This window comes from Alligator mississippiensis, chromosome 5 (genome assembly GCF_030867095.1).
Source record: "Alligator mississippiensis isolate rAllMis1 chromosome 5, rAllMis1, whole genome shotgun sequence".
Taxonomy (NCBI): Eukaryota; Metazoa; Chordata; order Crocodylia; family Alligatoridae; genus Alligator; species Alligator mississippiensis.
In genome coordinates this window covers 45237573-45358933 of record NC_081828.1, presented here as the reverse complement: position 1 = coordinate 45358933, position 121361 = coordinate 45237573, and the positions used below count along the sequence as shown (strand labels likewise).

Here is a 121361-nt window from a genome sequence, read left to right as displayed (position 1 = left end):
GAGCCAGGACTCCTGAGCTCTATTTCCAGCTCTGCCACCAATCTGTAATGTCATGAGCTTAGCTGAATCCCTTAAACTCAATGAGACCACTTACTGATGAACAAGAGTTTATATAATGTACAAACATTTTCTTCTCTTGAAAGAAATGTCAAGATTTAATGACCCTTTTGGGTCAATATTTACCTTAAGGGACAATAGATCTTGAAAAGACCCAAAAAGCCACTATTAATATTTTTATATGCTTTGACAGCTGAAATTCCAGCCTGCCTTGTTTTAAAACAAATTTCATAAGCTTTCTATAGAAAGCATCACAAGTACTTATGATGATGCAGAAATGAAAACTATTAGCAGTCTATTTCACTTATCCTTTATAAAAATATTCTAACAGAAAGGGCTTTTCTTTGCTTCCTGAGAACTGAATGATGGAATGAACTGAATTGCATTCATCTCTGAGGAGGTCAACTATAGAAATGCACTGACTTGTCACACAATTAATTTCAGACAACCCTAGCTAGAATTAGCTTCTTGCATTTAACAGTATCTCGGTGTCAAAGAGTAATGTTTGTGAAAGAATCTAATGACCCCAGGATGTTTTTTTCCCTTCTTTCGTAAGAGTAGCATAAGTGATTTTATCAATACCATAATACCCAAAAGAAAGCCAGGGTGTTGCAATGGAAAATACCGTCCCTTTACCATACGTATCATGGCAAAGTGACACTACTTTTTAAAGATCTATAGTAAACAGTGGGAAGTGTTTAATTTTTCTAAAACCCATTCTGAACTTTGGGGCTTTTCTTACTAGTAATTTTATTTTACTACATTTAATTTCCAGGGCTGAGTGTACTGCCATCAGAGAACACCATGATGACTGACACTCTCAAGAGGAGAGAGAAAAGAATTCAGTGGTATGAGAGCTCCTGTTATTGATATTGCTATTCTCCAGTCCAACCTAGAGGCAATTTGTACACATAGAAGAACATGCATCTTTTTTCTTTTATGCTCCCCCTCAGAGCAAACAGTCCAAAGTCTCTGATGGTTTTGACTGGTATACATGGGCTTAAAATATACTCCAGCTTCTACTAGGTCACAAGTAGGCACACATTCCCAGTGCCTTGTGCATTTGGGATACCTCCATATCTCTTATGCTTGCCAGACCTTCAGAATGTGTTGCCTCAAGCTGAATATTAGGGCTGTGTGAAGCTTTGGGTGCTGATTCGCTTTGGAGATTCGGCCTGATTCGGTGGCCAAATCTCCCAATCCAAATCAAATTGGGGACCAATTAAAAGGTCTAAATTGATTCAAAGCTCTCCAAATCGATTTGGGAAAGATTTGGAGAGCTTTGGCAATTCAGACAGTCCCCACCTGCTGCAGTAGGGAGCTGGACCCAGACTCCAAGCTGGTAAGTAGGGGATGAGGGGGGGGAGGCTGGAGGAGTGGGGAGGGGAACATGGGGGAGACCCCTGCCTGCTCCCCCCCCCCCATGGCTGCCCCACCCAGCCCAGCTCCCAGTGCTTTAAAAAAAAAAGTCCCTATTACTTACCGGGTGTTGGCAGGCCACTGCCCCACGCTGTATGGGGGGCTCTGCCATGAGCCCCCCCAACCCCCTCCCACTCTCCCTGCCTGCCCCAGCCCCTTAAGGAAAAAAAGAACAAACAAAAACCTGGACTCACTGGCTCCTGCAGCAGCCTCAGGGTTTTGGGGAGTTCATGCAGATCCCCCTACGCAGTGGGGGGCAGTGGGAATTGCTCCCTGCCAGGCAGAGACTGATGAGTCCAGGGGGTTTTGCTTTGTTTTTTCTCAAAGGGCCAGGAGCTGGGGCAGACAGGGCAGCTGTGCGGGGGCTAGGACAGTGGGGGGCGGGGAATCTGTGGCAAAGCCTCCCATACAGCATGGGACAGTGGGGGACAGCAGGGATCGTGCCCCCCCCCCCCCCCCCCCCCCCCCCCCCCGCCCAGCAGCACCCGGTTAGTCACGGGTTTTTTTTCTTCGAAGTGCCGGGAGCTGGGGCAGCCACAGCAGCCATTGCTGGGGCTCGGAGAGCAGGCAGGTGATGGACGTGTACGATTCAGCCAAATTGATTCGGGACAGTGATTCAAATCACCAAATCAAATCACTGTCCCCTGAATCAGCCAAATCCGAATCCGAAGCAAAGACTAGCTGCTTTGCACTGGCCTACTGAATATTTTAACCATGTTTGCAGAGTTTCCTGTTTCCAGGAAAAAGCATATGCCAATATTACCTCTCTAGTCCTTAAATCTCTTTAACACTGAATTGATCTTAGCGCCTGGAAAAAAATCCGCACAGCTGTCTTTTGACTTACTCCATAACATTCAAGCTTAAGATATTCTAACAGCCTAAATACCAAATTTTCTAAATATAAGCCATGTGAATTAGTTAACATATATGTTCATTTACTAGAGATGGTGACATGAGCATCTTTCCAAAATACTCATGTTTTGTAATAACAAAATATCACCTCACTCTGGCATCCTAAGGAAAACCTAAAACCTTTCCAAATGGATTCCAGAAGAACTATCTTTCCTTTAACTCCTCCACCAGTTCCAAAGGCCTCCAGTCCCATGATGCTTCTGTCCTCTCCTTTAACCCAATCTCTAATTTCTGTCCTTTTTCCTCTTATGTAAAAGTGGTAGAGGATTTCCCTACCTATTCTGTTTGATACGTGTTGAGTACTGTATCAATCAGCCTTGTATCACATGCCTTTTTGGTCAATTGTACATCTTCAACCAAGAGTGTACATGAATACCTGTAATGTTATTTAAGAATTTCACAGTTTTTTCTCATCAGAGAGTCATTTTTAGAAGGAAGGAGAGAGAGATGATGAAGCATCCTTAGCTGCATTAAAAATAGTTCCTTATTCCCCTAAAAATGAGATTTCAACTATACAGTGATTGTGAAGAAATTTAACAGTATATACAATTGTCAAATACTCAACAGATTGAAGAGATTGTTACTGGATGAGGACGGTGGTTGTTTTTAAATAGTCTTCATTGCTGTGGTATCCAAGTGCCAAATTAAGAATAATATTAACCTTCTGGAAATTCCAGTTCACAAAGTATGTTAAGAGATGTTTGTCTTTGGAAAAGATTTCCAATTATTTACCTTAATTGAAGTGTAGTATAACCTTTAAATCTCTGCAAAGTGTGTGCTGTAAGAAGATGGAATTTATGTAATAGCTTTTTTTTTCCCTCCATCTCTGGTGATTAGGAGGCTGTGATTCTTAGAGTTGTTACTATTTGGCCAGATTTTCAGAATAGCATACATGGAATTGTTTGCAAAAGACTTGTACATTAGGGCTGTGTGAAGCTTTGGTCACTGATTTGATTTGGTGGAGATTCAACCCCACTCGGTGGCCAAATCCCCAAATCCGAACAGAATCAGGAGACCCTTTAATCTCTCCAAATCAAATCAGAACCCTCCGAATCCATTTGGAGAGACTCGTAAAGATTCAATGATTCAGACATAGACACAGCTTTAAATGTTTTTTCTACATACCTCAAGGTACCAGGCAGCTTGTGAATGCTGAGATGGTGAGGTGGATGAAGCGTCCCACAGGAGCGTCCCCAGCGTGCTCAGCAGCAGACCCAGAAGTGGACCAGAAGCACTGGGTCTGCCGGGGACCATACAGTCCCCCTGCCCCCCGGCTCAGTGACTGGTGCCTCCTGGATCTGAGGAGGCACTCAGGGTCCCTCCACAGCTGATTGCCAAGCCAGTGAAGGCATGGGGGGGGCCCTCAGCATGCTCGGCATTGGACCCAGAAGTGGACTGGAAGTACTTCCGGTCCACTTATGGGTTCGTCACTGAGCACATGGCACACCCCTTCCCCTCCTCCCCCCCCCCCCATGCTCCTGTGGGACACTTCATCCACCCCACCATTACAGCATTCACGAGCCACGCTGGTACCTCAAGGTATGTAGAAAAAACATTTAAAGTTGTGTCTGTGGTCAAATCTCTGTTTCTCCGAATCAGCATCAAATCTTCAGATTTGGATTCGGCCAAATCGAATCAGGGACAGTGATCTGAATCAACGAATTGAATCACTGTCCCCGATTCAGGCTGAATCCAAATCTGAATCAAATATGACCCATTTCGCACACCCCTATTGTACATGCTACTGTGTATGGAATTACAGCTAGAACATATGCAAGTAGCCTGTTAGGGTAGATGTGATTTGCATACATAGGCCACTGACAGATGTGGGGGACAGGCGAGGGGAAACAACAGCGCTTTACCGAAAGAGGAGCCACATCAGTTTGACTCAGCTTGCCCCATGTCTATAGACGGCGCACTTCAGCGGGGCTTCTTGGCACTTTTACTTAATAGTTGATTTGGGCCCATAGATTTTTGTTTCGTGTTGCTTGCTTGCTTGCTTGCTTGTTTTGAGCTGGGGGGTGGTTTTTGGTTTTTTGAGTCAAGTAAGGGGTTGGAGTTTATTTGGGGGGGAAAGGTTTATATGTATTTTTCTTTACATGGTTCCAGTTATTTTATCTTTTTTTAAAGAAACATAAAGAATTCTCAGATGATCTTTATTCAACAATTTACAATTCTTATGTGGTTATGGCAGAATCAAATCATACTAGCAATTACCTTTAATAAATAAATAAATAAATAAAAGAAACACAGCTAATTGACCTGTTTAGTCTGTAGTTAGAAAGGATTCCCAATTACCAGGATGCATTTCAAATCCCTGATATCAGATAAGATCCATTTTTATAGTATTTTATTCTTCTTACTTAAGCCTGTTATCTTAAATATGCCAATATACATCAGCACTTTAGCAACAGTATACATTTAATTTTAACAATGATAACAACATTTAATGTTAATATACCTTTTGATTACATCCTTAAACCAAAAATTTTGATTACACCCATAAACCAAAACATGTTAAATACAAGGCTCTGCTTCAGGTCAGTGTTCCTTAGTGATTCCCCATATCAGAACTGTACTCTCATGAGGGAGGAATTCTCTTACCCTTTGGGTATGCCTATATGCTCATTAATGTGCTTTAGGTAATGTGCATTAAATCTAGTACCTCCATTGTGAGGTACCAGAAAAATGTGCATTATCCTATTTTAATGTGCATTAGCTAAAGAGCACTTTTTGTGACGCTTTAATCTGCATTAAAATAAGCTAATGTGCATTAAAGTGCACTCTGTGTGTGCCTAAATTGAATTTTTGGTGCTCATGCACCAGGACTGTTTTTTTTCTGGGACTTGTGCCATGCATATGGAGTCATATACCAGCACAACCAGTGCTTAATGTATTGCACAAGCATTTGTTCACACTGCATGAGTAACAGAATCACAAATTGTGTACAAGTGCCAAAAAGGTGATTTACAAGGCTGCAAAACTGCCATTTAGTTGCAAAAAAGCATAATAGAATCTCACTCCTCTATTTACAGTTTGAGGTCTAGCCTGACTTAATTTGATCTTGAAACCTTAGCTTCACTAAAATCTATATTTTATAAGCAATTAATGCTTTCGTAAGACCTTCTTGGGCAAACCATGAAGACAACTATAATTCAGTCACAATGCTGCAGGCACCCACAAGTGTACCTAAAATGCTTTTAATAGCTTGACTCCAATCTCTTAATCTCTTCTGGAGTTGTGGACATAATACATTTTGTTCTATCTGTTCTTAAGCAATAGGTTGATATGGCTGTAGTATATCATCTCTTCAACATACAGAGACAGATACTATTCTCTGGAACAGAGTTGTCCATGTGATTTGGCCTTCTTTTCTTGTATATATAGTATTGTTGATGCTGACAACATTCTCGAGTTCCATTGTAGTTCTCTACATACTAACTCTTTGATTGTGTGTGAAAAGGGCTTATTGGGGTCAAGTTACATTAATCATTTAATTATCATGATCTGTGAAGCATTTTTCTTTTCTCTCTAAGGTTTGGTACCAGCCGGAGCCAGACTCTGCAAACGGATCATATCGAGTATCTGGATGAGCTTGCAGAAGGCTCTGGTGCAAAACCGAAAATCTTTTCACTACTTCTGACAGACCCCAGGCTGGCCTTGTTAATTTTCTTTGGCCCCTGCAGTCCATTCCAGTTCCGCTTGACTGGCCCAGGGAGGTGGGATGGAGCCAGAAATGCAATCCTGACTCGCAAGGAGAGGATTATCAAACCCACAAAAACTCGAGTTGTGCGCAGTTCCTCAAATCATTCCTCAGTCTCCTATTTGCTCATGATGCTTGGTCTTCTTGCTATCTTGAGTGCTGTTTTCTTTGGCTTCCAGCAATCCTAATATCTTTATACATGTAGGTTCTCACAGATATAACATACTGCTCTTTCCTATACAGAATTCTTGCCTTTCAAAAATAACAGCTTCTTTGCCATGTAGCACCCTATGGGGCTTATTCTGAGAGGTGCTGAACATTTCCAGCTTCTGGATGGCTCCAGTGAATATTGTGGGGGACTCATCATTGCCATTTTAGTTCAGATTAGGTGACTGAACCTCTTCAGTGAAGCTATGAATTGAGATTTTTTTTCAAAACAGACTGAGGAAGTTAGCTAAGCCACTCCCATTTAAATTGGGAAAATCCTTTTGTCAGCCTAACCTTATTCTGTAGGTTTGAGTTTTATTCCAAAGCGTATAACTACTCAGTGCACAAGCAGTACCACTTTAATGATGCTAATATAGTTATATCAGTAGATGATGTATTTTTACTAGCACAAAGGTGACTTGTACCAGGACAGTTTATGTCCTTAAGAGAAGGAACACTATATCAGTATAAGCACTTAAGTACTGATATAGCAGCATATACACCAGCTCTTGTGCTGGTATGCAATAACTCTTTCCATTTAAAAAAAAAAAAAAAAAAAAAAAGGCGCTCCTCTGACCAACATAGTTAAACTAGTGCAAAATGATGCGTCTGTGGACTAGCCTGTAGTGTAATACTATTTTCATTTCCCAAAATATCTATTTCTTATTTAAGGTAAAATTTGGAATGAAAATAGGAGCATAAGGCCAAACAGTTTCTCATAAGCAAACAATTATAATACAAAGCCCTCACTCTCTGAAGTGTGGTATGCTCTTCACCACAACCAGAAAAAAATTTGTATCTCTACATTTATCTTATAATCTAGAGTTAAACCAGAAATGGAACCTTACTGAGCTCCAGTAAAAAAGAAAAAAAGGCATAACAGGGCATCTGGATGGACTGGGCAGTGGTGACCCTGGCTATTATTTTTGCCCTCTTCCCTTCCTCTTCCTTGCCTAGAGGAGGTGATAAACAACCCTGCAGAGTCCTGCAGTTGTGAGTCTGGATGGAAAACCCCAGAGACCTTGGGGGCAGCAGGAAGAGGAAGCGAGTACACAGCCCATGCTGGCTATGTGCCAGAGAGCTGTGCTGTAGTGCCCCACTGGCTTCTAGCCTGAGTCACTGCAGACATGTGGCTGCATTTCTGGAAGCAAAAGTGAATTTCTGTCTAGTTGTTTCTCAGTTTAATCTGTGCAGCTTAAACTAATATGCAAAGACTGAATTGATTCAGCATTGGGCTTTTTGACTATCTGTACTTAGCCCTGCAGTGAAAGGTGCCTAGTGAAAAGACAGGGTGGGACTTTTTAAAGCATTCCACTTTGTTTCCTTCTTTGCCCTGTAGCTATTAGTAAAACTTTCTTTCCTTTTTCAAAATGGCTTCTCAGAACTTTGAAATCATGGGATGGAGATCTAGGTAAGACTGAAGCCCAAAACACAGTCAACTCTTATTAGCTTGATTTGTCCTAAAATACTTCCTTGAGCAACATGCTATGCAGCTCTTCAACACTTGGACAAGACCTTCGGGGGGGGGGTAGTATGTCAGCCAAAGTAGTATGTCAGCCAAATGCATGGCAAGGATGTCTGTATCAGACTACAAGACTAAAATTCCTGTGAACTGTCCTAGCCTCTTTAAAGTTGACAGCTACCTGGGCTGCTGATGAACTTGTCTTTTATTTACTAATTAAAGGATACAATAAAAAATCAGCAAGATAAAAACGAGCATCTTAGCTAGCGTAAATCACCATAGCAAAATTGCATTGAAGTTCAGGCTGATTTACTTCAATAAGGACTCTGGTTCAAAGACTACAGTAAAAGCTATATTTTTATGAGTGTTGTAGTAGTGATGTTCTAGTCAAGGTTGAGATGGGAGGTTTATTTCAGTACAAATTTATGTCTACAGTTGCTCATAAAGTGACAAAATTCCTTTCACCTTGAAATGTTGTAGTGTTAATTCAGTTTGAAAACCTTTTTGCAAAGGTGAGATTGTGGCAGTCTGGGTATGTTTTGAAAGACAGGAATGTAAAACATGGGCCCAAATGAGTCCAAGATACTCAAGAAGTTGAAATGCTTTGTTTTTGAAGTGAAAAGGAAGAGTGGTTAAACATTACTGAAGAGTGCACTTGCTTTAAACAAGCTCATTTTAAAATTGATATCTGCACCTGATGATGTAAGTATATTTTATCACTTTTTTGCTGCTGAAAGCTCTGACTTATTTTCAACACCATGAATATTACCAAAGAACACTGATTTCAAAGCATTTGCTATTTATGATTATTTGCTTACAGCTACTATCTTCAATAAAATGCTCACTGGCTTTGATAACTGCTGCCATTTATGCCACTTTTATCGTATCTGAAAGGAGGGACACAGAGAGAATACTAGGTTATGTTCAGAAGATGGAGGAGAGAAAAGTGTTAAAAACCTTCCTAAGTGCTACATATACATATGCATATGGAGCTAGCAAAATTATACATAGATTCTCTTTCAAATCTTTTACAAGAAACAAACCAAAGCACAAACAAACCTTCCCCCCACCTTTTGCAAATCACTGTCTTGGCCAAGGAATGGGTAATGCATTTGTTAGTTTCATCCTTTTTTGCCTTCATAATTTAAAGAGCTTCAACGTGATTTTTTTTTTTTCTACATTCTTTTGAGATTTTAAAACTTTCAACGCTAGGAAAGTAAGAACAGTGTCTACAGCAACACTGCCCTTGTCCATGCAGCAGTTTATACCAAATGAAGGTGCGAATTTAAACCAAGTTAGTGAAAATGATGCAAGTTTCTGTTTGGAAGTTTTTACTTGTTTTAAGACTAGCTTATTCTTTATTTAGTTTAAATGGTTTAGGAAGATGTTTAAGTGAACCTAAGTCAGACAGCTAACTGAAACAAGGTGTTTGCACTGGCTTAGCTAAACCAGTTTTGATTAAACCAATGCAAATTTGTACTTTAACTCTGCTTTAACTCTGATACTTGTACATTTGCAGTAAAATAAGGGGGTTAACTATAAGTTCCCCTGATACCAAGCAATTATCTTTAGAAATAAGCACAGCTCTTCTGAGGGTGTGGAAGTGAAAACCCTATTCTCTCTTCAAGGTAACTAAATGTTGGAAAACCATCTCTTCTGTAATGAATATTAGCTAATACCAGTGCTGTGATTTTTGCCTGATGCATTGTGAGTAATTAGGTTCTGGAGGATGTGTTGATTAAATAAAGCAATAAAATGCATTCCTGAGACTACTTAGCATGTATCTTCCTTCTTTATTACAAAGTTTGCAGGAAATATTTGGCATGACGTTTGGGACATGTTCAAAAATGCATGAAACATCTCTAACAAAACGTAAATTATTTCTGCCTTCCTTCCAGAAGGTGTCTATCCAATATTTGAATACTTTATACATAAAATTAATAGGAGTAGTGATTTTTTTTTTTTAAGGCTACCTCTTTCAGATAGCTAAGTTTTGCTGAATAGGAGGAGGTGAGAGAGTGTCCTTGAGTGCAATTGTTGATGTGATGCATGTCACAACCAAAAGATCTTTTCCTACCACTTCCTTCACATTTTTTCTCTCCTTTTCTCAGTTTTACTATCTGTTCTGAGCAAGTAACTTCCTTAGACAGTAATCTCCCTTTTCTTCCTTTTCCTTGTCTTCCTATGAAGTACATTCTTTCTTACCTCACTTATTAGCTCGAGGATTTTCTCTCTCTTTCTCTTTTTTTCCCCCTGCAATACAGTGAAACCTACATTCAAAAGCCATAAGTCAGACTCCAAAACATCATGAGACAGGTTTTTAAAAAATGAGATTTGGTAATGCAATAAATTGGAGGAATGTACCTGCTTTCTGCTTTTGACACTGGAGACAAGTAGCTTCCTTCCAAAGTGGGTGAGGACTTAAGGGTAAAGTATCATCTGCCTCAAATACCCCTGCCAGTGCATATGTAGTACCCACTGGCTGCTCAGAGGAGGAATGCCCTTTCCCCCTTCATTCCCTCCAAAGATGGGGAACTGGCCATTCTATTCCTGCCTGAAACACCTCAGTTTCTCCTGCTCTTCACATGACCTTATTCTCTTTAGAGTGCTTACAGACATTTAGTGGAGGCACTCTAACTTATGGTGCTTTACACAAAACGCCATGAGTTAGGACCAACCCTCCCCCCCCCCCCCAACACAACAGATAGCTGTTCACCTGTTGGGTCAGGGGAGCTCATGTCTGCCTGAACCAGCCCTGGCCAGCAGGTGGGGGCACTCCAGCAGCCTGCCAGGAGGTTGCCGAACCACCTTCTCCCCAGTCCTGTCCCCACCCCTCCCCAGCTCTGGCCATAGCAAGCCAGCAGCTACATGCTGTCCCTGTCAAGAGGCTTGGACAAGGATGGGGGAGAGAAGCACCCCCTGCCTCACAGCGCCCCCCCCCCCCCCGCCCAGGTACCCCAGCTGGGAAATTTGAGAGAGCTAGGCAGGGTCCATGAGGCCTTGAGCCTCTTGGCAGCAGCAGCACATAGCTGCCAGCTCGGCTTTACCATGGTGGGAGCTTGGGGGTGGGGGGGTAGTGGAAGGCAGCCCCCTTGCCTCACAGACCTGACCTGGCTGCCCCCAATACCCCAGCTGGAGTAGCTGTATGTGTCTTTGCCATTTTATTGAACACACTCCTTTATTTTCCTCCCTTTTTTTCATTTTGATTTTCCATCATTTAATTACTTCCTGCTGCTACCTCCCTCTCTTCCTTTCTTCCCTCCCCCCCAACTTGGCATAAACGGTACAGACAGAAGTGCAGCTCCCGGCTGTAACTAGCAGTACTTTGCAAGTAGCATTCTGAGTTAAAACCGGCCCCCAAACCAAACAGAAGTTCACTGTTGGTTCCAGGGGGGAGGGGAATCTAGCTGCTGGCTGGGAGTCTGCAGCTGGTTTCCCCTAACAATGGCCCCTCCTCTCTCCTAGCCTGTCCCTGTTTCAGAATGGGAGTGGGGGGAAAGGAAAGGGAGCTCATTCTAGGGCTTCCCCAGCCAGCACTAGAGGGTGTAGTGGATGAATCAGAAACCCCTCCCCACCTTGGGGAGGTACTCCAACACATGCCTCACCATCCAGCTGGGTCAGGAAAAAACCCAGACTGAACTCCATCTGCTCTTTTCCTTGTCCCTCCCCCCACTCCATTCTGAAAACAGTGACAGTCTGAGAGGCAGCATGGACAGAAGTTACAGAAGATGCTCTGTTTTGAATTGTCTTCATCTGACCCCTCATGCAATGAAGATTCAGATTTTCACCCAACTGGCCAGTTTTGAAGCTGTCTGCAGCCATGCAGTTGAGGTTGGTCACATCTGTAGATTGCTTTCTATGGCCAGATCAGGTGAAAATTGTCATTTCTGTCTGTGCCCAAGGGAAAACATGAAGAGCTCTGCCCAAACATGAAATGGAACATCCCTTCCTTTTGCCTCATATGATAAGGGCAAAGAAGTGCAACTACTCTCCACTCCCTGCTTGAAGTTATGAGCAACAAGAGGGAAAGTGGGTGTGTTTTTCCCCCGCCTTACACTGGCAAGGAAAACAGAGGAACAAAGGAGGCAAGGCATTTCCTATCTAAGAATGAGTTTTTTACAACCATTGCTTGTACACCCATGATCATTTGTTATTTGGATTTATATGTTGTTTGTACTCAAAGGCTCAGAGCACCTTAAAATAAATGACAAAAAACCCATAGATAAGAAACACCAGTAGATTCCCCAAATTATATCCCAAAACTTGAAAACTCCACACTGCCCTACCTACTCACACTTCCCTGCCAATCACCCTCAAGAGCACACTCCCCAGCCATCCCAACCCTCACTCATATTTAGGGATAAGAAACCTGTCATTCCCCCCTCCCCTCCTCTCCCAACCCACCCACTCTCTGTCCCCTACACATACAAGAGAGCCAAATGGGTTACCAACAATTTTCACAGCTTTGGAGGTATCTTTTTTTCCCACTCCGCAGCTGATTTTAAAAATGTTGTATGTTTAAACTGTGTGCATCTGCCTGTTTGACCAATAAGCCTCATATTTATCTATCTCATGTATACCCTCCCCACCCCCAAGCAAATTAAAATTATTTGCAGCAGTGTCACAAGAGTACACTTCAAGCTTTAATCAAAGATTGCATGACATATACTAGAACAGTTCCCTGGGTGGTATGAAAGAGAGCAGTAAATCACACAATGCAAGCCAGTTTTAGCAAGTTTTTAACCATCCTCTGAAGGGAAAGATTCTCTGAAGTGCAGTCAGTCCTCAGTTAAAATTATGGGCTCAAAGCACTCTTTCTACATGCCTGGTTCCCACCCCCAAAATAAGTATTGTTCCCTGTGGTGCAGAAAAAGTGCCTTCATCTAGGAAAGAAGAAGAAAAGTTTTTCTGATGGCCTATGTATAGCCTGTAAAAAGCACAAGGAATTCTGTTAGTCTCAGCCAAACTCATAGCAGGGTAATAGGAAAATAAATTATTTTGTTTTTTCCTCAATTCCTATATTGAAGAGAGCACACAGCCAACAACAAATCTAACCAATTATTTTAAATTAAAGTTCAGATAGCAGACCTGCCCTTCAGGTGCTCTCACTTGCGCTCTCTCTCTCTATTTGGGGTTTTTGACTTCCCTGGGTTTTCTGTTTTTCTCTCCTGTGTAACTGTGTGAAAGATTATCATATAAAAAAGGAGCGGTAAAGTCAGTTATCGATCATCCATGGAAGCAGTGCAGTTAGTTTAACTTTGTTGAGAAGTTTTGTATAAGTTTTTTGAAAATTATGCAGGACCTAGTTTACCTGCTTGCTTTTGTGTGAGCTACTTGGGGCTATGAACAAATTACCATGAAATGAAAGGGGCAGGGTTTTACAATGCATCAGCTGCTCCATGGTAAGTTCCAATATTCATGACCTTATCCCACAGAAACTAGAAGTTAAACCACAGCAACTTGGCCTCTAATGAAAAACAAGACTAGTAATTTGCCATCATTTAGCTGCCACTAACCACAGGGTAAAAATATATGCATAGATAGTTACTACAGCCATGCAGTGAAGTCCTGCCCCTTTTTACATGATTGTTCTCATTTACATACCTGAGGACTGAGGGAAATAATAGGTGGGTATAAATCACAGATGAGTTGGTGGGAATGCACTGTCAAGGATGGTCAATGCCTGAAGAGTTATCTCAAGATACAAAACCAAAAGCCATGCGCTAATTTTTAATGACTGACAGCCAAGGGAGGCAAAAGGTGAAAACAACATGACTAGTCTGATTTTTTTTTTTTTTTAAACACAAAACCCTGCTGTATCAAGACAAAGTATGATGTTGAATGTGGAGGAAAAAATGAAATCCTGGATGTTTTGGACCACAGACAGAAATACCTTTAGTCTGGAAATGTGTGTAAGCTTTGTGTTTTTCTCTTCTGATCTAGGGACCCTAAACTACCACATGCCAGTTGACTAATTAAAATGATCTTGTTTTGAAAAGCCTCTCCTGGTTCTCTGCAAAATAGCAACTGTGTGTACAGCATCCTTGCAAGGGTACATCTCAAACTGGGGGTCCAGTGGAGTGAGCCATGTTTAGAAACAGGTATGCTGAGATTGCTGACCCAGTCTGGGAGTAGTGGAGCCACAAGACTCACTTTTGTATATAAAGAGAGAGAGAGAGAGCTGTGGCCTAGCCCTAAAGAAGTGTAATCTCTGAAAGACTGTTTCGAGGGTGAAAGCATAGCATGCTTTGTAGATTCATAGCCAAGAATAAATTTAAGCTGTAAATTAGAAGAGCTCTAACCATCAGAGAAGTCAGGCTCTAGATCAGCCTCCTAGTAGGAGTATTGGGGGCAAGAAATCCTGACAGGCTTTAAGTTTCATATTGGTCAGTATATGAAAGAGTAGATGTGGTTGCTTAAACTACCAAGTCACTGGACTGAATGACCAGGAGGTTCCTTCCAGTGTTGTGTTTTTGTGGGACAACTTCATTGCTAGAAACAGCAATAGGTATCCTCTGTTTTAGTTGTTCTGCCTTATTGGAGGCAGCAACATTCAGCTGTTGGTCCAGGAAGCTAGGATACTATTCCTGGTTCTGTCACTGAGCCTGTTGTCTGATCTTGGGCAAATCACCTCACTTCTTATGCCTCAGTTTCCATATGCATAACATGGAAATGAGGTGGGGTAGCACTAAACAGCTATGGTGTCTTGCTCCAGACTTGTGAGTTTGTGCCTGGCTCTAGACTGGCACTGAAGACTATTCTCAGTTTACTCAAAGGTAACTAAGCACTGGCTGGGAAGCCAAAGATGACCTGATGTGATGCTGGCCACAACCTTCCCACACATACCCTTGGCTACCAAAACTGGTAGGCCTTAACCCTGCTACCTGATGGGTGGGTGGAGGCATCTGGCTGCTTCAGGTGGTAGAGATTTGCTGCCCACAGTGAAGGCTGGATTGCAAGTTCCAGTCAGAGTTGGCAAAAGGTTGCCAACCCCTGCATAAAGCATTGCTTTATTGGGGACTGTTGAATATCCATAGGGTCTGGAATGTAGGACAGGAGAGGAATGGAGGCAAGTCATGTGGACTCACCAGCTATTGATCCCTGGGGTAGGGACAATGCACAAGATCTTGTAGTATCAGGGTTACCTTAGTAGCCAGTAGACAGATTCCTTGTTGTTCAATCTGGGAAACAGGATTCAATTACTTCTTGCCCAAATGAGATCCTCTTCTCACCATTTAGGACAGCAGATTGTAGAAGTATATCACAGTAATAGGTTCTATTGATGGAAGACAAGCAGAGGTCCAAAGAATTAAATGAAACCTTTCTCCTTGCTCTGTCAAAAACACTTTAGTAAACCAACCATGCAGGCCCCACTCCATAGATAACACACTAGCCATCCAATGGGAAGACAGCTAGCATGTAACACCCAGTCAAGGAAATGAGTTGCAATGCTGAAAAGCTAAGAATAGAAAGCTCGTCACCCAGAACAATGCTGTCCTTATTCAAAATTCTAAGCTAATCCCATTTCAGTAGTGGAAATCTGAATCCCAGCCAAGAGTTAAATGTTTGCACTTACAAAGCACTGGAGTGCATAATTTACTCAGTTTGGAATAGTTTTGCACTAATATAACTCCAGTGGACTGGAATCCTTAGCTGCTACAAAGCAACACAGTTGTGTTAACTTCAGTGGAGTTAATGAATACCAGCTGCGGGGTTGGCCTACAGGCTTCTGTAAAATTTACTGTTGATTTTGTTCTAGTGTGGAGAGAATTAGGCCCTTGATATGTATGAAACCTCAAAGTGTTCCTCTGGGATGGCTTGGATTCTGTTCCTTGATGACTGTGTACACTAAAAAAAATTCCCCCAATAGAGGTGACTATAGCAGAGTTGTTGTCTGAGGACTGACCTCTAGTAAAAGCTGTCTGGAGCAGGGAGTTAAGCTCACCTGCCACTGTTCTGTGTCCTCTCTAATGGCTTGGAGATTTTCCCTTAGAACCAAAGGCAATTTTGTAGACAAATGACGTCTCTGTTGATAGTCTCTGGAGTCCTGGGGTTACTCCAGGTTTGTGGGTGGGTTCAACCAAAATGGTGAGGGGGGAGCTCTGAAAAGGAGGGGGATGATCCACCCATTAATCAAATGCTTTGATCCATCTGATGGATTTGCTGTGAATGTGTTTTACCAGGACCACCTAGAGGATGGCAGAGCCAGTCTCTACCAACCTGTAATCACTAACACTTCCAAGGAGATGTTGTGTTTCAGTTACTTTTTTCCCACTGCCAGCCAACTACCTATACAACTCCAAAGTCCTGGATCATTTGAGACTAAGGTAAGCAGTTTGATCTTCCAAAATACATCCTTCTCAGAATAAGATACTGCAAAGACAAGGCATAATTATGTATCTGTAACACACACATTTAAGTGCTGTATGAGAAAGTAAAACATTTCTTAAGACTTTAATTAACATTTTTTAAAACAAACCATCACTGGTGAAAATACTGTATTTTGGCAAAAAAAAAAAAGATAACTTTTGATGGCAAATCTTTCCCTTGGAAATTTTATAATTTCTGAAAAAAATCAGCCAGTTAAATTTTTTACCAGTTAAGTAAAGTACAAATAGCACTAAGTAATTCATAATAACAGGGTGAAGATATCTGTTTAATAAATTGTTCCTTCTACTAATTGAAGATTTTAGTGATTTAACTCAAGTAGTAGAGGTTCATGCATTTAGCAGTACAGGTCACTGTGAATGCTAAAAGTATTCACTAGCAGCCTATGGGTCATCTGTTCACGCTAATAATGCCTAATCCAACAATAAAATAAAAGGATTCTAATCTCAATCTCTAAAAACAATATTGCCCGTGTTTCTTTCTTTACTATTGGTGTGCAATGATGACTCAGAATGGTTCTTATTTACTCAGCTTAATGTTCATGTTAAATACCCTGAGATATAAACACAGAAATGAGAAAGGCCTGCAAGCCCCAATAAAAAAGTTCTCTTGTCCAAGGCCCAATAAAAAATTCTCTAGTATATTGAAATTCTGGTGACAGATTGGCCAACTTGATAACAGATGCATAAATCATAATTACTGCTTCCCTGAAATGAGCAAACAGTTTAAGGAACCATATCGGTTTAGCTCTTTGACCTAATTCTATTGTGATACCTACTCCTGAGGTCTCCGGTCCAATCACAAGGAGTTTCTTCCCCTGACATTCTTCTGTGTTCTTGTATTCCCTGCTGTGAACGTATTTGCCTTTATACTTGTTCATACCTGCAAGGAAAGTGGAAATCTTATTTGACAAGCCAAATGAATGAGATATATTGCCTTCAGAGCCTGACATTCCCTCTTCATGAGAGATGATTTCCCTTAGAGTAAGAAAATCAGCCAGAATGGCAACTGGCAGATGTGTATGTGAATAGATGGAACTGCCCACGCTTGTCACTTTAGGTATTGGTCTGTGTGTGATGATTTGGTCCCATGTCAAGCATTTGTGTCAAGTCTGGTGAATTCTGTAGCCACCATCGTTGAAGAACCACTGTGGTACAATACTGATATCTCCTAAATATGCACTGGCTGTATGTTCCTAGGCTGTGAACTGGCAGTGAACTACTGACTTGCAAAACTAAACTTGTTGTTTGCGACATACTGTTTGCTTGTGAAAAAACTGTTTCAAGGGTGAAGGCATAGCATGCTTTGTGGATTCATAGCCAAGGGTGAAGGCATAGCATGCTTTGTGGATTCATAGCCAAGGGTGAAGGCATAGCATGCTTTGCCTTCCCTACTTACTCAGGGAATAAGACTAAACTCTAGTAGACCCTAACCTGAGAAGTTGGGGGCCTAAGTTTTAGGCCCCTGTCACCCAGAGGGGTTTTAAACCTCCATATATCTGGCTTCTCAGTACAGTACTCCAGCCACCATGCCAAAGGTCAGGCATTTTGCAGACTCTTCCCTGGTACTCTTCTTGAAACTGAGCCATTGGCCCTTGCATGTAGTGGTCACTGGAAAGTCTGGATGGAGAGCAGTGCTGTGGGGAAATTTCTGGCCCATTGGGAACAAGGCTTCAGGGTACAATCCAGATTTCCCCTCGGCCCTACCTCCCATCCAGGCCAGCAGCTACCTCACTGAGCCACATACCTTCTGGCTGGCTCTTTCTCCTGGACCCACATGTCTCCTTCTCTTCTCTGCCCAAGGGGTTCAGCTTCAAAAAGGTCACCAGAGAGGAGCCTGAGTACTGTCTGACTGTGGAGAGATCACTGTGCTGAGAAGTCAGAGATGCAGGCTCAAACCCCCTCTAGGGGCATAAAACCCAGGTCTCTGGTGAATGTCCTAACCATTCAGCTCTTGGGGCTAAAACCTCTACTGCCTAACACCTGCAATGGTTTGGGGGCACCTACATTTTTGGGCATGAATGACTGGCACCTCCTGAGACTGGGGGGGCACCATTTGTAGGAGGCAGCATCGGTGGTGAGTGGGGACTGCCCATGGATGTCAGCGATGGCATTAGCAGTAGAGGGGTGGCAAGTGGCGAGCAGGGACCACCTAAAGACAACGGCAGTGAGCAGTGACTGCCCACAGACAATGGAGGTGGCAGCAAGGGGGAGGGGGGCGGCAAGCAACAAGCAGGGACTGCCCACAGATGCCAGCGGTGAGGGGGAGGGGGGGGGCAGGTGGCAAGCAGGGACCACCCGCAGAAGCCAGCAATGATGGCAGTGGTGTTCGATCTCAGGGGGTGCACATGCCCCCCTGGGCCCCTCCTACAAGTTGCCTATGTTTTTGGGCCTTAGATGCCATGAATGCCCAGAGAGGGTGTGCATATGTGGTGTGTATACATGTGGCCAGTGTGTACTACATATGCTCAGTCTGCACATGTGATGCTCTAGCCCATGTATGCATCAACACTGCCAGGAAATAGAATTGCTACCAGTACATAAGTGCCAAAAATACTACTTGCCACCCATAGTCTGCAGATGTTGGGAACATCTTTCAAGATAAATTTCTCGTAATTGTTTATTGCAATAGTCTTGTCCTGGAACAAAACTGTTTTACCAAAGAGCTGACCACATTTCAGCCACATGGCTGAGTGCTCATTTAATTGGTGTTGATGGTGATGAGGCAAAATATTCCTGTCTCCAAAAAAAAATAAGAAAAAAATCATTGGGGAGTGTGATGAGGATACCAAGATGCTAATTAACATCCCAAACATGGACTGATTCTTAGGTAACAAGTTATCTGGTTAAGAGAGAGGGTTGCCACTCTCTCAAGGTAGCCCCAGAAACCCTACTACATTTATCTCGTGACCTGGACGATACTGTAGTTGCTGCATTTTGGTGTTCTCTAAGCTTCAATTTCACAGCTGAATGCTGTTTTCTGTACTTTGAAATCTCAAGAGGCAAAATTCCTTGATGTAGCATCTGGATTGTACTGTAGCACTTCATAAGAATAGCAACCCATTATGGACCCAGTCCAAAGCTTGTGAAATTAATGGAAAAATTGCCTTTGACTTTGTACAAAAACAAACAGGATGTTACTCAAAATCAAACATATCTTTGGGCTTGTTTTAAAAAAATGTAAGTGAGACAGCTTTGGAGAATTCTCCAAGAAAATGTGTTCATAGTTGAACAATGTAATTTATAATGGCATTTCAGATTCTGGCTCAAAATGGGGAGAAAAATTATCTGCATTTTTAATGCAGGTGTGACCATATAATATATTGATATATATGGCCATCAAAGCAAACTATTTTTCTTGTTATGTTGTCCCCACCACCTATTCATATTTATCTATTGCATCTTGTCATTGTCCTGGTTGGTGAGCATTCTAGATTAGGGAATATGTTGGTTTTATACAGCTCCTACCATTCTGGGGCTTCATTCCCAAAGTGGTGCTCTCTGAATTGCCATGATGCAACTAATAATTGTGACTGTAGAACACACAGTCCCATGGAAGGAATCTCAAAATAATGCAATAGAAAATGAAAATGTTTTATGAAGGAAAGTGAGTCAGTGGGCTAAATTTTCCAGCCAGCCCACAGGGATCTTCTGTTTTCCACGTGCAAATTATGGATGGATGTGCTGTTTGTGCACTGTCTCATCTGTATTAATGACAGAAGCAACAGGAACAAGACTCCACTTACTTGCAGAAATTCAGCACCAGTAGGGTTTCTTTGATATGTGGAACTGCTGTTATTCATGCACACAAGTAGTACTGCATGTATCCAAATCTAAGATGACTTTGGATTTAAGATAACTTCCCAATAATTAGATTCTATATGTGGGAAAAAAATTATAATTTTATTACTTTTCAATGTATAGAATTTCATTATTGGAGCATTGTCTTAAATTCATCCCCCTACCACTACAGTGGGTCAAGCGGTGGTAGGGGCAGTGGAGAAGTCAAGTTCCTGACACTGGCCTGTGCCCCCTGTCACCTGTACTCCCTACAACTTACCTCACCTGCTGCCTGCTCCCACCATGCCTGTGTATCCTGGAACCTGCCCACTGACACTTTTTCCTCCCATGCCTGCACCCCTTGTAGTTTCATAGATTGTTAGGGGCTGGAAGGGACCTCACAAGATCATGGGGTCCAGCCTTCCTGCACTAGGCAGGAAAGATAACTGGGGTCAGGTAACCCCAGTGAGGTGACTATCCAGTCTCCTCTTGAAGATTTCCAGGGTAGGTGATTGCACCACCATTGGAGGGAGTTTATTCCACAGTACAGACACCCTGACTGTGAAGTTTTTCCAAGTGTTAAGCCTGAAATGGTCTTCTAGGAGTTTGTGGCCATTACTCCTGGTTTTCCCCAAGGGTGCCGGGATAAACAGTTGATCACTGAGCGCTTGATATATTCCCCTGATGTAGTGGTAAGCTGCTAGGAAGTCCCCTCTCGGCCTTCTCTTTTTTAGGCTGAAGAGACCCAAGTCCCTCAGTTTTTCCTCATATGGCTTGCCTTGCAAGTCTCTGATTATACGGGTGGCTCTTCTCTGGACTCTCTCAAGCTTTTCCACGTCCTTGTTGAAGTGCAGCGCCCAGAACTGGACACGGTGCTCCAGCTGCAGTCTCACCAATGCTGAGTAAAGCAGAAATATCACTTCCTTGGTTTTGCTTCATAGATTTATAGATTGATAGATTGTTAGGGGCTGGACAGGACCTTGCAAATCATTGGGTCCAGCCCCCCCACTCTAGACAGGAAGACAACTGGGGTTAGCTGACCCCAGTGAGGTGACTGTCTAGCAGGGCTGTGCAAAATTTCACCAGATGTTTTGTTTCAACGCTGTTTTGACTTGTTTTGAGCTCGAAACAGCCAAATCGAAATGAAACAAAGGGCTTCGAAACAGCCATATCAAAACAAAATGAAGGCAGTCAAAATGTTTTGAAATGTTTCCAGTTTCAGAACTCAAGCAGGGAAACAGAAAGTTAGGAGAGGGAAAGGGAAGAGGGGGGGAAGGACTGCTCTCATATTGACTATGTAGCTTGCCAGTGACTGTGGTCCTTCCCTGAGGTCCCTTCAAATCCCAGTGCTCTGGGGGAGGGATGGAAAACAGCATAAAAGACAGCATTGTTTGAACTGCCCTGCTTTGTCACCCGTGTCACGAGTTTTGCTTGTCAGCAGCCTGAAATGCAGTTTCCCAGAAATCCCTGCATCTATGTCCTTGAAACTTGGCAGGCTTCATGGCCTCGGAAGGAGCTACCATTCCTGCAAGTTCCATCCAAATCAGGCAAAAACTGACAAAATTACAGGCAGTTTCATGGTTCCCCATTATAGCCTATGGGCAAAACATCGAAACAGCAAAACAGGTTTGACGAAACGAAACAGAACAGTGGTTTTGAAACGAAACTTGAAACAAAACACTGTCCTGTCAAAACGTTGAAATGGAATTTGAAACAAAATGGTGCTGTTTTGCACAGTCCTACTGTCTAGTCTCCTCTTGAAAAGCACCAGGGTAGGTGATAGCACCACCTCTGGAGGGAGTTTATTCCACAGTCCAGACACCCCAACTGTAAAGTTTTTCCTGGTATTAAGCCTGAAGCGGCCTTCCAGGAGTTTATATCCATTGGTCCTGGTCTTCCCTGAGGGTGCCCTAGTGAACAGTTGTTCACCAAACTCCTGATGCACTCCTCTGACATAGCGGTACGCCGCTATCAAGTCCCCTCTCAACCTTCTCTTCTTTAGGCTAAAGAGGCCCAGGTCCCTCAGCCTATCCTCATATGGCTTGCCTTGCAAGTCCCTGATCAAATGGGTGGCTCTTTTCTGGACCCTCTCAAGTTTTTCCACATCCTTGTTGAAAGAGTTTTACATGAGATGCATCAGTTGATGCATGCCAGTGTATTGTTTGCTCTGCTGACCACCACCTTGCACTGGTAGCTCATGTTCATGCAGTGGTCAATCATTACCCTTAGATCTTTTCCAGCCATGGTGCAACTCAAGCTGTCACCACTGAGCCTGCATGTATGTTGAGGGTTGTTTGCCCCCAGATAGAGCACCTTACACTTGGAAGTGTAAAACTTCATCTGGTTCTGGTCTGCCCAACTCTCAGGACTGTCTAGGTCCACCTATATCTGCAACCTATCATCTGGCATGGCTACACTGCCCCATAAATTAGCATGGTCTGCAAACTTGGCCAGCAAGCTTTTCACTCTCCCATCCAAATCATTGATAAAGATGTTGCAAAGCATTAGTTCAAGCACAGACTCCTGAGGGACACCACTGGCCACTTCGCATTTGGACGATACAGATCCGTTCATGAGAATTCTCTGGGTCCTACCATATAGCCAGTTTCCCACCCACTGAACTGTTGAGCAGTTCAGCCCACAATCTTCCAGTTTTCCCACAAGGATATCATGGGATACTAGATCAAAAGCCTCTTGGAAGTCTAGGTATATAATGTCTAGCATGTCTCCTGTGTCCAGGTGGTGAGACACATGATTGTAGAAGGAGATGAGATTGGTAAAATGAGACCTATCCACAACAAAGCCATGTTGGCTGTCATTCTGAATCTTACCTTCTGCGAGCATATCACACATAGATTCTTTAATGAGCTTTTCCAGGATTTTCCCTGGGATGGAGGTGAGGCTGATTGACCTATAGTTGCCTAGGTCCTCCCTCTTCCCCTTCTTGAAGATGGGCACAATATTGGCCCTCTTCCAGTCATCAGGGATTTCCCTGGTGCACCATGAATTCTGAAAGAGCTTTGCCAGGGGTTCCTCAGTGACCTCTGCCAGCTGCATCAGCACTCTTGGATGGAGTCCATCTGGTCCTGCTGACTTATAAACATCTAGCTTTTCTAGTTGGTATTGTATCCACTCAGCATCCACAGTGGGGAGACTGTCAGTCCCAGCATGTCCCCTATGAGCCTTATGTCACTTGAAATTCCCCGTGGTCCAGTGAAACACCAAAGCAAAGTGGGCATTCAGAAGTTCAGTTTTTTCTTGAATGTCAGTTACCAGCTGTCCCGAGGTGTTAAGCAGGGGTCTCACACTTCCATTTGTTTTCCTTCTACTGCCTACATACCTAAAGAAGGACTTCTGATTAGCCTTAACTCCCATAAATAACCTAAACTCCATCGCTGCCTTGACTTTCCTGATCATTTTTCTACAAGTGCTGGCCACTGTTGTATAGTCCTCCTTGAGGACCATCCCCATGTCCAGCTGCTGCTCACAAGGAGCTAGGCCAGACAGTGCAAGCAGCAACACCTTGCTGCTCCACCTTCCCAACGGACTGCTCAAATCCAAGACATGGGGCTTTTTTTCCCCCACATTAAATGGGGGAAAACTTCATCTTGGATTTGAATAAATACAGTATTGTATAACATGCTCCCAAGCAATCACACTGGAAGCTTGGCTATGAGTGCAGAACACATGACATATTCACAAGTGGAAGCTGAACTCTGATTTCTGTTGCAATAGAGAAGGGACGAAAGTATTTGATCAAAGTAAATTGGAGATGTTTTCAGGCTTCAAGTAGTTATTGTGTAACCTTCAAGAGTGTTTGCTTCTTTAATTAAGGTTGTATGATTGTCAAAAAATTAGGAAGGGCCTAAGAATTTTTTTTTTTAATGGAACTTAAGTTTTGAAGTCACTAAGATGCTTTTGAAAACTTTACCCACTTCAGCATCATTGAATTCATTTAGAATTATTTTAGTCCCTCTTGGGGGCATCTACACATGCGCTTTACTGCAGAGTTGACTAATTAGCTCTGCGGTAAAGCATCACCATCTACTTGTGTTAGGGTGCAGTAAAGTAATTAAGTCCACCATAGGATAGTACTGTCCCGGACAAGTATTATTCTATGACAGAAGAACTTATGCTGCCACAGTGCATATATAGACAGTGACCAGAGCTGCCTGGGTCTTGAGGGTGCCACAGAGCGGGGGCTGCCTGCTGGCTAGTCCCACACTATAACACCTCATGCTCCAGCCAGCACCTCCACAGCACAGTGAGCCTGGGTAGAGCAGTCCTGAGCAGGCTGACCCCCCCCAGGCCTCCTGTCAGCCAGGGCTGCTCCACCACACCTCAGCATGCTGCAGTCCTGGGCACACATGAAGACACTGCGCTTAGGAGCAACAAACTTCCAGCACAGTTCATGCTGGATTTTTTCAAGTACACTAATTTCATGTGTAGATGTGCCACTTCTAACTTGGAATCTCTACATGTTACCTCCCACTAAAACTAAAAATGTAGGGCTGCTGGGGGTTTTCTCTATTTTCCTATGAAGGGGTTTCATAAATATATTATAATTGCCAACTGATGCAGGTAACTGTGTAACATGAGTTTGTCTGAGATGGGTGGCAGCAGCTAATTTTAAGTGAAGAAAAACAGTCTCATAATTATATATGTGTTTTTTATTTGTAGATTACCATATACGTATAGCTATTTCACATCTTCTCTCTTTTTATCTTAAAAACATTAAACTCTGATTGGCAGGGATTTTTATTTTCTTCCTTTTACTAGGATTTGGAGCAAGCCCAAGTCAGGCTCTACAGATGCATTATATTGGCTGCTGAACAAAACTGCATCGTGTTGATGTAAAGCCCACTGTGCTGTTGCTATTCCTGATGGATCCAAAGCTGGCCCTGGAGGTTTTCTTTGGCCTATGCACCTCTTGCCAGTACTACCTATTGGGATCAGGAATATGAGGCTGAGCCAGAAATGCCATATGGCCTCTGTGTAACAGGTGCTGATACTCATGAGGCTTTATGTCATCAGTGATTCTGTCAACTGATTCTCAGCTTTGCACAGGTTTACAATCCTTGGCCTGCCTGCACCTCTTGGGGCCACCTTCCATCTTTCTAAGTATTCCCCTCGGTTGTTGTTTTACTAGGTTTACCATAAGTCCGGGTTTTTCTGGATATGTAGGGGTTTTTTGGTCCTCTGTCCAGGTGGGTTTTTGAAATGCAAGTAAATGTCTGGGATTTTGCTCTGCCTCTGCTTTTTCCTGGCACTTCTGGCTTGCCCAAGGAAGGAGCTGCTTGGGTCTAGGGACAGCAGGGGAAGGTGACTGGAGGCCGGGGCTTCACATGCTCTGCGTGTGAGCCCCAGCAGCTGCAGGCAGGTGAGAGAGAGAGAAAGAGTGTGTGGGCAGGGGGCTGCAGGTTGAGAGTGAGGGGGCACCAGCATGGTCTGGGGGGCAGGGTACAGTGGGTCAGGAGTGAGGGGCAGCAGCAGGGCTGGGGAGGCTGTGGTTTGGGAATGAGGGGTAGGGGTAAGGCACAGACATATCACTGCCCCCCCTCCCCCAATCATATACCCTTTTCCCCTCTCCTCCCCTTCCCTGCCCTTCATCCCCACAGGTGTTCTCTTTTTTAAATCTGAAAATATGGTAATCCTAGTTTTACCAGGGTAGCGCTAGGTGATATTCCCAGATCTGCATTTGCTTAAAATCCTGGTGGGGTTGGGGTTTTTTTTCTTTTGTCATTTGTCCTACGTTTTCAATATTCATAACCTGCCTTTCAAAACCACATCAGTGCTTAACCTGATAGTAGCAATCCCTTACTATTGTGCCATGCCTTTGAGGAAAGTACGCTAAATAACAGCTTATATTAAGCTCCCTGCAGAAACTTTAAAATCCATAACCTGGAAGTTACTGACTTATAAAGCAATACCAGTGAGGTATTGAGCTGCTTTTCAAGTGGAGGACATGCAGTCTGCCATAGAATCAGACTATTATTTATCTGAATTCAAGAGGGGAGCCATGGAATGCTAAAATAATGAATCCCATATTGTATGAGCTTCTACATAAACCAGTGTGAAACATACCCCTGGCAAGGGCCTGTACAAAGCTCCTTGTAAAACTTAGTCCAGACTGATCTCTATTTTAAATCATGCATAATAAGGAAATTCATCCCACACAGGCCAAGGGAAAGGAACCTGATCTTCTGAGCAGGCTCATTGATTTTTAAGGGAAACTAGTCTTCAAATAGATGTGTTAAACTGGCACAGCTGGGATCAAACACATATTTAATGCATGCACTCAAATGAGGTTTATTAAAACAACCACAATAATTGGGGCCCTTAATTAATTTCTTGTACTGAAGTAGGATAGATAGGCAGATACTGACTGCTATCCCTAAGGGTGTTGTTACACATTACCCTTAGGCCTTACTAAATCTGTGGAATGTTATCAGGTATTTAAGTTAGAACATGTTATAAGCAGTTGCTTGTTAAGGGTTTATACAGTCTCTAACCCCTACAGCTCAGCGTGGCTGCTAGAGGGCTGGTAAGCAGAGACATGGCTAGGAGTCAGGACACCTGGGCTCTTTCTCTGCTCTGCAGGCAGGGGGGTGGGAGGTTGTGGCCATGGGATTGTGGAGCCAGGAGGTAAAGAAGCATCCAGGGCGCTGTGGAGCTGTGGCTTCCTGCCACAGGCTCCTTGTATTCCTCTTCTGGGATGGCAGGTGGGGGAGAGGGCTGTGCTGCAGAGAGACAGAGCTAGATGAAAGCCACAGAAAAGTTCAGTTAACTGCAGTTAGTATGGTTAATTGAAATTTCAAGCTACCTACCCCCGTTGTCCCCAAGCATCCTGAGAGCCATGGTGAGAGTCTGGAGCTTCAAGGAGCAGGGAAACCCCAGTGACTCTCCATTCTAGCTTCAGTATCTCCATGGCACAGCCCTCTTCCACCCCTCAACTCCAGGACAGGAGCAGGGGAAGTATGAAAGGAAGCCATAGCTGCCTCTGTCAAGCTGCCTGACCATGGGAGATATGGCAGCCCTTGGGGGAAACAGGACCAGGCAGCATGGGAAACTTTCAATTAATCTCACTGGCAGAGTCCTGCTTACCCACAAACAGTAGCATCCCTGGGCAGTAGAGCTTCAGAGGGTAGGTGGATCATCCATAGAACTGTAGTGGTGGGGCCTGAGAGCAGTGCATCCTGGGATACTGAAGGACCCAAATTGCTTGCCTTATCTCCATTGGAGCTTAAAAAGGGAAGCATCTTGTTCCCTTTACTACAACATGACTTGGGTAGCACCACACAGAGATAATCCTCCCCCAGGAGTATCATAACTTTGAGACACTCAGGTCACATCCACATAAGCAGGCATGTGCACTTGCAGCAGTTCAAATAGAAGCAATACAAGTTTGTGCTGGGGATTTTTGCCTCAGCACATGTGCCTGAAGATGCACTTTGGTATGCAGCAAGTTGTGCCACTTGGGGCTCCTCCTGGATCTACAGCCAGGGAGTGCTGAAGGCTGGGGCCAGCACCTGTGCAGGCCCCAACAGTATAAAAAGCTGCCCTGGCAACCAGCTCAGGAGCTCTCAGGAGCTTCTTGCTTGCTCACAGGAGATTCTGAGACCCAGCCAGTTGACATATGGGGACACTGCTGCAGCAGCCCTGACCTAGAGTGGACCCTGTACCCTCTACCCAATGTAGCTGTCTGGCAGTGGGGGTTGCTGCCTGGTAGGGGTGTGTGAAACGGGGCCCTATTTGATTTGGATTCAGATTCGGTCTGAATCGGGGACAGTGATTTGACACAGCTTTAAATGTTCTATCTACATACCTCGAGGCTCTTTTTACATACCTCTTGAATGCTGCGATGCTGGGGTGGATGGAGCATCCCACAGGAGTGTGCCCCCTCCCTCCCCCCCACATACTTGATGGTGAACCCAGAAGTAGACCAGAAGTGCTTCTGGTCCACTTCCAGGTCTGCCACAGAGTGTGCGAGGGCACCCCCCTCCCAGTCTCCCCCCCCACCCGGTTCAGTGATCAGTCATGGGGGGACACCAGGTGCCCCTCTGGCCCCAGGAGGCACCAGTCACTGAGCCGGGGGGTGGGGAGGTGCGGGAGGTCAAATGGCCAGGAGGTCAGCTACCTCATTTGCCCTCCAGCTGGGTACTCAGTGCCAGCCCTGGGGGGGTTCCTCTGCCTGGGTCCTGCCACTTGCCCCACTAGCAGGGACCCTTGCATTCCCTGTTTAAAAATGGCAGATTCTCTGATTAAAAAATCCTAAATTCACTCTTAAAATACCCAAAAAGCTGTGTTCTTCCACAATTAAAACAAAACACGACTATATTTAGAGAGAATGAGAGAGAGAGATCAATCAGTTGGGCAATGTTTTATTGATATAGTTACAATTTGAAGGCAGTTTGGAAACCTACCAGTGCCTCTATCATCATAAAAAAAATAAATTCTAAATATCTGTATGCTTTGGTGTTTGCTTTTTGTTTTTTATCAAAGAAAAATCAGAGTTCCCCCTGATCCCTTCACTGACCAGGATGTGAGAACAGCTGCCCATGCAGCCACAATTTCCAGCAAGTCTCATCCTGTCTGGCAGATGGACACACAGGGTATAACATGTGGGGGGGATGTGGGGTTTGCGGAAGAGGGGTGGAAGGGTAGGTGCGGAGTTCTTGGGTGTGTGTGTGTGGGATGTGTAGAGGGGTTTGTGGGTGGGTGTGGGTATACAGGTGATGTGAGGTTTGCAGGAGTATGGGTGGGTATGTTGGGGGATGTTGGGGGGTGGGGTTTGTGGGTGGGCTTGAAGAGGTGCTGCCATACATCTGCCCCCCTCATCTGCCTCCTGCCACGCTGGCAGCAGCAGCCAGCCAGGCCATTGGGGCCATGACTCAGCTGTAGGAACAGCCCCACAGTGGCATGGTGCTGCTTCACCCTGGACCTGACTTGGCCTGGCCCGCCCCACTAGCGTGTGGATTTGGACAGGATTGGGCTAACATGCAGACACCTGTGTTTTAAGTGCATTTAGAATGGTCTAAGTGTAATGTGCATCCTAAATTAGGATGTAAATTCTCTGTGTTCTGGGCACATTTAACCTTCCATTGTAATTTAATAAAGCACTTTATAAAATAGAGGCTGTGGTCTTTTTTCAATACCAGATCACTTTTACAATACTATCCACTGGGAGTGAACAGTTTGTTTTTTCAGCTTAGATGAATTTCATTGAATTTGGTGTGGTGCTAGTTGGCACTTAAAGGTATAACTCAACAAACTAGATTTGCTAGTTTCATAAATGATAATGCCAACATTGGATAATTAAGATACTCCTGTGTTTTGAGTCCAGGTGGTGCTAGCTTATGAATGTTAATGCTAGATTCCTTCCAGATCTACTTTTAATATTGGACAGCATCTTAATATTATAAAAGACTTTATCTGTCTGCCTGTCTGTCATAATACTTTATTTGCACTCTGATTGGCTGTCTCAGCAGCCAATCAGAATGCTCTACACAGTCAGAGACAGATGGCAGAGGCAGAGGGAGACAGCAGGGACTGGAGTGCCACCATAACGGAGGGGACGGAGCAGGGGAACAAGGCCAGCAGTGCTGGCCTCGCCCCCCCAGTCTGCTTCTTGGAGCCAGGGGCTGGCAACCTCTCCCCCCCCCCAACAACAGGCAGCAAGGAAGGGGAGCAGGGGTTACCAGTGGCTGTGCCCTGTCACAGCTGTTACTGCTGCTGCCACTGCAGTTGCGGGCCCCAGCCCAAAGAGGCAGGGGGGAGACAGGGAGTGGCCCTGGCCCAAGGTGGGAGGGGTGGATGCGAGCCTCTGCACCCCACCCCCTGCCCTGTCATTTTTGCTGGGCAATTTGCTAGTTTTTTTAATAAAGATGCTTAGGAATTGTCTGTTTTGCAAGTGGAATAAGCACCAGAGCATACCATTTGCTAAGGCCATCCACACAGGGTGAAAGATACCAAGTAGCTAGTGCCTGTAAATATGTACCCTCCTGCTTTCTCCACACTAACTTCCCAGTCTAGATGAGCCCTTAGTTAGTATTGAGCAATAAACAAGCTCAGTAATTCACCCAGAACCACATAGCTATATAAATTAAGAGTGTTATAGGTCAAGTTTAGATATCAGAGGCCCAAGGTATGTTCTGAACCCAAGTAATTCTCCAAAGAGTTAGGGCTTATCTTAATCCTTAGGAATGTGGTTCTCGGTGTTTCTAATGTTTAGTTTGGAAGAAACTATCTTAAGATAATGCAAACAAAAGTTGTTTTGTAAAATCTCCCTTAAGCCAATTCTTTTGGCTCAACAAAGGAGAAAACCAAACACAATTAATATCCAAAATATGGATGCTTAAGATCTTAACAAGGGAATTTTTAGTTACTATTTTTAAAGAAGAGAAAGAAATGTGGCTCTTGAACTGAGTTTGACCCCTTCTTAGTCCATGTTTTTGTAGGAGGAGAGAGAAGATGGTTAGTGTCTACTAGCACTTACAATTTCTATTGGGTTTTTTTCGTTTTTTCCGGGGTTGGGAGGTTCAGCAGATTCTTTGTCTTCTAAATTCTGGTCCTTTACAGCAGGGGAAAGGCTATTTACATGGGGTTAGTAAACTCTGAAGTCTACCCTGATGACCTCCTTTTATCAAGCCAGTTAGTGATTCACTGGAATTCAGTCCTTTTAATTTTTGGATCTTTGTCAATGGGCTCTCAGATTTTATATCTCTGTTTCCCTGCTGTTCCCTGGATAGCCAGATGGTATTACTTTGATCTTTTTCTTGTTGGGGGATTGTATTTTTTCTTAATTCTCTTACTAACCAAACCCCCATTTCCCTCTTTTAAGCATTTTCTTTCAATATTTCAAAGTGATACACTGTTTAGATGCTTATATCTTTCAATATATTTTTCCCCTTTTTGCCCTATACCATTTATGTGGTAAAACTTTTTAGGTCCTTTAGGGTTTATGGGATATTATTTTGAAGAAAGAAGGTGCATTGTTTGTATATGGAGAGACAGTGCCCTGGAGTGTTGAAACAGGCCAATATGCAGCTTGGTGCAAAACACATACGTTTGGGTTGTCCCAGGATGTGTTCACCTCTGGAATCTTTCAGCTTTCTTGTCCTCAAAGCAAGCTATCCCATAAAAAAAACACTTGTTTTGCTTTACAACCCCTGTCCTTATCTCTGACTATAAGAACACTGTGGGTGCTAACAGCAGTGATGTTTTGCTGTGCAGTCAGCCCCCTGAAAGTGCTCTACAGCACTTTCCCTGACAGAAGTGCATGGCTGCGGAGTGCTTTTAAAGTGCCCAATTGTACAACAAATTAACTCTCATTATATGGCAGAGTGCCTTCATTAACTTCTGTCAGTCCCTATGCATGGGCAAGGAGGGGCTGATGCAGCCCAGCTCTGTCCCCGGTGCTAAGTGGGTTGCTCCAATCCACCCGACCCCCACCTCCCCCAACTCCCCAGTGCAGGCTGGGCAAACCCCAGTCCCCAGCTCCCTCCCATCCTGAAGACAACATTACAGCTGGAGAGAGTGGGGCAAGGCTAGGGGAGAGAAGTTGTAGATGGGCAACTCCTCCTGGATCAGCTCCAAAGTGGAGCTCAATTTCCCCCCCCCCGACCTAACAGCAAATGTCTGTTGGGTCAGAGGGGTTGCTGTAACTCATGGCTCTTTCTGTGAATCACCGTGAGTTAGAGCAGGAAGCTGCACGTCTGTCAGCACCCAATCAGAAAGCAAGGTGTTCCTGGCAGTCTCTGAAGGCAGTCTGCAAAATGGAAAACTCTCTCCACATGCACCTCATGAGATGTTTTCATCTGAATGACAATTGCTTGAAATGTTTATTTGCACATCCCATTTTCTTATTGCTAAGTTTAGAAGGTTTTGAGATTGTATATCTTCTCCCTTGAGAAGCAGTAGCTGAATTTCCCCTTGTCTTTAATTCATGAACTCATGAATCTGAGTTGACTGGAATCTGGGTCTTGCAGAAGGAAATTAAATTGGCAGAGTAGAGAGAAGACAATATCACCAAAATATTCCAGATACACACAAGATTGAGACATCTTGCATATATACATGTGAAAATTAATTGTGGTGTAAAATACAATTGATTGATGGGTAACAGGATGGCAATGTGGTATAGACCATAGTTTCTCAACCCATGGGTAGCAATGCAAAAGTGGGTCACAAGAATATATAAAAGGGTCATGAACAAACTTTAAAAATGGATCAACAAACTTTAAAAATGGATTCTCCTTTAAAGGAGAAAAATGTGGGAAACCATGGCTTTTCCCTTGCAGGCTGTCAGAGTTCCAGGCACTTGAAGCCTCCAATGACCCACACTGCAGGCCTGGGGCCTGGGGGAGGAGGGCAATGGATTGGGAATGAGGAGCACTGGATCGGGACTGGTCATCAGTGTTTACAAATGGGTCCTGGTACAAAAAAGGTTAAGAACCACTGGTATGGAGAACAGAATAATGGAGAACTGTTCTAGTCCTGGTACTGCTTCTGGCCTGCTGGGTAAAGCTGAGAGCAGCACTCTCTGCTCGTTTTCCTCGTTGCAAAATGTGGCTGGTGATACTGATCTACTTGGAAGTGCTTTGAGATTAGTGGGTGGTAAGCCCAATATAAGAATCAAGTATTTATCATCATCATTTCCAATATAAATAGTTTTTATTCCTGTTGTGCTTTCGATTAAAGGATTGTCAATATTTGATTACTTGACGTTACCTCCTAGCAGCAACGTGAAGTAGAGCTATATTAATTATCCTTGTTTCGCAGATACGAAACAATGAAGTGCAGTGACACCGAAAGCAGAAGACCAAATGTTTGGTGTTGTGGTGGCTCATTTGAAGGGACCTGGCTTCAGAGTGGGATCCAGACCCCTGTGGTTAAGTGCTTAGTCTCTCTACATGGTGCATGGGTAGAATTGGCTCCTGAGAATGAGATAGCTAGCAGCCAACACACTGAGCAGTGAATCACTGACAGTCTGCATGCCAGCCATGTAACAGCCATAGTTAGCTCACAAGGAAACGCCAAGTTTAGGTCTGTGTCTGAGCTCCTGCTGCTCAGATACCTCAGTGCATCACTGGGAATCCAGAGCTGGGAGCCCTCTATTGAAGGTAGGCTCTGGCACCCACCCTTTTGGCTACTGAGCTAGGAGGTGAAGAGCATCATTCCTTAAGTATGTAGCCAGAGAACAAAGAGATGCAACTGCTTCCCCCTACACACCTTTTTTGCCACAACCTGAAGGTCAGAGCATTCATCCAGGATGTGGGAGGTCCAGGTTTAATGCCCTCTTCTGCCTGGGGGGATTCAAATTAACATCCTGGAAGCAGGGATTTTTGTCCTTTACCCAATGACTGCATAAAAAGTCCCTGGTGCAATAACAGTGTCCACCTTTGAGGTAAGAGCCCTACCACCCCTAGCCTATAGAGCAGGAGTGGCCAAAATGGCTGATCCAGCTGGTGGCTAGACTCCATTTCCTGGCAGGTCCTATGCACATCACTGCAGCCAGTTTCCATGGAGACCCCAGCAGTGGCAGCTCAGTGACAGTGGACAGCCAGGATTTCCATGGAGATCAGCCCCAGCAGCGCTGGTGGCTAGGTGGGAAGCTGCTCCAGAGCTGGGATCTTGCAGTGGTGACAGCGTTGTTTGGAGCTGGGGCAAAGCTGCAATCCATTGCCTACATACCCCTGCCTGGGGCATGTGGGCAACGGATCACAGCTCTGCCTTGGCTTTGGACCACTCTGTCACCACTGCAAGATCCCAGCTCCAGAGCAGCTCCCTGCCCAGCCACCAGCACTGCTGGGGCTGATCTCCATGGAAATCCTGGCTGCCCACTGTCTTGGAGCTGCTGCTGTTGGTCTCCAGGGAAACCAGCTGCAGCGATGTGGTCAGAGGCTGCTGGGAAATGGATTCCATTGCAGGCTCGATCAGGCCCATGGGCCAAACTTTGCCTACCCCTGCTATAGAGCTATGCTCCCTCCCTCTTGCTCCATATGTCTTTGGCCCAGCTCAGTCTGTTGTCGCCTCTCATCCAGAGGGACTCCATTCCTGTCACTAAGCATAGGCCCAGCATAAAACAATTGTGGAACATTAGCAAAATGATTATGAGAAGAAACACTGCAAGCTTGACGACTCGTTTGCACAAAAAGGAAGTTGTGAGGTCTTAGAACACCTTTCAACTAAGTCCTGGTATTGCAGTGAGGCTCAGATGCATATTGCTTTCAATTTGAGTAATATGTTTGTATAATTTTCTAGAGGCTTATGGTTTCCAGGGATGTCTTTGAAAGATGAAAAAGGAATCTAGATATTTAGGGCTAGATTTTCCATCCTGTTATAGCCCCTTTTGATCCATTCTATGTAAAGGGAGCTCTATTTGTTGCAGTGTCCAATTAATGGATAAGTGGCATCTTTCCTACAGCACACAAGTCAGCAGTAGGGCTGTGTGAAGCTTCAGTCCCTGATTCGATTTAGCGGAGATTCAGCCCGATTCAGTGACTGAATCTCCAAATCTGAATTGAATCAGAGGACACTTTAATCTCTCCAAATCAAATTGGAAACCTCCGAATCGATTCAGAAAGACTTGGAGATTCAGACATAGACACAGCTTTAAATGTTTTTTCTACATACCTCTAGGTAGCAGGGGCTCGTGAGTGCTGCAATGCTGGGGCACATGAAGCATTCCAGGGGGGCTCCCCAGCATGCTCGGCAGCAGACCTGGAAGTGGACCAGAAGCACTTCTGGTCCACTTCCAGGTCTGCCAGGGAGCAAGCTGGGGGGGCCCACACCCCCCTGGCTTGGTGACTGGTGCCTCCTGGGTCTGGGGGGGGCACCCAGGGTCCCCCTGCAGCTGATTGCTGAGTCGGGGAGGCGCAGGAAGGGGCCCCCTAGAGTGCTCCCCAGCAGACCCAGAATTGGAACGGAAGTACTTCCAGTCCACTTCTGGGTTCACTGCCAAGCACGTGGAGGGCCCCCCCACATTCCTGTGGGATGCTTCATCCACCCCAGCATTGCAGCAATCACGAGCCGCACCTGCTACCTCAAGGTACATAGAAAAAACTTTTAAAGCTGTGTCTATGTCCGAATTGCTGATTCTTCAAATCAGCATTGAATCTTCAGATTCAGATTCGACCAAATCGAATCGGGGACAGTGATCTGAATCAACAAATCAAATCACTGTCCCTGATTTGGGCCAAATCCAAATCTGAATCAAATAGGCCCCGCTTCGCACACCCCTAGTCAGCAAGACTTTGGCCATGTTCTTTGAACTTGTACCAGTTCCCAAAACAGCTTTCAGGGTCATAGGAGGGAGATAATGTTTGCATGTCGTGGGACAACCACAGACCCTCTGTAAAGAGGGGGTACAATCTTGAGAGGAACATTGGAGGAGGGATCTCTGGGTGTGAGGAGGAATGGGGGAGGAGGAAGTTTCTTATAAAAAAAAAAAAATGTGCATGTGGGATTGTGAGTTGCCAAAGGATTTGCTCTTAAGGGTGAGAGGCAGGGAAGCAGGAGTGGGTGATGTGAGCTGGAGTTTTTTTCGGGTATCTTTTGGGGAATCTGCTGTTTTAGTTTGTCATTTATTATAAGCTGTTCTGAGTCTTTCTGGATAGAGTGAAATATGAATCTACATAACAACAGCAACAATAATAAGCCACCACAGCTAAGGAGGAGCAGTCCTGATATTTCTCTAATTTACTATAGGGGACAGGCAGGGGAATAGGCAGAGATGAAAGAGTCACTTTTGCCTCCATCTACTCCTTTCATGCATTTAGTATGCTGAGCAGACTGAGAGAATGGAAAACCACCATTTCCCTTGTTTTCTTTTTCACAGAACCTATAATTCTTCTTTGAGTTCCAAATACTGACTCAGCAAACAATGAACTTGCCCAACACCCATAAAGCTCCTCAGATAGGCCTGGAGCGCACATGTGCAAGTCACCATCCCTTAGTGTCAACACCCAGCATTGTGCAGCCCTCAGCGCTTGCTGTCTATCTTTTCTATTATTTTCATTCTATTCTTTCTTTTGCTCCCATGGCTTAAATATCACCAATCTGAGATGCATTGTAAGCTTTTTTGCTTGCCAATGAGATGTCTTTAATCAAAAACAGTTTTCCTTGTCAACTAAGCTCACTTATATAAGTGCCTAAGAAAAGCAAAAATTAAGAGTCTGTTTTCTCTTTAAGAGACCTATCCCCTCCCACACCCCTTATACTGGTCCAATCTTCCTGTAGCTGCCCAAAAACACTTGTAGAAGACTGGATTCTATACATGGGACTTAGAGGTAAGGTCAAGGAAGGAATTAAATAAACCTGTCTATTCAGTATCATGTACAAGGTAATTAAGCTAGTACCTCTTAATGATGTATTTAATTGGAAGTGTAGTGGGTGGTTGTTTGCAGATAATACACTTAATTAACTCCAGATGTGCCTGCCTTTGCAACTATGTGTTGATTTAATAAATCAATTGGAAACCTTTTTTTTTTGTCGTGTGTAACACGTTCTTAGATGCACGGGAAACCTAAGTGCACCTGAGACAATAGATGTTAGGACTTCTTTTAGGCTACCTTTGTTTCAATATACCTGTAATGTTATATTGCAGACACTTTTAGGGATTCTTTCATAGAAGCAAATGTGCAAATAGTGTTAGAAAAGTGCTGTACCAGTGAAAAAGAGCAGGTGAAACAGAATTTTTCTGAGTAACAGCAGGTTCTCTACTGGGAAGTAAGAAACTGAATGGTGAATGAGTTGACTTTACCTCACCCCAGCTCTTCCCAAAACATTAGAAATGGTAGAAATTTTCAAATGAGAAATGTAAGGCTTAGGTGGAAGAAACTGAAAACAGGAGGTGCAAAGGCAAAAATCAGCATTTTGACTATTAATAATAAGAAGCTCAGTATTTTGGAAGGAAAATGTTTTTCATTTTTTTAATGAAAAATCTTTCTGGCAAAAATATTTCCACTCTTTCTAACATAAACAATGGTGAGTTTGGTGCGTGTCTGCTTTTTGAAGGACTTCTAGGCTGTGAGATGTGATTGCTCTGTATGAGTGGTTGAGGTTGTACTGCCAGCTCATAATGAGGGTGTGGTGCTAAGCCTGCTGGGTTAGGTTTATTACTTAAGAAGTTGCAGACTGCTTCATGTGCTGTCATTCTGGAGTGAAGGCACAGGTGATAACTGCAATATCAGACTGGATTCTGAAGCAGCAGACAGGACTCCACAGGTGATAACAGCTTCTAGGGACACTGAGACAACTGAAAATTTCAGGGAACCTGGAAAGGAGCTGCAAGAGAAGAAATCCAGGTGGTCTCAGAGATCCATCCTTCCCTACAAGCAAGTGAAGACAGACAGACAATATAGACATCAGACACAAAACTGCTAGCAAGGCAAGTTGTACAAAGTGAGGGGATGAGACTTCATGGGACACTGACTGTTTTCTATGCTGAAAGGATTTTGTGTGGTTTGGACAGTCTCTAAAGTACATGCTCTGCTACTATTCTGGGTGTCAGACTGGCTAATTCAGTTGGGAGGGAGTTGAATAAGATACAAAAACTCAAGTTGTTCAGCAAGTAAATACAAAAATAGCATGCAACTGTGTAACTTGCACTCAAGATGTTCTGAGTGTCATGAATCAAGGTATGGAATCAGACATTTTTCAGTTGTTTATATACCATTGCTAGGAGGTGGGAAGCAAGGAATGAGAAATTCTCCTATATGAGGAAATAATCTGACATATCACTGAAACCTGGAGGGAGGATTCACATGATAGAACACACACAATCATGTGCTACAACCTAGTAAGGAAAGTCAACATCAGTTGAAAGGGATGGGTGTGGCATTGCCTGGTACCGCTACCAGTAGCATTACCTGTTTACAAGTCATTGACCAGAGATTGGAAGTACAGACTCGGGCATGTTTATGGATCAGTGCTATCACTGAGAACGTGCCAGATGGGACTCTGGTGAGCATCTGTTGTGGGCCACCAAATCAAACAGGACAAGCATCACTTTCATTGCCTATATGTATTGAGTAATATCCTGGGAGATTGCACTTTGGAAGGCAGGGGCAGATCCAGAGGAGTGCGCTGGTGCAGTTGCAGCCCCTTTGCTACCAAAAGCTTCAGTCTCAATCTCCTGGGGCGTTTGTACATGCCATGGGGGTTTACCTCGGTTTAATTCTCCCTAAATTAAAGCGGTAGGTCTTTAAAAACACCACTTCAATTTAGGGTGAAATAAACCCCCGTGATGTATACACAAGGGTCAGTCCCAATGGTGGCAGGGAGGGGAAGGCAAGCCACTGGCAGGCCAAGCAGTCCCTGAGCTGCGGGGGAGGGAGAGGGACTGGTGCTTCCCTCCGTGGCAGTGGTGGCACGCCCCAGGCAGCACCCACCCACAGGCACCTGGCCCAGGCAGTCCCAGAGCGTACCACAGCCACAGAGGGAAGCACCAAGCCCCTGCACAGCTCAAGCAGGCAGGCAGGCTCCAGGGGAGGGGAAAAAAAAAAAGATCAGTGAAGCTACACCAAAGTGGGAATAAAGTTCACATTTTTAACAGCGAGGGTGAAAAAACCCAACTTCCCCACCTTTTTGAGGTGGCTTCTCCATTGAAGTCTTTTAGAAAGGTTGTAGTTCATCCACAAGATATGGGACATAAAGGCTTTTGTGGGTGAAATGCAGTTTTTCTAATGACTCTACTACATGTAAAATACAGAAACAGTTCCTGGAGCCAGGACCAGAGCTCCTCCTTCAAAGCTGAGTGCCCTAACCACTAGACAACAGTCAAGCTTAATCTTGTTCCCTCTCCTTGTGACCCAGTAAATCCTGTGCTCTTTGCTGTACACCGGTGCACTGCTTCAAAGGGGGGATGAATGGAACCTACCTACAGCCTGTTAGAACATGGGGAGAGGAGCACCTGGCTTCTAGATCCCCATCAGGCTTTGCCAGAAAATAGGTGCTCTGCTGTTCAGACTGGGAGAATACCAGGCACATGTACAAGCAGAACATTAGGCACCTCTGGAAATTTGAAGTCAAATAGGAAAGGCAACATCTGAGTTTGGGACAAGGGTTTGGGATTGCAGTACTGGACAGAGGCATTTCTGCTTGCTTCAGTCAGCCATTTGCAAACTAGGGGCTCTTGCCCCATGTGGAACTACAGCAGTTATGAGTGGGGATTTGAACCACAAATAACCCATGTTTTCTCTATGCTCCATGGGAGACAATTCCAATAAGAAAGGAACTTGGTGTTAGAAAGGTGGCCTTGCTATCATGTTGCTCAGCTTACCACTACTGTTACCACTCTGCGTGCAGACATGCACGTTATAGGTGAGAGGGGAACTAATAATGCCTTTGACTATAGCATTTTCCACACTGTTTATAATATTAATTTCTGTGGAAGTGGGGCAGAGACTGATCTGTGATGGCTGTGTGCACTGAAACAATTCAAACCAATCCTCCCCTGATGCAGGAGACCATGGTAAAGAGAGTGGCAATTGTTGGAGCTGGCGTCACTGGACTGACCTCCATTAAGTGCTGTCTGGAGGAGGGGCTTGAGCCCACCTGCTTTGAGAAAAGTGATGACTTTGGGGGACTCTGGAGATTCACAGTAAGTGCGGTTCAATTGCTTGGGGCTGTAAATGGTTATAATGGCTTCTATCATGGGCTCTTGTCCAGCGTTAAGAAGGGCTTATTCCTCAGTAGAGACCCAGGACATGGAGTCCATCCAGTTCAGCTGCTTTTAGAAGTGTAATAAGAGAAGACATGGGCAGATCCAGGAATTTGAAAGTGGGGGGATAGATAGGTGATGCCTCCAGTGCCCCCTTCCCCACCCTGGCAGCAGGTGGGCAATGGCAGCAGCTACTGGAGACTTTTCTGGAGTCTCCAAAACAGATAGACTCCTACCCCTACTGCTCATCACCTCCTCCCCTCCAGTGCAGGTACCCCCTCCTCTTCCAGTCTCCATCAGGGATTTCCTCTGGGTGCAAGAAGAGGGAGCCAGCCTGCTGCCCCTGGCTACCCCAAGAGCAGGAGAGTCCCAGAGCTGCTTCTGCACCCCTCAGGCTGGGGCCATCAGTAAACAGCAGCCTGGGGTCCTGGACTTGGCTGGGGACAGCAGCAGTGGAGGGCAGGTCCACCCTTCCAGCACCTGCTCCCAGGCCACAGAACACACCCAGGAGCAGGCAGGGAACAGCAGCATCTGAAAGCCCATTGCTTCTCCTATCTCCAGCTGCCCTGGTGGACAGGGAAGCCCCAGGATCAATCACTTGAGCTCTGCTCTGACCAGAGGCTGCATAGAGACACTCCGTGGGCAGTGCCAGATTTAGGCACAAGCTAAGTAAGCTACAGCTTAGAGCCTCACATAATGAAGGGCCTCTAAATATGGAGAAAAAAAACCCAAACAGTAAAACTTCACAAATCCGGCATGCTTAGTGCCAAGCACATGCCGGAAATTTGAAAATTGCCAGTTTTTTTTAAACCAGCACTGCAGCCAGTCATGGAGCTGGGGATGGTAGGGGGATGTGGTGGGGGGTAGCGGCGGCTGGTCCCAGAGCATCAGCCACACACAGAGCAGCAGCACAGAGTGTTTAATGGAGACGGCAGCAGCCACGTGCAAGCTTCCCCCAACCCCAGCCCCCTCCCACCCTCCACCCCCACCTGGAAGTCTCTGTCTGCCGCAGCTTTCGGGCTGCTCCAGCACCACGTGGCTCCATCACCAGACAGTGGGAGCCCAGGGCTGTGCCGGGAGCCCAGGCCCAGGAACAGGTGTGTGGGTGTGTAAGAGAGAGAGACTATGGGTGTGGGTGTGAATGTGGGTGTATGAGAGAGAGACTGTGTGTGCTGATCTGTGTAATTTCTCTTGTGTTGCTGTAGATTAAAAGTTTTCATATATGCTGCTAATTAAGAAATCATAAAGTATTTTGACTTGAAAATATTTCATAATGCAAATAGGCTTATTGCAAGATATATTTTTTAGTTAGATTATTAATTTTTCATTGCACTTTCACCTATGTATATATGCAAATATAAAGCTTTAATATTTCTATTTTCACTGTCCTTTCTGTTAGAATAATACACTTTTTTTGCTAATGCTATGGGGCCCCTTAAACTTGACATAGCTTAGGGCCTCAGCATGTCATAATCCAGCCCTGTCCATAGGTCCCGGGGCCCTGCTCCCTCCCCCTTCACCAGGTTTCCTCCACTGGCCCAAGGGATCCAGCCACAGGGATCAGCTGCGCCGAGGGCTGGATAGGGCTGAGGATGCTGGTATCAGTGGGTGATCCACTCGTCTTCCAGGTGCTTCTACTCCCTGCCTGCCCCCTGAGCGTCCCTTGCAATCCAGGAGCAGATGCTGGAAAGACAGAATTGCACACTGATGTTACCACCCCCCTCCCTGTCAGGCCCTCCATGAAGCTGCTTCCTTCAGCTGGAGAGCTCAGGCCAGCAGTAGAAAGGTGACGGAGTAGGAGGAACAAGGACCCTACTCTGTGCAGACCCTGCCCACAGTCTGCAGCTGGAGAGGGACAGGAGCAGTCTTGGAGCTTTCCCCACCCCCAGTCAGCTAGGGACAGCAGCAGGTGGGTCCCATCCCACTTCCTCACCTACTCCTCATTTGGTCTTCCTGGATGTCTCACTCTAGCCCAGGGCTCCAGCCATGCCCCAGATACAAAAGCAGACCCAGGCATTTGGACCATAGGGAAATGAAGATGCAGGCAGGTGACCTTCCCTGTGGACGGGAGGGTGCAGTTGCCCCACTACACCCCCCTGGATATGCCCCTAACAGCAGAGGTAGACCTAACCAAGCACCTCTATTTCTTCCAGCACAGGAACCAATAGCAGTGAAACTGCAGCTTCATGGCCTTCAACATGGGCTGAACAAGTCCACCCAGGACATTTGCTTCTTGTGCAGGTGGCCAGCTTGCCCTGAAGTGTATGCCACTGTTGTTGCCCTGCTCTTGGTACACAGGCCCTAGCTAAATTGTGGATGATCAAACATACTGTAGTCACATCTGTGACTGTGGTTAGATGTATTGTTAGTTTATTGCATGTTTCCTTTAGGGGCATTTCCTTTAGGGACTTCCAGAAATGGTCTATCTTAGGCCATAAAATAAAAATTCTAATATGTTTATAATGTATTTATTCCCTTTAAATGTTATGTGAATCTTTTCCCAAAACTGTTGCAAGTAATTTAAATATGTCGTAAGTCCCTGAAATTCTGTCCTTTACTGTGGAATGACACTTGGGCTACAAACAGATGTTGCATGTGTCCCAGTAGAAATCTTTTTCTAGTGGAACAAAGTAGAATCCTTCAGATGCCTATCTTTAAGAAAGGGAAAAAGGAGGATCTGGGGAATTACAAACTGGTCAGCCTTACCTCAGTCCCTGGAAAAATCATGGATCAGGTCCTCAAGAAATCCATTTCTAAGCACTTGGAGGAGAAGGTGATCTGTAACCAGGAGCAAAAATCCCAGTGGGATGCATTTACACAATGCAGAGCCCAAACTCTCTTCTTTTCTTGATCTATAAGAGAATCTGGCCCAGAGCTCCATACACAGGTCCATCTCACCCATGGAAGCCCCCATCCTATTCATTAAAAAGGACAGGAGTCTCTGTCTATGCATTGATTATTGGGCACTGAACCAGATGCCCATTTGAAATCAGAACCCTCTTCCCCTCATCCTGAGCTGATCAAGCAGCTACAAAACAGCACTCCTCTTCAACCCTGCTGGGGATGAGTGGAAACCTCTTTTAGAACCCAGTATGAGCACTTCAAGTACCTAGTCATGCCCATTGGGCTCACAAATGCCCCAGCCACTTTCTAATACTTCATTAATGATGTGCTGCAAGACCTACTGGATCAGTCTGTAATTTCTTACTTTGATGATATACCAGTCTTCTCAGAGGACCCTAACCAACATTAAACATATGTCTGAATAGTGCTAGAAAGACTGCCTCAATGTGGCCTTTTTGTAAAATTAGAGAAATACACATCTGACCAAATGATGATTGAATTACTTGGCTTCATTTTATCCCCTGAAGACCTCAAAATGGACCCCCGGAAGATTCAGGATGTCTGTGAGCACCGCCTCCCCGCCCCCCCCCCCCATGTCAAAGAACTTCAAAGATTCCTAAAATTCACAAACTTCTACTGCAGATTCATCACCAACTTTCCCCAGGTAGTAAATCCTCTCAATATGCTGTTGTGGAAGAATATTCAGTTTTACTGGTCAAAGTAAGCCCAGCAAGCATTCAAACCCCCCTGAAACAGGCCTTCACCTCTGCTTATGTGCTTGCTCATTCAGATCCAGCCCTGCCATTTGTGGTAGAAATGGACACATCTAGCACCACCATAGATGCCATACTCTCCCAATGGCAGGGTCCCAAAGAGAACTTACATGCCTGTGCTTTCTTTTCCCCAAAACTTACCCCAGTGGAACAGAATTATGAGATGCTGGATTGCAAACTCCTGTTCATTCCACTGGCCTTTGGGGAGTGGCAGCATTATCTAGAAAGAGCACAGCACAAAATACAGGTCCTCCCCAACCACAAGGACTTAGAGTATTACTGTAAGGCAGAAGCTTTCGGTCAGCAGCAGCTGCACTGGACACTCTGTTTCTCCCATTTTGACTTCCAAATAATGTACCAACCTGAGTCCAGGAATGGAAAAGTAAATGCCCTATTCTAAAAGACGGAATATGATGCCAATCCTGTGTGGGCACCAGCAGAATCCAGCCCTGTTCTGAAGCTGCATAATGTCACTGGTGCCACATGACCAATAGATCTGCTAAGATTGCTTCAAGCTGCCACCCAAAAGGAAATTCCCCCCAAGGAGTAGACCACCCTCTCTTGACAGCCCCACCAGGTGCAGGAGAGGGTTAAATTCACATGGGGTAGGAACTATATGCACCCAGATCTGGCCAGACTGACAGTGCTTTGTGCAACTACAACTCGCTGTAAGGAGGCCACCCCAGAACAAACAAGACCTACCGATTAGTTTCCTGATACCTTTGGTGGTTACACCTGCATGAAACAGTCCAAGTCTTCGTCCACATCTGCAATGTTTGCACCCACGCTAAAAAACCCACACAGAAACCATGTGGGCTCTTCCTGTTCCCCCTCCACCCTGGTCCACTATTTCGCTAGACTTTATCATTGAAATGCTCAAATCCAGTGGATACTCCACAGTCCTGACGGTGACAGATCAGCTTACCAAAATGGCCCACTTTATCCCATGCAAACATCTGTCCTCAGCTAAAGATACTGCCCAGTTAAGGTTGGACCATGTGGTTCACCTTCATGGCCTCCCAGACCACATAACCTCTGATTGTTTTTTCTCCTCATTTTGCTGCAAAGCCCTGCATCTACTGGGGGTCCACATTCAGCTCTCGTCTGCATACCACCCACAAACAAATGGTCAAACTGAGAGAACAAATTGGATCCTAGAACAATAGCTCTGGTGTGACCTCAGTTTCCAGTAGAACAACTGGGCCCCCCTACTAGCACTTACAGAGTTACCCTATAACAACTTCACACATGCCTTGACTGGACAGACCCCATTCTTTGCCAATTATGGGTTCCATGCCTGGCTACATCCCACCCTACTTGCCACCTCTGATAACACTGTAGGTACAGACTGTATGCAACATGTGTAGGAGGTCCAAAAAGAACAAAAAAAACCTGGAAAAGGTGAAAGAAGCCTACAAACAACATGAAGACCAAAATCATGAACAAGGGCCTGCTTATTCAGTGGAACAAAAAGTATGGCTGTCAAGAGAACACCTCTGTACTCACTTACCCTTGCAGAACCTGGATCATTGGTCCCTTCCAATGATCAATGGTCCCTTTCATGTTGTCCGGCAAATTAATCCAGCCACCTTTGAATTGCAGCTCCCAATAACACTGAAAATCCATCTGGTATTTTGCGTGTCCCTGTTTAAGCCCTACAAGGAAAACTCGCTCCCCCACTGATCCCAACCTCCTCCATCCATGATAGCTCAGAGTCAAGAAGAATACTTAGGTCATTATATTCTAGACTCAGGAAGGTGAGGAAAACTATATTACCTTGTGGACTGGGAGAGTTATGGGTTAAAGGAATGCATGTGGGAACCCATGGAAAATATCCACACCCCCAATTAGTAAAAAATAAATCCACAAGAACCACCCAGGAAGGCACAGACCAGTGCCCCCTGGACGGGGCTGTTTAGGAGAGTGTTAGGGCTCCCTCCCTTCCCAAGGGGAAGGTTAGTAACCCACAGGTCACACACCAAGGTAAAACAGCAAGTGTAACTTTCTTTATTGCAAGAAAAACAACGTACACCAAGTCAATACTGTAAGCTTACAAACTGCTAGCGTGTCGGGCTGAAGGAAAGGCACTCCCCACCCTGTTCCAAGTTATTATCTGATAGGTCTCGGGAACCCCACCCTGCATCCAGGGTGGTGAGACTACCTCCTTTATCGGGTCCTCAGCCTTGTCCTCCCCGAAGCAGTTCCGCCTGGGGCCCAGTTCTTCTGACTGTTATACCCTCCTTCTCGTTAACTATCTCTTCCAGAATGGGGTTCACTTTTATAGCCTCACTGCCTTTCTGGGATTAGAGTCAAGCTATTATCTCATTTTGCAAAGCTGTTATTTTTTAAGCAAAAGCTGTTATTTTTAAGTTCCTTTTGGGTCAGGACTTTCCAGGGCTGTTGGTCAGGCAAGGACAATTCCCATTTTTTTGTCTTATTTTCGTTTTTGCATATCAGCAAACAGCAGCAGATGCATTAGGTCATTATCCCATAGCTTCTAGGTTCACCCCACTTCAGGGTGTCAGCTTGGCCTTCTCCCAGAAGCCTCTTTGGGACGGGCCTCACAAGGAGAAGAAATATCAGGCTGTGACTTTGAACTTGGTGTCCCAGTCTGCCGCCCCCTCTGCAGAGAACTGGGGTGGACACAGGTGGCCAGAACCCTCCAGCTGTGCCTACCCACAGCCCCACTCCCAGCCACCAGAGTAGCCAGCCAGGGTCAGTTGGCCCTTCACCCTTCCAATATAAAACCCTGACCTGGAAGAGGAAGTGTCTGGCAACAAGGTTCAATACAGTATTCAGGCTGTTGTACCCGTAGCTTGTGTTGCTACTGGCTTCTCACAGACCCCATGTTTGGATACCTGATCCAGTTCTGGTTTGATTTCGTGGATACCTGACCCAGCTTGCCTCCTGACCCCATGCTCTGACTCACCCTCTGGACCTCTGACTTGGTTCCCCAAATCAATCTTCTATCTTCCCGGTGTCCTGGCTTCCCTCCACTCTGACTTGGCATGCTTCCCTTGGACTTTGGCTGCTTCTCCTGACCCTGAGGTAACCCCCAGACTTGGCCACCTATGACCCAGCATGACATAAACACAGACATAACTTGTCCCAGGACAAATGCAACATCTGTGCCTAGCCTTAGCAGTCAGACTTCCTTACTGGCAACCAGTTAATGCCCGAAGGCCTCTTTTGTCAGGCAATTATTACTAGACTTATTTAACAGGCAAAAAAGCAATGTTCATCTGGTCAAAACTATGGGATCATATCAAAGGCAAATATGAAAAAAACAAAAAACGAGTGAGTCTGTTTTCCTTCATTCTGTTAATGGGTGTCTGGATGGAAAAACAAGTGCTTTGACAGACAGGGAGTTCAGAAAACTACAGAAACTGGCACAGAGATTTTGGATGAATCCACTCTCTTTAAGGTCTGTGGAAAAAATACATGGAAGGGGTGAAGGACAGGAGTCTGAGCCATACTCCCTGCTGTGCCTTCTAGTCTTAGGGATTTATTTAGGTTAGAATACATTCAGCCAATTTTGCAAAAGGTAAGAAATCTGGTTTACAGGACATTTCAGAACAGTGGGGAAAGAGGTTAAAATTTGGTTTCTGTAGGACTGTAACTGCAACAAAAACATTCTAACAAGAAATGCTGAGAATTTCATTTGGAAAATACTAATGTGTGCATTTCTGAAACAAAACATGCTCCCCCGGTGGTCCAGCAGCTCAGTATTCATTTTTGCTGCAATCCTGGGGTCTATGGTGCCAGTTATGTGCAAGGCTTATAGCCTAAGTTTTCTTCAGGCTCCATCCACCCCCGAGCAGAAAGCTAAGAAACCCTGTACTAGGTTGCTACTATACAGCCACAGACTTAGGAAATACTTGTTCCTTGTCCTTTGGGCAGTCTGCCTGCAATCCAGGCACAAGCCCCTGGAGGTCTGTGCCAGTTGATCAAACTAAAGACACTTTTGACAAACTCTTCTGATTCTTGAGGAATTGGCATTTTCTGGCAAAATTGGTTTAATCCAAAAATATCCAACCAGCTCTAATTCTCAGATCTTCCCAAGGGATTTGGAATCAATGCTCAGGTTTATACTACTTTGTCTTGGTGCCTGCTGGGGATCCAGTGGTAGGGTTTCTCATAAGATGATAGGGAAAAGCATTCCTCCAGCCACAGAGGGACAAGCATTTGCCTCTGGAGTTATAAAGTGCCACCAGGGCCCGAAGCGGAGCACGGCCAGGAGTGGCAACTGTACTGAAAGGTACCAAGTGATCTCCCATCAGCCTTAGAGCCCTAGTGGGTATGGAAAGAGAAATGGGGTCCAGCACTTCTCACTGGAGAAGTGCAGGACCTCATTTAGGGAATGTGCACTTAGGGAATATTGGCACTGCTGTTCTGTCTGCCTCCTGTGCAGGTGTGCAGTGGGGTAAAAATAAACCCCCTACTCTCTTGCTCACTGTAACAAAGAGCCCTCCCTGTTACTTTAAGATAAAGGCAGCCCAGCCAGGCTAGGGCGGAGTATAGCTGCCAGGACAACAGGCTACTGGGCTATTAGCAGGCACCTGCAGGCAGTCAGCTGACTGGATATAGGTAGGGCCCTGGGAGCTTATAAGGCCAAGGCTGCCACAGGGGAAGGAGCCCTGCCCAGGGGTGCTGGGCTGATCATTTGCTGCCTACAGGACCAGGGAGGCTCAGGGAACTTGACAGGTGCCCTGGCTAGGAGGCAGGCTGTGCTAGGGGTAAAGGTTTGCCCTCTTAAAGGGACAGAGGGCTGCTACTTTGTTACTATTTTGTTATAGCCCAGGGGCTTATGTTATATTGTTGTTTGAACTGGAGGTTTGGGATAAGGCTGTAAGGGGAGTTTTGGAGGCCTCATTAGTGACAGCAAGGGGCCTAAGCACAGGCAGATACTGACGGGGTCCAGTGGGACCAAGGCCTAGTGAATCCTGTGGGCAGCCTTCCTATATATTACAAATAACACCAAGGCATGGCAGTAGAGACAGGAAAGCACCCTAGGGGTAGAGCAGGGCACAGTCATGGAGCCACGGGGGGGACGTCATGGCCACCCCTGGAACCCCAACGTGTTACACTTGCCCATGTTATTTTGGTAGAGATCATCCATGATGTTGCACAAAAAAGAACTTCCACACAACACTGGAGCATGTAAAGAGAGGTATGAGGAAATCATTCCATATTACACTGCGCTGAGAAGGGCTCAGATCAAGTATTGTGTCCAGTTGGGGCAGCACACTTCAACAAAGATGTGAACCAACTGAAGATGGTCCAGAGCAAACATCAGAAATAATTATGGGTCTAATTGAGACCTTTTTTAGAGCATAGCTGTCCAGCTGGAAGCTTGTGGGCCCCATGCAGCCTGCAAGGGGTTATTTTGCAGCCCCGGGTTCTTACATGGTCATTACTTGCTTCCACTATTGCTCTGGCTAATGCAAATGCAGCAGCAGTTGGAAACTCTGGGCTGCATCTCCCTTTGACTTCTCCTTCCTGGCCCTCCCAAGAGGGCAGGGCAGAACAGCATGCAGTCCCTAGTTCTTGGGAAGCCCATGGCATGGGGTGCCAATGCAGCATGATACAATAGAGGGACCTGAGACCAGGGACCTGAAGGTGGGCCTGGGGCAACTGTTCCTGTGCACCTCCATGCACAGTGCATCAGTGGGGAGAAAGCACCTGTGTGTCCAGTGCCCTGAACCCAGTGCAGTGAAGGTGGAAGGAAGTGGCCATGTGCCCAGTGTAGCAGCTGAAGGGGACAGATTGCCTGTTGTCTGGTGTGGCCTGGAACCTATGGCCCCCACAGCATGCAGCCCCTTCTGGGGCAACCTCCAAGGTGTGTCGCTCCAGCCACTAAGAAGTTGGACAGCCCTGGTCAAGAAAGAAGGAAACCAAGTGGAGGTACAGTAACAGTCTCCAAATATGTAAACAGCTAGAGTGGAGGCAAAGATTACAGTCTGTTCTCCATGTTGTCTGGGAATAAGACAAGAAGTAATGGGCTTCGATTGCAACAATGCAAATGTGTCTTAAACAGTAGGAAAAAGTTTCTAACTACAAAGAGAATTCAGGACTGGAAGAAGTTTATACCCAGGAGTATTGGGGAAGGTCCATCATTTGGGGGTTTTAATAGCACGCTAGAAAAAAAGTAGTTGCTCCTGCCTCAGTGCAAGGGTAGGGCTAGATGACTTCTTGAGGTCCCTTCCATTCCCATTCTCTATGATTCTGTTTATTCTGTCATATGACTGGATGAAGAGATCCATCCAGTCCTGTTTGGATTGAAGCTCTTTAGGTAAAATGCTAATCCTGAATCACATCCTGTGTCTCCTGATGAACAGAAACTAAATGCTGTGTTTTACTGCATGTGTTGTGAGTGGGATTCACTTTCCCTGTGCTCTTGTGTTGATAGGAACACATTGAAGATGGAAAGCCAAGCGTGTACAAATCTATGGTCAGCAACACCTGCAAAGAGATGTCAGCTTTCTCAGATTTCCCGTATCCTGAAGATTTTCCAAACTATATGGCCAATGCCAAGTTCTTTGAATATCTAAAGCTGTATGCAAAGCATTTTGACCTTGTGAAGCACATCCAGTTCAAGGTAAGCTACAGAATGTATTTGTTCCATTAAAACAAGAGGATAAGAGCCTGCTAATGCTTCCAGTTGAAAGAATTATACCTTTAGACAGGCAATCAAGGCTCATGCTCATAGTAGCCAAGAGCTTGGGTCTATTAACCCTTGGTGGCCCAACTGGAATCAGTTATGTATATAGTAGCAGGTAGATGGTTAATGGGCCTGAGCCTGAGGTCTTTTGTAATGCAGAGTAAAAAATCAAAGTTTGTCATTTGGTTCCCAAGAATATTCTCTCCTGGGAAGTCTAAGGGAGACTGGTTCTAGATGCAGAGCCACTAACCTCCATTACACTTGTATTCTATAGTCTGGGATGCTTCTCCATTACAGTAAACCCCAGTTTACTTGAGTTGGAGAGTCCAAGAACAAGACCAGCACTGGCATCCTGCTAGTCCTCAGACCACCCATCACCACTAGGTTCTTAGCACAGCCTATGGAGATGCTATGTAGCTTGGTAATAAAATCCCTGATATTCATTATCAAAAGTAACTTGAGGATGCCTAGACCCTCTTGTTTTCTCCATGAACTGTCAGTCTATCGTCTCAACTGCATGCTCAAACACATACAGGACTGGGTTGTGGATTGAGAAAAGGTGCATATGAAACCCCTTCCACAAGTAACAACACTTGCATTTTGGTTATGCAATGGTACCATTTGTGGGCCAGGGGGCAGATCTTCAAAAGGGTTTTGGCACCTACAAATGCAGGAAGGTTCCTAGTATGATTTCTTTAAGCACCTGGACACCTAACTCCAACTGAAACCTACTTCTGAAAAAAAAACACCATTAAAATTCTGACCCCCAGGGTTTTAGGTACTGAACAAGCAGAACACATAGAAGTTTCATGCCCCTTAGGCTTGTTCTCAACATGCTGGGAAGGAGGTATGTCCTCTTGTCTTGACCTGGTTAGTTTACTTCTATCTATCTGTTTAATTTTTCAGACCACAGTCATCAGCATAAAGAAACGCTCAGATTTCTCTACCACTGGCCAATGGGATGTTGTCACGGAGTCCAACGGGAAGCAGGGGTCATCTGTGTTTGATGCTGTTATGGTTTGCATTGGATACCTTTCAGAGTCTTTCCTCCCACTGGAATCTTTCCCTGGTACCACATGTTTTGTATTTACTATTAAGTTCTTCCATGTGTTTGGTATGAAGGTTAATACATTTCCTGTACACTAAATATGTGGGTTTGCCCATTGCCATCAACTGACCTACATTATTAAGGGAAAGCCTTATTCTTCTAGGTACCTCTTAAATACATTGTTAATTCACTGAGTAGTGTGCAAGGTGCAATATGATTGCACTGGGCAAACTACTCAGAGAATTGGTCTTGGATAACGCGTTACCCGTTATAATATGGCATGGCCTCGGGCTCCAGAGTAAGAAATGGGCTGGATTTCCCTGCTGTAAAATTAATTTAATTTGACAGGATTGTATCTGCTTACAGCAGTGGTAAATTTGGCCCTTACTTGTACGTAAGGAAATTTGTCCTCTTAAGTTATCACTGCCTTTAATTCTATCAGTTGCATTTGACAGAAATGCATGTCTTGGGGAAGAGAGGTTCACAAATTTTCTTAGTCCTCCCTGACATCTTCTCATGGAGTTGGAAACCTTCTAATCTTTTGGCAGTGCCTGGAGGAGCTGGCTGTGAATTTGGGCTACCACCAGAAACTTGAAAAAAAACTTTTTGGTTGCATTATTTCAGTTTTGTAAATCATAGCCCTTGGTTCACATGTGGAGATAGGGAACATTTCAAATAATGTTCCACAGGAACTGGGACAAAGCCCCTTCACCAAAACATTATGACCCAGGCATTAGAATATCTTCTTCTCCAATTCTGTATAGTTACCATACTAGTTGCCCACTAGGCCTGTGCGAAGCAGCTAGTATTTGCTTCAGATTCGGATTTGGCCGATTTGGGGGACAGTGATTTGATTCAGTGATTCAAATCACTGTCCCAAATCGATTCGGCCAAATCTGATTCAGAGATTCGGCTGCTGTTGAATCTCCAAATCACCCAGGCCAGGCCCATCTCCCACCTGCTCTCCCAGTTCGGCAATGGCTGCCCCACCTGCCCCAGCTCCTGACACTTGGGGAAAAAAAGCCTCAACTCACCGGGTGCTGCCAGGTGGGGGGCGATCCCCACTGCCCCATGCTGTGTGGGGGGCTGTACATGAGCCCCCAACCCCTGCCTGTTACCCCATGGCTCTGCTGCCCGCCACAGCTCTGGCCCTTTAAGAAAAGAAAAACAAGGAAACCCCCAAACTCACTGTTCCTGCCAGCGGGGGGGCAATCCCTGCTGCCACCCATTGCCACAACACCACATGGGGGGCTCTTCCATGAGCTCCCCAAAGCCCCAAGGCCACTGCAGGAGCCGGTGAATCCTGGGGGATTTTTCTTTTTTTTTTTTTCTTAAAAGGCCAGAGCTGGGGCAGGCAGGGCAGCCATGGGGGGCTGGGGGAGTGGGAGGGGGGGTTGGGGAGCTCGTGACAGAGCCCCCCACACAGTGTGGGGCAGTGGGGGACAGCAGGGATCACCCCCCAACCCAGCAGCACCCGGTGAGTGGGGGCTTTTTTTTTAAAGCACAGGGAGCTGGGGCAGGCAGGGCAGCCATGGGGGAGCTGGGACAGCGGGTGGGGGGTGGGGGGGCTAGGGGAGCAGGCAGGGGATGGGGCCTGGCAGGGAGCCCCCATGGTCCAGCGCCCCTCCTCCCCCGCTCCCTACTTAGCAGCTCTGAGTCTGGCTGCAGCTCCCTGCTGCAGCAGATAGGGACTGCCCAAATCATCGAAGCTCTCTGAATCATTCCCAAGGATTCAGAGAGCTTCAAATTGATTTGGACCTTTTAATTGGTCCCCTGATTCAATTCAGATTCAGAGATTCAGCCACTGAATCGGGCCGCATCTCCTCCAAATCAAATCAGCACCTGAAGCTTCGCCCAGCCCTATTGCCCTTATGAAAATACTTATGCAGTAGTCCAGAGTGACTACCCAGAAAATTACAGTGCTTCAGGGTCTCTAATACAGATGACTTACCCACATACATGCATATACAAACACATACATACACAGTCTTATGAACCACTTGCATACATTCAGAGCCAGTTCCTGCTTCCTCTCCTCACCACCTATGCTGGAGTTGGGGAGCGAGCAAGAAGTGATTGATACCTCTCTCCCTGCTCCATGGTCCTACAGCTTCCATGTTTTCTGTGATGGGAAAAGTGGAAAGTGGTTATTCTGGTTCTTTTCTTCTCCCTAGCTTTGTTGCTGCTGATCTCAGTAGGATAGCAACAGAGAAACCTACACCTACATTTCTTCAGAGGGGCAGAGGTTGTTACCATGATCATTTATTATCTCATAACTAGACAGATATATAATAGGCATAAGGCAAATGTCTAGTGCTGCACTTCTGTTGTTTTTATTATTTTTTACCTCTTGGTCAGGAAAACAATGTCATTAACATCAGTGGACTCTAAGATATGTCCCATTGGACTCTGATTTCTTGCTATTCAATACCTTTTAAAAATGCTTTAGATCCATTCAACAAGTGATCTTCTCCCTTTCTTCTCCAGGAATTAAGAAGTTTAAAGGCTCATATTTTCACAGCCGATTTTACAAGCATCCAGATGTATTTCAGGGGAAGAGAGTGCTAGTGGTTGGCATGGGGAATTCTGGAGTCGATATTGCAGTTGAGGCCAGCCATGTGGCTGAAAAGGTAGTCTGTTCAACTGCTTTTCAATTGGAGGGGAGGGGCAATGAAGTATTGTTGGATGTATCTACAGCCAGCAATGGCACCAGGACCCAGCTTCCAGGGGTTTGGGTGCACCCTGCCCATATATTCTCTACCAACCTAAAGACATGCTTCCAGTGGAGACATACACCAGTGAGGCTCCTTCAGGTACAATGGCAATAAAGGCCACAAGAGCAGGCAGAGAGGGACAAGCTGAGAGCCACAAGCCTTATGGCAGGAGTGAACAGAGGGTGGCAGGGTGTACTCAAGCCCCTCAGTACTAGGACTCCCTGCCACCTCCGTGTAATTAAGCCCTGAGAGGCCACAGTGGCACACAGGAAATTATCAAGAGAATCTAGTTTGATACATTTCAAAGTCTTAGGAAAATATCTAAGTACTCACAATGCTTTGCTAGAAACCCATGAGGTGATGGCAAATGCTATCAGCCCCTAGGGCTGCTACTACTTTACAAGGACCCAAGTATGCCATTCCACTGCTGTGGCAATGCGTATGGGGTGCACGTGCACCCCCTGAGAGCTCCAGTGCACCCCCTGATTGGCTGTGCTAACCACTTAGGTGATGGGCGGGGGGGGCAGGTGGGAGCACCGGTGCCCCCCCCTGCAAGCGCCAGCCAATCACTGCAGCTGCTCCCAGAAGCGGCTGCAGCCCCTCCCAGAAGCGGCTGCATCGATCGGCCGCCACAAGACTCCTTCCAGGCAGTGAGATCTGCCACAGGGGGGCCCCACCACTCCCAGGCAGTGAGACTGGTCACGGGGGGGGGCACGTGCCCCTCCTGACTAAGGTGGCACCAGTCACCCCAGTCCAGTTTGTGGTCTGAGGTAATGACTGGTGGGACAAGCAGGTGAAGATGGCTTTTTCTCTGTCCCTCTGCACTTTTCCCTCACACTTCTTAGAGATGCTAAAAACATTTGTTAATGTTACAAAGTCAGGGAGACAACCTTTTTCTGGAATCAGTTTTATGAAGGAAATTTAGCTGCTAGAGCAGTGGTTCTCAAATTTTTAGATTCAAGACACCCCTCATTAGATTCCAGACACCACCTCTGTAACTCTTGTGACTTGAACAGCACACATTATCAAAAACTAATTTATTTCTTACAATGCTTATCTCCTTCCAGAGGGACCAGGGAATGGGGGTGCAGAAGCGGGCAGGCAGGGAGAGCCTAAGCCTCTCCTTATCTGCATATCTCCTCATACTTGGAGCCTAAGCCTGCCCTTATTTGCTTATCTCCTCTTGTCTTTTGCAAAGTCTCTCACTGTCCCAAAATGTTGGTGCTCCCTTCTCTTCTAGGTGATGATCAGCACTGACCGAGGCGCATGGGCCCTGAGTCGAGTTTTTGACAATGGTTATCCCTGGGACATGGTGTTCATAACACGTTTCATGAACCTGGTCAGAAATTCTTTGCCAGGGCCCATCCTGGGGTGGATGATTGCAAACAAGATGAGTCAGTGGTTTGACCATGAAAACTACAGCCTGATTCCGCAGGACAGGTACTTCAGGAATTTCTATTCAGTGTAATGTTAAATTGGTTTCTGCATTGGAGAATGGAAAGGAAGTGCACTCTGGACTGAGGTAAATAAGATCTTGCCCCCTAACCAGTGCAAATCCACTCACTGGATGTTATTCAAAAGGTCCTTATAGCCCAGCTGAAGAAGCTAATCTCCTCACCTGCATCATGAAGATGAGAAGCATTTCTAAATAGCGTGTTGCAAAGAGCTAGGTATGCCTGCTATGTTTTCACTCCTGCAGCAACTTAAGGTGCAGCTGGGAGATTAAAGTGGGATGTTTTTATGAAAAGTGAATGTAAAATTAATTTGGTGGCTCAGAGAGCACACAAGACAGGTGACTGTGATGTCTGTGTGAACCAAACAGGCTACAGGAGTGGGTTCCTTTAAGTCAAGGGTATTGGACTCACGCAGCACAACAGGCTGGAGGAGGAGCATGGAGCTAGTCTGCAGGCCAGATCAGGTCCACAGACTGGCTCCATGTGCAGGATCCTGGACACTCTGTATGTTTTTTTGCAGTATGTGCAGCTGGTTTCAGCCCTGCTCGCTGCATGTAGTATACAGGGCCATCTGGGGTATGAGCTACATGTAGCACCTGCACTAGCCTGGCTGTGTACATTGGAACCAGCATAGGGACCCGGTCTTCAGGCATGATCTGAACCAGTCCTGGATCCATCACAGAGGGCCAATCTGGTGCAGGTGCTACATGCAGTGTGCACCAGCTCCAGCCCAGTGTAGCACAAGGTGCCACAGGACTGACCCAGGGTGTATGCCGCATACAATGCCCAAGCCAGACCAGCCCTGAGCACTGGATCCAAGCTGGGCAGCCTCTTTATGGGCCCAATCCAGACCAGCCTCAGAGTCAGCATGTCAGTGCAAGGGCTATATGCAGGACATGCCCCAGACTGAACCCACTCTGTGTCCACCTCACAAATGTGCTATACATGCCACATGCTGTGTGCAGGGCCAGAACCAGCACATGCTGCATGCAGCAGAGAGCACAGCAGGTCAGATGATACAACTCCATGAGATGTACTTTTGACACTTCTGCTTGAATTAGATTGGAATCCTCTGGAGTCTCGTTTGAAATGGGATGAGACATGGGGCACTGCTTTCACCATCCCAAGTCACATGACATTGGTCATCACTGTAACCTGCAGATGAGCAGTCATGCTCTAACTCTCTGTTGAAGCATGTAGTGGTAGCAGATGTTCCCTTGGGTTCTCTGGGGCACCTTGACTCTCCTATTTGTCTCCCTACAGAAGAGTGATGCGGGAGCCTGTGTTGAATGATGACTTGCCAAGCCGTATCATCACAGGGAAAATCACAATAAGACCAAAAGTAAAGGAGTTCAAGGAAAACTCAGTTGTGTTTCAGAACAGCTCTGAAGAGGAGCCCATTGACATCATTGTCTTTGCCACAGGATACACATTCTCTTTCCCTTTCCTGGAGGAATCTGTCCTGAAAGTGGAAAACAAACAAGCATCTCTGTACAAATATATATTTAACCCTCATCTTGAGAAGCCCACACTTGCTATTGTTGGCCTGATCAAGCCTTTTGGTGCAGTGATGCCTGTTGTGGAGATGCAAGCACGTTGGATTACACGGGTCTTTAAGGGTAGGTATAGCAGGAAGGTTGGTTAGATGCGTGCTTTTTATGTACTGGAAAAAGGAAAAGAAACAAAGTGTGTTTCAGACACGTGGTAGAGAGAGATGACCTCACAGTCATACAGATTCCACAGGGCTCTCTTTGTGGAGAAGAATTATGCCTATTGATTGACTTTCTAAATCAGGTTGTGCCACACTTGATTTCTCCACTGTACTCTTTAGAAATCAATGGAATCCTTTGCATAAAACAAGCAAAATACCCCAGAGTGAGATGCAATAATTTTCTTGAAGATGCTCAAATATATTGTCTCAAGAGAATTCAGGACCATTGTTTTTTCCACTTGGAAAGTCCTACTGTAGTTCATCAGTGGAGTAAGAATAGGGTTCAAAGGCTTTTAAAAAAAGGTAGGAAGCCACGGTAAGAGTGCTGGCCCTACTTCATTCTGAAAGTAAGAGTGACAGCATTTATGATGTACATCAGAGGGTCTTGTTACGCAATAATTTTAGATGACTCCTGGAGCTCTTAACCCCTGGAATGTCCACACATTAATTAGGACTGCTCTAATTAAAGTGCTGCTGCACTACCTTCGGAGCACATGTAAAAACGCCCAGGAAGACTGAAGGCAAAGTCTGCTCTCAAGGCCGGCTTAAATACAGTTGCCTGGCTATTGACACACATTACCTATTTGACTCTAAAGGGGGCTCACTGACTCAGTAACTTCCTGCCTCCCAAAAGTGCCTGTTTGCTAGAGCAAACATTTTTCTTGACCTAATTAAGACCAGGAGCATAAGTGCATCCTTTCAGACATGGAGATTTGCTAATCCAGTATGCAGTCTCTCTGTTTCAAGATGTTACATCATGTTAGAGTTTTTGCTTTTAAAACATAAATTCACCATTGTCTGGTCGTAGCCTCGTTTCTATGCCTCAGAGCATGTAGGCAGGTGGCAAGGCTGATGAGTCAAAAAAGCCCTGTCAAATGCTAATTCTAAGAGATTACCTCTACTAAATGTGAATAACTGAGAATCATTTAAGTTAATCACTGTCCCACTAAAACAACATTAGCTATAGTATAAATATATATCAAAATTACATTTATATCAAATACTAAGATACATACAAGCATAAGTACAATAAGGTTACATACAGTTTGATATTGCCTTTATATAGGACTACACATGCCACATCAGTTAAATAAACTCAAGAAATCATGCAGGACACCCCACAAACCCCCCGCACACATGAAGGTCTTAGTGAAGGCAAACCCTTAAAGGGGAAACCCTTTTCTATTTCCTAGGCCTCTGTCAGTTGCCTCCAGTGACCACCATGGTGAAAGAGGTCACCAAGAAGAAGCAGAAAAAAATTCACTGGTAAGCCAACTTTGCATAATGCAAAGGGCCTTGACTCCCATCTGGGCTAGGGACAGAAATTATACATAAACTGATATAGGTGATCAGAGACGAGTTCAAATTTGTAACACAACAGAAGTTCAATACACATAAACTGCTTTCAAAAATGGTCAAAAACAGTTTAAGATAAACCTGGATGGAGGTAGTATCAGACTTAACTGAGTTAGATTAAATCGGTTTATTGAACTTCTGTCCCAGATCCCCTCCCAATTCAAATTAACTCACAGTCCCTCAGCATCCCAGGATACTTTGCACCTAGCCTTGGCTCAAGCTGCCTGCTTCAGTCAAGTAGACAGCCATGCTCTAGCACCCCTGAGCTCCTGGCCTGGGCCACTTCAGGCATGTGGCTGCATTTCTGAACTAAAAAGTGAATGTCTATTCATTTGCTTATCAGTTCAATCTATGCAGGTTAGACTAACCCAAGGAGATTGAATCAATTCAGCCTCAGGCTTTTTGACTAGAAGTATGGGAAGCAGCAGAAATCAGATACCAGTGCTGCAGCTATTCCCTATATCTATAATGGAGACAGCTTTGGGCTGCCCTAAAGCCCAATGTGGATTTAATTAGCTGGCAGTAACATCCCTCTTCTTTCTTTTCTGACTCATTAAGGTTTGGTTTCTCCTTCGACGAGGTTTTGAAAACAGATTGCCTTGTCTATGTTGATGAACTTGCCTCCTTCATTGGCTCAAAACCCAATTTACTGGCCCTGTTCTTTAAGGAACCAAAACTGGCCCTGGAAATCTTCTTTGGTCCATGCACCAACTATCAGTATCGCCTGACTGGACCAGGGAAATGGGCTGAAGCCAGGAATGCCATCCTGACCCAGTGGGACCGAACACTGAAGCCAATAAGAACACGAGTTGTAGAAGATTCTTCAAATTTTTTCCCATATTTGCTTAAAATATTTGGGCTTTTTGCACTCTTTGCTGCACTGTTTCTTGGCTTCCAGTAGTCCAGAGGTAATGTACAATCCTGTAGCCATTCCTTGCCATATTATTCTTTTTTGACTATGCAGCATCTCCATTTAGGGTGGCAGGGAACACACACTTCTCAAAAATGTCCCTCTCAGGAAAGTCCTTTAGAGTAGAAAGGCTTCTAAAGGTAAGGATTATACATCCAAGTTTAATCAGTGCCATTGAAACATTTCTTTTACAGCTGAGCTACATATTAAGACCCTTTTTCCATGTGAAAGATGTGCAGATTTCACTAGTGGTGTGATATTAAACCATTTTAGTTAAACTGGTATGAATGATAGGCATACAACTACCATTTTTTAGGAACGGTGTCTTTCAAATCTCCTGTGCTTTCATAGTCTCCTGTGTAGGAGGGGCAAGGAGGAGCAATGCATTGCTGGAGGGGGTATTGCAGGTAGAGGATGCATTGCAATTCTAACGGTTGCCCAGAGTGCACTCAGTTTTCTGTGGAGTGAGTGAGCATCAGAGGTAAACAGCAGATGCCCAGGGAAGGGTCCTTACTTAACTTTTCTTGTTGCCTGGCTAGTTTACCAGGAGACCCATACATATGGAAATAGCTTCTGCTCTTGCCTGTAGTGATCTTACTCTTTCTAGAGGTCATGATTCCTAAAGATGCAATTATCTCATTTCTATTACTTCATTAAGTGTCATTTGAAAGTAATAAATGTGTCAGCTTTTCCTTTAGGTTTGTTTTGACTTGACAGCCTTTTCCTTTATGATATTGTCTCTTTTTGGAAAATCAATAGTCCAAGAATTGGAATGCTGCCCTTGAATTTGGGAAACCCGGGCTCCATTCTCTGTTCTTATGAAAATTGCCTTTCTGACAGGGGTGGGCAAAATCCAGCCTGTGGGCCTTATCCAACCCGCCAATTGATTCTATCCAGGCCATGGATAAGTTTTGGGTAGACCTGTATCATGTCTGTTAGCATGTTAATAAGTGTTGTTATTTTGATTAATTGTGGAAACAACATGAAAGATGGAGAACTGCTGCTGCATGTGGCCCTGCTGGCTGCTATGCCTGCCCTTGATCGCTGGAGGGCAGCAGGGCCCAACATTTCACCCCTTCCCTTGCCCACAGCAGGGCAGCAGCACTCCAGGCACCATCTTCACCAGCCATGTGCAGCAGCAGGAGAGTAGCAGCATGTGCCCAGGGGCCTTTTGTGTATGTACAGGGCCGGCAAAGTAAATGGGAAATGTTCCACAGGGAAATAAGCTGCAGTCCTGCTGCACGTAGCCTCTGTCCACTTCCCTCCCCATTTTCCCCTGGTTAATGGGGGTCTTAGATGAGCAGCAGGCAGATGCAGACTGCTCCTCCATGGAGCTGCATGCTTTCTGCCCCCAGCCCTCCTGCTCATACTGCACCCACACGGATTCACTGCTCTCGTGGTGCCTGCAGTAGCTGCATTGTGCTCCAGGTACCAGTAGACATGGGGCACTCAGTGCATCCTGGTATACACCCAGTTGTATGGTAATTTGGGAACTTTTTCTGGAAATGTGAGGAAATGTGATTTTTTTATGTAGAAAACTGGTAATTTTATGCGGCAGTTTGGGAACTTTTTTCTGGAATTGTGTATGGAAATATGGTAATACTGTGCGGAAAAATGGTTGTGGTATATATAGCATAAAGTTTACACTATAAATGCCAAAACAAGTTTTAAGTATAGCTGGTGCTAAACACCATTCATTTTATGTGTGCAGCCCTCAATAGCTCACCAAAACTCGTTAAGTGGCTCCCCAGCCCAAATAATTGCCCACCCCTGTTCTATGACCTTTGTCAAATCACTTCAGGCTCACTAATACTTTACTTTGTGTGCTGAGTACTGCATGTTATGGCACCTACATACAGTTCCTGATTTAGTGTTGCACCAGCTAGCCTACTGAGTGTGCTCAGAAAGACTGCACTCTGGTTCGCAGTTGCATGGGGAAGTGAGATCATCCAGTTATGTGCATAAGGCTGGGTAAATCCTACAATTTTAGTTGGGCAAAGCCCAAGAATAGCAACTGTGAGATGCTGGAAGAAGGCTTTCCCACCTTTCTACCAGGGAGCCTAGTGTTTTGGACATTTAACAAAGAGTAGGAAACCTGGGTTGTAGGTCTCTCTAATTCAGAGTTGGCTTGAACCTACATTTCCTAGTTCCCAGTTAAGTATTCAAACCACCAGACAATGGGTAGGCATTGCCCAGATGCCTCCACCTTTTGAAAAGATCATGCATGGAGCAATCCTATCCTTCTCTGTACCTCAGCTCCCCATTTATACAGTTGGGATAATAGCACTACCCTCCCTCACAAGAAAGGGCAAATACATTTATAAATTGTAATTATAAATGTCATGAATAGCTCACTTGCTATAGTTATGAGTGGCAGACAGGTACTTGGTATAGGTAGATTAACTCATGATTATAACAGCATTAGTCCTTAGCACTTGCTTTGTTTGGGAGGTTTAATTATCTTTGCTGTCATAGACTAGGTAGGAAATAACTGTCTTGCCATTCATTCTAAACATTTGCCATTTAGCATATACCTGGATGTGTAGTCAGTCCAAAATGTGGTACCTTGGGTGCATCTACACATGCCGATTAAAGGTGCTTTAGCCTGATTTAAGGTGCATTAAGCAAGTGTGCGATTAAAATGGTGGTTTTAGGCTATTCACACTTAAATCTGATACCTGCAAAAGCAGGTGAGAAATTTATGCACAAATAACGAAAGCACCTTAACACACATGTAGACGCACTACAGTGCATTGACGCTGTGTATGTTGACTGACTTGGGACTAACTTTAATCCGAAATTGGTCCATACACCACGTTAATGTGCCTTAGCACATACATGTGTAGACACGCATCTAAATCACCTTAATGCACATTAGGCAAATGCACGTTAAGTTTAGGCACGTGTAAAAGCACTTGTAGACATGCCCTTTGAAGACCATCATGTAAACTTTCAGTGTCTTTTAAACAAAAAGAAAAGAATTAAGTGCTTAAAATGAGTCTTATCTCTTCCTTGTCCAAGTTTCTTTAGGAGCTCAAAGAGCCTGGCCAGTGTCCACTGATAGCTAGAAAATGATATTTAGAGATTTGCTTTTAGGAATTGGCTTGTAGATAGAGTAAATATTGCATTCGAACAATGGTCCAAGGGAATGGCACAGGTTAATTGGTTTCTAAAAGTCTGTTTGTGAGAGTTTCACACTCAGCCTTCCTGATGGAGAAGATGCTGGCTAGTGTCAACTGGCATTTACAAATTCTGGAGGTTTGGGGATTTGGGTTGGGGTTTTTTTGTTTTGTTTTGCTTTGTTTTGGGGGTGGGAGGTGGGTTGTATGAGTTCAGCAAATTCGTCCTCTGCTTCTGAGTCCTTATACCCCTACAGAAGATCAGAGGCTGTTCACATGAGATTAGCAAACTCTGAAGTCCACCCCAATGACTTCCTCTTAACCCACCTCAGTCCCTATATTTATATTAGACCTTTGTCAAATGGGTTCTCAGAGTCCAGCTCTCTATTTCTTTGCTGTATATGTGGACATCGAGGAAATGGTATCAGTGTACTACCAATTTCTTTGATCCTTTCCTTTTCAGAAGCTATGATTTCTGCAATTCCAGGATTAGATTTCTGTCTTAACACATACTACTCATTTGAATCCTCTTCCCTTTTTAAAGCTATTTCTTTCTATATTTCAATATATGTGTTGGCTGGCTGCTCATGTCTTGTTCCCTTTCTTTCCTATACCATTCCTATAATTTGTTGGCAGAGAGAATCATTTAGAAAGAAAACCAACAATGAAGCCCTTTGTGCAAGGACAAGGCTGAGAAGAGTCCACCTCTTAGGTAAGAGTCCCAGCCATGCTCCTACTCACTTACTCCCTATGCCTTGGTCCAATGAAACCTGAATTCATTTTTTTTGCCGCCTGTGATCCAGAAGAAATCCATTTCTCTCTCTGAGCACACGGTGATCCTGAGAGATCAGAGAGGATCAGCAAAATGATCCTTGGGAAGGCATACCCCAAATTTGACAGATTTGCCTTCATGAAAAGGGGTATGTGTGGTCTTAGAACACCTTCCAACTAAGTCCTGCTACTATTGTGAGGCTCAGACGTACATCGCTTTTGATTTGGGTAATAGGCATGCACCATTTTGTAGACGTTTATGTTTCTAGGCCTGTCTTTGCAAAGAGAAAGAGATAAAAATTAAGGGTAGAATTTTCCATCCTGACAGCCCCTTTTGACCCATTCCAGCAGTGCAAAAAGAACTCTATTTGTTGCATGCTGTCCAATGAAGGGCACCTTTCCTACAGCCCACAGTTCAGCAGGACTTTGGCATCTTCTCTAAAGTCTTATCAGCTCCCAAAACAGCTTCCCAGGGGCATCAGCCACCACAGCTAAGGTAGAGCAGCTCTGATACTTCTCCAGCTTATGCCAGGGGGTAGGCAGAGGCAGGGGAGGGGTGGATTCAAAGTGGGGGAAGAGGTGCAGACACCTCAGTCAGTGTCACCAAGGAACAGCAGCTGGGGACTCGAAGTCCCCAAATTGAGTAAGAATTCCTCCCTCCCTTTCCCCTTATGCTCTGTGGTGGCTCTCCCCTACACACCACTGCTGCTATCTCTGGCTGCCCCAGGGGTTGGGGCTGAGGCCAGGGTGGGAAGAGCTCTAGAGCTGCTTTAGAACAAGACTCTATGGGGTGTGCACTCATCTGGGGAAGCAGCTGTGATGGGCAGGTTGCCCTGCCATGCCACTCCCCCCCCCTGCCCCCCCCATGTTTCCTGCCAGCCAAGGAGCAAGCAAGGGGGAAGGGAACCCACTGCTGCTGCTGCTGCTTTTGTTTCTGACCAAGTCTAGCTCCACATGAAGGCCAACTGGAGCAGGACAGAAGCAGCTCTGGAGTCTTCCATCTGTACTCATGTCAGCTGGGGACAGCAGCAGCAGTGGGCAGGGGAGGGGATGAAGGAGGGGAGGGAAACATGCACAGCGGGGCAGGGAAGGGCAAAGGAAAATTGTTACTTGATTGAGTGATTTTTTTAAAAAAAGGGTTTGGTTTATCTCTGCCTTTTGAAGAGTTTCCAGGCTATGAGAGATGATTTCCCCACGTGAGTGGTGATTGAAGTTGTACTGCCAGACTAATATGTGTGGCGCCTATTCAGTTGGGTTAATTCCCTGTTGCAATATCAGATTGGATTCTGAAGCAGCAGACAATCTCCCCTGGTGATAAGAGCTTCAGCTGACATTGAGACTACTGAAAGTTTGAGACAGGCTTGCCAACCCAAGAATTTTATTTTTTTTTACTGACAATCTGTAGACTATTTACTTACAAATTTTTGTACTGACATGTTTTACTGCCAGTAAAAAACATGTTCTTGACCACTGAAAAATGGTAAACCCTGCTGCCCTTATCACATGGTTCTCCTACTCACCCCCACAACCTGGCACCTCCAGGGTACACGGCACCATGCTTCCCCCCCCCCCCCCCCCACACACACACGCGCACCTGGCCTCTGTGGCAGAAGTGGGCGAGTGGGAGGTGGGGGAGAAATTATGCTGATCATTGGATAGTGGCAGGGGGGGAAGGGGGTGCAGAACATTACCTGCCCCTGCTCTCTGCTTGGGCAACAGTTGGTACAACTTCTGCTGTAACAGTGTGAGATTGGCTGCTGTACCTGAGGAATGGGCTCATTTCACGTTGCAGCAGCAGGTCAGTCAACATGGATTCCATGGGGCTACTCCAGATGCCTGATTCACTCCTTCTCCCTTCCCCTGCACCCCCCAAAAACACTTCTAGTTGCTGCACCTCTCATGGCCAAACATTCAGAAGGGCACATTTGCCTCAGTTTGCTTATCCCCGTCCCCCACAGATGGACAGACTACAGTGCATGAGGCTGCTCCTGCTCAGCTCCCTATAGCCAGGTTGCACAGGGCTGCCCTGACATGTAACAGACCCCTTGGAGATAAGGGGCCATGCTGGTGTCCCCTCTAAGCCCCTTGACCCAACCTAGCTATGGTGCTGCTCAGCCCCACATCCTGGTGCCCCCTCTTAGTCCACCACCCCTCCTTTCCCTGCCAGTCCAGCTGCCTCTACCCCATCCAGGCATGAACTCCCACCCTCCTTCTCTCCTTCCAGCTCCTCAGCTCCCTCTTGGCTACACCACCCCTATTCCTGCATCTTCCAGACAAATAGCTGTAGGAAGAGGACAGCACATGGGTAGAAAAGGGAGAGTGGGACCAAGGAAATACAAAGCCCTGAGAATAACACTTACAGCTGAGTTCTTCACTCCCATTCAGACATCAGGTTGCACTGCTGTGCTCCGTCTGTCCTTCAGGCTTCTTTTCAAGAGGATTCTTCAATCTGCTTAACTATTTTTGCTTATTTTTATGAAGGGCTCATTTTCTTACAGACTTTCTGAACAGGTATTTTTAGCTTTTTTTTTTTTATGGGCAGTTAGTAATTTTATGGGCAGTTAGTAACCTTAGTTTGAGGTAATCTGGAAAATAGCTGAAGAAGAAGGAAGTCCTGGTATTCTTGAAGATTCATTCTTTCCCACAAAAAAGAGAAGACAAACAGCAGAAGATACCAAAACCAAAGTGTTGGCCGGATTAGTAGTATAAACAGAGAGGAGGTGGCTTCATGTGATATTGTCCATTTTCTGTGGTGAGAAAGTTGGATGTGGTTTGGGTAGTCTTGAATTGCATAGTAGAACTACTGTTCTGGGTGTCAGACCTGGCTAACGTAGTCAGTGAGGAGTGAAATTAGCCACAAAAACTGTAGTTCAGTGAATAAATACACCAAGAACATGAAACTATGTAACTTGCTCAAAAGGACATCAGTATAATGAATCATAGTATTAAGCTATGGCACATAAAATTCTTCAGTTGCCTATCTTCCAGTGCTAAGAGCCAGATAACAAGAGTTATTAGAAATTCTCTCGCATGAGAAAATAATTTGACACTGAATCCTGGTGGGAGGATTCACATGATGAAATGTTAAACTCATGGTCTGCAGCCTACTAAGAAAGGTCAATATCAGTGAAAAGGAGAGGGTGTGGTATTTGCTATCAATATGTTTACCTTTTAAAGAGTTATTGCCCAGAGTTTGGAAGCACAGGCTCTGAAATCCTCCTGGGTTGCTGATCTCATTGAGAAAGATCCCCATGAAAGATCCCCATGGTGCACTATCTGGTGTACATATGTTACAGGCATGTATATGTGCAGACATGCCTGTTAGGGAGGAAAGGACTTTGTCCATAGCAATGTCTTCACTGTTTAAAGTATTTCAGAGGCTGTTGAGGAAGTGAGGCAGAGACTGAACCCTCACAACTGTGTTCACTGACCTGATTCAACCTAATCTTCCTCTGATACAGAAGACTACGGTAAAGAGAGTGGCAATTGTTGGAGCTGGTGTCAGTGGATTGGTGTCTGTAACAGGGCAAGGACAGCCCTGTTTCTTCGATGCTACAAAGTTGCAAGTACAGGTGAGAGTCAGGTCAGGGACAGGGCAAAGTTAATTACTTAGTAAACACAGTTGGGAAGGGGATGGCACCCAGGGTGAATGTTAACTGATTAGGAGCCAGCAGCTACTTAAGTCCACAGCAAGAGGTTTTCCTTTGCCCCCTGGGGCACAGAGTGGAGAGATTCAGCAGGGACACCAGGAAGGGCAGACCCAGCACTGGAGCAGCTTGCTGATAAGACTGGCCGACTGGGTGTAGGTAACCACAGTGACCAGCAAAGCAAGGAGGTGAGCAAGAGAGGAGAGACTTGCTGGATGAGACAAGATCCCACGGAGGAAGGATCCACTGGTAACGGCAGGAAAGAGAAAAAGAGAGCAGGACTAGAGTGGAGCTGAGTGGCTTGGGGGAATGGGCTGCACAGTGATGGAGGGCAAAAGGAAGACCACAAGCTGTGAGAACAGCCAGGGTTCTCCACAACCTGCAGGGATGTTACTAATAAACCAGTTTTCTTTTATCTTGCTTCTGGGGTGATGTACTACACCCTCATTCATTGGGGGAATAAACTTCTTTTTCTTCCATCATTCCAAAGCGTGGCAGGCGAGCCCCAGGGGAGAGAGATTTCGTTATTCACCCCCACCCGGCCACAGTGTCCATTAAGTGCTGTCTGGAGGAGGGGCTTCAGTCCACCTGCTTTGAGAAAAGCAATGACTTTGGGGAACTCTGGAGGTTCACAATAAGTGTAGCTTGATTGCCTGTGGCTGTAAATAGCTAATTCTGCCCATCAGACTTCCACCCAACACCTTTGATGTAGCTGATGGACATTCTCCCCAAAGCCCAGTTTTTGCCAACTCTCCAGTGACTAACCTATCCTTTTGGGAAAAGGAGCAGGTAAAGTAAAGAAATCAGCCTATCCAATATTCAATACTTGTCCAAATACTGCTGGAAAAACTGTCCCAACATGGCCTTTTTGTAAAATAAAATAAATGCACATTCGGCCAAATGATAATTGAGTTCCTTAGATTCATTTTATGCCCCGAAGTCCTGAAAACGGACCCCTGGAAGGTTCAGGCCATCTGCGAGGGGAAAGCCCCCTGAAATGTCAAGGAACTTCAAAGATTCCTAAGGTATGTAAACTTCTACTGCAGATTCATTGTCTATTTTGCCCACGAAGTGTGTCCTCTCACTGTACCATTGCAGCAGAATGCTCAGTTCTGCTGTTCAAAGGAAGCCCAGCAAGTGTTCAAACCCCTGAAACAGGCCTTCATTTCTGATCCTGTGCTTGCTCGTCCTGACCCAGCCCTGCCATTTGTGGTAGAAATGGACACATCTAGCACAGACATAGGTGGCATGATCTTCCAACCACAGGGTCCTAAACAAAACTTACAGCCCTGCATTTTCTTTTCCCAAAAACTTACCCCAGTGGAACAGAATTATGAGATCCTGGATTGCAAATTCCTGGCCTTCTACTTGCCTTCAGGGAGTGGCAGCATTATTGAGAATGAGCACGGTACAAGGTACAGATCTTCGCTGACCACAAAAACTTATTTCTGAAAGGCAGAAGCTCTCAATCAGAGGCATCTGTGCCAGGCATTGTTTTTCCTCCTATTTTGACTTCCAAATAATGTACCAACCTAGGTCCAGGAATAGAAAAGCAAATGCCCTATTCAAAAAGATGGAATATGATGCCAGTCCTGTGCAGGCACCAATTGAACCCAGCCCAACCCTGAAGCCACACAATCTGATTGGCACCACACAACCAATATACCTGCTAACCTTGTTTCAAGCTGCCACCTGAGAGGAAATTTCCTCCCCAAGGCTGCCATCTCTTGACAGCCCCACTGTGTGCAGGCAAGATTTATATTCATGTGAAATAGGATAAAGTGCCACCGGAAACCCAAATGGAGCATGGTTAGGAGTGGCAACCGTATTGAAAGGTGTCAAGTGACCTCAGCTTTAGAGCCCTAGTGGGCATGGAAGCAGAGATGGGGTCCAGCACACCTCACTGCTGTGCATTTAGGGAATATGAGCCCGCCTTCTCGCTCACCATGCCTTGATGATAATTAATTAATTGATGTTGATTAAGCGGGAGACTGCCCATTTCTTGCCCTGATGCCAGGGGACATTATCTGTGGCTCTGTTCCTCTCCTACACTGCAGCCCAAGCCTTGCAGATGGCATCCAGATGTTATCCATATCACCAGCCCCACACTGGGCCCCCGAATCCTGCTAGTTGGACCTCACTTAGAACCTTCTATTCAGGCGGCCAATTCTGCCTTCATTCCCGGCTGCATAGCTCCCGGAGCTGCTTCCCCCTTATGGGTGTGGTCCCCTCAGGACCTTTGGCTCTGCTAGCCCTGGCCCAGCTCCAGGCCAGTCGGGACCCCAGACTCTCAGCTCTTGAGCGTTCCTTGCCGTGGGCCCCTGACCCTTTGACCCTTCCGGTCCTGGCCCCAGCATGGACCAGTCAGGGGATGTCAAGACAAGTTAAGAGTCTATGGCCCGATTTTCTCTCTCTCTCTCTCTGGGCTCCACCTTCTAGACCCTACAAAGGAGTAACCCACCCGGTTGTGGGAGCTGGGTTTAAGGCACCCCAACCCGCCTTTCACCCGGGTGGTAACTGACCTGGCATTTCCTGGGGGCTCCCTCATCACTGAGAGCCCCACCAGGCCACCCACTCCCAGCAGGGTGCAGTTTTAGGTTATGCCTGGGACCAGGAGCCTCCTGACCATCCCCTATAGCTCCTCCCGATGATACCAGCAGCCCTACAGCCTGGCCTTCCAGCAGCAAAATGCCACATTTATATGGGCAGCCCTGAATCTAAAATGGCTGCCCTCATCAGGCACCTGCCAGCTGCTGTCTTCTGGCCCTTAAAGTGGCAGGCACAAACAGTGCCCTGCCACAGGGGTTCTGGGGCCCTGCACCCCTAGCTGCTGACAGGCAAAACTCCTGCCAAGACTGTGCCTGTCTTGGGCCAGTTGATTGTCTGTATTGAATCTTTCCTCTCCTTAGCCTGGTTTTGTAGGTGCTAATTGATGCTTGTTAAGTAGTTATGTAGTAGCTAGGTCCTGTGTATTGAGCTGGTCCCTGACTCCCTGGTCCCTAAGTGAATCATGATTGATTGACTGGTAACTGGTAACACGGCAGCTTAGCAGCCAGGCCTGCGGTAGTGTCTCCCCTCCCCGCCCCAAGACAGACACAGTCAGTCCCACAAGCACCCATGCATGAGTTTTGCTTGTCCACAGCTTGAGGTGCAGTTCCCCCCAAGCCCCTGCACTGATCTTCTTGAAACATGGCAGACTTTGTGGACTCAGTAAGAGCTACCACCCCTGCAGTTTTTACCCCACTATGTTGTAACGCCTAGACGTGATATGAGTTTTGCTTTCAAGAATTTGGGGTGCTGTTCCCCCCCAAACCCCTGCACCGCTTTTCTTGAAACTTGGCAGAATTTATCATCTCTGCAGAGTCTACCATCCTTGAGAATTTCATCCAAATCAGACAAAAAACAAAGTTATAGATATTTTATTGTTTCCCCGTTATACCCTATGGCTGGATCTCCGAGGTGGCTCCGAAGCTCTTCGGAAGCTCTGAACCGCTTTGGGAAGCCTAACAAGGCCAGCACTTTGACCCAGATGTGCTGCTTCGGACCCCAAAGCATCCAGAGCTTCTCAGGATCCAAAGCTCTGTCTGAAGCCTCGCACAGCCCTAGTGTGCAGTGGCATAAAAATAAACCCCCTGCTTTCTTGCTCTCCCATGTCATTTTGGTACATCATTCATGATGTTGCACAAAAAAGAACCTCCACACAACACTTGCACATATAAAGAGGGGTATAAGAAAGTCAGTCCATATTACTCTGTACTGGAAAGGACTCAGATCAAGTGTTCTGACCAGTTTGGGGCACCACACTTCAAGAAGCTGTGAACCAACTGGAGATGATCCAGAGCAAACATTAGAAATGATCATGGCCCTAGTCGAAACTTGTTTCGTTCAGAGCATGGCTGTCCAGCTGGCAGCCTGTGGGCTGCATGCAGCCTGTAAGGGGTTAGTTTGCAGACCCTGGGCTCTAACGTGGCCACTACTGGCTTCCACTGTTGCTCTGGCTGAAGCAGGTGTAGCAGTAGTTGGAGGCTCTGGGCACCTCTTCCCTCTGGCTTCTGCTTTCTGGCCTTCCCTATAGGGTAGGGCAGAACTGCATTGCACGCTCCCCAGTGCTGGGGAAGCCCATGGCATGGAGTGCTGGTGCAGCATGATACAACAAAGGAACCTGAAGATGGGCCTGGGACAATTGCTCTAGCCCATCCCTTGCCTAGGGACCTGAAGGTGGGTCTGAGGCAACTGCTCCTGTGCACCTCCATGCACAGTGGAGCAGTGGGGAGAAAGCACCCATGTCCAGTGCCCTGAACCCCAAGCAATGAGGGTGGGGAAAGTGCCCATGTGCTCAGTGCAGCAGTGGGAGGGTGCAAAGTGCCCACCTTCTGGGAGTGCCCGCCTGTCTGGTATGGTAGGGAGCCCATGGCCCCCACATGATGTAGCCCATGCTGGAGCAAAATACATGGTGTATTAGTATATACACTAATTTGGACAGCCCTGATCAAGAAAGAGGGAGCCCAACTTGGACAGACAGTAACAGTCTCCAAATATGTAAAGGTTAAAGTAGCAAAGATTATGGTCTGTTCTCCATGTTGGCTGGGAATAAGGCTAGAAGTAATGGGCTTAAATTGCAACTAAGGAAAAGTATTTTAAATAGCAAGAGAAAGTTTCTAACTATGAGGAGAGTTTAGGACTGGAAAGGTTGTTACCTGGGAGTGTTAGGGAAGGTCTATCATTTGGTGGTTTTAAAAGCAGACTGGAAAAAAGTAATTGATCCTGCCTCAGGGCAAGGGGAAGGACTAGATGACCTTGTGAGGTTCCTTTCATTCCCAGTCTCTATGATTCTGTTTATTGTGTTACATGACTGAATGAAGAGATCCATCCAGTCATGTTCTAATTGAAGATTTTTAGGTAAAACACATCCTAAACACATCCTGTCTCCTGATTAACAGAAACTTAACGCTGTGTCTCACTGCGTGTGTTGTGAGTGGGATTCACTTTCCCTGTGCTCTTGTGTTGATAGGAACACAGTGAAGATGGAAAGCCAAGCCTGTACAAATCTATGGTCAGGAACTCCTGCAAGGAGATATCAGCCTTCTCAGACTTCCCCTGTCTGGAGCATTTTCCAAACTATCTGCCCAACTCCAACTTCTTTGAATACCTGAAGCTGTATGCAATGCATTTTGACCTTGTGAAGCACATCCAGTTCAAGGTGAGCTACAGAATGTATTGCTCCATTGAAACACGAAGATAAGAGCCTGCTAATGCTGCCAGTTAAAAGAATTATACCTTTAGACAAGCAATCAAGGCTTATTGGTGGGCCAACTGGAATCAGTCATGTATATAGTAGCAGTTATATATATAGTAGCAGATAAAGGTTTAATGGGTCTAAGTCTGATATCTTTTGTAATGCAGAGTTAAAAATCAAAGTTTGTCATTTGGCTCCCAAGGACATTCTGTCCTGGGAAGTCTAAGGGAGACTGGCTCTAGACACAGGGCCACTAACCTCCATAACACTTGTATTCCAAAGTCTGACCCCCAAATTGAGAGATGCCTCTCCACTACAGTAAACTCCAGTTTACTTGAGTTGGAGAGTCCAAGAACAAGACCAGCACTAGCATCCTGCTAGTCATCAAACCACTTATCACCGCTAGGTTTTTAGCACAGCCTATGGAGATGCTATGTAGCTTGGTAATAAAATTCCCAGTGCTCACTGCCACAAGTAATTTAAGGATGCCTTGACCCTCTTGTTTTCTCTATGAACTGTCCATCTCTAATCCCAAATGCATGTTCAGCTGCATACAGGACTGATTTGTGGACTGAGAAAAGGGACATATGAAACCCCTTCCACAAGTAACAACACTTGCATTTTGGTTATGTGTTGGTACCATTTGTGGGCCGGGGTCAGATCTTCAAAGGGTTTTAGGCACTTATAAATGCAGGTAGATTCTTGGTACGATTTCTTTAAGCACCCGGACACCTAACTCCCACTGAAACTGCTAAGAGCAAGACACCTACTTCTCAAAAAACACCATTAAAACTCTGGCCCACAGGGTTTTAGGTACTGAACAAGCAGAACACAAAGATGGTCCCTGCCCCATAGGCTTGTTCCCAACACACTAAGAAGAAGATATGTCCTCTTGTCTTGACCCGGTTAGTTTACTTCTGTCTGTTTAATTTTTCAGACCACAGCATAAAGAAACGCTCAGATTTCTCTACCACCGGCCAATGGGATATTGTCACAGAGTCCAACGGGAAGCAGGGGTCATCTGTCCTTAATGCTGTTATGGTTTGCATTGGATACCTCTCAGAGTCTTTCCTCCCACTGGAATCTTTCCATGGTACATATTTTGCATTTACTATTAAGTGCTTCCATGTGTTTGGCATGGAGGCTGATAAATCCAATAAAAACATGTCGTTCCTGTACGCTAAATTCCTGGCTTTGCCCATTGCCATCAACTGACCTACCTTATTAGGGAAAAGTCTTATTCTCCTTGGTACCTCTTACAGATATTGTTAATTCACTAACAGGTAGGCAGGGGTCCCCTGTGGTTCAGTGATGGAATCCTTGTCTACCACACGGAGCCCTGGGTTTGATTCCCAGACACTTATACAACTACAGCCCTGGAGACACCAAACATCTGGACTCAGTCTGGTCTTTGGGTTTGTCTCAGTGGCCTAAAGGAAGGATGGAAGGTCTGGGCAGCTTCCACTCCTCCAAAAATTGCTGCCTAGGGATATGCATTGAAGGTCTGGGTGGCCCTAATGCATACACCATGATCCAGGAGGATCAACAGTTGCCATCACCAACAGGTGTGCAAGGTGCAATATAAATGTGCTGGGCAAATTACACAGAGAATTGGTCTGCAGTAACATGTTACAGATCATAACATGATGTGGTTTGGGCTTACCACCAGAAATTTTTTAAAACTTTTGGTCGCATTATTTCAGCTTTTTAAATCATAGCCCTTGGTTCAGAGGTGGAGATGACTTACCCACTTGCATGCATATACAGACACATACGTGCACAGTCTCATGAACCACTTTAAATACATTCAGAGTCAGTTCCTGGTTCCTTTCCTCATCACCTCTGCTGGAGTTGGGCTGAGAGCAAGAAGTGATTGATATTTCTCTTCCTGTTCTGCGGTCCTGCAGCCTCCATGTTTTCTGTTATGGGATAGGTGGGAAGTGGTTATTCTGGTTCCTTTCTTCTCCCTAGCTTTGTTGCTGCTGATCTCAGTAGGACAGAACAGAGAACCCCCTTAATCATTTTTCATATACTGTAGGGCCAGAAGGGACTGTAAAGATTCTCCAGGCAGTATGACACAAGCCTGGGAATTTACAGATTCACAGAAGTTTAGGGCTGGAAGGGACCTCATGAGATCATCTGCAGTTTGTTTCCCAGAAAAACATCTGGTCTTTAATATAAAAACTGCAAAAGTCCACCATCTCCTTAAGTCAGATGTTCTGTATCACTAGCTGAGTATATAGATTTAGACACTCAAATCTCTTCAGTGAGGGGCAGAGGTTGTTACCATGATCATTTATTCTTCCATAACTAGACAGATATATATAAGCAACTGTCAACCCTCTGGATCATGGTGTACACACAAGAGGCCTAGTCAGGTAGGTGCCTGATGAATCCACTTCCTGCTGATGAGTCTAATTCAAAAGCAACGTAGCTTGTTACAAGTTTTATAGATGCATATGTTGCCTGAGCTGGAGTCCAAGTTTACAGCACACTGCTTTCTTCTTTCTTGCTTTTCTTCCACCCTCTGGATCAAAGCAGCTTCATGTTGTGCTGCACCCAGTGTCAGATGTTCCCCCCTAGTCAGACAGGATATATAATGGGAATAAGGTAGATGTCTAGGTCTACACTTCTGTCATTTTATTCTTTTTACCTCTTGGTCAGGAAAAAAGGTATGCTCCTATGCTGGAGTTGAGGAGAGAGTAAGAAGTGATTGATACCTCTCTCCCTGCTCCATGGTCCTGCAGCTTACAAGTTTTCTGTGATGGGAAAGGTGGGAGGTGGTTATTCTGGTTCCTTTTTTCTCCCTAACTTTGTTGCTGCTGGTCTCAGTAGGACAGAACAGAGTACACTACACCTACATTTCTTCAGTGAGGGGCAGAGGTGGTCACCATAATCATTTATTCTCTCATAACTAGACAGATATGTAATAAGCGTAAGGCAAATGTCTAGTTCTGCACTTCTATTGTTTTTATTATTTTTTACCTCTTGGTCAGGAAAGGAATTTCATTAACATCGGTGGACTCTGAGATATGAGAGATATTCTTGGACTATTGCGAAAAAGAAGAGTCACTGGTTTGACTATGCAAACTATGGCCTGATTCTGAATAATTTAAATTCATTCAACAAGTGATCTTCTCCCTTTCTTCTCCAGAATGTATCTCAGAATATGGCTTGATTCTTCAGGACAGGTAGTTTGTGGGCTTCTAGTCAGTATGATGATAAATTGGTTTCTGCACTGGACAGTGGAGGGAGAAGTGCATTCTGAACTGAGATAAATAAGATCTTGCCCCCTGACCAATGCAAATACATTCACTGGATATTATTCAGAAAGGACTTTATAGCCCAGCTGAAGAAGCTAATCTCCTCACCTGCATCATGCAGATGAGAAGCACTTTTGAATAGCCTGTTGCAAAGAACTAGTGTATGTCTGCTATGACTTCACTCCTGCAGCAACCTGTCAAGGGAGACTAAAGTGGACTTTTTCTATTAAAAGTGAATCTAAAATTAAATTGGGTGGCCCAGACAGCACACATGGGAGGTGACTATGATGTCTGTGTGAAACAAGCAGGCTGCAGGAGTGGGTTCCTTTAATTCAGGGGTGTTGGACCCATCTGGCCCGACAGGCTGGAAGGGAGTGGGGCTAGTCTACAAACCAGATCAGGGTCACAGATTGGCCCCATGACTCTCTGCATGTGTTGTTTGCAGTGCGTACATTGGCTCCAGCCCTACATGCTGTATGCAACACACACTGGCCCCAGCCCCACATGTAGCACACAACAAGGGCATAGCAAGTAGGGCCAATTTGGGGCACAAGCTGCATGTAGCACCCACACCAGCCCGGCCTTGTGCACTGGAACCAGCATGTGGGGCCAGTCTTCAGGCATGATCTCAACCAGTCCTAGATCCAGCACACAGGGCTGGTCTGGCACAGGTGTCACATACACTGTGTGCCAGCTCCAACCCAATGCAGCACGTGGCACATAGGACCAACCCAAGGTGCCCGTGCACTAGGTCAGAGGTTCCCGGGCCACAAAGAGTTGGCTGCCCGTCTGCAGGAGGGTTGGCTGCCAGACTGGAAGTCCGTTAGTAGCCAGCATACTGCGGACTGGCAGCCAACCCTTTTTTATACCGAGTATCAAAAACATTCCTGATCCACCTGCCCCTCAGTATAAAAAAGGGTTGGTTTCCAGTCCTCAGTATGCTGGTCACTTCCGGTCTGCAGTATGCTGGCCTGCAGTTTGCCAGTCCACTGTCCCTTCCAGTCCGTGGTCTAAAAAGGTTGAGAACCACTGTACTAGGTCCACCACAGATAGCCACTCTGTGGGCCTGATCCATACCAGCCTCAGTTCCAGCATGCAGGGCTGGGCCAGAAGTAGCACATGCCCCAGACCGGCCCCATGCTGTGTCCCACTCACACAAAATGTGTTCTACATGCCACATGCAGTGTGCGGGGCCAGAACCAGTGCACACTGTATGTGGCAGACAGCACTGCAGGAAAAATGATACAGCTCCACAAGACATAGCTTGGACACTCCTGCTTGAATTAGATCAGAAGTCCCTATAGTCTTGTCTGAAATGGAATGAAATATGGGGCATTGCTTTTAGGATCCCAAGTCAGGTGACATTTGTCATCACTGTTCTCTGCAGGTGAGAAGTCATGCTCTAACTCTGTTGAAGCATGCGGTAGTAACAGATGTTGTCTTGGGTATCCCTGCACCTCGACTCTCCTTCTATTTGTTTCCTTACAGAAGAGTGGTGTGGGAGTCAGTGTTGCATGATGACTTGCAAGCCACATCATCACAGGGAAAATCATGCTTGCTATTGTCGGTCTGATCAAGCTCTTTGGTGCAGTGATGCCTGTTGTGGAGATGCAAGCGCGTTGGATTACACGGGTCTTTAAGGGCAGGTGTAGATGTGTGCTCTTTATGTAGTGGAAAAAGGAAAAGAAACAAAGTATGTTTCAGACACATGTTGTAGAGAGGTATCACCTCACAATGATTAAGATTCCAAAGGATTCTCTTTTGTGGAGAAGAATAGTGTTTACTGATTGACTTTCTAAATCAGGTTGTGCCACATTTGACTTCTCCACCATACTCTTTAGAAACCAGTGGAATACTTTGCATAAAACAAGCAAAATACCCCAGAGTGAGACACAATAATCTTCTTGAAGACAGTCAATGCACTGTCTCAAGGGAATTCAGGACCCTTGTTTTTTCCTCTTAGAAACTTACCGCATTTCATCAGTGGGGTAAGAACAGTTAAAAAAAAAAATCAGGAAGCTAGGACCAGTGTGCAAGAGTGTTGGCCCTTCTTCATTCTGAAAGTAAGGGTGACCACACTTGTGCTGCACATCATAGGGCTTTTTAGGCAGCTTCTGGAGCTCTTAACCCCTGATCGTCCACACATTAATACCTGAAACTAGTTGTGAGCACTCACTAGGTGGCTGAAAGTTAGGCCACTCCAGCCTAGGTTTCTCTCTGATCTGTGTGACCTATTTCATGTTACACTAAGGTGTAGCCACTCTAGGCTACACCTTAATGTAAACACTCCACTCCCTACCCCTTGCCCGCTGGCCCATATCAGACCCACTGCCTCTCCCTAGTACCCCAGATCCCTGCTAACTACCTTCCCCCCCTCCCCCATGCTTACTTGTGGCTGCTCATGCTGTCTGTCCTGGCATGACATGTACCAGGCATGAGAGATGGAGCTAATCTCTGAGTGGTGCTTACTGTGGAGGCCAATGAATGTGGTCTCAGTCCCTGGCTGTTCCAGCTGAATTTCAGTTTCTCTTTATACTGGTTTTTAAATTAATTGAATTAAATCACTACAAGCCTAGCTAAAACCCAAATAAGCATGTCTGTCCACAGCCTTTTACTGTAACTTACATCCATTTGTTTAAAATCATGATTTAAGTTATACTCATGCTGTGGTGCACACTATCCTCAGATGCAGGCAGGTTGTGCCTTTTGAGGCACATTCACAGGGTGCTTATACACCTTTGGAGTGCCTTTCTACTACAAACATCTCTCTGCTGTCTGCTGCTGGACCACTGAAAACTAACTGAGGTACACCAGAGGCCATCTACTTGGCCTGTGGTGCCTCAGCCCTACCTGTCTTGCTCAGGCCTTGCCAGCCCTTAGCAGAGCAGTTTTCACCAGCTAGAAGTATCACACCCTTGTCTGGCCATACACTCAGAAAAGATGGTTCCCCTTTGTACACAAATGCCAGGAGCTTGGGAAATAAACAGGAGGAACTTGTTCTCCTGCTTAATATGAATAATTACGATGTCATAGGGATAACAGAGACCTGGTGGGACCCCACCCATGACTGGACCACAGGTATCGACAGCTATACCCTGTACAGGAGAGATGGAGTGGACAAAGGGGGCGGGGGTGTAGCTCTCTATGTCAAGGAGAGCTACGCATCCCTGCAAGCCGACATTGGCACCCAGGGTGGATGACTGGAGACCCTCTGGGTTAAAATCTGTGGGGAAAACGGCACAGGGAACACACTGGTGGGAGTCTATTACAGACCTCCCACCCACAATCAAGAGCTTGACCAGGAGTTCACCAGGGAATTGGCTGAGGCCGCACGCTCCTGGCCCATGGTTGTCATGGGAGACTTCAACTACCCAGACATCTCTTGGGACGAGTGCTCGGCCAAATCCAAATGGTCGCAAAGCTTCCTCACAGGCATGGATGAGCCCTATCTAAAGCAAGAAGTCTATGGGCCAACAAAAGGTAAAGCGCTGCTCGACCTGGTACTGGCAACCGAGGGCGACCTAATCAGTGACCTAACAATAGAAGGAAAGCTGGGTGACAGCGACCACGAGCTGATCACCTTCACCATCCACTGTAAAGCTAGCAAGTCAGTCACCAATACAGAAGTCCTCGACTTCAGGAAAGCTGACTTTGACAAGCTCAGGAGGCTTGTCGGTGAAGCCCTAGGGGACCACGACTCCAAGGGGAGGGGAGTCCAGGAAAAGTGGTTGCTCCTCAAGGGAGCAATTCTAGATGCACAATCTAAGTCTATTCCATCTTGGAGGAAAGGCAGCAAAAGAGCACAGCAGCCCCCTTGGATCAGCAAGGAACTAACAGACCTCCTGCATCTAAAAAGAAAGACCTACAAAGGATGCAGGACTGGATCTACCTCCAAGGAGAAATATTCTGCACTAGTCCAGACCTGCAGGGAGCGAACTAGGAAAGCCAAGGCTGCAACGAAACCCCAACTGGCTATAAGTATCAAGGATAATAAAACGTCCTATTTTAGATATGTGGGGAGCCAGAGGAAAAGCAAGGGCAACATTGGACCCCCGCTAAACCAGATAGGACAACTGACAACTGATGCCCAGAAAAAAGCCAACTTACTAAATGGGTACTTTGCATTGGTCTTTCACCAGTCCCCTGGGACACCCCTGCCCATCATGGGACAGGGAGGCCTGGGTGAGGGAGATTCCTTGCCCTCATCAATGCTGACCTCGTGAAGGAACACCTTGAGAGGCTGGATACCTTCAAGTCAGCCGGCCCTGACAATCTACACCCCAGGGTACTCAAGGAGCTGGCAAGCATCACAGCTCAGCCCCTGGCACAGAGCTTCAAGAACTCCTGGCAGCCTGGTGAAGTGTCCAAAGATTGGAAGAAGGCCAATGTGGTGCCTGTGACAGCTGAAATTATGTCTGTGTGATAAAGGTGCTTGCTGAAGGCTCTATGAAGATTAGACTAAGTGTTTTTCTGCATTTTTTTAGATATTAAGCTATATGTTGTTGCTAAAAGCCTAATTAAAGTTTAAGATGTAGTGAGGCCTCATATAAAGTAAGGCCTAGTACATTTAGCAAAGCCTTGAAGTAGTAAGGCCCTGTGGCGTAGTTGAAATTACCTTATCAAAGAAATGTGAGCGAGTGCCCTTGTCGGGTACCCGGTTTTCAGGTAACTTCCCCCCAATTCCCTTCTGCCACGACTTGATCTCCCCTAATTTGTGAGGGGGAAGGAACAGTTGTTAGAAACTGGTACCCCGGTAAAGAAGACACACAGGTCAGATCTTCACCGGTAATGCTTTATTTTATATGGCCTGGCCCTTTATCCAGGACTGACCCTTCTCCCGAGTGCCTGCAGCGGTTCTCTCCACCCACCTTCAAAGATCAAAGCGGGGTTACTGATTGTCCCTCTTCTCAATGATCAGCCACTAATAGCCCGGTTAGCGGCTGATTACCGTCGACCCCGGGATTCCCCAGCTGCGACTCGTGTCGGCTTGGGGAGGCGCAACGTTGTATCTTTACTCTTCTGTTACTTTCTTTCCAGCTCTCTGTCTTCTCCCTAGCTGGCCGCTTGCTTGATGATTGGCCACTAATTACCTCATTGGTGGCTGATCAATGGCGACGCCGGGATTCCCTGTCTGTGGCTCGTGCTCGCTTGTGAAGTACGGCTTTATCAATTTCCCTTTCTCTTTATACTTTTTCTGTCTTTACCCTCCGGTACAGGGCCCAGGTTATAAAGCCTGCAAGGTAGGGTCGGGGTTCCTTCACCCTCCTGCTCTGTGCCCCTTTTCCTCATGCTTCTTCCCCTCTCCCCCTCTTCAGCCCAGGGAATCCCTCCCCAGCTCTGAGTCCTCGGAGCTGTGGGTGTGGGGAAGGTTCAGTGCCGCTGCTCGGTTCCTCACTCACCGCCGTGGCTGTCTTTTCCAGGTAGGACGGGACCCATAGACGGGTGCATCAGTCCCCGCAATGACCCCCATCGTCCAGGTGTGCGTCCCTGCCTCCTGGTCTCTCTCGCGGGCTCCATCGCCGTAGGGGCGCCTTTCGTCTCTCTCTCGTCGCGTGTATGCCCAAAGGCATTTTTGGTAAGTCTCCTCCTCTCTTTTATTATCCCCTTCCGGCTTCGTATTGGCTGCCTGGGTTATTCGTCAGTTTCCTCATTGTCTTCCCCCCCCGGGCAGCTGTTCCCCCTCTATTAGTAACCGCGTCGCAGCTGCGGTGCTGTTACAAAATGCAAGGCTTGTACTGCTATTGGTCAGTCTAAGGACAGTTGAAGTAAAAGGAATCTGAGTGGTTGTATGTTATCAGAACCATTCAGAAGCTTTAAATTGGCTGGAATATCTGGAAACAATTCAGAAGGAAGATACAGCTCTGTGAAAAGGATTAGTTAGCTGCTGCCTGGATCAGTGGGCCCATGGACCTCGAGGAGCCCAAGGACTGCATTCCAGGATCCTTCCTGGTACCCTTCGGACAGCACTGTTCGGGGATGCCTCACTTCACTGAACTTTGTGGAAAGAGAAGCTTGCTGTGTATAGGCATCAGAGGGGACTGCCGATAAGTTGCCAATGCGAATTGCTTTTGTCTGTCATGGTTTGTTTTGTTACTACGCATAGTTGTGTTTTTGTTAAGTCAATAAATCTTTCTTACCTTTCTACCTTCGACCACACTCTCAATCACCGAACCCTCTGCAGGCAGCTGGGACAGTGCCTATCTTCAAGAAAGGGAGGGAAGTGGATCCAGCAAACTACAGGCCCATCAGCCTGACCTCTATTCTGGGGAAGGTCTTAGAAAAGATTATCAAAGAGGCCTTTCTTAACGGACTGGCCGATGGCAACATCCTGAGGGATAGCCAGCACGGATTTATTGTAGGTTGATATTGCTTGACCAATCTTATTTCCTTTTACGACCAGGTGACCTAGCACCTGGACAAGGGAGAGGAGATTGATGTCATATATCTTGACTTTAAAAAAGCCTTCGATCTGGTATCCCATGATCACTTCTTGGCAAAACTGGCCAACTGTGGCCTTGGGTCCACCACGATCCGATGGCTGGGGAAATGGCTCTGTGGTCAGACCCAGAGGGTGGTGGTTGACAGAAGTCAATCATCATGGTGCCCCGTGACCAGTGGGGTCCCTCAAGGCTCTGTCCTTTGACCTATATTGTTCAACATCTTCATTAATGATGTGGACACTGGAGTCAGAACCATACTGGCCAAGTTCACCAATGATACTAAACTTTGGGGTAAAGCATCCACACCTGAGGACAGGAGGGTGATCCAGGCTGACCTTGACAGGCTCAGGAAATGGGCAGATGAGAACCTGATCGTGTTTAACACTGAAAAATGCAAGGTTGTCCCCCTTGGGAGGAAAAACCTGCAGCATCCTTATAGGCTTGGCAGTGCTACACTGGCTAGCACTACGGATGAAAGGAAATTGAAGGTCATGATTGACCACAAGATGAACATGAGCCTTCAGTGTGATGCTGCAGCTAGTAAAGCAACCAAAACCCTGGCTTGCATCCATAGATGCTTCTCAAGCAAATCCCAGGACATCATTCTCCCCTTGTACTCGGCCTTGGTGAAGCTGCAGCTGGAGTACTGCGTCCAGTTTTGGGCTCCACAATTCAAAAAGGATGTGGAGAAGCTTGAGAGAGTCCAGAAAAGAGCCACACGCATGATCAGAGGTCAAGAAAACAGACCTTATGACAAGAGGCTGAGAGCTATGGGACTCTTCAGCCTGGAAAAGCGCAGGCTCAGGGGTGATCTGGTGGCCACCTATAAGTTTATAAGGAATGTTCACCAGGATCTGGGGGAACAATTGTTCACCAGAGCACCCCAAGGGATGACATGGTCAAATGGTTATAAACTCCTGCAAGACCATTTCAGGCTGGACATAAGGAAGAACTTCTTTACTGTCTGAATCCCCAAGGTCTGGAATAGCCTGCCATTGGAGGTAGTACAACCACCTACTTTGAATGCCTTCAAGAGAAATTTGGATGTTTATCTTGCTGGGATCTTATGACCCCAGCTGACTTCCTGCCCCTGGGGCAGGGGGCTAGACTCGATGATCTTTCGAGGTGCCTTCCAGCCCTAATATCTATGAAATCTATGAAAGTTTTTTCTGTGGAATGAGTGACCCTGTATGGTCAGATATCATAGATTCACAAGTATAATTGGGCACATCTACATGTGCTATTAATGTGCAGCAATAAACTCTGGCACATATTACGCCAAAGTTTATTGCTCCTGGTCACTGCATTTGAATGTGCACCCAGGACTGCAGCATCTTGAGCCAGGTTGAAGCAGCCCCAGCTGGCAGGGGGCCCAGGGGGTCAGCCTGCTAACCCAGCACTGCTCTGTTCCAGCTCAGTGTGCTGTGGAGGGGCTGGCTGCTCCAGTTGGGGGCTGGCTGGCTGGCAGGCAGGCGCCCACAATGAAACACCCTAATGCCTGAGCCACCCCAACAGCATCTACACATGTGTTGCTGTGGAATACAAAACTCCACTGCAGGATAGTACTTGAAATTACAAGGAGTTAATTCGTTTCCTGCAGCCTAATAGCAGCTCACGTGTAGATGCTGAGATGTTTACTGTGGATCTAATTAGTAGGACTGCGCGAAGCCTTGGTTCCTGATTCAATTTGACCTGGTTCGGTGGCTGAATCTCCAAAACTGAATTGAATCAGAGGACCCTTTAATGTCTGAGAATTGAACTGGAACCCTCTGAATCGATTCGGAAAGATTCGGAAAGATTTGGAGATTCGGACATAGACACAGCTGTAAATGTTTTTTCCACATGGGTAGTAGGCAGCTCGTGAATGCTGCAATGCTGGGGCACGTGAAGCGTCCCACAGGAGCGCGGGGTGGGTCCTCGACGTGCTTGGCAGCAGACCTGTAAGCAGACCAGAAGCACTTCCAGTCCTTTTCCGGGTTCACCACCAAACATATGGAAGGGCTCCCTCCCCCCCGCATTCCTTTGGGACACTCCATGAGCCCCAGCATTGCAGCATTCACAAGTTGCGCTGGTACCTCGAGGTATGTAGAAAAAGCATGTTAAGCTGTGTCTATGGCCGAATCACTGATTCTCTGAATCAGCATTGAATCTTCAGATTCGGATTCAGCCAAATCAAATTGGGACAGTGATCTGAATCAACTAATCGAATCACTGTCCCTGATTCAGGCCGAATCCGAATAGAATCTGGCCCGCTTCGCACACCCCCACTAATTAGTCTACTCAGCAATAAACATCTTATGCAGACATGACCACTGACAAGAAGTGGTTTGTAAAATGATAACAGAAAGGGTTTAGTATAAAAAACAAGAACCAGGTAAGAAATCAAGAACCATGTACTGAGATACAAACAGAGATATAAGAGTAAACAAACACAAGAAAATAACCAAACAATACCCTGCTTTTACCCTGCACCTTAAATCCAAGGATGCAGTCCCTAGCCAGCTTCAACAAGTTAAAAAGCAGCTGTTCCCACTGACATCATCTCCAGAGCCTCCTGCAGTTTCTCTTGTCAACTTCTTTACTCAGCCTTCCTTGCTCAGTCTAAGGCAGACAAGATTCTTTGGGTAAATCTGATATCTTTTGTTCGACCAACTCAAATAGTTGGAAAAAATCTTCTTCGCAAGATTTCAGGTATAAATACTCTTAAAAGATATCAGATTTACCCAAAGAACCTTGTCTGCCTATGACCTTAGACCAACACGACTACAACCTATGCCCCTGTAACATGGAAGATACCAAACTTTTCTCAATCTAAGGAACTACAGCCCCCCTGTACTCAGGAAGACTTAAGGCAAAGGCAAGTTCTCAGGCAGGCTTAAGTACAATTACCTGTCTGGCTATTGACTCACATAATCTCATTTTTATTCTAAAGGGGGCTCACACTATACGCCAGTAACTTCCTACCTCCCAAAAGTGGCTGTTTGCTAGAGCAAAAATCTTTCTTGACCTAATTAAGACCAAGAACATAAACGCATCCTTTCAGATATGGAAATTTGCTAATCCAATGTGCAGTCTCTCTGTTTCAAGGTGTTACTTTTTGCTAGAGTTTTTCTTTTTAAAACACAAATTCACCATTGTCTGGTCATAGCCTGACTTCCATCCCTCAGAGCATTTAGGCAAGTAGGCAAGGCTGATGAGCAGGGATCCTGGTTTTCCCTGATGAAATATCTTAATTTGTCTCAGCTGCCAGGGCTATGGACCTGGGTCTGTAGCCCCCTACCCCCGCTCCCCCCTGCTGCCTGCTGCAGGCCGGGGGGAGGGGGGCGGTTCCCTGCCACCACGTGCACTCCCAGAGGGGCAGTGGGGACCTGTGTTCCCCCAGATCTGTACACGGGGCAGGTGCAGTCTGTGGGCATGAGTTCCCGCCCTGCTTCCCTCCCCTGGGGCCTCTGCAGCCCAGTGGGCATGACCTGGCATGGCACAACACACCTCCCTCCGGTCTGCTGGCTCGTCTGTGGGGGACCCCCCTCCCCCAGTTGGCGGCACCAGTTGCCCATGCCTCTGGCAAAAGGTCAAATCCATGTTTTACTGTTTTCCCATGAGAAATGGAAAAGCCGGATCCCTGCTGATGATTCAAAGAACCTGCCTTCCTTTCCCTTCTCTACCTTTGTTTTTCCTAATTTCCACCAATTTATGTTCCCACTGATGTCCTGTCACACTTTCAGCTTCTTTCATTCCTTGGATATCTCAGAACAGCAGAGACTGCCTGAAGAAGGTTGATTGTGGCCAAAAGCTTGCAAAGAACTTTTTTCCAACTACTCAATTGGTCTAATAAAAGATATCACATCTACCCAAAGATCCTTGCCTCCCTATGTCCTTAGACTAACACGGCTACAACCAAAAACCCAGCAATTCTAAGGGATGGCCTCTTCTAAGTGTGAATAAGTGAGGGCCCTTTAAATTAATCACTGCCCCACTAAAACATCATCAGCTATAGTGCAAAGGTATATCAAAATTACATTTATATCAATTACTAAGATGCAAAAAAGCATAAGGACAATAAGGTTATATGCAGCTTGATGTTACCTTTACATGGAGGCTACACATGCCATATTAGTAAAATAAACTCAAGAAATCATGCAGGACACTCCCACAACCCCCCCGTTGGTGACACATGAAACTCTTACTAAAGACAAGCCCTTAATGGGGAACCTCTTTTCTGTTTCCTAGGCCTGTGTCAGTTGCTTCCAGTGAACACTATGGTGAAAGAGATCAAAGAGAAAAAGCAGAAAAAAATTGCTGGTAAGCCAAGTTTGCATAACACAGAGAACCTTGACTTCCATCTGAACTATGCGAAGCAGCAGAAGGCAAATACCAGTGCTGCAGGCACTCCCTATACTATAATGGGGACAGCCTTGGGGGGCCCTAAAGCCCAGTGTCGATTTAATAAGCTTGCAGGTAAAGTATTTGAAGTCCATCTTTTAGCTGGAAGCTTTGTAATTATCCAGGACATTTGGAATATTTGTCCAAAGATACCCCACCACATTTAAATACTTGTGCAAACTAGGAAACGGGGTGAATTTCAATAACAGACTCTATGTTTTATCAGCCAAAGTGACATCCTCTCTCTTTCTTTTCTGATTCACTAAGGTTGGTTTCTCCTTTGATGAAGTTCTGAAAACAAATTATCTTGTCTATGTTGATGAACTTCCCTCTTTCATTGGCTCAACCCCCAATTTACTGGCCCTGTTTTTCAAGGACCCCAAACTGGCCCTGGAAATCTCCTTTGGTCCATGCACCAACTATCAGTATCGCCTGACTGGACCAGGGAAATGGGCCAGAACCGGGAATGCCATCCTGACCCAGTGGGACCAGATACTGAAACCAATAAGAACACAAGTTGTAGAAGATTCTTCAACATGTTACTCATATATGCTTAAAATATTTGGGCTTTTTGCACTCTTTGCTGCACTTTTTCTTGGCTTCCAGTAGCCCAGGAGTAATGTACAATCCTGTAGCCATTCCTTGGTGTATAAATCTTTTTTGATTATACAGTACCTCTATTTAGGGTGGCAGGGAACATGAACCTCTCAGAAAAGTCCCTCTCAGAAAAGTTCCTTAGAGTAGAAAGGCTTCTAAAGATAAGGATTATAAATCCAAGTTTAATCAGTGCCATTGAAACATTTCATCTTCAGCTGAGCTTTCTGTTAAGAACCTCTCTCCATGTGAAAGATGTGCAGATTTCACTAATGGTGTGATATGAAACCAGTTTATTTAAACTGATACAAATGATGGGCAGACATCTGCTATTTTTTTAGGAAAGGTGTCTTTCCAAAAGAAATGAGTTAGCTTTAACCTGTTCATATAAATAAGGCCTAAGTGCTCTGGGATCATATTCTCTTTCATAGCCCTGGCATTTGTCATATAAACAAACAGTAATTTTGATTTACAAATCTCCTGTGCTTTCATAGTCTCCTGTGTAGGAGGGGCAAGGAGGAGCAATACATTGCAGTGGGGGCATTGCAGCTGGAGGGTGTATTGCACTTCTAATGGTTGCCCAAAGTGCACTCAGTTTTCTGCGGCGTGAGTGAGCATCAGAAGTACATAGCACCTGCCTAGGGAAGAGACCTTACTTATCTTTTCTTGTTGCCCGGCCAGTTTACCAAGAGACTCAGATATATGGAAATGGCATCTGCTTTTGCCTGTAATTATCTCTTTCTAGAGGTGTCATGATTCCTAAAGATGCAAGTATCTCATTTCTGTTACTTCATTAAGTGTCACTTTAAAGTAATAAACATATCAGCTCTTCCTTTAGGTTTGTTTTGAATATATTGAATTGACAGCCTTTTCCTTTGTGATCTTGTCTCTTTTTGGAAAATCAGTGGTCCAAGAATTGAACTGCTGCCCTTGAGTTTGGGAAACCCAGGTTCAATTCCTTGTTCTTACAAAGATTGCCTCTATGCCACAGTGGGCAAAACATAGCCCACAGGCCATAATTCTGCCTGGCCATGGATAAGTTTTGGGTAGACCTGTATCACATTTGTTAGCATATTAAAAAGTGTTGCTATTTTGAGTAAGTGTGGAAATGGCATGAAGCATGGAGAACCACTTCTGTGCATGGGCCTTCTGGCTCCTAGCTCTGCACTTGATCACCAAAGGACAGCAGGGCCCAATGCTTCACTCTTGCCCTTGCCCACAGCAGGACAGCATCACTCCAGGTCCAGATGCAGCAGCAGAACAGCAGCAACATGTGCCCTGGGGCCTTTTGTGCATGTACAGAGCTGGCAAAGTAGCTGGGAAATGTCCTTCCTCACCAGATGCAGCACCTGTCCACTCCCTTCCTTGTGCTCCCCCAAGTTTCAGGGTTCATAGCCAAGCAGGATGTGGACCAAGCCAGTTCTCCATGGAGCCAGTGCCGAAGGGACATGGCTCCACAGCACCTGTCCCTGGCCCCTCTGCTCACCTTGTGCCCAGATGGGTTCGCCACTCTCGGGGAGCCCACAAAAGTCACACTGTGCTCCAGCCGCGGCAGACATGGGGCACCCATTGTGATCTGTCACACCCCGGGCTTGCTCTGCAGTGGGGAGTGCAGCATGGCCTGCACCAGGTGAGTGGCAGTGCAGCCACAGGGGTGCGTACGGGAGCCATGAGCAGGACCTGGCACCAGGCACTGCCACAGCACAGAGGGAGGAGGCATGGAAATTTTTGCAATGTGATTCCTGTAATTTGGGAAAAGTTTTGTGGAAATGTTTATGAACATATGATATTTGTGAAATTGTGTGGTAATTTGGGAACTTTTTCCAGAATGATATGTGGAAATATAGCAATGTTGTGCAGAAAACTGTCAGTGCCAAAACAATTTTAATTATATCTGTTGTTAAAAACCATTAATTTTATGTGTGCAGCAAACAATAGCTCACCAAAACTTGTTAAGTGCCCCCCCTAGCCCATATAATTGCCCACCACTGCTCTTTGACCTTCAGCAAGTCACTTAAGGCTCAATTCCACTTTACTTTGTGTGCAGAGTAACCGCATGTTATGGCACCTACATACAGTTCCTGATTCAGTGTTGTCCCAGCTAGCCTACTGAGTGTGCTCAGAAAGACTGCACTGTGGCTCGCCGCTGCATGGGGAAGTGAAGTCATCCAGCTATGTGCATAAGGCTGGGCAAGTCCTAACATTTTAGTTGGGCAAAACCCAAGAATATCAGGTGTAAGATGCTAGAAGAAGGCTCTCCCACCTTTTTACCAGCGAGCCTAGTGTTTCGGATACTTGCCCGGGAGTAGGAGACCTGGGTTTTAGGTGTCTTGCACTCAGAGTGGGTTTGAACCTACATTTCCTTGATCAAGGGTAGGATTTTCCATTCTGACATATCCCCTTTTGTCCCATTCCAGCAACTCTATTTGTTGCATACTGTCCATTGGGCACCTTTTCTACAGCCCACAGCTCAGCAGGACTTTGGTCAAGTTCTCTGAAGTCTTATCAGCTCCCAAAACAGCTTTCCAGGGGCATCAGCCACCACATCTAAGGTAGAGCAACTCTGATACTTCTCCAGTTTATACCAAGTGATAAGCAGAAGCCAGGGTGGATCCAGAAGGGGTGCAGTGGCTCAAACACCCCCCTCCTTTCAGTCAACGCTACCACAGGAACAGCAGCTGGGGACTTAAAGTCCCCAATTTGGATAGGCATTCCCATCCCCGCTTCTTTCCCCATATAGTCAGTGACACCTCCCCTGCCCTTCCGCACCCACCACTGCCTCTGTCTCTGGCTGCCCCAGGGCTGGGGGCTGGCCCAGGGTGGGAAGAGCTCTAGAGATGCTCTTGCCTGTTCCAGCATGGCTCCAAGGGCAGTGGACTCATTTGAGGACATTGCCTAGAACCCTGCAATGAGGGTTCAGATTTTTGCCCAACTGACCATTTTTTAAGCAGTCTGCAGCCATGCACTTAATTTGGTCATAGCTATAGACCACTTTCTGTGGCCAGATGGGGTGAAAATTGTCACTTCTGTCTGCGCCCTCAGGGTTCAGATGAAGAAGTTTCAAAACAGCATTTTCTTTAACTTTTCTTCCTGCCTGACAGCCTTGAACTGTTTTCATAATGGGGGCGGGGAAAGGTGTGGAGGGAGTTTGGTCTGGGGTCTTTTCAGCCCCCACTGGAGGGTGGGGCGGGTGTACTGGAGCCCCAAAGTTTTCTGTTTGGTTCAAGGGATCATTGTAACTCAGAAAGCTTCCTTCAAAGCATTCCCAGTTACAGCGGGGGTGCTGCACTTCCATCTGCACCCACACTGCTCATAAAAAAAGGAAGGCATATTTCAAATAAAGAAGTACACCAAAGGTTCAGCTCCAGGCAGATTGGTGACAAAGGCCACAAGATCAAGTACAGAGGGACAAGAATAGCAAGTCTGATAGCAGGAGCATGCTTAAGCCCCTTGGTGCCAGGAGTCTGTTCAAGCAAACTGGAAAAGGCTGCAGCTGTATAGAGAAAGCTGTCAGGAGACATGAACTGAGAACCTTAACCTAATACCTATTTTCAAAGTCTCAGAATAATTTCTCTGTGTCCAAAGTTCTTTTTCAGAGACAGTTGAAGCTCAAAAAAATGTCACTAGTACTTTAACATAACCTAACTGGGCATGTCTACATGAGACATTTACTGCGCAGTTGACTAATTAACAGCACAGTAAACATCTCAGTGTCTACACATGCACCTCTATTAGGGTGCACAAAAGTAATAAACACTGCACCAGTGTAGTGCTTGTAAATTGTCTGTTGCTGTAAATGTAAGTACTACCCTGCTGCAGAGTTTTTTCATACACAGCAGTGCATGTGTAGATGCTGAGCCAGCTGGCTGGTGCATGAGGGTGATTCAGTGCAGGAGCTGCCTGCTGGCTAGCCCCACGCTGAAGCACACTTGTTCACCAGCCAGCCCTCAGGGAAGAAGCTTTGCTTATCTTGTTGTCTGGCTATTTTGCCAGCAGACTCATAGAAATGGACATGGTGACTGCTCTTGGCTGTGGTTACCTTACTCTTTCTAAAGATGATCTAGAGACCTTATGTAATTACCTCATTAGCTGCAATTATCTAATTTCTGTTACTTCATTAAGTGTTTCTCTAAAATAGACAAGTCACTTCTTCCATTAGGTTTGTTTGACATTCATTGAGATGGCTGCCTTTGCCTTTGTTATTACGTATTTGCAGAAAAAGGATGGTCTAGTAAATAGGTTGATAGCCTAGAACTGGAGAGTTCCAGGCTCTGTTCATAGCTCTGCTACAGACTCCCTCAATGATCTCCAGTAGGTCACCTAAGGCTAAATTTTACTGTACTTTTTATGCTCCATGAATGCAACTTTCATTTACACATGCTTTGTGATTTAACACAAATCTATTTTTCCAAGGAGGAAAATTGAATCCAAAACTCCATGCAAGTGACAAAAACAGCAGTTACCTGGCTTCAAATGTGATGTTAAGGCACATAAAGTCAAATATGTTAACTGATGCTGTCCCTGTGCCTCCGTTTTCCATTTATACAGCTGGGATAACAGCAGAGCCGACCCTAGGGGTGTGCAGGGCCTGGGGCATATCAACCGGGGGGGGGCAGGGGTGGCGAGCAGCCAGAGTGAGGAGGAGCGGGGGGAAGGTGAGCGACTGGAGCATAGAACTGGTGGCTGCGCGGAGTGGTGCTGCCCTTGGCACGTGCCAATGGTGCTGTCCGCGGGGCCTCTACGGCACTGTCCACGGGGCCCCCCAAAGTACGGGGCCCGGGGCAGTCACCCTGATCTGTCCCCCCCCCCCCCCCAAGGGATGGCTCTGGATGACAGCACTATCTTCCCTCACAGGAAAGGAGCAAGCAGTGGCACAACTAGGGCAGGGTGACAGGAGCAACTGCCACAGGCACTGACTTTTTGTGATTGCACCAGTGGTGCAGCAGCAATCAGAAGTCACTGCTGCCCCGGGGACCTGGCCACATCACTGTGCCACTAGGGGCATGTACAAATATACTAAAGATCATGAAGAGCACACATACTATAGCTACGCGACCAAAGAAATACTTGCCATATGTAGGTTAGCTCAAGATTATAGCAGTATTCATCCTTAGGATTGGTTTTGTTTGGGGGTGAGTTGTGGGGCAGGGGTTGTTTTTTGTTTTTTGGTGTTTTGATTCCATAGACTTAAGTATCTTTTTCTAGTCATTCTATACATTTGTCCTTTAGCTTATAGCTACAACTGGAAGTCCATGTCCTTCAACTTGCAAAGAGAAAATCATGCACATGGCCTGTCTCAGTTAAAAATGAAAAGGTAGTTGGCATGAGTTCTCAGCAAGGGAACGTTCAGTTACTTCTTTTAAAATAGAGAAAGCAAGTGCTGTCCTTGAAATAAGCCTGACCCCACTTAATTCAAATCACTCTAGGATTGGGGAGAGCCAGGCCAGTCTCCACTGGCACTTATACATTCTGTAGAGCTTTTTTTAAATTAATTTTTATGGGTTTAGCTTTTAAATCCCAATCCTCTGCAGGAGAAAAGAGGATGTTCACATGAGCGTAGCAAATGTTGATGTCCACCACAGTGGGTTTAGAAGTCAACTGGATTTCCATTGGAGGAAAGCAATCCTCTTATTTTTATTGGATCTTTCTCCAATGGTCTTCCAGATTTCAGCTCTCTGGTTCTCTGCTCGTATTGGCAATATCCAGGAAGGGTATTAGTTTCTTTAATCTTTTTATTCTCTGAGGCTGTGTTCTGCATTTCTATTCCTCTATTAAATCCTACTTGCAACTTTGAATCCCCTTCCCTTCTTAAATCTATTTCTTTCAATATATCAAAGTTATTGAATTTAAAGTCAAGTATTTTGAGATCAGTGGGTAAAAAACTGCACATAACAATCACATAGTTATTATTATCTTTTTCAATAACAAAATTAATTCTTTTTCCTATTCCCCTTTTGGTAAAGGATTTTCGTGTTTGATTACTTGACAGTATCTCCCAACAGCTCTGAGGTTCAGTTTCATTCATTATCCTTATGTCACAGACAGAAAACTGAACTGCAGAGAGACTAAGAACAGGAGACCATAAGGGATTTTACTCTTCCAATGCTTGGTGTTGTCCTGGCTAAGTTTTAGGCACCTGGGCCCAGCATGGAGTCCAAACCCTTGTGGTTAAGTGCTTAGTTTCCTCATATACTGCATGGGAAGAGTCAGACTCCCCCAAATAGGAGTTCAGTAGCTGGTATATCAAGCAGTGAGTCATTTCCTGTCAATGTGCTTAGCTTACCCTGCAGCCGCCTAAAGTTAGCACATAAGGTACCACCAGCTGTCTCTGAACTCCTACTGCTTTCTGCTGTGTAGGTGCCTTCCTTACTCAGTGCTCCACTTAAAATCTACCATCCTCTCCTGAAGGTAGGCACCCACACCATTTCATTCAGAAACAAAGCCAAGGGAATATTGCTTTTGATCTGAGTAATATGCCTGCATCTTTTTTGTTTTAGAGATTTTTCATTTCCAAGGCTGTCTGTGAAAGAGGTAGAGATTTCGGGCTGCTTTTTCCATCCTGACGTAGTCTGTTTTGACCCATTCCAGCAGTGTAATCTGCTGGTCACTATCTGACCACCATCACCCATGCCTTTTTAACATCTAGGATAGACTACTGCAGTGTAGTCCACATAGGGCTGCCCTTGAAAATGGTCTGGAAGATGCAGCTGGTGCAGAATACAGCAGCTCAGCTGACAGGGGTGGGTCACCAAGAACGTGTGACTCTAATGCTTCAGAGTCTGTTCTAGCTCCCAATAGCTTTTCAAGCATAAGTCAAGGTGCTGGTTTTGACCTACAATGCCTTAAACAGTTTGGGCCCTATCTACCTAAGTGATGACTAACTTCTCTCCCATGCCTTATTATGATCCCTTAGGTCAGCCGAAAGCAACCTCCAACAAGTACCATCAGTATGCCAAGTCTACTTGGTGAAAACACATGGGAGCTTGTTCTCTGCAGTTGCTCCTCAGCCCTGGAACTCCCTCCCCCTTGAGGCCTGCCAAAGCCCAAGCCTGGACATGTTTCAGAAGCACTAGAAGACCTTCTGATTTGGCCAGGTATTTACTGAACAAATCTAGGTTGAGTTGTTGTTTAGGAGGATCTCTGTTTTATCTTGATATTCTAGTTCCCTTCCAAGTTTGTTGTGGTTGTTGTTGTCATCTTGTGACGTTCCTGTTTTTAAGTTATTCTGTTTTCTTGCTGTAAGATGTCCTAAGCCTCTTCTGGGAAAGGCAGGAAAAAATTGGATGGATGGATTCATAGATTGTAAGGCTGGAAGGGACCTTGGAAGATCATCGGGTCCAGCCCCCCTGCACCAAGCAGGAAAGATAACTGGGGGTCAGGTGACCCCAGCCAGGGGACTGTCTAGCCTCCTCTTAAAGATTTCCAGGGTAGGCGATTGCACCATCTCTGGAGGGAGCTTATTCCACAGTCTGCACACTCTGACTCAAGAAGTTTTTCCTAATGTTGAGCCTGAATTGATCTTCCGGGAGTTTGTGGCCATTACTCCTGGTTTTTCCCTCGGGTGCCTTGGTGAACAGGTGCTCACCAAGCCCTTGATGCACTCCCCTAGTGTAGCGGTAAGCTGCTACCAGGTCCCCTCTCAGCCTTCTTTTCCTCAGGCTGAAGAGTCCAAGATCCCACAGCCTTTCCTCATATGGCTTGCCATGTAAGTCTCTGATCATACAGGTGGCTCTTCTTTGGACTCTCGCAAGCTTGTCCACGCCCTTGTTAAAGTGCAGTGCCCAGAACTGGGTGCAGTACTCCAGCTGCGGTCTCACCAGTGCTGAGTAGAGTGGAAGAATCACCTCCTTGGCTTTGCTGGAGATGTATCGATTGATGCATGCCAGAGTATCATTTGTCCTGGCTACAGCATCGCACTGCCGGCTCATATTCATACTGTTGTCTATTATTACCCCCAGGCCCCTTTCATTTGTGGTGCTAGTCAGTTTGGTGCCACCAAGCCTGTAGGTGTGTTGAAGGTTGCTCATCCCGAGGTGGAGCACTTTACATTTCTCAACTTTGAACTTCATCAGATTCCTATCCACCCAACTTGTTAGCCTAAGTCCACCCGTATCTGTAGCCTATCTTCAAGAATGACCATGCTTCCCCATAACTTGATGTCATCTACGAACTTGGCCAGTGAGCTCTTCACCCCCAAATCCAAATCGTTAATAAAGATGTTGAAAAGTAGTGGACCAAGCACTGACCCCTGTGAGACACCGCTGCCCACTTCTCACCAGAAAGATGGATGGAAGGAAGCCTGTTTGTTACAGAATCCAGTGAAAAGCTCAGTGTCACTTTTTCCGGGGAGCAGCAGGACACTGCCTGTCCTCTCTAAAGCCTTATCAGCTCTCAGATTAGCTTTTCAGGGCCCTAGGCCACAACAGGTAAGACAAAAGTGTCACAATAGTAGGTTGGCCCAAAGATGACAGTGTCACGCTTATTCCCTTTCATTCCTTTCACTATTATCTATGCTGAGCAAGCTCAGGGAGAGTGGAACATCACATTCTCCCTCATTTTCTTTTAAATAAAAGCTGTGATTCTTCTTTACAGGGTTCAGAGATTGACTGTTAATAAGGACCTTCTCCAAAGCCCATTCAGCTACTTAGCCGTGCAAGACAAGTATGCAAGTCACCATGTCTTAGTATCAAATCTGCTTCTACTCAGATTAGACAACTTTTTAATTATTTCTACCACCCACCATTATACAGTCTCTGTATTTTACTGTCTGTTGTTTCTATCCAGTCCCATAGCTCAGATTTCATAAATCTCGGCCACTTTAAGAGGAAAGTATAAATATCAGATAACTTGAACCAAGAACTTTGCTCTTTACCATGTCAACAAGTCTGACTTGCATAACTACCTAGGAAAATAATCTGTTTCCTCTTGAAGAGAACTGTTCCCTCCCACACCGCTTTGCCTCTGCCCAAATATCCCTTAAATATTTTATAAATAGAATAATAGCAAGTGGACCTTTCCAAAGCTCGTGGAAAACACTTTGAAGACGCAGCGGATTTGATCCACAGGGCTTGGAGGTAAGGGAAAAGAAAGGAAATAAATAAACCTGTGTATTTAGCATCACGTGTGAAGCTGTGGCACTTATTAAGGACACAGTCCATTAGCATACTTTATTAATTAGTATATGTAGTGTGTGTTTTTTTGTCTTTTTCATGTGCAACTGAGCAGCTATTGCATTACAAGCCCAAATGCAACTGAGACTGAATGCCGTGACTTTCTTTACACTACCTTTTTTCAATTTCGACATGGCTGTAACGAGTTTCATTCTAGGCAGCTTTTGGAATTTAACAGGTACCAATGCATGCAACAAATATGTAATTACAGTTCAGAAAAGTTCTGCTACTGCACAGAAGAGCAGGTGGAATAGGACATTTTTTATGAGGAGTGAGTGCAGATCCTATAATGTGAAGCAAGAAACTGAGCAGTAGAGATAGTGCCATTTACACCCATATTATTACTTATGGCACTGGATCCTCACACTTATGGCACTACCAGGAAATTTACAATGTGAAAAAGAGGGCAGCAAAACAAACATCCCTGGATCCGTTTCTCAAAAAGCCATCAAGTGGCCCTAAGTTTCCCCAAAATCTCCCCAAAGAAGCCCTTCTGGATTCCATGACCCTGATGAAGGTGTTCCTTCACCTTCTGATTAAACAAAATTGTATGTGATTAGTTACTGTATTGCCCTGTTTAATCAATTTATATACATAACACTTTAAAAAGCTTTGTAGTGTACAGTGTATATCATTTATAGTTGCTTAAATAGTTGATTTAAATATGGTGTTTATGGTCATTTCTATAAAAAGTTCGGCATCAGGCCCTTGGTCAGGAACATAACCCCCTATTATAACATTGTTTCTATGGGAAAATCAGATTCGACTTACATTGTTTCGACTTACAGTGCCTTTTCCAGGAACTTAACCCACCATAAGTGCAAGGACTGCCTATATACCGTTCACTTTGAAAAACTGAAAACATGGGAAGCCAAAAAATTCAGCTTTTTATCAAAACATGATACTATTAACACAAACTCTATTTTCTGGAGGAAAATTATTTTCAGGCCCATTTTTCAAAGAAAAAATCTTTTTGACAAAAAGATTTGACCCTTTCTACCACACACAGCTATGAGTTTGGTGCATCTCTATAGGTGCCTTTAAAAGGGCTTCCAGGCTGTGAGTTCTGATTGCTCTGTGTGAGAGGTTGTACTGCCCAGTTTAATGAAATTGTGGTCCTGACCCAGCTGGGTTTAGTTTTATAAACTACTTGAATAGTGAATAGGGCAGTGTGAAATTTCACCGGCTGTTTCAATTCAACATTGTTTCGACTCATTTCAAGCTTGAAACAGTGAAATCGAATCAAAATGAATGGCTTTGAAACAGCCTTGAAACAAAACGAGGCTAGTTGAAATGTTTCGAAAGTTTTGAAATGTTTCTTGTTTCAAAGCCAGCAGTGAAGTGGTGGGAGACAGGGCTGTGCTGGGAGCACAGCTTCAGCTCTCCCCGTCTCCCGCCACTGGGCTGCGAGAAGGTGATCACAGCGCAGGGGAAGGGAACTGAGCCCAGGCTCACTTCCCTTCCCAAGCACTACGATCGAGCTGGGGATTGGAAGTCAGTCTAGCTGGGCTGAGTTCCCATCCCCCACACTAGATCAGGCTGGGGATAGGAAGGCAGCTATCAAAGGCAGCCTCTCAGCCAATCAACAGCAAGGGATGGGGGCAGCAGCCATCTTGGGCTCCCCTTCACGCCAGTAGCCCTGCTTCCCCCACAGAGGGCTATGCAGCTGGGCCACAACTCCATGAGGACTGCTGGTTATCTCGGAAGAGTAGCAATTTTTTTTCAGTAAGTTTCTTTTCTTTTTTTTCAGTTTTGTAGATAATGCTGGATTTTGTGATTTCCTTGAAATCACAATTTTGGTAGGTCCCTAATCATAACAGCAAAGTCAGATTGGATTCTGATGGAGCTGGTAAGACTCAGCTGGTGGTAACAGCTTCAAATGACACTGAGGCTACTGAAAATTTCAGGAATAACCTTGAAAAGAAGGAAATGAAAGTCCAGGTAGTGTTAGAGCAGGGGTGTGCAATTATTTTGGCTGTGGACCACTTAATGAGTTTTGGTGTCCTTTTGATGGCCACAATTTTCTTTCTCTCTCTCTCTTTCTCTCCCCCCACCTCCCCACAACCCCACCCTGACCAAAGCTGCAGCATGCCCAAATCCCTACCCAACCCAAAGCTGTAGCAATACCTGATCACCACCCCACCCAGAGCTGTAGCACTCCCTGATCCCCATCCCACCTGCAAACTGCTGGCTGCATCCTCAGCTTACACCAGCACCCAGGTGAGCACTGGCATCAGCTGTGGATGCAGCTGGCAGGTTCTGGGTGGGGATCAGGGCATCTGCCTGGGTCCCCAAGTGATGCTGCCATGTCAGTGCTGAACAGAAGCAGTCCCACCCATCCACCCAGTGAGGTGGAAACAGCCCCACCCGCCCAGAACTATGCAGTGGCTGGAGCCACCAGTCGCCTATGGACTAGATCCCATTAGTGCACAGCCTGTGGACCGGATACAGTCGGTTGGCATCTGGCCTGCGGGCCATGTTTTGCCTGCCCTTCTGTTAGAGGATTATTGTTTCCCATAAACAAGGGAAGTCAGACAATGGAAGACATTGGAATTCAGTTGTTGGCTAGCAAAGAGGTATACAAAAGACAAGGCCTTTTGGGACTCCGTCTGTAGTAGATGAACTATTGCTCTGGGTGTCAGACTGAGCAGCCTAGTTGGAAAGGAGATAAACAAGCTCCAAAGCTCAAGGTTTTCAGCAAGTAAATATAGAAAGAACATTTGGCTGTGAAACCTAAAGATGTCATGAATGTAATGAACTAGGAATGGGATGAGAAATTCTTCAACTGTTAATATGCCAGAGCTAGGATATGGTAACAAGAGGAACTGGAAATATGAGAAAGTAATTTGATATAACACTGAAACCAGGTGGGAAGATTCATACGAGGGAATGTTAAAATCATGGGCTGTAACCTACGTGAAGCAGAGGCAGTGCATCATTGCCTGCTACCAATTTCATTATCTGTTTAAGAGTCATTAACCAGAAATTGGAATCACAGGCTCTGGAGCAGTTATGGATTCATTCTCTCACCGAGCAAGTGCAAGGTGAGGCTCTTGTGAGGATTTATTGCAGGCTGTCAAATCAAACAGGACAGCCATCTCTTTAATAACATACATGTTTTGATTGAAAAACCAGTAATATCCTGGGAGATGGCACCCTGGAAGGTATCACACAGTTACCAAAATGTCCTTGGAACTGTGGAGGATGGTTCTCCTACAGAAGCCTCATCCCTCAGCTACAAATGTATACTCTGTTTTGCTTGCTCTAACTGGGTATGATTTCTCCTTGGAATGGTGTGGATAAATAAGGTTGGAATGATATGATTAAAATCCTTGGCTGCAGCTCATCTGTCTTATCTGGGAGATAACACTTCTGCAAATGGTACTGGTGGGGCTTCAGTTTTGAGATAGATACTTAAAAAATGTAAGAAAAAGTTTTCATAAAAGAGCCATAAGATTGATTTGAGATGTCTTAAACAAGCCTTCCTGTGGCAGACCAAGAGGCTCCAATGTACATAGTCTATCAAAAAGAATCTTAAGCCACTTGGCTGCAGTCTCTAATTACCTGCACAGGGAAAAGATACCTGATAGCAGAAGGCCCTTTCATCCAGCAAAGGCATAAGGAGTTCTAGTGGCTGGAGGTTTAAGCCACATCAGAGTTCACCCACAAGGTATGGGGCATAATAAAGGAATACCCAAGTGATATTCTCAGCTGAATGTTGTGCCAGAAGTCAGACTTGGGGCTGGAGCCAATGTTGGACTTACATGCCTGACCCCTTAAGTGGAGTTCAGAGCCAGATGTACAGTTTATCCAATGAACTGATTGCTCATAAGATAGAGAAATAGTCCCTGGAGCCAGGACTCGTCACTCCCTTTTCCAAACTAGTTCTATCCACCAGGCACCATCTAAGCCAGTTCTTCCCAAACTAGTGTTTGTTACCCCAAGTGGTGCTGCAGCAGTTGAGTGGGGATGTGAGCTCCACAGAACCCTAGGTTCCTGAAGGCACCAGTATTCCAATAAGAAAGAAAATTGGTGTAAAATACTGCACCACATTGCTCAGCTTACCTCTGCTGTTATTTCTGTCCTTCTCTGATACAGGAGACCATGGTAAAGACAGTGGCAATTGTTGGAGCTGGTGTCAGTGGACTGGCCTCCATTAAGTCCTGTCTGGAAGAGGGGCTCGAGCCCACATGCTTTGAGAAAAGCGATGACCTTGGGGGCCTTTGGAGGTTCACGGTAAGCAGGGTGCCATCACCTGGGGTTGTAAATGGTTACGTAGGAAAACTCTAATGATGGGACTCTGTCAAGTAATCAGAAATGATTATTCCTCAGCTGAGATCCAAGAAGTTAGCAAAGTCAATCAAGTTTAGCTGCCTGAAACAAAATTTGGTTATGTTTAAATTGCTAGTAGAGGTGTGATCACAGCAGGCATAGGCCTACCCAGGCAGCTGTATTCCTGCCAGCCCAGGGACCAAGAGCAGAAGCTTTTACTGCATGGGCTTCTTCATGGGCTGAACAAGTGTATCAAGGACACTTGTTACTTGTGCAAGTAGCCAGCCTGTCCTGAAGTGCATGCCACTACTGTTGCCCTGCTCTTGGTATTCAGCCTAGCTAAACTACTGCTAAGTTGGGGATAATCAAACATTTTCATTACATCCCTGTTTTATGGAAAATATGATACCCCTAAAGAAGAATGTACTGCATTTGAAAGCTTGTTCAAGTCTTTCCCAGCTATGCAACTGGTCCAATAAAATATATCATGCACAAAGATCCTTGCCTGGCATATTTCCTGGACTATGGCTTCTACAACATCACTCCAATACAACCAAGCCTCTGGATGCAGTTCATATCCTTGGTGAGTTCAGCAGTGCTCAGAGTTCTGCAGGGTGTTCACTGGACAGGCTGAACTCTGGACTTTCACTCCCCCACCTCATTTCTCTCTTCCAGCTCCTCTTCTCCAGCTGGGGATTTTCTATCCCAGGTGGGTTGATAACAGACTTTCATAAAAAAATTAACTATTCTGGTAGTCACCCACTATCCAGCTTTCAGACTGGTGCTCATCTACCCTGCCTTCTGCCTGACTTCAGGCTAACATAGCTAACTACCTCTCTTGGCGTTCCAATTCCTGGATATACTCCATCTTCAACCATAAAACAGAAGTTCTAATCAATTCTGAAGGTTTGAATTATGAATAGAATTACTAATTTATTTATTCTGTTTGATTTTTATGTGAACACTTTCCCAAACCTGTTGTAGGAGACTATATAAAGCATGTTAATAGGGCTGTGTGAAGCTTCAGGTGGTGATTCAATTCGGAGGAGATTCAGGCTGATTCAGAGGCTGAATCTCCAAATCTGAATCGAATCAGGGGACCAATTAAAAGGTCTGAATCAATTCAAAGCCCTCCGAATCTTCGGAAAAGATTAGGAGAGCTTTGATGACTTGGGCAGTCCCTGGTGGCTGCAGCAGGGAGCTGCAGCCAGACTCAGAGCTGGTAAGTAGGGGGCAGAGGTGGAGGGAAGGAACCATAGGGGGACCCCTGCCAGCCCCCAGCCCCTGCCCCCCCACCCCAGCTCCAGTGCTTTAAAGAAAAGCCATGGTGCTCACCAGGTGCTCCTGAGGGGGAGGTGATCCATGCTGCCCCCCACTGCCCCACGCTGCATGGAGGGCTCTGCATGAGCCCCCTGCTGCCCCCCCACTCCCCCAGCCCCCTCCCCACATGGCTGCCCTGCCCATCATGAAAAAAAACCTGAGAAAAGCCCGGGAACTCACCAGCTCCTGCACCAGCCTTGGGGATTTGGGGGGGCTCATGCGCAGCCCCCCACATGGTGTGGGGCAGTATGGGGGCAGTGGGAATCACCCCCCCCCTCCCGCCAGCAGAAATGGTGCGTCTGGGGTTTTTCTCATTTTTTTTCTTAAAGGACCAGAGCTGGGGCAGGCAGGGCAGCCGGGGGGGGGGGGGGGGGGGGGGGGGGGGAGGGCGGTGCTGAGACAGTGGGGGGAGGTTGGGGAGGATCGTGCAGAGCCCTCCTTTCAGCATGACGCAGTGGGGGCATTGGAGATTGCCCCCCACCTGGCATCACCTGGTGAGCCAGGGCTTTTTTTTTCCAAGTGCTGGGAACTGGGGCAGGCAGGGCAGCCATTGCAGAGGTAGGAGAGCGGGCGAGGGATGGGCCTGGGTGATTTGGCTGAATTGATTCGAGACAGTGATTCAAATCATCGAATCAAATCACTGTCCCCTGAATCGGCCAAATCCGGAGCAAATACTAGCCTCAATTCAGCCCCTGTTCTGTAATGACAGTAACTTCAGTCTGCCCTACTGACAACCAGTTTATGTTCAAAAGCCTCCTTTTGTTAGACAATTATTAATCTTATTTAACAGGTTGTGAAACTGGGGTAAAGAGAAGTTAAAATTTGCAGATAAATTAGTGTCAGACAAAGGATAAGAATTTAGGAAACCTGACCCTCTGATCTCTTGCTTGTTCCTCTAGATCAGTGGTTCTCAAACTTTTTGGTACCAGGACCCATTTGTAAACATCAATGGCCAGTCCCAACCCAGTGCCCCTCACTCCCGATCCACTGCCTCTCTGCCCCAGGCCTCCAGTGTGTGGGGCAAGGTAGGGGGGAGGAAGGAGTGGGGAGCATGGGGGGTCCCAAGCAGCTGCAAGCAGCAAAATTCTGCCAGCCTCTGAGGGAAAAGCCAAGGTTTCCCACATTTTTCTCTTTGAAACAAGAATCCATTTTTAAAGTTTGTTCACGACCCGTTCATATACTCTTGCGACCCACAAGTTGAAAAATGCTGCTCTAGATGGCCCTCAGTCTTAGACACTCTTCCTGGGAAATCATTGGAATTTGTAACACGTGATCAGAGCTGAGTACTAAGAAACAGCAGCCAGAATGACCAAAAGGAATATGATAAACAGGGCAGCAGTGTTCAGCTACATGAACATAGTGATAAGAAATACATATATAATAAAAATACAGGAACCAATGAGTCCCTTGAATCTGATTAAAACCAAAACTTTCCTTAATTTTTTAGAAACAAGAAATGCTGAGAAAAATCTCATATAGAAAACACTAACGTGTGTTTCTGGAGTTAACATGTGCTCCCTGATGCCCAGCAGCTCAGTAAAGCTGATACCATTAGGATTTTCCTCAAATTCAAGCCCTCCAGAGCAGAGAGCCTGGTCTACCTGGTTGTCCTAGAGCCACATGTTAGAAAAACTGATTGCTTGTCCCTGGGGCAGTCTGCCAGCAAACCGAGCAGAAGCCACTAAAAGTCCGACCTGGGATTCTGTGACAGTTGATCCACCCTGAGATGTCAGACAAAATACTTGAATTCTTAAGGAATCTGCCTTCTGTGCAGGTGCATAATGGGGTAGACTAAGCCCTCTGATCTCTTGCTTATTTGTATCACTTGTACAGAGATTAGCCATGGTGCTATACCAAAAACAAAAAAAAAGATCCAGCAACATCATACTGGCATGTACAAATACAGGTATATAGCACGTGAAGTAATCTCTCTTTTCTACACTGCCCAGACAGAGTACTGTGTCCAGCTCAGGGCACCAGTCTTCAAGAAAGTTATGAACTAATTGGTAATAGTCTAAAGGAAAACAACCAAAATGATCAGCAGTCTAGAAAAAAATATGATTAGTGTAGAAAACAAAAGACTAAGGGGAGATATGGCAATAGTCTTTAAAAATGTGAAAGTCTAGAGCAAAAAGGTTACACACCATTTTCACATTGCCTGGGAATAAAACAAAAAGGGGATTAAAGTGGAACAAAGTAAAATTCGGTTAGACAGTAACATAGGTATATCCTAACTGTAAGGATAGTTAGGACTGAAATAGGTTGATACCCAGATATATTGTGGTGTATTCATCACTTGGGGCAAGTTAGACAAAAATCTGACAGAAATGGTTAAAGTACAGTTGTTTCTGCCTCAGGGCAGGGGAAAAGAGTAGATGACCTCTTCAGGTCACTTCCATTTCTCTATTATTCTGTTACTCTATTATATGACTGTGGATAAAGAGATCTATTTAATCCTGTTGGGACTGAAGTTCTCAAGGTCAAACTCTAATCCCTAGTAGCATCCTGTGTCCCCTGCTGAATGGAAACCAAATGGTCTGTCTCACTGCATGCATTTGAAAAGGTTTCACTTTCCTGTGTTGACAGGAACACATTGAAGATGGAAAGCCAAGCCTATACAAATCTGTGGTCAGCAATGCCTGCAAAGAGATGTCAGCCTTCTCAGACTTCCCTTATCCTGAGGATTTTCCAAACTATCTGCCCAATGCCAAGATCTTTGAATATTTGAAGCTATATGCAAAGCATTTTGACCTTGTAAAGCACATCCAGTTCAAGGTGAGTGTCCGGGATATGACCAGGACATAGGTGTTGGGTTTTGATCCTAGGGGCCACAGCCCAGAGGATCAAGAACAGGCAAGTCAAGGAAGAAATGATCCAGACTACAGCAAGGAATCAATGGATCAGGAGCAGGCAGATGAGGAGGCCAAGGTCTATAAAGGACCAGGACATGCACAGTCACCCTGTGTAAAACCAGAAGCCAAGGGAAGTGAGGTGGGAAAGGAGGATTGGGAACAGGGGACCAGAATCCAGACTGGCATTGCGAGCCAGGAGGTCTTGAGCAGGCAGCTATAGCTAGAGGGGGCTGGAATATGGACGATCACCTAGATAAGTCTCAAGGCAGGATTTGGGTTTCAGAAAACGAGTCTGGAAATACAAGGGGTCACAAAGTCAGCAAGGCCATCAGGAAGCACAAGGGGCCAAGCTGGAGTCTGGAACCAGGAAGAGGTAGGCAGGAGCCAGGATGAGTCCAGGTAATAGGACCCTGGTCACAGGAAACCAGAAACAAACAAGCAGGACCAAGGAAACTAGAAACAGGGAGTCAGAAGCCTGGGGCTAGCCTGGGTTGTTGTTGAGTAGCCTGGCGGGTGCTGGACCTGCTGCCTAAAAGAAGGAAGCCACACCCAGCAGGCAACTGGGGCCAGCTGGGGCTAGTTGGGCTAGTAGCAACCAGGCCAAGTCAGTTAGGGTCAGGCAGCAGCAATTTGTCTAGTTTGCTGCCCTGACAGTGAGCTACAGAATACAGCATCTGTTTCACAGAGGAGAATGAGGGTCTTGTTAAACATTCATTTCAGGTGGCTCCTGGAGCTCTTAACCCCTGGATTGTCCACGCATTAATGCCTGAAACTAGTTAAGCCCACTTTGGGTGGCTTAAAATTATGCTACTCCAGGGCAGTTTTATCTCTGATCCATGTTACCCAGCTCATGTTCCATGAATGTGTAGCCACTCCCCACAGATGAGCCGCCCAAGTTGCAGTCCTCCAGTATCCCAAGATAGTGTCCCTTCCCTCACCTTCCTATTCTTTGTGGACAAACTTTCCCCAGGGGGCAGTCCTGGCACCAGGCAAACTCACTCTCCTGCCTCTGGGGGTGTGACCTTCCCACCCCCAGAGGTGCACCCCATGCAAAAAGCCCGCAGAACATATATCAGCTAGCCAGATCACCAGACATGGATGAGTCCAGGAATGGAGTCTAAGGGCAGCAGTAGGGAGGGAATAAGGTAGGGGACTGGATTGGGTCTCCATGAGATGGTGCTTCCTTCCCAGACAGAGGTAATAGCTCCCCCAAAAGTGCCTTCCCTTACCAATCCCACTTCCCAGCCACCACAGGAAGCACAACCAGCACCCCCCACAGCCCAATCCCAATTTATTAAAACATGAAACCTTCTTTAATTTACTTCCTCTTTATTTCTTTTTAAATTCTTTTTATTTTATCCTTCAGTGGCTGACTTCCTTAATTTCACCACCCTTCTCACATCCCCATTTCCTCTCCACCTCCCATTTCATTACCCACCCCCATCCCATTAACTCTCTGCCACCCAACTTCATGTTCCTGTCCCACCCTCCCAACCCTCTCTCATACACCCTGACCTAGAGCAGGGATAGTAGCCTGTCCTGGCTCACCAGGGCAAGCAGTGGCAGCTCACAGCTGTGGCTCCTAGTCAGGCCCCTGCTCCCCAGCCATCTAGTGGCAAGTTACAGCTGTGCAGGTAGGAGACAATCAGGGAAGGTTTTTAGCCTTAAGGTGTGACTGCTGCAAGCTCCAGCTAGCATTAACACCAATCAATATTTGAGCAACGCAAAGTGCAATGTGTTACAAGGCCTTAAGAGTCTATAAGTGCTGCCAGCTAAAAGAGTTACTCTTTAGAAAAGACACCGCAGCTTGTGCTGGCAGCAGTAAACAGCTTGGGTTTATCAATTGCTGATGACCCAACTGGGATCAACCATATAAAAAGTAGCGTGGTATCTTATGAAGTGAAGGTAAGATAGTTATATACCTTTACAGACTAACTAAATAAGATATAGAGAGCACAAGCTTTCATGAACTGAAGTTAACCTCATCAGATACTGTTAAAGTATGTGCAGAAAGCAGAGTATGAAAAGAAGAAAGAAATTAGAATAAAAAAGACAAGGAAGGGAAGAGAGTAAGAGATAGAGGGGGAGAGGAGGGAGAGAGAGGTAGTGCTAGGAGAGAAAATCAAACTTGCAGTAAGTCATAGGAACACAGGGGGTCACAAAAGCTAATCCAGGTAATGAGATAAGAATCTATAGTCCCTCTTTAAGCCATACTTAACACAATCCACATAGCAGATGATGTCTTGTTCCACAGTTTCCCATTAAACTAACTCTTTTTGCTTATGTATTGAAAACATTGATCTTCTGTAATTTAGAATTGAAATCTCCAGCATGGCATCTGCCTCCCAAAAGCATTCTGTCCCCAAAAGACTCAGGTGGTATGGTTGTAGATACAGAACTGCTGGGCTGGGGTTAGAGAAAGAGCATAAGAAACCATAATCTTCCAGTAACTCATCTTGCTGTTTCCTGCTGTGGTGGTAGTGCCTAAAAACCAGTGATGGACCACTGGCTAGATCTTTCAAGGTGTTCGGCACTTATAAATATGTCCCTAGTGAGATTTCCAAAACCGCTCGGACACTTGAGCAAGTCATCTACGTACTTCTGAAAAGCCCACCTTTATAATGCTGGCCCTGAAGGTGCTAGGTACTATACAACCAGGACAGAAAGATGGTTCCTGCCCCATAGAGATTGCATTCTAAATCTGTCTCCAGGCCCAGGTCAGGGCTGTCCTCCCGTGCATCTGGAACATGGTCTTCCACCTTGTCTTTGACTGGATAGTTCTACCTGTTATGCTCAGATTACCTGTTGACTGACAAGAAATAAATAAATATATTTTCTTGTAATTTGATCTTTCAGACGGCAGTCGTCAGCATAAAGAAACACTTAGATTTCTCTACCACTGGCCAATGGAATGTCGTCACAGAGTCTAACGGGAAGCAGGAGTCATCTGTCTTTGATGCTGTTATGGTTTGCACTGGATATCTCTCAGAACCTTTCCTCCCACTAGAAACCTTCCCTGGTACAGCCTCTCTTGTATTTACTTTTTAGAAGTACTATGTGTCTGGCATAAACACTAGTCCAAAATGAAAACATTTCATTCCTATATACTAAATACTTGGTTTTGCCTGCCCTCCTCAAACTGACTTGCCTAATTAAGGGAAAGTTTTGCTCTCCCCAGTGCCTCTTACAGGTGTGATTATTTTACCAGCAAGCACCCAAGGCTCAATATGATTTTTGTTAGGAAAATTTCTCAGAAAATGTGTTTGCACTAATAAGTTAAAGATCATAGCATGGTACTGGTTGGAGCTCTAGTATAAAAAATGGGCCAGATTTACCTCTGGCTAAATTCCATTCACTTCTTTAAGGTTGTATTTGCTTACAGCTGTGGTGAACTTGGCCCATACTTCCAGCTAGGGAAACGCATTTCCTTTGCTGACTTTTCAGTGCCCCTTAATTCCCTTGAGTGCTTCTCAAAATCTGTTTTTGTAAGAACAAGATCTCCTCCTGTTTCCTTCTTCCTCTATGTTTTTTTCTTATGAAACTGAAGACCCTTTCATCTTTTTGGAATTTCAGAAGAAGCTAACTGGCGTTCACTTTGGGCTACAACAAATAGTTTTTAAAAAATGATTTAAGTTACATTACCTCAACTTTTCAAACCACAGACTTCAGTTCCATGGTGGGGAAAGAGGACATTCATAGCAGTATATCAGGGAAGCTGGAACAGAGCCCCTTGCCCTAATCATTATTCACCATGGAATAGAATTTCATATTTTTTGCATTCATTCTATGCAGTTACCAGACTGGTGGTCCTTATAAAAATAGCTATACAGTAGTCTAGAGCAATAGTTCTCAAACTTATTAGACTTCAGGCACTGCTCCTTGGGCTCAAGACCCTCCTCATTGAACTAGAGGTACCCCTCCATAACTTTCATGAATTGAGTGGCACACAATTTTTAAAACTAATGTATATATTGCAGTGCTTACCTCCTTGCAGATGGACCAGGAAGTGGGTGCGGGGGATCATCCAGGCAGGGACAAGCCTGTGCCTGAACTTATCTGCTTATCTCCTTACACCTTGTGGCACCCTTCAAAAGATCTGGCAGCACCTCAAGGTGCCGCAGCATCCTGGTTGGGAATCACTGGTCTAGACTGATTGTACAGAGCATTGGAATGCTTCCAGGTGTTTAAAAGCAATCAGGGCTCCTGGTAGAAGTGATATCTTTTATTAGACCAACAAGATTTTTTGCAAAAAAATTCTTTAATTGCAAGCTTTCGGGTACAAACACCCTTCATCAGGCATTGGAGAAAAGATTGCAAAAGTTCTCCTGGGTAGAAATGAAAGTTCATATTTCACAGGATTTCACAAAGGAGTCAATAGATGGAAAACTCCTCAGGCAGGCAGTTCTTAGCTGGTAAGTAATCTCTCAGCTCTACTGTTAGGCTCTGTGATGATGCAAATTAGGTTGAACAAAGGCAGAAGCAGTATCTCAGGTTTCAGGTGGTCAAAGTGGCTTCCTGCTTGTGAAATTATGAAGATTTCATTTTAAAAATCAGCTAAAATTCAATATCTTTCATGTGTCAGGTGTCCAGGTTGTAGCCGTATTGGTCTAAAGGAAAAAGTAATCAGGGCTTCGTGTTTAATGCAGATGACTTAGACATGAACCACCTAACTACATTCAGGACCAATTCCTTCTTACTTTATTTGTCACCTCTGCTGGAGCTGGGGAGAGAGCAGGATGTGATGGATCCTAGTATCTCCTGCTCTGTCATCCCACACCTTCCATATGTTCTGCAATAAGAAAAGAAGGAAGTGGCCCTTCTGGTTCCTTTCTGCTCCTTGGCTCTACTGTTGATGGTCGTAGTAGGAAAACAACAGAAAACCCTGTTAGTCATTTTTCATAGATTGTAGGACCAGACAGGAAATGATGATTCTCTAGTTTGACAATCTAGTACAGGCCAGAAATTTATCCTAAAATATCCAGTACAAAGCCCCAAACTTCTGCTCCACTTGTAGCTTTCTATCTCATAAGACATGCTTTGTTTGACACAGAAACTGCATGAGTTGAAGGGTCCAGCACCTCCTTAACGCAAATGTTTCACCTCACTGACTGAGCATGAAGAATTCAACCTCCAACCCTCTCCAGAAGGGGGAGCAGTTTGGTACTATGATTCTGCCCTTAACCAGAAAAAATACATAATAAAATTAAAGAACCCTCATATTTGGGTTAGATTTTTTTTTTAAGTTCTTGTTCAGTAAAGAACCCCATTAAGATGAATGGATTCCAAGAGGTGCTTGAAATTGCTCTTTGTGACCATTTACCAGATAACCCAAAGGCAATGGAGCTGAAAATGCTTGAATTCCAGGGAACAAGTAATCTTCTCCCTTTTTTTTTCAGGAATAAAGAGATTCAAAGGCTCATATTTTCACAGCCGGTTTTACAAGCATCCACACATATTTCAGGGGAAGAGAGTGCTTGTGGTTGGCATGGGAAATTCTGGAGTTGATATCGCGGTAGAGGCCAGTCACGTGGCTGAAAAGGTAGAGTCTGTCCAACTGCTTTTGAGGAGAGGAGGGAGGATTGTAGTTCTGTTAACTGTTTCCTGCTAACTTCAGATACAACTAGGGACTTGTCTGTGCCATAGTATCAGTGAGTTGCAGCAGCAAGGTGCTTGGGCCACACGCTGCCATATCCTCCATGCCAACCTGAAGGCATGGTTCAAACTAGAATATACACCAGTGAAGCAGCTCTTAGCATATCAATGATGAAGGGCACAAGGTCAGGCAGACAGCAACAAGGCCTGAGGGTAGGGGTAGACAGAGAGCAGGCAGGATGTGTACAAGCCCTTCAGTGCCAGTACTCAATACCATATCTGTGTCGATAAGCCCTAAGAGGCCAGAATTGCTCAGAGAAAATAGTCAGATGAAGTGAGCTGTGAACCTTAATCTATTGTTTATTTCCTCAGCTTCAGGACAATATCTCTGGGTCCACAGTCCTTATTCAGAGACTCATTAAGCTCTGAAAAATGAAACCAGCCCCTACGGCCCCCAGTACTGTAACATAATCCATTAGTGCCCATATGGAACTATGGTCTGAAGTAGTGACTGATGGAACAGGGATGTGTGGGTGGCTTTCATCTATCTCACAGCACCTTCCTCTCATACTTATAAGAGACCTTATAAGACATGGGTTAATTTTAACATGGTCAGGAATACAACCTTTGTCTTGGATTAGTTTTATGAAGGAAAGGAAAGAAATTCATCTGCTAGAGCTTTAATGCTTTGTTGTCTTTTAGGTGATGATCAGCACTAGCAGAGGTGCATGGGCCATGAGTCGAGTTTTTGACAATGGCTACCCCTGGGACATGGTGTTCCTAACTCGTTTCATGGCCTTGGTCAGAAATTCCCTGCCAGGGCCCATTGTGAGGTGGATGATTGCAAACAGGATGAGTCAATGGTTTGACCATGCAAACTATGGCCTGATTCCTGAGGACAGGTACTCCTAGAGCTTCTGTTTAATGTTGTGATAAATTGGTTTATGCATTAGAGAATGAAAGGGAAAGCACCTTTACAATGTTGTATGTTGTATTTCCCAAAGAGTGCAAATCCACTTCCTGGGTCTGTAAAATGAGAAGGTACAAATCTATACCAAAGGGGCAGAGGCAAGGATGTTATTCAGTTACATCCATATAGTGCAACTTAGAAAGACAACCTCTTCATCTGCATCATTCAGAGAAGAACTTTTGAATAGCTCATTTCCAAGAGCTAGGACTGGCCACTAGGATTTCATATCTGTAGCACCTTGTCAAGGGGCAGATAGGTGTTTAAAGTGGGCTGGTACTCTGAAAAGCAATTGTAAATATAACTCAGGTGAAACAGCTAGTGGGTCAGACAGGCAACTCTAATATCTATATAAAGAAAAAGGCTACAGAAGTGGGTTCTTTTAATTAGACTGAAGACCTTGAGTCTTTGAGACATGGCACATTGTGTTCACCATCCTAAGTTAGATGAACATTACCATAACTGTGACCTCTAGGTTGGAGGTCATTCTCTAGTTCCCTGACGAAGCATGTGGTAGTGCTGCGTGTTGTCTTGCCTCCCTCAGCCCTTTAAACATCCTTCCATTTGTCTCTCTGCAGAAGAGTGTTGCGGGAACCTGTACTGAATGATGACCTTCCAAGTCATATCATCACAGGGAAGATCACAATAAGACCAAAAGTGCAACAGTTTAGGGAAAACTCAGTCATATTCCAGAATAGCTCTGAAGAGGAGCCCATTGATATCGTTGTCTTTGCCACAGGATACACATTCTCTTTTCCTTTCCTGGAGGAATCTCTCCTCAAAGTCGAAAATCGCCAAGCATCTCTGTACAAATATATTTTTAACCCTCATCTCAAGAATCCCACTCTTGCTATCATTGGCCTTATTAAGCCATTTTGTGCTGTCATGCCTGTTGTAGAATTGCAAGGGCGCTGGGTTACACGTGTCTTTAAAGGTAGGTGGAGCAAGAACATTGGTAATGTGTACTCCTTATAAAATGGAGAAAACAATAGAAACAGGTGCATATCAGGCACAGGAATGGGAGACACCTCCTCAGAAAGAGACAGCTTCCAAATGTGTTTATTTTGTAGAGGAGAGCAAAGCTGACAAATTATTGACCTTCTGTATTAGATTGCGCCAGACTTTCCCACCAGATACTTTGCAAAGCGTTGAAATCTTTTGAACAAAAGGAATCAAAATACATCAGAGCACAGATGTGAGAATCCTCTTGAAGACATTCCCAGGGATTTTATTTCAAGAAAATTATTTTTTTCTGTTGGCAATCTCCCATTGAAGTTACTTGTATTTAATGGTAGAAGAATAGGGCTCAAGGTTTTATAAACAAAGCTAGGAAACCAGGAAAGGAGTGTTAGCATCACTTCATTGTTGTGTATAGAGATCAAGCCAGAGATGCCATTTATCCTATACCCCAGGAGCCTATCAAACTCAGTCACTCCTGGAATGAATCTGAACTATGGGGCTCCTTGCAGGCGGGGGTCTGGACATGGTGGTAGGGCAAACAGTGGCAGCAGGATGGGTGGTGAAGTAAACAGCAGTGTTGGAAGGGTAAGCAGCAACGATGGGGCAAGGGTAGGCAGTGGGGTTTAACATAGCTGTCATTCACTCCACAGCACTGACATGTTCACTGTATACTGCTGACACGTGTGGCTAAAAGGGCTAGGTGCCCTGGATTTTAGGGGCAGGCCTGCCCTTGAATTCCCAAGCACATTACGGACCCCACAAGCCACACAACACAGCCCCACAGGCTGGATCTAGCCCATAGGCAAAACATTTGACTTCCCTGCTATATGCCCCATGAATATACTTAATTCATGGTTACACAATTTTCATGGGAAATAGTCAGGCATTCCTCATGAACATTGCCATCATCCATGGAAAAACGAAGCCCTGGTGCTGCAGCGGGCTCTGGAAAAAAAAGTGGCAAAGGCTTTAGAGAGAAGAAAGCGGCTTTGCAAACAAGCTGCCAGCAGCTTTAATGGAAGGAGAGGAGGAGGAGGAAAGTAATTGTTCTTTCCTGGAGGGCTTTAAGCAGGCCATGAAGGTGAAAATTAGGAGGTGATTACTTGAATTGTAATCTGTTTCCCAGGGTTGGGGCTTTAATTGAGCAATTAGGCAGAACAGTAGGAGGTAATTACTTGAACTGAAAAGGGAGTTAACACTGGTTTAGTAGAAGCTGGTGTGAATTACATGCTTCCCTGTCTCAGTCTCTCAGCAGGGAGTGAGTTTTCCAGGCACCCCAGTCAATCAGAGGCATTGGGGGGGTCAGAGGAAGCCATGCTGAAGCTGTGAAAAATTAGCCAGGGGTTGTGAAGAAGCTACAGAAAAAGGCAGCTGGCCCTGTGAATTGTGTCCATCCCTAACCATAGAGCTTCAGTAGGTATTGTCACTTCACAGAAGCAAGATGCTCTTTTAAGTAGTCCTTGTATTTGCAGAGCTTATGATAGTGCTTAGTGCACGCTATCATCTTACATCCTGACCTTCTGAGGGGGAACTATTTTGTCTTTTAGAGTAGGAAAATCTGGTGACATTTATTATTACCAGGTAGAACTCATACTACACAGGATTCCCACAGTGGGGTTAAAAAGGATTAAACTGAATCCAGAAGTTTGATCTTCCTTTCTTCATAGAGAAAGGCACTTTCAAAGCGTCAGAGAGATCATGGTTTATAGCCATGATGATATATATATTTATGTATAGTTAGCAGCATTGGTGTTGGAGGCCTCAGTAGCCAGGGTTATGGTTTCCTTCCCTGAGTCTCTTCAGCTTATTTTAATAAATTACTTTCTGCCCTTGCAGGGACAGTGCCCTCTTCCCCCTGCTTTGCTTGTTGCATGCTAGTTGGTTTTTAATGTATAACCCCTCTCAGGAGAGGTGCAGGTATGTGGCAGTGGTTTTCCCAACAGTGCATTGTTTTAAGGCTTGTGACTGGTACTTGTGTAACCTGGCTATTCACAAAGCTTTTTGAGACTAGGTTAGACAAATACTTGTGTAGGATATTTTAGAGAGATGATCCTGCCATGAGCAAAAGGGCTTGGACTAGAGGACCTCCTCAAATCCCTTTCAGCCCTACTTTTCTATGATTCATGATACAAGTTAAACTTGTACAACTCTAAGTAATCCCTGAATTAGACCCTTTCCTGTTTTCTAGGCCTCTGTCAGTTGCCTCCAGTGAGCACCATGATACAAGAGATCAATGAGAAGAAGCAGAACAAGATTCACTGGTAAGGCAGGATTGCATAATGCAAAGAGCCTTGACTTAGGTCTGAACACTCTTGAACTGCAACAGAAACAGCATACAGCAGATATCAGTTCTATAGCTGCTCCCTATGTTTATAATAAGGGCAACTTTTGGGTGCTGTGAAGCTCAATGTTGATTTAATTAACCAACAGCTAAGGTACCTGAAGACCATAATTTAGCTGGTAACTATGTCATTATCCAGGGTTTGGGCAGTATTTGTCCAAAGAAATTTAAGCACGTCCAAAAACAATACTTGTGCAAACCAGGAAGCTAGGGCTGAACTTCTATAGCAACCTCTGTTTTATCTGTCCAAGTGACGTCCTCTCCCTTTCTTTCCTGATTTATTAAGGTTCGGTGTCACTTTTGATGAGGTTCTGAAAACAGAATGCCTGGAATATGTTGATTCAATCGCTTCCTTCATTGGTGCAAAACCCAATGTGCTGGCCCTGTTCTTCAGGGATCCAAAACTGGCCCTGAAAATCTTCTTTGGTCCATGCACCAACTATCAGTATCGCCTGACTGGACCAGGGAAATGGGACGGAGCCAGGAATGCCATCCTGACCCAGTGGGACCGGACACTGAAGCCCACAAGAACACGAGTTATAGAAGATTCATCAACCTTCTGCCCATATTTGCTTAAAATATTTGGGCTTTTTGCACTCTTTGCTGCAATTTTTCTTGGTTTCCAGTAGTCCTGGGATAATGTTGAATCTTGTATCTATTCCTTGGTGTGTAAATCTTTTCTATCAATGCAGTTTCTTTATATGAGGAGGCAGGAAACACACACCTCTCAGAAAAGACCCTTAGAGTAGTAGGGCTTCTAAAGGTAAAGATTAAAAATCAAAGTTTAATTAATGTCATGGTAAAATGTCTCCTCCAGCTGAACTACATGTTAAGAGGAAGGTGCACAGACTTAACCATGAGGAAGGTGCACAGACTTAACTAAAAGTGTCGTGTTAAACTGTTGCAAATACTTGTGTAGTCAGTCAGTCCTTCTTGGGAATGAGTGTCTTTCAAGAAAAAATGCTTTAGATCATGGGTGTCAAACATATTGCCTGTGTGCCAGATCTGGCACATAAAGCTGCTGTTGCCAATCCGCTATAATACCAGCAAGCCATTGGAAGTTGTCGGGGCATGTTCAGGGCACAGTGGCCTGCTGCAGAATCTGGGGCCTCAGGTTCCAGCGGACTTAGCAATCAGTGGCAGGAGGACAAGCAAGAGCTGACAGCCCTGGTTGCACTCCAACCACTCTGCCTCTCACCGCTGCTGTGGCCCTACCTCCCTGGCCACCAGCCCATAATGCATGCCCCAAGCTGAAGCTGGAGCTGCCACCATATCATGGGGCTCACAGCAGTGGCGTCTTTGGATCTGGCACAGAATACATGGCAGCGGCAGAACCTACCTACCACTGTGTGCTCCAAGTTGGAGCCAGAGTTGCCACTGCCACTGCTTCCTTATATCCTATGCAGGACCTAGCCTCCAAGGAGCCCTGCAGCCCAGATTCATCCTGGGAAACAGTGATGTTGACATCCCTGCTTTAACTCCATTAGAAACTATGGGTTTAACGCAAGAATCTCAGAATAGAAATCTCTGGCTTGTGTCAAGCAAGATGATCATAATGTCCCCTTCTTCTGACCTTAAAAACTGTTCATTGAGGCCACTATTCTATTGGACCTGTTTATATAGACATAGCCTAAGTGATCCTATATAATAGTCTCTCTACTAATGCTAACATTTGTCACATACATAAATGGTCAATTTGAATTACAAATCACTGTGCTTTCATAATTTGTTGGGTGCAGGGAGAGGGGTGAAGAGATGCCAGAGGGGCATCTGAATCCCGACCTGTGTGCAAGAGCCCAAAACTGCAGTTACCTGGCTATGTATATGCCACTTAGGCATGTCAAGTGAATTATGTTTTGCCATTAGTTTCTCAGTACCTTGGTTCTCAATTCATACAACTAGAACAACAGCACTACTCTCCCTCACATGTAAATGATAGAGCAACTGTTTCATTGGAAATACAAATACAGCTGAAGTATTAGAAATCATTACTTTCTTCAAGCTATTTTGGTTATTTTCAACATACCTGTAATGTATTTCATTCCAATTAGCTTTACTTATTCTTCAATAGATACAAATACATGCAACCACTGTTTTGAAAAGTGCTATTAGGAATAAAAAGGGATTTTTGAGAGAGTACATGTAGAATCTGTACTGGGGGCAAGTAACTCAATAGTAAGAGTTAGTTGACTTTCTCTCACCTCACAAAAAAATCTGAATTTGTATACATTTTTCTATGGAAAAGTAAGGTTCACTTCGAGAAACTGAATACAGGATAAGCAAACAGAAAAGTCAATTTTTTCAACAAAACATGAAATTACTAGTAAGAAATGCAATATTTTGCAGAAAAACTCTTTCCAAACACAAAAGAAAAACATTTTTTGACAAAAACAATTCCCACTTTTCTACCATAAAATATTGTGGGTTTGGTGCATTTTTTCCAGTGCCTTTAGAAGGGTTTCCAGACTTGTGAATTCTGAGTGCTCTGTGTGAGTAGTGATTGAGTGGTGACTGGGTGTGTCTGCCTGGGAAGTGTAGACTGCTTGGTGTGTTGTCATTCTGGGGTGAAGAATAAGGATATAACTGCAGGGTTGCATTCTGAAGCAGCAGAAAAGATTTCACTGGTGATAACTGCTTCAGGTCACACTGAGACTTCTGAAAATATCAGGGAACCTAGAAAAGAACTGAAGAAGAAGAAAGTCCATGTGGTCTTGGAGATTCATCCTTTCCCACACAGAACAGATAACAGAAACTACTAGAAGCAAATTGTTGGCTAGGGAAGATATGTAAAGAGGGGAAGGTGGCTTTATGGGACATTAGTGGTTTTCTATGATGAAAAGGTCTTATCCGGTTTGGATAGTTTCCATCCCTATGGTCTATTTTGGGTTTCAGATTGTCTAACCCTGTTGGAAGGGAGTTCAATAAGCTACAAAAATTCAGGATGTTTGGGGAGTAACTACATAAAGAATGTGCAACTTGCATTCAAGATTACTTAAGTGTAATGAAATCTTCTTCCATTGTCTATATACTAGTTCTAGGAACCAAGGTAGCAAAATAAATTGTAGAGTCTCCTATATGAGGAAATAATCTGGCACATCACTGAAACCTAATGGGAGGGTTCATGGGATGGAACTTTAAAATCCTTGGCTACGACCTAGTTAGGAGGGACAAAGTAGGTAAAAAAAAAAAAAAAAAGGCGGGGAGGGCATCACAATGTCTGCTAACAATATTCTGTTTAGGAGTTATTAACTAGAACCTGGAAGCACAGACTTTGGAATGCTTCTGGATCATAGCTCTCACTGCAGAAGTGCAAGGTGGGGGTGCTGGTGAGGATCTGCTACGGGCCACCTGTCGCAGAGCACTGAGGTGCCCTGCTCCTAAAGAGGGGAAACTGCTAGGGAAAGAGCCCTAGCAGTGAGTAAAGAGCCCAGCTGTTGGTTACCATGGGCAACTGGAGCTAGCAAGCGATCACACCTGCCAGTGGTCAGCTGACTGAAAGGGGCAGGGCCTGGCTCCCTTATAAACCCTAGGGGCTGAGCTCAGGAGGGAAGTTCCCTGCCAGCAGCCAAAGGGGGAAGGAGCTCTCTCAGGGAAGAGTGCAGAAGCCTGACTGCAGGAGCAGCGTCTGACAATGCTGTGGGATGAAGTATTCCTCGGTAGGCTTGAATGATGTTTTAGCCGGGCAGCTTTAATTTATGTTACAGCCCAGGGGCTTGCTTGTGTTTTGTTGCTGCTTAAAGACCGGTGGTTTAGGTGAGGCTATTAGGGGTTGGAGGAGGCCTCATAGGGGACCCACAGCAGTGTGGGGGGCCCAGCGCCAGCGAGGACGCAGCATTTGGGGTGCACTGACCCCAGCCCCAGAGAAGACGGCAGCACTTTGAAAAGCCCCAGGAGAGGGGGCAGAGCAAGACAGGGCCGTACAGGGCCCAGAGAGGACAAGAGGGCCACATTATAACAAGGCCGTGACTGAACGTCAATTCCATCTGCGAGGCTTGGGGCATGGTAAAGGGGTGGTTGGAGCCATGCATAGCCCATGAGTCTAGGATGCCTCTGAAGCACCCATTGCAAAGCAGGACCGACGAGAGGTCTGGGAAATGGGGTCTGAGTGTCCAGCAAGACTTGACCAAGAGGGCGTAAAAGGCAGCCTCCCAAATATATTTTGTCAGCAAAGACATGGCGGGCGAGAGTCGAGGGTGCCCATTGGGTCAACTTGGCACGGTAAAGGGGGCCTTAGGGAGATCATGGCCATCCTACTGGACTCCACGCCATGACACCACCAAATCAGTCTGCAAACAGGACAAGCATCTCTTAAATTGCCTACATGTATTGAGTAATATAGTAAAACAGTAATATTCCAGGAGATGGCACTTTGGGAGGTCTCGTGCAGGTAGTAAAACATCCTTGGAATTGTTATGAACTATGGAGGATAATTCTCCCATGGAAGGGTGCTCATCACTACGCTACAGGGGTGTGCTCCAGTCACGTGCTCTAATGGAATGTGAGCTCCAGTGGAACAGCATGATTAACAAGGCTAACAGCAGCCCAAGTATGTCATGGAGATGATATTACCTCTACAGATGACATTGGTAGGTTTTAGTTTTGAGATTAATACCTAACAAAAGTTATTGAAAAGCTTTCATAGTGCAGCTGTAAGAATGATTTTAGGTGTGTGAAACACACCTTCCTGTGATAGAGCAAGAGGCTCCAAGCCACATAATCTATCAAAGAGAATGGTAAGAGGTGGCTTGACTTGTATAATTATTTGCACAAAGAACAGGTATGTGATAGGAGGAGGCCCTTTCCTCCAGTGAAGGCATGAAAATTCAAATGGCTGGCAGCTGAAATTACACCAAAGTGGAAATGTTTAAATCAAGACTGGAGGGCATTTTTATACATGCTTTGGGGGTGGGGAGTGAAAGGGGGGCACTTTAATTGAGCGGCTCCAAGAGCTGCTCTAATTAAAGTGCCCACAGCTTCTCATGTATCAGCATCCCTGCACTTCAAAATGGCAGTGGGGGCACTTTAACTAATGCCTGTCAAGCAAACTTTAATTAAGTGCCCCACCACCATTCTGAATTGTGGGGACACTGATACACAAGACACAGAAGCTGCTGGCAGCATGCTGTAATTAATTACAGTGTGTCAGAGCAGTCTCCCCACACATCTACAGGCACCCTGGATGACTTTCTAAAGTTTTGAAAGGCATGGAGTATCTTGAACAAATGATATACTATAGTTCAGCCACAAGGTATGGGCCATGATAAGAGAATTCTTGGGTGAAATTCTCTGTTTGTATTGTGCCAGAGGTCCAACTAGGGGAATTCAGAGCCCTGTATGCAGCTTATCTAATGACTCTATTATAGGTATAATATGGAGAAAAGAAAACTAATGATGTTTTTGTCCATACCATTATCCTCATTGTTTATAATATTGCTTTGTGAGATATTTTGTTGAAGGGGGCACAGAGAGAGACAAGGGGTGAATGCCATCTGTGAGGCTTGGCGCATGGTAAACGGGTGGTTTTGGAGCCATGCATCTAGCCCACAAGGCTGATGGTGCCCTGTGAGACAACCATTTTTTGTGCAAGACCCAAAAGGGATCCAAGACCCCACAGGGTTCAACAGGGTCCATCAGGACTGTGCGCAATGTAAACTCGAGGACAGCCTCCCTATTCATAATAATTACCAACAAGACATGGCAGGCAAGAAAGAGGGTGCCCATTGGGCAGGATTGGCACAATCAAGGAGCCCTAGGGGTATCACGGCCATCCCTGGGTACCCATCCCGTGACAATGCTTGTCCCTGTGGTATAGACAGATTGTGGTATAGAGAGATTGCTAGTGTCCAGTGCCATAGCAAGGGAGGGGGCAAGCAGGGTGACCACTCTGGGTGCTGAAGCAAAGGGGTGCCAACAGGTGCTGCCCAGCCAGGGTGGGGTGTGAGACAGAGCTGCAAGTGGCTCATTTGAAAAGATGTGGGGACAGGGGAAAGGCAGCTCCCACCGCTGCGTGCACTCCTAGGCAAGCATGGTGGGGCTGTGCCCCCCAGATCTGTGCATGGGGTGAGGGCAAGGGCAGGCTGCTGCTGCAGGCTTTGCCCCAGGCACTAAACTTAATTGCTGCAGCACTGCTGGTGCCTTCTGAGTTTTCTTTAGGGGCATTAGAGCCCTGGATGAGTCCCCATGATCTCCAGTCTACTGTATAGGGCCTAACCTTTGGAGTCTACATACTCCTAAGCCCACTAGGTTTAAGCCACATCCAACACAGCTTCCAGTTCTGGCCCATCAGGTGCACTCCTGTGGTGCAGACTCCCAGGTGACACCTTCCATGAGATGGTGAGACCCAATGATGCAGCTGCCCTAGGACCTAAGACCGGAACTCTCCTGTCAGGTCTCTCTAATATCTGATGAACATTCTTTCCAAAACTCCAACCAATTTAACCTTTACAAACAGGTAAGAGATAAAGCAAGGAATTCTTAGGCCACCAGAGAGTTATACAGTTATGGAAAATAATATGTCCCTGAACACAGTGCCCTCACCTTCTCCTCCTACAGCAACCTTCACACTCATTGGAATCCTGTGGGGTTAAGCTGTGTTCCATGGGTGGGCTGAACCCTGGCCCTACACACCTCTAACTCTGTTACCTCTTCTTGCTCCTCCTTTCCTGCCAGGGGTTTTCCACCCCAAGCAAGTTTGGTAACAGATTCTCATTCAAAGTTGACAATTTTCACAGCTGTCCTCTGTCTCACTTTCAGACTCTCAGCATTGCTCTGTCTTTACCCATAGAACAGAAGTTCTAATCCATTCTGATGGTTAGAGCTATAAATAGAGCTCCTAGTTCAGTAATTCTGCTTGTTTTCTACATGTACATACTCCTAAAACCATTGCAATAGACTATATTAAATATGTCAGAAGTCCGTGGATTTCAGCCAGTCCCTATTGTGTAATGACACTCAGTAACTGCAATCTGCTTTACTAGCAACCAATTTATGCTCACAAGCCTCCTTTTGTTAGGCAACTATTAACCTTGTTTAACAGGTTGTGAAATATAGGCACTAGGAGTTAAAATTTGCCAAATTAGTTTTAGACCAAGGGTGAAGATTTAAAAAAACATGGCTTGCTGATCTCATGCTTGTTCCAACTGGAAGTATGAATGCTGGAACTCACTGGGAGTGTAGAAAACTAGCAGACATTTCTTGGATGAAATAACCTCTTGAAGGGCCCTGGAAAAAAGAAATGCAAGGTAGGAAAGAAGGGGGTCAGATCTGCCCTCTATGCATTATATTCATTGAGACTGGAACATCCCCAGATGATCTGGCCAAAAAGTAGGAATTCTGGTTTGCAGGACATTTTGGAGGAGTGGAAGACAGGACTG

General features: G+C 45.5%; 4 protein-coding genes and 1 long non-coding RNA gene across 12 annotated transcripts in view; 4 read left to right on the top strand and 1 right to left on the bottom strand.

The window, feature by feature from the left end:
• LOC102575034 (dimethylaniline monooxygenase [N-oxide-forming] 2) overlaps positions 1-9532 on the top strand; it is a 77197-nt gene extending 67665 nt beyond the window's left edge. For all 4 annotated transcript variants that reach the window (XM_059728302.1, XM_059728301.1, XM_059728303.1 and 1 more), the window contains 2 exons: positions 833-905; positions 5925-9532. In XM_059728302.1, the coding sequence (XP_059584285.1) occupies positions 833-905; positions 5925-6279 (428 nt within the window). In that variant the 3' untranslated portion in view covers positions 6280-9532. The remainder of the gene's footprint in view (positions 1-832; positions 906-5924) is intronic.
• LOC109286345 (uncharacterized) overlaps positions 1-15117 on the bottom strand; it is a 114142-nt gene extending 99025 nt beyond the window's left edge. The window contains exon 1 of the long non-coding RNA XR_009462424.1: positions 14906-15117. This is a non-coding gene — a long non-coding RNA (uncharacterized LOC109286345). The remainder of the gene's footprint in view (positions 1-14905) is intronic.
• Positions 15118-36108: 20991 nt separating this feature from the next.
• On the top strand, positions 36109-59758 carry LOC109280174 (flavin-containing monooxygenase 1). Of its 4 annotated transcripts, none has more exons than XM_059728299.1 (10): positions 36109-36216; positions 37198-37316; positions 39393-39530; positions 49617-49805; positions 50775-50937; positions 53404-53546; positions 54871-55070; positions 56348-56703; positions 57989-58061; positions 58710-59758. In XM_059728299.1, the coding sequence occupies exons 3-10, from the start codon at positions 39399-39401 to the stop codon at positions 59050-59052; spliced, it is 1599 nt and encodes a 532-aa protein (XP_059584282.1). In that variant the 5' UTR covers positions 36109-36216; positions 37198-37316; positions 39393-39398; the 3' UTR covers positions 59053-59758. The 4 variants fall into 4 exon arrangements, with proteins under 4 accessions (XP_059584282.1, XP_059584281.1, XP_059584283.1 ...); XM_059728298.1 differs by having other exon boundaries at positions 37095-37316; XM_059728300.1 differs by lacking the exon at positions 37198-37316 and having other exon boundaries at positions 36111-36216.
• Positions 59759-67061: 7303 nt separating this feature from the next.
• LOC132250689 (flavin-containing monooxygenase 1-like) lies at positions 67062-73049 on the top strand (the record flags this gene model as incomplete). The annotated part of the gene is made up of 3 exons (XM_059727658.1): positions 67062-67238; positions 71610-71812; positions 72779-73049. Coding segments are annotated over 3 exons (651 nt in total), but the record flags the coding sequence as incomplete, so codon positions are not given.
• A 22376-nt stretch (positions 73050-95425) lies between these two features.
• Positions 95426-116125, top strand: LOC102575660 (flavin-containing monooxygenase 1). Of its 2 annotated transcripts, none has more exons than XM_006259135.4 (9): positions 95426-95588; positions 99783-99920; positions 103863-104051; positions 106985-107147; positions 109525-109667; positions 110423-110622; positions 111266-111621; positions 113836-113908; positions 114275-116125. In XM_006259135.4, exons 2-9 carry the CDS (start codon positions 99789-99791, stop codon positions 114615-114617), a joined length of 1599 nt encoding a protein of 532 aa, XP_006259197.1. In that variant the 5' UTR covers positions 95426-95588; positions 99783-99788; the 3' UTR covers positions 114618-116125. The 2 variants fall into 2 exon arrangements, with proteins under 2 accessions (XP_006259197.1, XP_014460675.1); XM_014605189.3 differs by lacking the exon at positions 95426-95588 and adding an exon at positions 97342-97409.
• The last annotated feature ends 5236 nt before the right edge of the window (positions 116126-121361 follow it).

Excerpts from the sequence above, each read along its gene's own strand:
- LOC109280174 (XM_059728297.1), top strand. The coding sequence starts at position 39,387 with ATGCAGGAGACCATGGTAAAGAGAGTGGCAATTGTTGGAGCTGGCGTC. Across the intron at positions 39,531-49,616 it reads GGGGACTCTGGAGATTCACA|GAACACATTGAAGATGGAAA; the intron begins GTAAGTGCGGTT and ends TTGTGTTGATAG. Across the intron at positions 49,806-50,774 it reads TGAAGCACATCCAGTTCAAG|ACCACAGTCATCAGCATAAA; the intron begins GTAAGCTACAGA and ends TTAATTTTTCAG.
- LOC102575660 (XM_006259135.4), top strand. The coding sequence starts at position 99,789 with ATGGTAAAGACAGTGGCAATTGTTGGAGCTGGTGTCAGTGGACTGGCC. Across the intron at positions 99,921-103,862 it reads GGGGCCTTTGGAGGTTCACG|GAACACATTGAAGATGGAAA; the intron begins GTAAGCAGGGTG and ends CTGTGTTGACAG. Across the intron at positions 110,623-111,265 it reads GGCCTGATTCCTGAGGACAG|AAGAGTGTTGCGGGAACCTG; the intron begins GTACTCCTAGAG and ends GTCTCTCTGCAG.